Consider the following 144,179-nt stretch of genomic DNA (forward strand, 5'->3'; position numbering starts at 1 on the left):
TTAAATAGATGCCAGGAAAATCATTCTGGGAAAGAATTTTAAATTCTGCAAGTGATCTTCTAATGACATTAGATTATCTTTCCAGTTATGCTTAATAATCTGTAAGACAGATAATTTACTCCAGTGAAACCTCAACCTGCCATAATTTCATTTGTAGTCCTTAGCGAGCCAATTACACAAATTCTTTTTTACTTTTTTTTTAACTGACTGTCTTTAACAAATATTGATCTGATGGTATACAGTATATAAATCTATCATCTGTGGAGAGGGAATGAAACAAAGTTTACAATTGACAAGACAAACTTGAGTAGTTTAACCTAATCAATCTGTCTAATCAAATGTCACTCACACTTACTGTCACTGTTGAAGTATCTCCTGCATTCAATTCATGAAAGGTATTAACAGTCACCCTAAAACCTCTGGGGATAAAAGGTAAGTCTCAGGTTCAAACTAAAAATCCAAAGGACATGCAACAACATAAATGTAAGTGTATAATCGAAGAAGAATTTTCACCCTGTCTCTTATGCATTTGTGAGGAAAAATCTTTTAGATAATACAAATTAAATTAAAATTACCAAGTACTATACAAGTTTGTGCATAACATAGAACAATGGGATGAATACAATTAATGCTTCTTTCTGGATCCAAGTTGATTAACACTAAAGATAATTATTCTCTCATGAATAGTTGACAACTTGCAGGAAATCACTGTATTTTGCTTAAATTTCATCCTATTAATCTACCTACAATAGGTTGCAATTTACTGTAAGTGTCAGAGTTGTGATCAAGGAATGAATGGGCAGGGAAAACCAATTCCATTTCGTCAAAATATTAAGTTTGGGATCAAAAACTGTGAAGATACACATGCTACTTAATATGTTTGTCTGGTTATTTTAAAAACATTTCTTAGAAACCAACACTTTTCACCTGCACTTAGAAAAGCCTGATTGAAAGGAAATGTTCTCTACATTTTCTTTATGTCTCTGCTAGGATGGATCACAAGCAGAAAGAGTGTATTCAGTAAGTATTTGAGTCAGTTGTGCACTATATTACTCACAAATAATTCTTGACATTATTCAAGTAGTGTTAAGTCTGAGTAATGACAGAGACCGGAAAGCACCTTGTTTTTAGCTGTCATGATCCATTACTACAGTATGTATCTTTCCAAGATGTTTAAGATTAAGAACATCTCTACAACAGCTGCACTGGACTTGGTTTGAGCCAGTAGATATTTCCTGGATGTGTGTTAATTCAGCCAAAAGCCATTTCAAGCTCTGTCCAAAAAGTTCTAAGAAAGAATCTGAAAATATTTGAGCTGTTTGAATAAAAGAGGGGCTTAGATTGACTCTCAGGGAAAGACAAGAGCCTCAAAGCAAAATTTAACTAAAATGCCTTAAAAAGCAGCTCCACATACTGTGAAACAGTCAATAATTCATGGTTCTTTAATTTCAATTGAAGTGTACATTTTCTCCAGCATGTTCAGAGTTTCAGGAGAAATTCCTAACACACAAATATTTTTATTAGTAGCTTTTGTCCCAAGGCATCTCTGAGATTTTTGTCTCATCTTACTGATGTTTTGGTATTCTCATTCTCAAAGACAAAATTCATGCTGCTGTCTAGATATAGCTCATCCAATCCTCTTAGTGCCTTAATCTTCCCAGCCTCTTTCACTATAGATAAAATAGCAGTTCATTAAAAAGCATTGTACCTCCATAAACATGGGCCATGATCTCCAGCAGCCTCAATAGGTACTACTTTATTTACAGGGGTCACATCTCTCCATCAGAGAAGAAAGGTTAAATCAAAGGACCCAGTTCTTTCTTCAAATTTGTAATCTGTCACTGAAATCAGCTTCAAGCATTTTGCTAAGAGGAATTCAAAACATTGCACACCTTGTAATAATTACAGAATGACTCTACCAAATCATGAAACAGCAAAATCTCAAAATAAACAACTAAACCACCATAAGGAATAATATCAGCTCAGCTGCAGATACTTTTCTGCCCCATCCGGTGCTAGAGGAAGCAGGTTTCCTCTTCATGCTGAGTATATAGAGTTTTGACTCATATTACCAGGAAGGCTGAAAGGAGAGGCCTCCCCCAAGCTTCTGAACTCATCTGGTATCTACTCACACAAAGACATCAATGTTCTGAGAGAAATTAGCCCTGGAATGTTTTTGTTTTCAAAACTGTGTTCTGAAAAGGCGGTGTTTGCCACACATCTGGAAAAAGTGCTCATAGGTTAAGGATGAAAATGGGAAAGTCTTGGGAAAATAAAACATGAAAAGGGGCAGACTGGGTGGGAAAACTGCTACAGACTAAGTGAGAGGATGAAAGAGAACTATCCTATCAGGAAGATGTCTTGCAGAGAAGCTTTCAAAGATAGCATTTTCCTCTGGGGCTTGGAGATGCTTCACTTGACACACTTCACTCCCCAGCAGAGTGGGAGGACAGCTAACTTGAGATTTTATAAGAAAGTGAAATCTTTGAGATATAAATACACAGAAAGGATCACAGAAATTTTACACGGGGTTGGTTGGGTGTTTTGGGGTTTTTTTTAAGACATCCTTTTTTGCTAGAGAAATGCCTTACTATATCCTGACTGTAGGGCATAATGGGTGGGAGAAAAGAAAGAAGATACAGAGACCTTAAGTGCCATTTTCTTCTGGCCTGATTTTTTGTCTGTGGTCTTCCTAACTGTACTTAGTAGTAAACTGTAGGTATAAACAAACAATGTGTGAGGTGTACTGCTGTACTGCAGTACATGATATTCCCATTATCAAGAATGTACTGCCTGCTGCAACCCTTTCTCCAGCCTATCACCAGACCTCAAGCCTGTGCCTGAAGTTCAGCTGATAGTTATGAATGTCTTTACAGTTCTTGCAGTCCTTCCAAACAGTCAAATGCACTTCACTAAGACTGAATTTGAAGCTCATTTCTAGTAAACAAAATATTGCCATTGCTAGAAGAATCATTTGACTTAGATTTTCAATATGGTCTTCACAATTTATTTCATAAATAAACCATTCCCACCTGTAAAGACCTACACAGATCTTTCTATTATTTCTGTATGTATAGAAAAATAAGTCTAGGCAGCCATCCAGCATTTGTATAAATATGATCTGTAATGAAGTGGAGGGGAAGAAACACGCTAATGCTGTATAAATACAAAAACAATAAGTTGTCTGGTGAGGCATTAATTAATAACCAGTAAGCTCAAGGATATGTACTGGCTTGCAGATATTACTGTAATGCAAGAAAAAAAAAATTCATCCATGAAAAGGACTGAAAAGAAAGAAAAAGTCAGAAAAACAATCTCCTTCCATCACAATTATGCCAGACAAGTTACCAATACATGAAAAAGACTCCAAGTGCAATGGCAAATCTTGAGAACAGTTCTATCCATTCTGTGAAATGGTAAATTCCAAAACTGGGAAAATAATTTCAAGCATGTACCAATATAATGTGCACAGAGAGAGAAAGAAACAATGAAAGTGAAATCATAGTCTGCTGAAAAGTCTAATAAATATTAGCAGTTGACCTACGAGTCAAAGACTCTTGTCAACAGATTTTAAGGCCAGAGGTGAGTATTAGATTGTGTGCATGCTGTAACCTAAACATTTTAATTACTTATCAATGACAGAGAGTCTATGTCAATTATGTAATTGCAGTAAAACATACACTTGATTTGAAAGCAGTAAGATACAATCTACTGCTTTTCTGAACAGTTTGTTCTTAGTATGTTGTAAAATGCTGATCTGGATATCCATAGAATGACATGAACTTGAATTTCAGACTACCATTTCAGAGTGTCAGTCGGGCTATCTCTACATAATGATCAATAAATATAAAGAAGTTCATCTCTATCCCACACCCAAAGCACCATTTAAAAGGAAAAGATTGAATAAACATGGAAAAGTCTTGAGACTTCAGCCTAGAAGTGAAGAGAAAAAGGCAGAGGGGCAGAATCAAACAAAAGCCTTCTGTTTTTCTTATTGACTAGACACAGTACCTGTGCCTACCCAGATTAGAGTCTTGACTATTGAGAAGCCCGGTCCTGTTGTCTAGCTCTCCAGGACATTGCACAAGACATTTGTTTGTTTAATGTTTCAAAACTCAAGACATTTGCCATACAAAGACGAGGCACAGCAATAATGACATTTACCACTCTTAGAGTTTTCACTTTCAGCATTTTAGTTCAATTTTTAGCTTTGCAGGGCACAGAAAAATGTCTGTTGGTATGGATGCCATACTGCCTGGAGTCCCTTTTAATCCTGTCATTTATCAGTATATACTAACACCTGATAAGCCCCTGTTAGTGAAGATGACCTTGGTAATACTCCATGACAGATATTTTCAGATAATTTCATTATATGCATTTTTAGCTTATCAAAAAAAGTATATGTTCTTCTTTATACTTCTTCAAACTTAGAAAGAACATACCAGAAGGATAAATTTTCTGTAAACTGTCCAACACTTGCATGTTCTCTTTGCATTACATTTCACACAGCATTTTCTACCAATTATGTGCTTACCTAACAGTTTTTAATAAAAAAATTCTCATATAATGCAGTGCCAGTGTTCAAAATAAGTGGTAGTATCACTTAATTCAATCTTATTTTGGAAACAAAAGAATATTTTAAAAGAGGAGAAAAAAAAATCTAAGCACAGATGAATAAAGGAGAGGGTGACACGCAATATACATGGGGAGGTGAAGGATGAATGAGAAGCAAAGTTGATATTAACTAATCTTTTATTCAGCCGTATGTGCACAGTAATCATAACTCACTAAAAATCAAGGAGCTGTGAAAAATGCTTGAAATGCATTGCATATATGTCACATGTATGTGCTCATGTTAAGGCTCCTCCCAGCACAAATCTCTTACTTTACCTAAAAGGGAAATGTAACTGAGCCATTATACAGAGAGGAATTCTGTTTGGAGCTGTTTCCCCCTGATAATTTTATTTGTTTCACAGACTAAGTCAAAACCCAGATGGCAAATGAGGACAATGTACAAAAAATTGTTCCTTGCTAGCAGAGATTGAACATCAGCTGACAATCCAGAGAAAAAGACCATTTCCTTCAGTCTAATTCGAGTCTGAACAAGTGGTTCACTGTGAACTTTGAAAACCTGAGATATTCCTTCTTTCAAATGCAGAATAGCTTTTGTAAAATGAAAACTAGCATCTGATAGGAGTTTTAAACCTGTGCTAATAAGTAAACCTCAAATATTTTCCTCATCTGTGTTGGACTATATTTCACTTCAACCAAGAGCATCATGTGGATAAATTAATCTCTTTTTCAAGCTACCACAGAAAAATGCAAAGGACTTAAACCCATCCCTAGCTTTATCTGCACTAAGATGCAATGTATTCTGGTGATTGACTCAAATGCTCTTTCAGTATTAGTGGAGATTTAGACACAACAGGACTGACACAGGCGAGGTTAGCCTGTTCTTAGGCATACATATTCATTCCACCCCCTTTTCACTGCTGTAAAGGAAGAAATTGGATTAAAGTCAATCCATCCTGCACCTCCAGCAAAAATATTTGTCCCCTGGCTGGCATACATCGAGCATAACTCTTAATCATCTGTTTCTTGCCTCTGTTATAGGAACTGGTTAAGAGCACAGCCCAATTATTCCATGCTTTAGTTACCTCCAAAGGTACAAACCATCCTAGAGAGCAACAGAAAAACTGGAACTGATGAAACTTTTCCATATGTTAGGCCAAGGCCTTGACATATAGGAGGTTGAGTTGCAGAAGAGCTGAACCCCACCTGCCCCTGAAACCAGTAGAAACAGCTTTTACTGACTCTTGAGAATTAGATCACCACATTGTAAGTTATGTAATCCTTGGTTATTTAAGAAAAATCATTGTTCCTTTCCTGCTCAAGACAAAAGTGATGCACTAAACAATGGTCTGAAGAAAAACATTTCCCAGAACATAACAGCAAAGTCATCAAGATTGTCCCTGTCTTCCAGAGCACTGCTTGGGGACATGTACATACACAGCATGTATGCACTGCGCCTCAGGGAACAGGAGGGACCGCTGTCATTAGCTGCTGAGTGCCAAGGGGAACTGGAGCCTAGCACAGCAAGCAGACCCAGTGCTGGCAACAGGAACACCAGCATGACAAGGAGAAAGCCCAGTCAGGGACAAAAAACACTTGGGGCAGAGAGAGAGCTAGAGACAACACAACACACCTAACAAGGGGTCTAACAGGACTGAAACGTTCACAACAGGAAAAAAACTAAATTCAAAAACCTGATCTTAAAAGAGACCATTTCAGGGGTGAATGCCTCAGAGGAGACAGGTCAGGGCCAGTAAAGTCTATTAGCATGCTCTGGGCTCTGCCACTGTAAGATATGGTTGCTGCCTTTTACTGCAGTGGGAAGGGAAGGATTTTGGAAAAAAAAAAACACAACAATGAATAAACCCAAAAACCTCATTTCTGTGTCTGTTTCCTCTCAAGCTTAAGTTTTTACATTGTTCATCTTCTTTCTGCTGATGACACAAGGTCTACAGCTCTTAGAGAAATTAAAAGAAAAACACAGACTTAGCTCTTTAAAAAAGAAAAGCTCAAATGAAAATAGTCCTGCAGGTCATCTCCCTAATTCTTAAATTATTTGAACAGCTATATATCAAGGCTAACAGAATTGTCTCCTTTAGTTAGCCATGAACCATTTTAGGTAAAAGTCCAAAAACATCAAAACATTTTATATTTAGTCTATACAAGTGCAGGTTCAATGACATGTTTGGGGAAAATATTTCTTAATCTCTCTCTATAACAACTGCATGCACAGCAGTTTTTTCTCTACTTTAATTTTTTGACAATTAATTTCCAGTGAGAATAGTTTAACTGGAGATAATATCAATGGGAATGGCATTGTTGTCAAGGATTCAGGGACTTAAAGTCTCATTTCATGTCTGACTGGGTATGAGCAGTCTCAGGTTACAGTTTAACTGTAATTATGGACTGTATAGCATCAGTTTTTTAAGCATGAGCAGACACCACTACATTTCAGGCCACTGCTAATTTTTCCAGCACCATCATTGTTACAGGTGCGATAGCATGGGATTATTGGAAGAACGTGTACAATGTGAGTTCCCCACACTGTAAAGATCACAAATATTGTCATAGGTGCTAAGATTTAAAAGACATTTCAGGTTTTGATGTGTTTTCCTCTTCTAACGCTGTTTTATAACCCAGATCAAGTTAGAAATACTGGCCATAACCCATGTTTGAAATCAAAGGAACAAATATGACTATGCCTTTTAAAGGAGGGATCTTGGCATAGTACTGTGTACTCTTCATGAAAAACAGCCAAATGATGCCAGATCCCTGGCAATGGATCTGTAAGAGATACTGATTTCCAGGGAGAGATGGCAGGGGTGCCATGACCTTTGCCACCTCTTTGCAACTAGTTTCTTGGTTGGAACTGAAGCAGAAAAAAAGCAAAAATACATTTACCATCTTTTCTTTGAAGATTTTGACATACCCAAAGAAGGAACTTGCTTCTGTTGCAGCCATTCTTTAAATAAGAAATTTTCTGCCACTTTCTCACTTCCACAGTTAAAACCAGTGGACACAGTTAAAAACAGTTAAAACTCTGGCTTTAAAGAATCACAGAATCACAGAATATTCTGAGCTGGAAAGGGACTCCCAAGGATCAGTGAAGTCCAACTCCTGCACAGGACAGTCCCAAGAATCACACTGTGTGCCAGAGAACATTGTCCAAATGCTTCTTAAGCTTTGTCAGACTTGGTGCTGTGACCACTTCCTTGAGGAGCCTGTTCCAGTGCCCAAGCACCCTCTGGCTGAAGAACCTTTTCCTAATACCCAACCTAAACCTCCACTGACACAAGTTCAGCCTGTTCCCTCAGATCTGTCACTGGTCACCACAGAGCAGAGATCAGTGTCTGCCTCTCCTCTTCCCCTCACGAGAAAGTTGTAATTGAAAGGTTTCTCTTTGGTCCCCTGCTCTCCAGGCTGAACAGACCAAGTGTCCCCAGGCACTCCTCTTGCAGCTTCCCCTCCAGTGACTTCATCATCCTCTTGGGTCTCCTCTGGATGCCCTCTAATAATTGTTTATTATCCCTTTGAGTCCTGCATTCAATTTGTTAATGAAGATATTCATCGTGTTAATGAAGAAGGTTGGGACTAAGATAGAGGCCTGCAGAACCCCACTAGTGCCTGGATGGCAGCAGCACCCACTCAGTGCAACCCTTTGCACTCAACCCAAGAGCCACTTGCTCACCCATCACATGATGCTTTTATGCAGTTGAGGGCTGCACATTTTGTCCAGGAGGATATAGTGAGAAACAATGCCAGAAGCATTGCTGAAATTCAGGATTGCATCAACTGGCTTCCCTTGATCAGCTAGGTGGGTTACCTTATCATAAAAGGAAACAGGCTTGCTAAGCAGGACTTCCCCCTCATGAAGCCATGCTGGCTGATGAATGTGTTGTCCTTCTGGCATTTTTCAATATCCCCCAGAATAATCTTCTCTATAGCTTTACCAGGCACTGAAGTGAGACTAACAGGTCTGTAAAAATTAAACCCATCTGAGTTTTCCCTCTGCTGTGCACTCTGTCTCAGAAGTCAACCCCCAAATTATGTCACACAATCAGAGAGAAAGATTTAGGCTGCAGTTTGAAAGAAATGCAAATATAATTCTTCATTATCTTTATTCATGCAAAATTATCTGTTTATAATGAGAAAACAAAAATAGGGACAGAGCAATGAAAAAAAAGTAACAAGACAGAAATATCCTTTCTATTTCTAAGGAAATTCCCTTCCCTTCCCTTCCCTTCCCTTCCCTTCCCTTCCCTTCCCTTCCCTTCCCTTCCCTTCCCTTCCCTTCCCTTCCCTTCCCTTCCCCTCCCCTCCCCTCCCTTCCCTTCCCTTCCCCTCCCCTTCCCTTCCTTCCCTTCCCTTCCCTTCCCTTCCCTTCCCTTCCCTTCCCTTCCCTTCCCTTCCCTTCCCTTCCCTTCCCTTCCCTTCCCTTCCCTTCCCTTCCCTTCCCTTCCCTTCCCTTCCCTTCCCTTCCCTTCCCTTCCCTTCCCTTCCCTTCCCTTCCCTTCCCCTCCCCCCCCTTCCCCTCCCTTTCCTTCCTTCCCTTCCCTTCCCTTCCCTTCCCTTCCCTTCCCTTCCCTTCCCTTCCCTTCCCTTCCCTTCCCTTCCCTTCCCTTCCCTTCCCTTCCCTTCCCTTCCCTTCCCTTCCCTTCCCTTCCCTTCCCTTCCCTTCCCTTCCCTTCCCTTCCCTTCCCTTCCCTTCCCTTCCCTTCCCTTCCCTTCCCTTCCCTTCCCTTCCCTTCCCTTCCCTTCCCTTCCCTTCCCTTCCCTTCCCTTCCCTTCCCTTCCCTTCCCTTCCCTTCCCTTCCCTTCCCTTCCCTTCCCTTCCCTTCCCTTCCCTTCCCTTCCCTTCCCTTCCCTTCCCTTCCCTTCCCTTCCCTTCCCTTCCCTTCCCTTCCCTTCCCTTCCCTTCCCTTCCCTTCCCTTCCCTTCCCTTCCCTTCCCGCACCTTCCCGCACCTTCCCTTCCCGCACCTTCCCGCACCTTCCCGCACCTTCCCGCACCTTCCCGCACCTTCCCGCACCTTCCCTTCCCTTCCCGCACCTTCCCTTCCCGCACCTTCCCGCACCTTCCCTTCCCGCACCTTCCCTTCCCTTCCCGCACCTTCCCTTCCCTTCCCGCACCTTCCCTTCCCTTCCCTTCCCTTCCCGCACCTTCCCTTCCCGCACCTTCCCGCACCTTCCCGCACCTTCCCTTCCCGCACCTTCCCGCACCTTCCCGCACCTTCCCGCACCTTCCCGCACCTTCCCGCACCTTCCCGCACCTTCCCGCACCTTCCCTTCCCATTTTAGGACATGACAGAATTCTCAGACTTCTCCTGTAGAGCTTTCCCCCCACTAAGAAAGCTGCAGTTCATAAAATTCAGTGTGCATCCCAAAATTTTTTAGACAAATATCAGATGTCATAAAACCTTGAGAGTATGTGTCAGTGGATTCATGAGAATCCAAGTAGCTATAAGGAAATATTTTTCTGCCTAAGGAGGAGACGGTGCAGGGAGTTGTGTGATGAGGTCCATCATGTTGGTGGGCAGCTACACTTCAGTGGAAGGAGGTTTGAATCAAATAAGCAAAGACCCACTTGATTCTGAAACGGACAGAAATTCATCTAGCCTTGAAGATCATCTTAATAGTTTTCCTAAATTTTTATATGCACTGCATTCATCCCACTTTCTTGTTACTTTTATGAAACACAAGTGATAAACTTGCTTTATTGCTCTTCAGAGGTACTTTTGCGTCCAATTAGTTTGGTACTACAGTTTGCTCTAATTAGCCTGGAAATCCAAATCATAGTTAATTACACTGTACACCATTCGAGAGGCTGGAAATAATTAAATATGTTTTTATTACTCAACTGGCCTGGAAAAACTATATACATTTCAAGCACTAGTCCTGAAATGCTCTTTCAGATGTTGGCAGTCAGTTACAACAAAACTTTCAAAAAAGCCTGAATATGTTATTGGAAATACACAGCAAAGATTCAAAACAATGAGCAGTATGAAGTAATGTAAAATTTACTTTTTTCTTAAAGGAACTATATATCTCTGTGGAACATCAAACAAAACAAAAAATAACCCCAGGAGACTGTGTGAAAATAAAAATTTAATAGCTTTAAAAAATACTTAACATAAACAATGGTTTATAAGCAGTGAAGTTAATTGAAACTATAAATACTGAAAACTTTGAAAATCAATCCAGAAAATTTTTTTTCAGATTTGTCAAGTAATTAAAATTCAAAAGTTTCACTATGAAATAGTGCACTGTGGTATCTGAACAGGAGATTATCTTTGTTAAACAACTTCATTTTTGATACTCCTAAATGTCCTCTCATTCAGCTGGAGTTTTATTTTTACCAAAGTCCTGTGTCTACAAAGGATTTAGGTGATTTTAAAAAATGTGTGCTCAGGCTCCCTTGGAGGGAGCATTCAGACAGCCAGGGCCCTCAGAGCAGCGCAACTAAAAGGCAAGCGTGGGGGCTGGAAGCACCCAGTGCTCCCCAGCTTGGCAATCAATAGACAATAATTAGCCAAGAGGGAGCCTCTGTGGTGAGGAACGTGTCAGAAATGTCACTCACGCCTATGTCCCAGTGGCACACACCTGCCATGTCTCACCTCCAGCCCTGAGCATCCTCCTGAAGGGAAAATCAGCTTGTTGTTCTCTCTGAATCACAGAAAGGGTTAGGCTGGGGGGGACCATGGTGGGGTCATCTGGTCCAACCTCACTGTCCTTACACTGAGGTGGGCAGATTTCATGTTTTACTTTAAAAATAACCAGCAGAACCAGGAAAGCTCCTCAGTTTGGACAGCCAGCTCTGTCCTGAATTGCCTGAGATGGATACATACGACCTCCTCAGTTGGTCTGTGCACCTCTACTGCAGGTGCACCAAGCTTTGGACACTTTGAGAGAGCCCCTTGCAGAATTATCACTCTTTTACACGAAATCTGAATCAAACTATAAAGAGGCATTAGAAAATCAACTCTTAGAGCTGTGGAGAGGCTGGAAGTTCCATTTTGGGAAAAAAAAAGTCAATGCATAACAAATCTTCCAGACTCCAAACCCTCCAGGAAGGTAAGTTTTAACAAGGTGAAATAAGGAAGGGAAAATTCCTGTGCCTTGTTAAACTTTTAAAGTAGTGTAATTTACAGAGTGGGGGAAAAAAACTACAATAGAAATAGAAAATGTGAGTAGTAAAATCAACAGCGAAACTTAATTGTTATGAAAATGGTAAAATGAGATATTTTAGCATTGTGGTGATGGTTTTTCTACCTCAAATGAAATTTTGCAAATTGCATCCCATATATAAGAAATGTAATTTTGGAAGAATCATTAATTTCAGCCAAATATGATCCTCTCAAGATTTCTTTTACCTGGACTATTTCTTAGCTCTTTCAAGAGAATCATTCTGTGAAACCAGGAGATATGCTTATTGTGAACATCAGCAGGAAATAGTTTGCTTCAGCTTGCCTTTACAAAAGAAGCAAATCAGATACAAAATGTATTGTTCATGGATTTGTGAATTCTAAATAATCATTCCTTTTTAAAGCTGAGACAAATGAAGTTTATCCATGTTAGAAAATATTTTTCTGTTTAAAAACGTTATTTGCATGATCTGACTTTTTCTCATGACTTGACAGCTATATTAAACAAGGAGAAAATTAAACCTGAAAGAAATATTCCTTCATTGTTGTAATTTAAACTTCAACCAGTAACAAATTCAGAAGTCAACAATGAAATATATTCAACCTAAAACAATATAAAGATTAGAAGAGGCATTTTTTTCTGCTCATTATGTTAATTTAAATTTGTAAGCATGATTGCTTCAAATTATTGACTTACACAAATTAAATGCATTTTTACTTAATTGAAGACATTCATGAGCCACCAAATTCTTTTTTGAGATTATGCAAGGACACAAAAAAGTTTAAATTTTTGTTTCTATTCTACTGCAACTAAAGTGAAGCTGTGTAAAAGCCTTCTGAACCAAACCAAGCAAGTTTTGGTTCGTATGTGAAAGCAAAATGCCTTAAGGATGATATGGTTACCTGTAAATACTTTTGTTTCCTTCTGCAGTTGAAATAGACATCTGTGGTGAAGAGGTACGTAGGATCTAACTGAAAAGCCCATGGAACTCATTGTTTTCATTGACCTCAAAGGGTCAGTGCAGACTGATGGCCTAAGCTGTTGATATGCAACTGTGTTTGCTTTCACATGCCCATTTATAGCTATAAGAACGTGCAATAGAATGTGCAGAAGCTGCTTTACCTTTAAATGGAATATGGAGCAGCTACATACAAACACATTTATATGTACTGAATATATATCAGCTGTTATTTCTCCTCCCATTGATATATAACAGAATTAATAGAAAAAAATTGAGAAGATAGTATTATTATTGTAGATTTTCTATCTGAATAATGATGATGTGATTTATCATAGCAAAACCATTAAATATGTTATTTGGTGATTTCCTCTCAAAATGATAACTTAACTTGACAGCAATGCTAGATGAGCTAGGTAGAATAAAAATCACCCCATTGCATTTGTTTCTGTCATATTATATTTAAAAAAACCTGCAAGTGACAAGAGAAATAAAAGGCTATCAGGTTCTAATTGCTTCTGCACTGAAGGCACTTAACAAAACTTGCAACTTCCTGACCTAGTCCAGTCATGTCAAGCACAGCTGATTGGCACCTTTACTGAATGTCCACATTTCCCTTAATGTAAGGAAAATGAGGGTAAATTGAACATCACATTAACACATTCTAGTCCAGCAGCTCTATGCAAAGTTGAGAACTTCAGGAAGAGGTTTATAATTTGACCTCAGGCTGCAGGTCAGAAATTTTTACCTTCCTTGGAGCCAACAGAGTCCATGAACCAAAGGAAATTTATGACACAAAGTTGGAGATAAACAACACAACTTTAACACTTCAGTCCTAAAAGAGCATTTTTCAACTCTTTTTTTACTCTTAAATGTAAATAACAATCACATAAATTTCCATCTCTTTTTTTTTGCTCTGTGTGAGGTTTAGGCTAACAGACTTTTCACTGTTTGCTGGGAGACTGAATATAGTGTTATTGATTTCAAGCAGTTTGGAGGATGAGAGACTGCTGAACTGAGGCCTCTGCAACAGCAGAAGGTGGTGTTGGTGTTGTGACAAGTAATACAGTAGCAGCAATTTAATGGAGCATTTCCTTCTGTACATTAGTTAAAAATTAATTTAGAACCTGGGAGCCTGATTGTAATTTCAGGAAAATCAATGTTTAAACACCCACTGAATTGTATAAGTGAGAGATAAACTTCCAAATTATTGACTGCTGCTGCTTATGTCATCTGTTTGCAGTTCAGGTGTCTGGTTTCTTAAGGGATTTTAGCAAGATTCAAAGTCTTTCCTTATCTCAAACACTGAGAAAACTCAGACAGACTCAGACATAATCTGCACCACAGAAGGACCAGTCTGACAAGCCAAGGCGATGCATCACTCCCATGACACTCTGGATTTTATAACACACGGAATTACACTAAATAGCTGATGCTTCACCTTTGCTCTGCCAGCTGTTCAGAGCAAGCAGATCTAGTTCCAACTGTGCTAGATCATCACTGCTTCTCCATACTAATAACAGAAGGATATCTTACCTAGACAAATAGCCATGGCTCCAACTTCTCAGTCATCTCTCAGTCTGCTGGTCTTACAGGACTTCCTCATTTCAGTAGCATGATTACAGACATGATTGCTTAAGGCTAGGAAAAATCAAGATTTTGTAGGAAGAGGAAATATTTGTCATTGAAATGAATGATAGTCTAGCTTTCTGAGACAGAAAGGAAAAGGCTTATTTTTAAGTAAAAAAAAGCCCCAGTTTCTGTGTAACAGCTTGTCTGCTTCTTCCAACTGCAGTTGGTTTAGTTGGTTTCTGATAGTTTAACAAAACTGCTTCTCCTTAAGGGTGGATGGTCACACCTATGTAACACCCAGATTTTTCCAAACAAAATGGTGGAAATATCAGTATAAATATGATCTATAGTAACTAGGACTTTCCAGATGTAATTTGAAATCAAATTTGCACAATTAGAACACCATCTTTAGAGGCAATTAAATCAGTTTTGTTCCTCACATTCTAAATCTAAAAGATTTGTGCTTTAATTTTTTTTTTTATTCAATTCATTTTGGTGTGATATTAAGATTAGGTATGCCCCAGTTTAATAGATCAGAATAGTTCTCTATCAATCACCAGAAAAGGCAGGCTTATTCTTACTAAGAATTTGAAGGAGATTAAATAATTAGCTGCAAAGAGTGAGCAGAAAAGATAATTTCTTTTCAGAGCCGAGCATAATAAAAATTCAGTCACTTTGTTCTACTAAAATATACATCTTGTAAATTTTTCTTTTAGATGACTGGAAGCAAAAAGTTAGGTAAACTGACTGAGGCAAGGAGAATAACAAAATAATCCTAAAGTAAAACATCACAAAAACAATAGGAAGGGATTCTATAATTTTTCAGTGGATTTGGTCCAAAACTCATAATAAAATTTTAAACACAGTCCAATATAAAATAAGCCTAACTTTTGTATTGTCTTATTCTGCATGTTTTACTACTTTACCTGCTACATTTTTTGTGTAATTATATGTTTAAGCATCCTCACCACCAGTATGTTCTTACCTGTAATGACTGCAAATAGATATGAATAGATGTGGGAGGCAAATGAGATTTTCTGTTTTGTAAATAGGCAGTTTGCCTTTTTACTGTTTCTTTTTAACCTTAATTCACTGCAACCTGGCCAACATTTTTCTGACAATCAAAATATTTAGTTTTGCTAAATTTTAGATGTTTGTTCAGGTTTTTTGAACTCCAGAAAAAAGGTAATTTTGTTGGGTAGGACAAAACTTACATGTAGTTTCCAGCTTTCAGGGTTGATCAAGGGAAATGCAAGAGTAGTTCCTCAACAGAACAGCACAGAAACACAGACAAATTTATTAAAGACCTACTTTCTTAGTACAATCTAACAGCTTCCTCTGATCTGAAGTTCAAGGTCTTCCTGAGCAGCAGGTTTTAAGTTATATTTATTAGCCTTTCATAGATTACTCTTCTTTGAGTCTGCTTAATGAGTTTTTTAATTTATGTAAATTTTTGGCATTGGCAAATATTTTAACACCAAGTTGCACAGATTAATTTATTATTTTTTTTTATGTAGGAAAAAACCAAAACATGTTGTTAGGTTTAAGCCTACTATATGAAAATATAATTTGTTTTCCACTGCTTCCTGTATTTAGAGAAGCAGTGAATAATCATTACATATAAACCATGCCTTCCCCAGTCAAATAATGCTGCTTTCGATCTCTGTAATTCCCCCCTTTTTTGTGTCTTTTCTGTTTTGTATAATCTTAATGTATTTGTATGTACTTAATATAGAAACAATTTGTTTCCTCCATAACCCTTGTCTCCTTTCAATGCACTTTTTCTTGTTTACTATATCCCATTTTAGGTTAAAATGACCAGAAATTAATTAAATGTTGAATCTATGGGTACTTAAACAACATATATGGTAATACAATGACTTTTTCCTTTTCAGTCCCAGTCTCTTTCTTAATACTACCTAGCCCTCAAATGATTTACATTTTTTGGGATTTTTTTATATCAGAACTTAACAAGATTAAATATGTCAAGACTTATAAATGATCTCCTTTTCTTTCTAGGGAGAAGATGAGAAAAAAAAAACATAAAAGATTTAAAATTTAAATCTAGAAGATCTTGGATCTTGAAGTAAACAAAAGCTCCAATTTTTTTTTTTTTTTAAGTTTAGAATCTTGCTAGAAACTGAGTAATCTAAATAAATGCAAACAATAAATAAGTACTGTATTAAGTTAATTTATAGAAGAGTAGAGAAAAAACTGTATAAATCTCCCTGTGCAGAATCCTTTCCCTACACTGGCATTTTCTGGCAGACTTTTCCTATTGGTATTGCATTTGGATATATTTTTCAGCAACTGTGATATGTTTAAAATTTAGCTCTAACATAAGAAAGCCTTCAGTTCTCATAGGAAGTTACTGTAAACAATAAACAGGAAATAAAGTGCCTTTCTTGGACTCCAATCTCCAGTTTTGTAGAATGGATCTAGATGATTTACTCATGCCAGCATTCCCATGTCTTTGCTGGGAACAAGCTCTCTACCTCACTACCTTGCTCTCTGGAGCGCTTACACGGCTCCTGTTCTGCCCTTCCCCACCATGGAATTTGCAGCACCAGCCTGTGCACAGGGGAACATCACTCAGGGTAGCAGAGTTGCTCACGTCACCCCCACACACAGCCCAGCCCTGCCTTCCTGGCCATTTGCCTCTCCACACCCAAAAGCAAGGAGGAATCATTGGCCCTCTTGATTAATCATAAATGTGGCTCCTATTTTTGAAATAACTGCTGCTTTTAAAAGGATTTTTTTCCTTCAAAGTCTCACTCTGAACACTCTATGTGAATCCTATTTTCATTAATGATATTTTAAAAGGACTGTAAATGGCCTTTCCATTCTTATTTGAACCATATATTTAGATTAAAAGAATAAAAAGATTCTTCAATTAAAAATAGAAGGAAATTAGTTAGGTGACACTCAAGAGTTTTATCAGGTCTTCAGTGATGTGTAGAAAGTTAAATATTTGTTTTGCAAAGCAAATTCCACAGCACATTCATCACCACTGCTCAGCTGTATGAGATAAAACTTAGCTGTGGGAGTACAAGGCAGAAGTCAGGGTTCTGGCATGCCATTGAAAAATACAGGAGCTGAATCTCTTTCTGACCTAGAAAATGTCATTTAACTTTAAGCCCTTCACTTACTGGATTTAGACAGACAACAATTCCTGTTACCTCTATCAAAAGGAGCTTGTGGAAATCATGTTTTACCTGGCTAATATGAGGGTGTGCAAAGGAAATGAAGATGTACTATCGTTATCTCTCCACCTCAGGATGTTTAGTCATGTATGGTGATGTGATATGACAGGAGAGCAAATATGGTAAATGTTCATCTGCAATAGTTATTATGATTATTACTTCTGCAGCTAGTAAAGAGCACATTTTAATGCAAACTGAAATGGGACTGACTGCATTTTTGTTTTAATATAGTAGCATAAACTGAAATTGCTGGTAGATTCCAGCTGCTGAGGTGCTGACTTTGTGCTTGACAGCTGTTTCCCTGTTCCTTCCACCATATCACAGCCAGCACTCACACGCCTTTTTCCAGTGAATCTGCCAGATAACACCTACTTTGCTATCATCCCCTTGGAGAGGGTCTCTGCTGTTGCTGGCCACCTAAAGGAAGGACACACACACACACGGAGCTGCTGCAGACAGGGTGTGTTTGAGTTCTGGGCAGACTGAAGTAGATATTTCCCTTGCTCAGTCAGAGTTACCCAGTAAAGATGTTTTATCTCCATATTTCTGAGTGGGAAATCTCTGAAACAGGGGATTGAAGGTCTTAATAGAACAAGCTGGCTTTAGTTTATGTTTATCCTAAAGCCTCAGCCTAAAGTTCCAGCAGCATAAAAGACTATAAAATTCAAATAGGTTATATTTACAGCCACTGTAAGGCCTCTTTACAGTGTGCAAGTGATAGAAACAAGAAGCAGGTATGCCTGCAGAGTACTTTGAAGGGAGCCTTCTTTTATAAATTGGAAAGCATCATAATCTTTCAACCCACTATCTCAAGCAGGTTTTTTTCAGCTGTTCCTCCTTTTGTTGTGAGGAAAGGTTTGGCTGCAATCACTTTACACTTATGGCTGACAAGAATATATGGCACTGCCATCCATGACAATATCCTTACTAACCTAATGAGCATGCTGGGGAGGCTTGCTCTCGCCAGATCCTTCACCGCCCCAAAGGCTGTCAAACCTGTTGTCACTCACATGATTTGGAGTGTAGCAGATCCATCATGGGGGTTGTGTACGTGGGAAGCTGAAAAGTTACAAGAAAAGGGAATAAATTAGGAAAAGAAAAAAAAAAGAAAAAGAAAGAATGTAAAGAGGTATTTCTTAATGGTCGTATACAATAAATTATAAACAGTGATTCACAGCTTTCTAAAACTCTCTGGTAAAGAAACTGTAAATTCTGTTGTAATGAACAGTTATGCTTCTAGCTTTAACTTCCTTAGGCCAGACTTGAAATTCTTTATTTAGTCATTAATGCAGGTTTTGAAACTGATATGTTTTTTTTACTTTACTCCAGATAAAGAATTGTAAATTTGGCCTTTAGTGTCTGTATGATTCATTCCAGCAATGTCAAACTGAAATCTTTAATGTTTGGGTTTGATAACCTATTGTATACAAGCAATTTATCAAAAGTGTTATTAAGTTAAAGGCTAGCTGATTACAAAAGATTTTTCTCTTTGATTTACCAAAAGTGACATAACAACCAAACACACATTCTCTGTTGTGTGCTATTCATCTATATAACAATTTTATCTCAAAAAAGGGAACAGAAAAGGGATAAATAGGTCAGACACTCTGAGCTCTACTTTCCCATCAAAAGTTAAACCAAAGTGTTGCATATGGAATGAAGAAGTGCTCATGTAAATCTCTGGCATGACAGACTTTAATCTCTTCTCACCAAAATCATTTCAAATTAGAGGGCAGCCCAGGAAAGCCAGCACTCCAGTATCAAAGAGTACGGAAGAAAGCCACTCCCAGAGTCCTAGTTATGTAAAATGCAATGTGCTGTTTAGAAGCCTCACCCTTAGAGGAAATCTGATATGTATAAATTAACTTTCCTAAGAGAAAAGAACCTTGATAACTCTGTCAAGGAGGGCTGTAGATCTGGATGTTGGAAAAAGGAAGCAAGGGTGGCTGTAGCACCACAGTGCAGTGGTTCACACTTTATGTTTAACCAAACCTATTTTAAGTTTCTTAAACAAGGATATGAAACATCCAGAAGATTGCATGCCCACAAATTGTTAGAAAGGTTACAGAAAAAAAATATAAAGAAGAAGCTGAGGTCTCTTAATTTACCAAGTCACTAAGGTATTAAGGCTCTACTTATAGCCACAATATTCAAACTAAAAATCAGTCATGAATTCTCATTAACTATCTCCAGAACTTGCCCATGGGCTCAGAGCACCAAAGCATTAAGTGTTCTTTCTCTACTAGTGGTATACCTTCTTAACCTTTTGCAGGAGTTCTGCTCCCCCAGTCTTCATTTAAAAGATTCTGATATATATTTTATTCAAGCCTTGCAAGAAAAATCAAGGAAAAGATAACAAAATAAAAATAAACTAGATATGCATCCACAGATTTCCTAAAATTATGTAAAAATTGTATATACTAAGATAATTTTCCTTCAGAAGATATGAAAGCATGATCTTGCCCTTGCTGCCATTAAAGTCAGTGGTCTACTGGACTACAAATACGTCATAAAGTGCCTGTAACCTTATCTTTCTGTACCACTGGTTTTGTGCTGCAGCTGATTTCAGGCAAGTCAATCCTATTTCTGGCCATATTGAGTTAAGAACTGGGGCCACTGGTGGTAAAACCTAACCAGTTTTGTCCAGTACTTCACTAATGAACTATTCCAAGGGAGAGAACTGGAAGGGAAATTAGAGAGCACTGACTTGAGATAACTACATACAACCAGCTGTCCAGTGAAGCAAAAGCCCTGAGGTATAAAATGGTTAAAATTTCTTGGCTTGGAGAAGAAAGGATATTTGCAGAATGAGATCACACAACCCTCTCTCTGAGCAACAGGTATCCTCCTAGGAAATCTGTGACTATGAAAAGATAGAGCAACACTGAAAAAGCAGGCAACTTTCAGAAGCCCTACCTTAACTATAAATATATAAATAACTATAAAATCTTTCTCTACTGTACTTTTTGTAAACCATAACTCACCAGGTTTTTTCAGTCCTACTTGCAAAATTATGGTGTTATTATTATTAAATGTTGAGCTAATGCTGAGCTAATGTTGAATGCATGCTAGCACAGTTTATGTGGATAATCTCTAGAAGACTCTCTCTGGGAGATAACAGTAACCAAAGTTATATACAGGCAAGCAGGTGAAATAATTTATATAAATATGTTGTATATAATTGTCTCACTCTGCTGAGGTGTTTGATAAATTGATATTTTCTGTCTGTCTCTATCTATGCCACTGTGCCAAAAGGAGCAACATTAGTGTCTAATAGCTATATCCTCAAGGGTACTAAAGCAATTTTCTTCTCTTTTGTACTTCAGAATATAGTCAGAGATATGTAGAGAGGCAGAGTGGCTGATTCCTAAGCTTTGCTTAAAAGTAGTATTCAGATCCTTTTTTTTTACTCATGGGCACAAATAGAAAATTTTCTCTGGAGAAAAGACAGAGCAGAGATGGTTCTTTGGCTATTACTTATAGCTTAGGAGTTCAGCAGCACTAGGAAGAACATTATCTCTATGGGATCAGAAGTTCAGAGCAAAGTTCAAGAGAGCTTTTGCTACACAGAAATTTGGAGCTTATTTCATTCTTTCAGTACTTACTCACTGTCACAAAAACGTGACATGAGAGCAAAGCCATTGTCTGGGTATGGAATAGTGGCTAGAATCCCTGTTTCCATCTATCTGTGTTGTCTCTTACAACTGGTACCCTTTTTAATTGTCCCTGGACCCATAAACTGATATTGCTGTGCTCATAATTAACACGTGGAGAGATGTTAAGCATTGCTCAAAGACACAACGGCAAAATAAAACTTTGCATCCATAGCCACAGCTTATGAAGATTACAAAGATACTGTACTAAGAAGGCTGAAATAAAGATATGAGAAATACACTGGGCACGGAGATTAACCTTTCAGGAGTTTTATAAATGTGTCAAGTCCTCAAATTGAGTTACGAGTTCTCTGTGGAAAAATCCTAATGAACAAATTTATAAATGTATTTCTAACTTCTTCCTGGAATTCATGAATTATTTCTCCATTTTTCACAGATGCAAACACTGGTGAAATGGCTAATGTAGTTTGGTCTATAAAACATAACTGGAAAAATCATTGCTGCAACAGTGCCATATCTCTTTAGTTTTTCTTCCCTCCTTCTCCAAGTTAATTCTCATTAGCTTTACCCCAAAAAGAGAGTTTCAGTGCTCCTGAAACAGCTGTGGCTGTTCCTGTCACAGCATATGCATTGTGCTAGCTGTTGTCTTGCGTGTGTTCTTGGTAAGAGGGTTTTACACTTATCCTGTCATCTTTCTGAGGCAGCTGAAAACATACCAACAGGCAAAAATCAGAGTTCAAATCCAAGTCAAGCCAAACTCCAAACTAATGATTATCTAAAGCAGACAAACAAGGAAAGATGCCACCACTGATATTCATATTATCCCATGTAATCTTATCCAAATAGTCAAGAAGGGAAGGAGAGAAATAAAGAAAGACCTCCTTATATTCTATTTTTTCCCCTTATTAACCTGGATGACTGGGGTACACCCTGGAAACAGAGACAGCATCCCAAATGGATGGCTTCCATGCAGTGCTGTCAGGGTGGGATACCAGGCTACATCAACAGTCAGGCTGTACTCTGGCTTCTGAGATTCTTAACCACAGCTTAAAGTCTGATTTACTTGACTAGCCCACTAATTGTCTTTACATGGAATTCTGAGGCTAAGAAGGAGAGTTTTAATGGTGAAATGTAATGCATTTTATTTTTTGTTTTGCAGATCAGTGTCAAATCCTCTTTTCATTTACTTACTCAGTGATTCCTGAGCATGCAAGTTACTAGATTCATTTAAGGAAATTATTCTTAAGGTTATAATCTTTTCCTGTAGTAACAGAGAGGTCCAAACTTCAGTTTTAAGCATCATAACCTGGACCAAAGAAAACCAAAATGTGATCATAGAATCATACAGTAATTTGGGATAGAAAGGACATTGAGAGTTCACCACTCTATTCTTGCTGTGAAATCAGTGTTCTTGTAGGGAGTCAGTGACTGACATAAGGGGGGATTAGTCTGTGGTGCTGTACATGTGAGATCTTTTGTTGAAAGTGCTTTGATCGAGCTTGATTGTTCCTTTTCATTCTGTTTAATAAAACAATACAGATAGAGCTCTCCAAACAATGAAAAATTGCTCTTCTGTGTGCCTAAATGAAAAATACTCCATGGAGTTTTTAATGGGATTAGCTAATGCATATAGAAAATAGATCTTTCCTGAGAACAATGTCATATCTTTCAAGCATATATTACAGGCACAAGGAAAAGGGAGCTGGAGAGAATCATGTTCTTCTCGGTAGTGTATGGTTGTCCTTTGTTGCTTGAGATCTGATGAAAGAAGAAAGGTTCAGCAAGATCATAAGTGGAATGGGCCCAAACCCAAAATACAGGCATCACAGTCTTAGGCACGGAAAAAGATGGAGAGTAGGAAAGTTTGGATATGACAGACCCATTGACTTTCATTTCCTTTGAAACACAGACTTTGTTCTGCTTTTCATTAAAGATCTCAATGAGTATTTCTACTCTGTGAAATGTTCATGAGCTCTCCCTTTGTGTGGGACAGTTGATAACTTCCAATCAATTAGACTAGACCTTGGAAAAGCTCCTCTCTTCCTGGCTTGGTGTGACTCTGCTCTAGGCATTTCCTAAGTAAATGCACCTCATTACACTTCTCTTCATATTGTACCAATAATGACCTTCAGAGTTGAAGCCAAAAACAGCTGGTGAGGTAAAACATTTATACTGCTACAGTGGATTACCTTAGTTCATTCCATAGTATCAAATGTGAATTTATTTGATGAACACAATAGCAAAAAACTTGACCCAAAGGAGACCTGTCAATGAACAGGGAATATGTTGTTTTCAATGCAGGTACTGTCTTAAAATCAGGAATAATTCTGCTTAATATAAAGATTGAGAGAACATAAACTATTCATGAACCAATCAACAAGGTCATAGTGTGAATTGCTCACTGATTCATATGCCATTTTTATTTCGTTTTGCTCTGCATTAGATACCTCTATCTGCTATTTTTAATTCTTGCTTGAGAAAACTGCTCACTCAAATTTCATGTGCTTCCAAAGCCAAATATAGATATGAATTTCTTTGGATTTTAGACATATGTATGGTGTTAAAATTCACAGTGATGCATGTTAGGGAAGGATCCCTGTTCTCTTTTCACACTTCTGACAATCTGGAGCACCTCTTTTTACTTCAGTGAAGATACAGTAGTTTAGTCATAAGAGAATGTGGGTCCTAGATTTTAGTATAGCTTTGTACCTTTGAAGGTGTATTTTTCTTCACCCTAAAAATATGTATCCCCTGAACAAAAACATTATACAACAGTCTGACCTTTAAAACCAAAGAACAAGAACAAAAGGTTGGGATTATGTCAATGTATAAACCTCAGGCATCAGATTTTATAAAATATTTCAAATTCTAAAGGTGCAGAACTACCTTAGAGAAGAGAGGTACCATTTTCATACTGTAGCAATGAATCTGCTCTTTAAAAACACAGGTAAATCAGAATCACAGTCAGTAAGCAACTATGCAATAAACATCTACAATTAGCTATGTACTCTCTTTGTAAAAAAAGGATCTTAGCTCAAACAAGTAGATGGATTTGGCTAATGTTGCACGTTCTTTTATATATAGGAACTTCTTAAATTATAAGGGTAATGCTTGAAGAAAATGCCTAATTTACTCATGCAAGGGCTATTATGGCTTCAACAAAGCAGAAAATCAGTTAATACACTCAAAACCTTGTTGTTCTTAAATTACATAGCATTGCTAAAAGCTATTCAGGTTTAAAATTCTTTCAGTGCCTGATATCAGTGCTGATGAATTTAGTGAAAAACTGTTGAAAATGTTTACTAAAACTGTGGGGAGATGAAGGTGTTCACAAATGGCTTTTAATTTTTTTGTTTGGTGAATTCTTCAAATTTAACTGGTTGAAGTCTGCTAAACAGAAATGAACAAAACCCTCACCCTACAATTCAGATAGAACTTTAGTTAAAACTTCCCTAGAAAATTGATTAAATGAAGCTGGAGAAAGAAAAAGAAAAATTACTGAAATCTAAAAATTACTAAATCTAGGCAATGAATTCTTTACAAAATATTTTTAGGACTTCATTTTACAGGAGTCTGAATCTACTTCCTGAACTCCTATGTTACTATGTGCCAAAGTGGATCTATATCTCCAATGACTGTATGAAATAAATCCCATAATTCTTATTTATTTTCTCTCTTTTTTCATATTAGCTGTGAATCTTAGGGACACAATGCGGTATCCCCAGGTATCCTGTAAATAGAAAAAGTGCAGGAAGACAGAAATATGAAAATGTCTCCTTGTGTACTAAGAAGAACCACGGCAAGAGAAGCATCTCCTTGGGCCACTGCCATTATCCCAGCTCTACAGCTGGCACCAAAACAGCACAGTAACTGGAGACACATAAATATCATAGATAATTATATTCCCTTTAGTTAATTCCAGAACCACTGTCACACTTTTGAAATGTCACAGTGGTGCTGGCAAATCGACACTTGCACTCATTTGACCGTGCTATGAGGAGTTCTCAGGTCAGCCAGGGCTGGCCTGAGCCTGGCCCCCGTCTCACCCTGCCCCAAGCCATCCTGCTGATCTCAGCCACTGGAAGAGCCCCTGTGGGGGCAGACTGCTGCTTCCTTCAACTGCATTTACACACACAAACTCTTTCCAATGCCTTGCTGGTGCACAGAAAATTGTTTCACTGACATTTGCTGCAGCTATCTGCTTTGCTGAGTCAGTTTCCCTTAAAATAAAGATTTGTTCACATGAACATCAGCAGTAAGTCCAAGCGGCCTCACATTCCTTATCCTCTTTAGGGATATACTATGTAAGTGATCTTGCATATTTTCTCTTTCTTCTAAATTTATTCCTTGTACTTCATATTTCTTTTTTAACAAAGAGAAACACAATAAACCCTCATTTCCTCTTTAGTTACAGGATCTCCCAGACTCTTTATTTTTAAACTCAGTACCATATTTAGCCTCAATTATATTTTTTTTTATTTTAAAACACTTGTTTTAAAATATAATGTTGACTATTTTGAAACAGGAACGGGTAGGATATTCCCTTAATTATTAATTAGGTAAATATTTGGGGGTCTTATGGGGTACATGGTTTAACAATGAGCTGGAAATGGACTGTAACTGTAGCCACCAATTAGGCAAATTTTTTGATGACTTCATGTCTTTATTATTCAAAGAAGGACTTAATAGATAAGTTAGGTGACATTAATGTTCATTGTTTTAAAATAAATTCTGCTATCTGGGAAGTGTGCATGTGTAAATTCAAGGTTGGTTGCAAGATTTTATTTAGAAACAACTGAAAATAAGGATGAAAATTATAATTCTAATAAAGATGAAGCTAGTTGTATAGAAAGTGAGTTGAATTTCTATTGGAACACATGATCATTCTAATATGTAACAAAAAAAATATTTTTTTTGTCTTGACTACAGTTTCAGAAAGCATTAGTTGGATTCAGTCCTGCACCAAAAGCTTTTGGCTCCACTGCAAAATCTTCTTAGTATAAATCGAGACTTGAATGCAAACTGAAATAGCAATTTAATCCTAGAGTAGGTTTACTTATTGTGGTTAGCAACCTATTTACAGTTTAGCTGTGGGAAAAAAAACCAGAATTTAAGAGAACTTATGGTACCTAAAAATTATACCTCATATAATGGCTAAATTCTTTCTGCCTATAAAATTTAACTTTATCAATATCTAATACTAATATACTTAGCAAAAACTTACATATAGATCATACCCGAATGAATACCCTTATCATCTTGTGTAATTAAATATGTAACTAAAATAATGAGTTGATAAGGGCTTTCTATCAAAATGTGCAATAAATAAAAACAAAAAACAGAACAAAACCAAAAAAAAAGAGAAATGAAAAAAGAAAGGAGAAAAGAAAATCTAGTGTTAGATCTTTGAACAAAATGAACAATACTTTCTGAAATATTTTTTTGTCCAGAACAATTGCATTTGTTTTTGCCAGTGAAGCAAAAACTAGATGCACTTTTTTGTTTTGTTGTTTTCACACTTCATCTATATATGCTCCAAAACTTTCCAGAGGAGCCTAGGCTAAAGTCTTCCCAGAGTCTTTACTAGGATAGCTTATATCTCCATTACTTCTCTTTCTTTGTTCTTTATGCTTTATTCTATTATTTTCATAGTACTTCAGATTAATTTGAAACTTGAATCTTGCTTATGTTATAGTCATGATCTAAGGCTAAGTATTTTGGTCAGGTCTTTTTTTTTTTTTTTAATTATTAAATTGATATACTACCAGGAGAGGTTTTAAGGCAGTAGAAACTGAGATTAATAGATTTATGGTTCTTTATCCTGCAGGGATTGCCTCTGTACTGGTAGTGTTTCAACAGGCATGTTTCAAGTGGTACAATTCTGGGAGCTGACAAGGTTTTACATAGCTCACTTGGCAAAAGAGCAACTTACCGCAGGGTATGAGTGTGAAATTACAGCAGCATGGTAACTGCCAGGTGCATGTTCTTATCCCACAGAAAATATGGTGGAGCTTTCCTCTTACCTGCCAGCTTGTCAAACAAGGCATCAGGGCAAAACACGCAGCCTGCACTGGATGTAAAAATCTCCCCAATAGAAAGCAGGGCCATGGATGAGAACAGTCATTACAAGCAACTGCAAAACTGCTGGGTTTACAGCTAACCACAAAGAGGAATGGGAAGAGTAGCCTTTAGTTACTTATTTATAAACACTATACTCACTCCTCAACACACAGCTTTTATCACGCTTCTTATATTTCACCAGTGCCTTTGGCCCAGCAAGTCTCACAGAAATCACAGGAGTTTAAGCAGTCAAATGCAGACATCTTTACTCAGGGGTGCACAGGAGTAGCAAGAAAACCAGCTGAACACTAGAAATTGCTCATACAAAGTCTATTCTCTCCTAAAGGTAATACCTTCTCACTCTGCCAGCTCCTCCACATGTAAATCACATCAATTTACACTCCATTTCACTGACTTATACTCTAGTAAGTGAGTGTAAGTAGGTCTTAAGGTGTCTAACTGAGCATAAAGAACTCTAAATTACGCATTTTATGCATCACCTCTGAACTTAGCTCATAGGTTTTAAACAAAAGCAGAGTAATAAATCGATAGTTCCGAGGAGGGAGGACATGAAATGTGTATCCATTTTGGTTTCTTGAGGTTATCACTGTATTTCATCAAAACTAATAAAAAGGTCCTGCCTTTTTACTTGAACCACTATCAAACTCAAATTGAGATATGCACCAAATTCTTTAAGCAATTATTTAAGCAGATTAAAAAAAAATAGAAAAACGTGAAGACACTAAATAAATCAGGATTTAGCTTGGTTTTCTGCTGGTGGTTTTTTGGTTTTGTTTAGGTTTTTTTGTTTGGGTTTTTTTTTTTTTCATATCTCCATTGTGGGATGTCCCTAAAAAATTTCAGAGAAATGCATGTTATTTTCTGTTTTGGACCATGCTCTGAAATCTCTATTGTTAAACTTCGTTCTGATTCACTGTCAATTCTACAATGGAATATGCATTTAAGTAAATTGCTAATGAGATTTGTGGCAAAGCTATGAGGCTATGAATAGCATCTCACAGTCAGTAAAATAGTATTTAGAAACAGTGGAATCTATTTATTACCAAATTACTTACTCCTGAGGTCAATTATTGCTACAAACATTTAATTAAATGGTGATGTAAATTTGATGAGCCTACTCAATACAAGCAAAGCCTGTTCTGCTCTTTGAAAAGGTGAATAGTAGAACTGTCCTTCTATCACTCCAGTTAAAATTAATTGGTCTCCTGGAAGTCTAGTTATAGAAAATATGCAAACTCCCTAGTTCATCTTCACCAGAATCTCATCTCCATTAACTTAAAAATGCACTAAGAATGAGGTTTCTCAAAGCAGAATAAAAGAATAATGTACGTTAATAATAGGAAAAATCCTGAGGGTTATGTCTTTCTATGGAGGGGTTTTTTAGGATTTGTTTTTTGTTGCCTTTTTTTTTCCCCTGAGTTAGAGGGAGGATTTCTTTAAGGTATGGTGTAGAGCTGGAAGGGAAAGAGTAAAGCTAAGAAAGCTGTTATTATTAGTGCTCTGCCTCCACAGTTTTGAAAGAGATTCTGGCACTTATGAGAATGGGGAATGGCATTGCTCTGTGACTTCCTCCCTGATAACAAGTTAATTAGATGCCAAATGCTAAATGCTGGATTCTGTGCATTCAAAGGGACACTTAAGAAAACAAAGGAATTTGGCATCTAAATAGCCTGTGTTTGCTTCTGGAAACATTTATTTATTTTAAGACTTCAAAATAATGACAATCCATAGAATATAGCACTCACATTTTAGAATATGTATTTCATCACAAAGATCTTTTATTTCAGTTTGTTCTCAGAAATTATAATTACACACCAAGCTTACCCTGCTAGTGCTGCACTGTACAGCTATGAAAATCAAAAGATTCTCTTTTATGCATTTGCTGAACCAGAGATTTTCTTGAAATCCCTTTGTTGAAAGAATGCCCAGTATGATGAATGACACAATCTTTTGGTTTTCATTCAGACAACATTTTCAGTGAAATAAAAGACATTTTCTGGTGTAGAGCCCATCAATTTATGCTTGGTTCAGCTGGTCAGAGTTAAGAACAGTTCAGAGGGAGGCTTGTGAGTGTCAGAAGCAGAAAGACAGAATGAACTACTTGAATTCTTGAAACACTAATGTTGCATTACATATCTGTCTTGTTTAGTGTCTCTAACGAAAAGCTGAAGGAGGTGATGAAGTGCTCTTTCTTCAAGTTTGCAGGTGACAACCAGGAGGGGAGGAACAGTCAATACAGTTGAGAGTGGAGGGACCCAGACTTGCTGAAGGAATGGGGTGAACGAACAGGAGCCTTATCAAATTCAGCAAAGACAAATGTAAAGTCCTCTACATGGGAAGCAGAGCCTTTTGCAGAGTTACAGGCTGGGATGGATTGGTTCCAGGCAGTTCTGCTGGAAAATTCCTGGAGTTTGCAGTGGTTAGCAAGCTGAGCATGAGCCATCAGTGTGTATCTACAACAGAAATGGCTAACTGCGTTCTGAGCTGTAGGAACAAGAGGAGAGCACATTCGAGAAATCAAGAAAATTGCTTATTCCCATTTACAGGCCACTCTTTAGAACACTATAAAGCTACTTTTTCCATTTTTAGCCAACTGCATCCTATAAAGATTGATAAAGACCATCATAGAATCATCGAACCATAGAATGCCTTGGTTTGCAAGAGACCCTGAATTTCATCTCGTTACAAGTCCACCCTCTACATCAGGTTGTACAGGGCCCCATCCAATCTGGCCTTAAACACTGGCAGGTATCTGCAGCTTCTCAACACAACCTGCTCCGGTACCTCACTACCCTCAGAGTAAAGAATTTCTTCTAAACATCTAACCTAAATTTCTCCTTTTTTTGTTTAAAACCATTTCCCCTTGTCCTATCACTATCCTCTCTATTTTATAAGTACCCTTGAAGTACCTAAAGGCCACATCACGTCTCCCCACAGACTTCTCTTCTCCAGGGAAATCTACTCCAGCTGTCTCAGTCTGTCTTCATAGGAGGGATCTCAGCCCCTCTGAGAAGCTTAGTGGCACTCTGGACCCACTCCCACAGGTCCATGTCTGGGGTCTGTGCTGTAGACCCCAGAGAAGGATGCAGCACTGCAGGTAGGGTCTCATGAGAGCAGAATAGAGGAGAAGAAGTAGGGGAGTAAGAGGAGAATCACCTCTTTCAACCTGCTAGCCCCTCCTGATGCAGCCCAGGATGTGTTTTCCTTTTGGCACTGTAAGCACACACTGAGGGCTCATGTCCACCAAAAACCCCAAGTTCTTCTTAGGCTGCTCTCCAAAACTTCTTCTCCCAGTCTGTGGTCATGTCTGGGATTGTCCCAGCCTAGGTGCAGCAATCTGCACTTGAACTAATTGAACCTCAGTATGTTCTTGTGAGCCCATTCTCAAGTTTTTTCCAGGTTCCTGTGGATGACTTTCCATCCTTTTTTTCTGTCACCCCCACCATTCAGCTTCTTGTCATCTGTAAACTTGCTGAGGGTGCTCTAAATCTCACTGTTTGTGTCTTTCAAAAACATATTACAGAGCACTGGTCCCAAGGTGAGCCCTGAAGGACACAATTCATCACCAGGCTCCCAGGCACAGAGGTGAGGTTCACCAGTTTGTAGTTCCCTGGGTCTTCCTTTTTACATTTTTGAAAAATTGTAGCAGTGGTTCTCATTTTTCCAGTCACTGTGGGCTTTACCTGACCACCTTGACTTCTCATAATATAGGGAAATTTTTTTTCCCTGTGAAAGAAGATTGAATAAATTGCCAAGAGTACAGTCTGCATCCTTGGAAATTTTAAAGTTCTGTGAGGATAAAGTCCATCTGACAATGAGTTGAACTTAACTTCAACAATGTATTGAACTAGTGTTAAACACTGCTGCAGTAACTGTGAGAAGAAAACCCCTGGAAAAGGAAATATATTCTGCATGTCAAGTTGTCTTGTTGAGGATTTTGTTCTGAATGTATCTCTCCCTAGCACTTGTTCAGGATACAACTAGAGTTGGTACACATCATTCTGAATAAAATTTTCTTTTTTATGCTTATTTACCACTAAGGAAAATAAACTACTCCAGTCACAGCACATTTTGGAATAACCATGTCAATTATGTGAGTCACCATGGCATTTGTGCCAACCAAGCTGCACATTTTGGCCATGCACTTAATATGTCTGTCCATCAGAAACATATTTCACAAATACTTGTGATCTCTGGTCTCAAGAGATCTGGTTCAGTGAATTTACATTAAATATACCTCTTTCTCCCTGGTTTTGTTGCATTTAAAGTGTGAGTTATCTCAAAATTTTGTTTATCTTTAGATCACTAAGAAAATTAAATTAAAGCCTTACTTATGACTCTTCAGCCTGTTTCCTTCCCATTAGAATTAAAGGGGACACTCTTAAAGAGGTTAGGTAGTAATTGCTGAAAAATCCTATCTAGCAGCATGAGGCTCACACATAAATATACACAAGAAACTCATTTAAATATCCTTAATTGTAATTATCCCATTTACCCTTTAATACTATGAAAGTATTATTGGAATGCTTTAAGAAATACATTTAATTCACCCAGTAGGCTCTGGAACCATTATTCTTCATTGTGTAAATATATATCCAGTCACATAATGATATTCTTCTATCATTATATATTCAACAGTTTTTTGAATTCTGTTTACTTTTCAAGTCTTTTACAAGTCCAGCATACCTATGAAAAGCAATGATAAAAAATCTAGATATTGCTACAAACGCCCAGAGATGCACACAAAATTCCAGTAGGCACACAATTAACCACTGGATCTGCCAAGGTCACTGCAGCAACTTGCTCATAATTCAACTTTTCCCCAGCCAGTAACAAAATTCATCTGCATGTTTTTATGAGACCTAAAAACTAATACAGCTGCTATCAATGTAAACCTTTTACTGAGATGTGGAGGATGCAGAAAATCTGCCATCTACTTTGCAACAGATATTACCAACAAAAAGGATTACATCAGTGAGAACAACTGCTTCCTTAACAGGAATCCAGAATGAAAGTGTGAAGGACCATTCCTGAGAAAACATCAAAACTTTTTCAACATCATTTGTAAGGCTTTTTCAACTTTTAAGAGATGCTATCATTAATTGCTCTGAATATAACTACTGCTCTTAAGCAAGAAGAAAACATGGCAAAACAAGCAGGCAGTCAGATTGACATTACTTTTATTACTTGAGAGTTCAGACCTTGTGAGAAAACAAAGTTGTTGCGGTTTCAACACAGTAAGACACATACTGCCAGCCATGATGACTTGAGATTTGTATGGATTTTTTTGAAAAACTGAAGTCCATGAGGATTTGCCTTCAGCTATTTATATTCTTCTGAGAAGAGAGAAGAGGAAGAATATCTATCCTTGTAATACCAAAAGATTCTTTCCCCACCCAGCATTCAGTGATTAGCCAAACAAAACACTCAGAGTAGATGGTCTGTGATTCACACTGGCTTAAAAAGGGCATTGCTCTCTCATTACTGCCCAGCTAAATTTGGGATTAGTAAAAGGCTGACACACAATTTGATAATTTCCACTAACCTGAGTGGGAAAGTCTTGTGGTGATGGGATCCCTTCACAGAGCACTAAAAGCAGGTAAGCAATCAAAAAGAGCATGCTGATATGTTCATCTGGAGTAAAACACATGCCAGGATATTATGTTTTCTCTTCTTCACACCTCCAAAATCATCTCCCAGATGTACGGTCTGTGCAGGGTTTGAAGGAAGAGTCAGATCTTTTATTATGTGCCAGTTTCGCTTAGTTGGCATCTGGGGTTAAACCATGACAATTAGAAAGCTGCAGACTTGTTTAATCCAAACACACTAGAATTATATGGAGAGACAAGTTGTATAAATGTTGAATTTGGCTTAAAGATTGTATGTGTACAGACAGATCCCTGGCTAAGTAAATATATTTATTTGTGTATACATTGTATTTGTACACTATACACTGTATATATTAAGATCTCCGCCTGTGTTAGAAAGAACTAAGGAAAAATTATTTTCACAAGATACCATGTTTGAAAAGGTAATGAAGCAAAAAACCTTAATTTGCATTTAACACTGAAAAGTGATTGGCTTGCCCTGGATTTTCATGGGTTGAGAAATACATCCAAGTGAAAATAAAAAATTTTTAAGGAAAAAAAAAAAGGAAAAAAGTAGCAGGTTAAAAAAACAGTCTGCTGGTTAACATATTGAATCTAAGTTAAAAGGAAACAGCATTCAGATACTCACTGCTCCCAAACTTGCCTCCATCCCTTCCTGTTTTCATGACTTCTATTTTCTCTTTAGCCACCTTCTCACACTTCCACTGAAGGCTGCACAAATAGTGCGAATTATAGTGTTCCCTGCATCTTTTTCTTTAGGGAGCTCTTTTTTGCAAATATCTTTCAAATCATGTATGGTGCTATGAGTCATCTTGTCACTCTTTCACTCTGGAAAGATGAAAAGTGAGAGGTCACAGACATATAGAAAATACAACATAAAACAGGTGAACTGGTTGGATGAAAGAAGGGGGAGTTGATTAATTTTAGAGGTCTGTCATAATCCTTCCTCAAAATGTGACCAAAATACTGCCACTGCATTCCCAAAATGTAAAATAAGTCACAACCTTCTTTTGTCCCCAAATGCTTTTGTGCTCTGGCAGATGACCTTCAGAAGATATCTGAAGTTTCAGAGACAGTGGAAACCCATTGTTTATCAAAAGATAGGAAAATACTTGGGATATGTGGCCTAAAACACTGTTGGACCCAGGTAAAAATACTTTCTCCTCAATTTGACTCATGAGGAAGATTTTCAGTGGCAACTACGTAGAGCAGTAGACCCTCCTCTTGATCAGGAATTGTGCCACAAGGTCCCAGACATAGCCAGTCACCCTCTGGCTCCAGACCTGTTTAACTCTCAGGCCTGTTACTCTCATGAACTCCCTGGCAGTTGTGTAGCAGGAGTAGGAAAGTCAGAAACCCCTGAATGTGAGCAGCCACTCTTAGTTGGAGAGGCTGAGCAATAACCAGTTGAGCAGACAGTAGCCCTAAATGCCACTGTCAGATATTCAAAAGAAGAGAGTTTTTGCTTTCCCCTGCCATTACTAAGCAGACCTGAGAATGAGAGCTGCACTTTTCCCAGGTATATCACGTGCTGTGTTTAGATACAAAAACACCATTGGTGGCAGCACATAAAGAGAAAATTTAAAAATATACAGCTTGTAGGGAGGGAAAAAAAACCCTAAAAATAAACATGCATATGTCATTTCTAGAAGATGTCTATGGGGTATGGTCAGTTCATCTTCCACTTCATATTGTCTTTGCCCATAGGCAGGTTGGGATGAAGTTGAAAGTTGGCATCGTTTGCTATCTGTCCTGTACAGGAACAGAAAACAGCTGTGTAAAATGCAAGAGCAGAGATTAATGGGGGCATTTTCACTGACCCTTTTTCATTTTCTTTTGTAAGTTATAACAGCTCAGCCGCTTGTGCTTATTACATTGCACTTTGTGATTTAGGGCTTGAGATTCTGTGCTAAGATAAAAGGAGGTTAAGAAATAAAAGGGTAGGAGAACGAAGGAGGGAAGAGTACAAGATGAGAAAATCAGGAAACATGAGAAGAGCTATGTCCATTGAAGCAATAAATAAGTCCAAGTTAAGAAGTAATAGGAATAGTTAATCCACAGCATACTTCAGAACAGATGAATAAAACAACAACCTCAGTGACACAAATGGAGCAGTGGTGCAGCCAGTCTACTGGTAGAAAGGAGGCAAAGGGCATTAAATAGCAATGAAGAAGAGACAATCAGTAGGCCAGACTGTGCTAGAGCATTTAGCAGAATTATATGACAGGAAAAAGCAAGCTGAACAAAAAATATTAAAGAATTTTCCACAGAACACCAGAGAAGCAGAGAACATGGGAAGCCAGAGATAAAGTCTCGTCTGTGGCCCTGAAGGACAGAAAAATGGGGTTCTTTCTAGATAGGGCAGTTGGAATTTGGTTTTTCACCAGCTGCTCAGGCAAAACTATGAACTTGTTCTATTGTGTTACTAGCTGTTCCTAGTTGGAGCTCAGAAGTTTTTCCAGAGCCATATTATACTCTATGCTGATGAAGATCAGGAAATAGAGTAGAAATAGAATTCCTCAATCTTTCAAACATTGGTGGCTGCCAGGAGCCTTGGATATGTACCTATTTCTTGATTGTTTCTTGAGAATGAATGGCAGCATTGATAACAGGTGATGTATTCTGCTGTTTTGGAAGGAAAATGAGAGAGTGGCAGCTGGGATGTGTGGGTGGGTGATGCTGTAGTTGACAAGGAACCGGTAACCAACAAAAGAATGGAAAAGAGGAAAAAAAGATTTTGTTACTTAAGGAAGTTAAAGAGAAGATTCCATTTTGTTTGTGATGAGAAGGTTCATATGTCATAATCTGTAGTAAGGTACAATAGCTGAAAATTCAAGGTAGACAAACTCAAATGTACAATTAACATTGAAAATAATTAATCATGATGGATTATCTTGTTATGTTTCCAAGCTATATGCTCTTTCTCAGTCAAAATTTCCTGTCTCAATAAAAGCATTTAAAAATCAAGTTAGGCATACTGTAGGAATGCTTCATAGACCCCTTAGATGTTTTCATTGCTAATTTAAAAATATAACACCTATTAAAGATTAGCTTGCTTAATTTCATAGTACTGTGTATATAAAGATATAAAGTATTTCTAGTATTTTTAAAATGAAATGAAATTAAAACAACATATGAAAAGTTAAGAAGGCTGGTGAAGTATTTGTCCCCTTTGACCTGGCTTCTGGTTTTTTTATTAAAGCTATTTAATAGTTTGCACACTATCAGAAATTTCAGTTTTGGTGAAAGCAGAAAAATTAATTACAGAGTAATATTAATGTAAACTGAGTTTCAGCAGATTTCTTGTGACCTGATATTATTTCTAGTCTAAAGAATTACCAAACACTAAATAGTGTTTTGTTCACCTGAGCTCAAGACAATAAAGGCCTCTGAAGCCTGCTTAAATGAGGTAATGATACCACTGTTTATCTGCCTGACTCTCTTCTAAATGCAAAAACAAATGAACAAACCCATCCATATTTGTTTTCATTTTATATAAAACACCATAGTTTCATTGATTCCATTATACCAATGTACCTCAGTTCAGAAGCTGAAATATAAAGTATATACTATTTTATCCTCCTACAGTAACCTTCTGTCTGATAACCTTCACCTACTCATAAGAAGGATTTCCTTGTGAAGGAAAGGATGTTCATTTGTCTCAATTTATGAATAAAGAACACAGTATCTGAACAGCTCAAAATTAATATTTCCACATTTACTTCCTCAAAGCAGCCTTCTGAAATTTGAGTTCTTTATCTAATTTGTAAAGCACCTTCTGTAATCCAGTTTTGCCATGTCTTTTAAAATAAGATATAGTAAAGATGATGAGACAGGTACCTAGGAGGAAAAGGACAAGCACAAGCAGTTGTATGATAAGAAAAAATAAAAGGAATATTTAATTAACTAAAAGTAAAACATGATGCATGATAAAACCAAGAAGAAATTAAAATCATCAGTAACAGCCTTTATCCCCTTCTGGCCACCAATCTAGTAATTATCAGCTGATGATTTTACAGAAATTACTTACAATAAGCTCTTTTGAGCTTTAGGCTACGTCAAAGATAATGTCCAGAGCATAAAGATAGATTAGGAAAAGGTGTGTAGGCTGTTATGGTGTATTACAGGTTCTCAATACTGAGATTTATCCTTCCCTGCTGGGGCACATTAGTCTTGCAGACAAATAGTAGTGCTGACTATAAATTAAATGCAGAAACAAAAACATTACCAATATTTCTGGGTTGAAACTGCTAGAAGGTTACAAACACACCTAGTAATTAAAAAAAATTAAAAGTAGAAATCAGCTAGCAAGATGTAATGGATGGTCTAGGAGAAGTAAATGAGGAAAAATGCAGACAAGTGCAGAAAGTCGTATAGAGCATTCAAAATGCTAACAGATGACAGTTCAATGCAGATAAATGAAGAGCAATTATGACTTTGATGAGCCTTCATGACACAAGACTACTCTTTGTTCGAGATAAAATATGAGGACTATGGATGGAAACAGATAAAAAAATGAGATACATGTCATTGTGCATCATTAATGAGAGATAAGAAACAGAAAGAAAAAGACAAATCAATGCATTTAATGAATCTTAATAGTCCAGTTGTCTATGTCTCTGGATTAGTATGTGCATGCTTCATAAAATATGATCATTTAGAAAAAAACTGAGAAACAAAAGGGAGCTTCTTCACATTCTGTTAAATACAAGGTGTCTAACTGAGCACTCGACTAGAAAAATATCATCAGTTTCCCTGACTTCTGCTTTTTCATCCATAACTTTTTTAATCAAGATATGTAACTTGAACAATTGGCCAGGTGGTTTATGGATTTTTTGCACATCTCTCTAAAGTGTCAAACAGTGGCATGGCCAGAAGTAGAAGGGTGTTGGCACAGCTAGACCAATTATCTGATTCATTGCATCAAAAGTTGTGCAGCCAGTGTGATCTGACTCAGCTGACTCAATAGAGTTTGCCCTGCAACAGTAGGACACATTTTTTGTCCATTTATCTCTAAGTATAGAATTCCAGATTTGTCATAGCAACCAAATAGGTAGAAAGCAATTTAATGGTCTGTCTTTTAGTACAACTACAGAAGAGAGGTTCCCAAAGGATCTACTCACATGTCTCCAAGAACAAATTCCTAGGAAATGATAAATTTAATATCATCCCCTGGAAACCTGAAATAAGCCTAGGTAAGTCAAATAATTCTATCAGAGGATAAGGCAGGTGACAGTAGACACTGGCCTGAGGCTACAGGCATTGAAGAGTTCACAAGTACCGGCTGCAACATGCTCCTTAGCTCAGGTATCACATGGCACTAACATTATTCAGCATTTCTGGGCACTTTAAAATATGAAAAAAAAGGGAGGGGGAATAAAAAAAATCCAATAAATGCAACTTTAGCAGTAACAAAAAGTGAAATAAAACCAGAAGTGTTAATTCCAATCTTTTCTTAGTCACAAAATTGAAAATCATGAGATTCAAAATCTGCATTTCTAAGGGAAATCATGATGGGACTCTATGACATAATGTAGAATTCTAACCCAATATTCACTAGGAATTCCTTTTTCCAATAACTATCTTGTTCTCTTACTTTGTATTGGTTTGTTAATGGGTTTGTTGGGGTTTTTTGACTTTTTTCTAGTTTTAGGATTTGCATTCTTAAAAGTTAGAGACTACTTTTTTTTTACCTTTAAATTAGAGCTGTGACTATTGACTCATTTGCAGTGGGGAATCAAGCAGCACTGGTTACCTCCCCCAGTTGTCCACCCATCCCTTTCCTCATTTTCCCTCAATAGGAAGAGCTTTTTTAGACTGGCAGCGTCTCCTGATATTTATCAGTTTACAGCCTAGCAAAAAAAAAAAAAAAAAAGAGGTAGCTGAAAATTGACCCTAGTCAGTGTTAGCACATATTTTACTGTCATCTGAAGAGGTTCAAGAATACATCTCAGTAATAACTGCTGCAAAAAAGTACCTGCAGGAGCACAGCAGAAAGTGCTGATCAATAATTGCCTAAACCTCCTCAGTTTAGAGGACTGCAAATGTCTGCATGTCTCAAGCAATAGCCTTACTCTAGAAATTATCTCCAACATACTATCATTAATTATAAGAGAAATAATGAGACAATTGTTCAAAATGGTAACAGTGTATCTCCTCTGAGGCTGTCCAATCTCATGCACAACAATTAAAAGACTAAGAGAAGAGAAGCACTCATAGGATCTGAAAAGAGCTTAAAACTTTCTTACATGTAGATGAAATATTCTATCTTTCAAACATGTAACACAATGGACTATCCAGTAGAGATTGGTAAAACTAAATATTGTCAAAGGAAAGAGCTTGAGCTTGTTTGTGAGTTTATGAAATGGCCCTTCAGAGAACTGATATAATGTATTCATTATGTATTACATGTTTTTAAGTCAAGTATGGTGGCTACTGTCATAAATCCAGAGTCCTGGGGATAGCCATGGGAGAGATCAGATCCAACCTTCCCTGGGAATTCCCCTCCTCACTCCTTCTCTTCAACTCTGCCCTGGTGCAGGGACTTTGTGTCACCTTGGGGGTGACCAGATGAAGTCACTTCTGGAGGTGTGCAGGTCTCCAGTCCTCTCTTCTGGATGGACATTGGACAGGCATGATAGCCTTCCTTCTAGTCTTGTCTCCAGTCCTCTGTGAACCCGGAGCCTGAATCTCTATCCTGGCCTGACTATGAATATTAATGAACCCTCTACCAAGCCCCCTTTTTTGTCCACCCTATCTCCCTTCTGCAAGACTGGCTGAGGGCACTTCCTTTTTCTGGGATCTTGGTTTCCAGGTCATCCTCCCTTTTCTTTGCTGTTCCCTACACCAAGCCCAGCAATAAGCTAAAAATGATGAGAGTGCTAAGAGTGGCCATAACAGTGTTCAATAGCCCACAATAACCTTTGAGACCAGAGAAATCCAAAGACAATAGCAATAGAAGTATATAGTTAGCCTATCTTATTCAATAGTGGTTAAGACAAGTTGTGTTTGACAAATGCAAGAAACAAATGCCAAAGATGATGCTATAGTGAAAGCCCAGCTTCTCTGAGCTTGCAGAAATCTGTTTCTCTGATGAACAAATGCTGACGAATATGCATATGCTTCAAAATTAGAGTGAGCCAAAACCTGAAAATTCCTCTCTCTAACTCATCATTTGGACTTACTAAAGTTCATCAGTAAACGATTACACACTCAAGCTGCTTCATTTTCTCCAGGGAGGATTTCACTGTCTTCTCTAACCCTACCAAAAAGAATAGCTTAACTTCTTAGCATTCTTTTTGCCTGAGGCACAGAAAGCAGGATCATTTTATGATGCAAGAAAAAAAAGTTCAGTTTATCCTGGGGGTATATTCCTGGCTCTTCTTCATAACTACTCCACCTAGGAGTAGTGTGGTATGTTTAACTAAATAATCTTATGGTAGATTTCAAGTGCAATTTGTTACCACCAAGTAAGCAGAATTAACTGAATAAAAAACTCGTCGTGAACTGAGGAAGAGTCTGTTTGAATTATAAGCAAAGAAGAAGCAGACCTGAATGACTTAGTTACACATTCTGCAAGACAATTAAATATATATGTATACATATGATCCAGGAAAAGAATTTCACAGTGCTGTTATCTTTGTATCTAGCTGGGGTTTTATATAAAATGGTCGGTACTCTCTCAGAGGTTGAATGCATATAGTATATATAAAAGGCAAAATTGGCCTTTCCTCAGGGGTTGTTCAAGGTCTTGAGAATTGCAAAGACTGCTGAATGGAAAACACAATTCCACAAGAGGAATGGAATTGCCTAACAATGACTCCTAGCTGAATTACGTCCACCCTAAAATTGCAATCCTGGTGCAATTCTGCCAGTGGGTTTTCTCACCAGAAGCATCCCATCAGCGAAGCAAATTTAGACGTTCCCAGTTCTGCTATACTATGGGAATGAAATAAAAAACTCTACTGGCACTAGGCACCATATTCTTCATAGCATCACTTAGTAAGAAGCCTCATAACTTTTAGCACTGCATTTCTTCTTCAATGTAACATGTGTCCCTCATAAATGCACATCCCTTCTCTTTCTGTCAGCAGGCCATGGTTACCTGGATGGGTACCTTCACTGCTTCAGCAGATCTAATCACAGATCCTTGTTCCTCCTGACAACATTTCCCTTAAGTCTAAAAGAGATTATTGAAGTGACATAAAATCTCTTTTACTAAATCCTAAGGAAAATTTTAGGTCTGAACAAAATCTGGTGCCCCATGTTTTTAAAGAGTTTAAGTTGTTGACTGCTGTGACAACCTTCCTATCCCCCTCAGTCCACAAATCTGTGACGTGGGTGCTTTGCACGGCTAAAGAGCAAGACAAATGGTTTCTCAGGATATTTTCACTGCCTCAAAATCCTCTTGAAGACCTGAAAGCTTACTGCCAATATATCAGGATGTAAAACAGATACCATCTGCCTAATCTTTTTATTTTTTTCCTTTCCTTTCAGGTAATCTGTCTGTACCATGGTGACATGTTTTTCTGCCCTCTAGTAATAGCCCCTGGAAAGGGGACCTCTTGGTGCACCAACATCCCAAGATTACTGCTCATTTATTTCTCAGTTTGGAGGTGTAATCATGTAGCCTCTGCTTCTTGACCCTTCTGGTCAGGGTAACACCTTTATAGGCTTTTCTTTAGGTAATTGAAAGAAATTTTCCTTTTCACCTATCCTTTCTACAATATGTTCTAAAATAAATAAACAGAAAAGACTAGAAGGCTTTACCAAATGTTACCATTTTATCAGAACGTAGGACAAAAATCAGTAGAATATAGAAAATTCAATGGAAAATTTGCATTTTCCATTGAATCCTATTACACATAAGTATCTGATACTGGAATTGAAAGAGAGTTAACAGTTGTCAGATAGAGCTCGAAATATTTTGAAATACTGTAGATCAAAGTTTGCTAACCTTCTACAAAATGAGGCATGGAAATCAAGCAAATATAAAGCTAAAGCTATGCCATGAGCCTTATGGTCTATATTATAAATTGTAGCACTTTTTTTATGTTGTCTCTTTAAATAATATTGAGAGATTTTGATCAGGCTAATCTTTTAAAAATAATGTTCTCCTGTCCAGCTTTTATATATTCTCATAATTCTAATGTTCGTTCATGTTTATTGGGCTGAAAGAAAATTGTCTCCTCTTTGATCATTTAGAGGCACTCTGTCATAATTGTAACTATCTCCTAGAAAATACAAAAAGTTACAGAAATGGACTTGACAAAGACAAAAGTGAAGGAATGATTTGAGCTTGCCAAACCTGTGGATAAGAAAGTACAAATAAATCTGATTTTTTAATCAGTAGAAAATTAGAATGAGTGAGCTCTTGAGCTCCCTTGGGAGACTGGGTAGATAGCCTTGTGATCAGAAAGGGATGTTTTCTCTACAGTAGATTGATAATCTGCCTTCTAGGCTTCTCCACTTAGAATAAAAGAAGAGCACTGAATGCAGAAGGGGGAAACTTAATGAATGCTCTGTGACTTTCACTGAGGTGTTTTTTATATAGTGAAGCAAGAGTTTGTCTGATAGAAGTGCGTGGATTATTTTTTCCAGAACCATAAAGATGAAATGACAGAACCAGAGATGGAAGATATTCCTTTATTTTAAAAGCTGGCTATGACAATGAAAAGGATCTTAATGATTATGCTTAGAAAATGTGAAAGGAAAAACTCATGTTGGCTATTTGTATGTTATTCAGAAGGTTTTACTTATGCCTTCCATTCATCATGGTAGGTAGGTAGGTCAATCATAAATTATTTTTTCATATATGTGTTGATTTCAGTTTTTCTCATTATTCTATTCTCCTTTGCATTTTTGCATCTCCTATCTATTCATTAAAAAAACAAATAAAACCACAAAGAAACAACGCATAACAATGTTTAATGACTGCTGGATTCTTACGTCATGATTTTAGCCACTTTAATTACCTTAATTTTATCAAATTCAACCAAGTGTTGGTTGGATTGATCTACATTTGTGCAACTGTCATCAGCATGAAAACTATGTAAGAAACATCAATATTCTACAACTGTGTCCACCTGGTTCCTTCCTTTTTTCCTTCCCATCCTCCTCCCCTCCCCCTCCCCCCCTCTTTCTGCCCCTTTCCTTCTCTTTCTATCCCTTTCCTTTCTCTCTTTCCTTCCCCATCCCCTTTTCTTTCCCTTTCCTTCCTCAAAACTTTTTTTAATAAGATGATTTTCCAAAATTTGATGAAGAATATACTTAGTGATTTTTTCCCTTTCTGTCAGTTGCATGAATTTAAGGCCTGAAGTAAAATTTTACATTACTGACAAAAATTGAAATTATTCACTATGATTTAGACCCAACTTCCCAGTTACAAAATTATTTTCATTTCCTTTTACCCTCTTTCTTGCAAGCTGCAGAAATCAATCTAACAATATAGCCGTAAGAAAAAAAATATTAAAAAGGCACTTTCATTTCTATAACATTTCTTAGTGTTATCCCATCTTACATTTTCTATAAGATAAGTGAGGTTATATTATGGATCAGTGGACCATCACTCCAGGCTAGCCATCTTGTATGATCAGAGATAATTTAAAGAGAATATATTTCTATATTCTCCTTTCAGTTTACAGCTCTTCAACAATGCAAAGCGGTTTGCTAGCAAATAAATAAATAAATCCATCCTTGACACATTTATAGGCTGGTAACGGTGAGGGGGAAAATTGTTTAAAGTCCAAGTAATCAGACTATTACCAAGATTACGTGGGGAGCGGGGAAGAGGGGGAAGGGGTGTGCAGCGCTTTAAGCAGAGCGTGTTGGAAGGAGCGAAGGGGGGACGTGTCCATCCTAGCGCTGTGCTCTGCTGCCACCTTGGCCGCACCGCGGGACGTGCAGGCGGCCCCGCTCCGCGCCCGCGGAGCTCCGCTGCGCACCTGCGGCAGCGCTTCTCCTCCTGCCCGCGGAACCGGCCGCGCCTGCTCTCGGGCCCCGCTCACCTCACCTGCTGGCACCGGCTGGACAAGGATATATGCCACGTCCAAAGGGTCAGGTTTGGGGGAGTTTCGTGGAGGGGAAGGGTTGAGTGTGGCCGGGGGTTCTTCATTTGAAGAATTTTATTTGCCTGCTGTGCTTAAAATCGGAACTTAGAAATGTGGGTGGGAGGAGAATATTTTTTTTCCTGTCCTTTTGCTTACTGTAGGATTCTTCTCCTCCCTTGTCCAGCCTTATCTTACACACTTAATGGAGAAAGCACTGAAATTTCCATTCATACACATCTACCTGCTTCTCCAGCCTTCCTACAGCATGACCACAGGGGCTCTGGAAGGACCTCCCGGAGCTGCAGCCAGAGGTCGTGTCCCCCCTTTACTTTTATTATTATTATTATTATTATTATTATTATTATTATTATTATTATTATTATTATTATTATTATTATTAATTTTTTTAGGGGGGTTGGGGCAGAGAAGGGTGACAAACACATCATAATGCACTGAAAATATATAAAAATGAATACTAGGCAATCAATAGAGTTTGTTAATCTTATTTCCCTGTTGTCTTGACATCGGGCTCTGGACTGGTGGTACACACTTTGGAAAGCTTTCAAGCACTTTATTTCATCTTTGAATTGCACATGGGGTTTTTTTTTCAGTTTTAAGGTTTCTTGTGCTTAGGAAGAAACATGTTCTGACAAGCTGGAGTTTGGCGGTGGTAAATATTTCCTTTGAGTACAAAGTGCATATGTGAAAAAGGCTATTTTTTCCTTTCTTTCTTTCCTGAAAATATGTTTCTTTCTCACTTGCTCCTTTCTCTGTTGTAGTTAATAACCTGTAAAAGAGCTGAATCTCGAGATCTGAGTGAAATGGCACTTTTGGAATTGTGCTTTTAACCACACCTGGCTGGGGAAAGTGCAGAAGCTCTGTATATGTGCGTATGAGAGGAATTCGTGCCATGCAGATGAGTTTGCTGACTCGGTGACAGAGAGGGACCACAGGTGAGTCCCCAGCGATCTGCTTTGCCAAGAGGATTTTTCCAGCCCCTAATCACAGAAAAGCCCTCCATCTGCTCCCTGGAGTTGGCGGTTCTCATCTGTTTCAAGTGAAAATAACCAAGAATAGAAAACGGCACGTAATAAACCATCTCCAGCCAAGTAGCCGTCTTGTCCCGCGTTCCCCTCAAAACAGCATTCCCCGCTGCTGGGGTCTCGGTCCCCGGGCGAGAGAAAGAGCTGCAAAGGGTTAAGCCACTGACTTGCTTGCTAGGCAAAGTTTGAGGAAGAATATGTCTGAGGCTGGATACGCTGCAGCCCCGCGTTTGAAATCTGTCACCCTCACTTAGGAGCGCTGCATCTCTGGTTGTCACCGGTGAATAATGATGGCACGGCGATAAGATCGCTCGGCGGCGGTGCGCCGGGGCCGCCCGGGGGAACAGAAGACAGGAAATTGCGAGGCGTTTAGCCGCTTCAACGGGGTGTGCTTCAGTGTCATCAGTGGGTGTCAGGGTCAAATGACCGGCTGGAGAGCAGTTTGGGAAGATAATTTCTTTCCTCCTTTCCTTGAGAGCAACCTTGGGTGTTGGTGACCACTGGCAGCTATGGAAAACAGAGACCTCGGTGGTGATCCCTAAAACAGTACCATGCTGGAGCCCAGCTGTTCTGCCACTTTCTCCCCTTTCAACCTGCCGGACCCGGTGGGCTTTGGGTGACCTACAGAGAAGGAACCCCTTTCCGCAGGAGCAGGTAACGCCTGATTAAGTCACTTTCTGAATTGACACGATCTTTATTTGACCAAAACGTGTCCTGAGTACCATTCACTGATTTGAAGTATAGTCTGGTTGAGGGTCCAGGGACAGGGAGAGAAACAGGGATAATTCCGCCTAATCCCTCTGAGACTGCGGAGCAGGGCAACTGCCTGCAGCCTTGCAGAAGTTTTTAACATTCCCACTTTCCTCCCTGATTAGGGGCACAGAGGGCAAAAGTACCTGCCATCGACAATGGCCAGCTCTGCCTTCTGTGCTGACGCCAGGCTGCTAATATCGGGGACGTGGAAAACAGAGGGACAGGTGGAGTAAACATGAGAAAGAGAGGGTCTTTTTCGCCAGCTAGAAAATGCACTAGTCCATCAGCTTCATGAGGCATATATAAATCATGCTCAAATAAGAGCTCTGAAAAGTATGCAGAGGCAAAGAAATAAATAAAGAAAGAAAGATCTTAAAAAGTCAAAAAATACCTAGAACATTAGCCTTTGTACTCTAAGGGGCTCCTGATCCTTTCATCCCTCGGGACCAGCTGGCAGCTGCGAGCAGACTCGACTACAGAGCAGCTCCTGCTCCGAGGCGGGGATGCAGGCTCTGGCCGCGGGACTGACTGGTGTCACACCCTCTTCTTCCCGGCCGGCTGGGACCAGCGGGGGGCCCCGGGCTGCCTCCCCTCCATCCTGGGGCGAGAAGCAGGGAGAGAAGCGGGTTCTCGTCCTTAATTCCCTTCCTCTTGCTGAGTCTCCCGAGAAACGCTGGCTACCTGCGCTCCCCTGTCCGTGCTCGCTCCCCACCCCCATCACTCCTCGTAGGTGAGGGCACAAGTCCTCTTCCTCCCCCGAGCGAGCAGGCGGCGAGGCTCCGGGCTGTCCACCCGGACTCTCCGGAGCCCCCTCGGAGGCCAGCGGGTGGAGGGCAGGGCGAGTGCGGGGGCAGGAGCTGCGCCGAGCACACGGCGACTGGGCTGACCCTCGCCGGGGCTCCTCGCTACGGCTTTATTGAGCCTTTGAAGTCGGGAGTGGTTTAGCCCCCCCAAGCGAAGGGCGAAGGAGGCGCGGAGCTAATAGCGAGTAATTCAGCTTTTGAGGTACGGCCGAGCAAATAGAAGGCACTGAGCAGCCAGGGGTGAGGGGCAAGCCAACTCCGAGGCATTTCGGTTCCTTTTTCTGTTTCCTCGACACATGGCATTGATCAGCTCCCTCTCCTCCGTCCCTCCTCAGCCCGTTTCTTAAAGTAACTCGCAGCAAAAGCTGCGCTGTGCGTTTTCATTACTAGTGTAGGAGTTTGAGGCAAATTCTCTTGGCACACCCCACATCCGACCGTGACGGCTGTATCGTATAGCTCAAGTGCTTCTCGGTATTAAATAGCTTTGTCTTTAAGTGGACTTGCCAGGACGAGGCAGAAGGCTGCTAGGGAGCTGGACGGCGGGGGAAGGGTTACTCCGAAACAAGCGCAGACAGCCCGGCACACACACACACACACACACACACACACACACACACACACACACACACACACACACACACACACACACACACACACACACACACACACAGACATACACACACTCTCATATGCACTGAGTGTACAGGAGAAATAGGAGGGTGGGGGGTGGAGTGGGTGTTGTTACCGCTTTAGGGCAAAAGGCGGTTTCTCCAGAGGTTTTTAAGTCTTTATGACTGATGATGAAAACCAGACAGAATACTGGAGGAGGTCCGTCTCTTCCCTGAGGGTTGGAGATTCTTTTATTCTGTGTTATATTTGTTGAATACTGGTACTGCGTATCTGAAAGTTCGCAAGGGAGGAAGGAGAGCAAAAGAAGGGGGTGGGGGAGGCGGGCTTGGCGGCGGCTGCACATGAAATATCGCCATGTTGGTGGAGAGCACGGCTGTAATTATTGCTAGCGAGGGCATCTCCCAGAACCGCCGCTCGGGGAGTTTTTCTGCTCACTTCCCGGCCTCTCTTCCGATCCGCTCCGATCCGCTCGGAGCGCCCCCGGAGCAGCGGTGCCGGGGCAGTCCCGCCGCGAAGGACGGCGATACCCGCACCTTCCCCTCCCGCAGCGCCGGCCCGGCGGGCTCAGAGTGAGGCAGGGCGGGGACCGGGCTCTGCGCAGCCCGTGCATCCCTCCGGCAGCGCCGCCCGCTTGCTTCCCATCGCTGAAAAAGGGGGAGAGGGCGAGTCCAAGCCGATAGAGCTCGCTAAATTGTCCTCAGCAACCTAGGGGTTAAAAGCAGCCGGGGGAGACGGGGGGGACGGGGAGGGAAATAAGGAAAGAAGAAAAAGAGAAAATCTAGCCTGACTTTGCCTCTTGGAAAGCTTTAGGTTGCAGCCCTGCCTTCCAAGCATTCTTTAAACTAGAAATGTGGGAGGGACTCCAGGAGAGAGAGATGGCTATCAACTGAATTCATTACTGTAAACATCTCCCTGGGGTGTCAGGCAGGGAGGAAAAAAAGGCACGACTTACATTAGCAGGGAATAGTGAGATGTGAGGCATCATTACTGCTAAGATCAGCCTGCAATCCCGGCTGGAGGCAGGCGCAGGACTTCGAGAGAGCCAGACACACACACACTCACACGTATACTCACATACATGTGTCCGATGCCTTCTCCGACTTACGAGGGTCCTGGGTCGCTGTGACTGCTCCTCATGTGATCCTTTCATCATTTCCAGAGGACAGAAAAAGACAAAAAAAAAAAAAAAAAAAAAGGCAAACAACCAAAAAAAAAAAACAACCCAGAAAGAAAGAAACCCCAAGACCAAGCGTAGCCGCGGTCCCCTCTCGTTTATATTTTTTACCGGAGAAGGAGGAACGGCGGGGGAAAGAGAGAGCGAACCGAGGAGAGAAAGTGCGTTGGGAATGCCAGAGCCGTGGGCTGCGCGCCGGAGGAGGAGGTGGCGGAGCAGGGGGTAGGACGATGCCGCCGCCTCGTAAGGGCGGAGGAAGGCGCGGGAGGCGCGGGGGTCGCTCGGAGCGGCGGCGGCCGGCGGGGAACGGGCCCGCGGGGCCGGCCGGGAGCGGCGCCGGGCGGAGGGCGGCGGCGGCCACCACCGAGGAGCGGCGGCGGCAAAGTTTTGGTGTGGGGGGCCAGAGGCGCGGAGGGGGATTACGATCGGTGCCGGCGAGGGATTCCCAGACACCGCCAGGTACAGTTGGGATTTCATTTCTCACTCTTTTCCTTTCTGGTAATTCTAGCCCCGGGCGATTTAAAGCCGCGGTGCCCTTTGCCTTCTCCCAGATGGCAAAGTTGAGGAGCCGGGCTCAGGCTGTGTCAGAAACACCGCCTTCGCCACGTTAGAGCCCCGTGTCGGCGGCGCCGGGCTCACACCAGTGGGGATTTATGAATGGCCGGCGGCAAGTGCTAGAGGGTGCCCGGGCTGCCCGTGAGTGCCGTGCGGAGCGGGACTCGGCGCTGGCAGCCGCAGGGAGCTCCCGGGTCCCCGGTGGCGTTTCACTGCGAGCCGGGAGGGTGCCGAGCCTGGCCCCCACCCCGTGGGGAGGGGAGAGCCGAGGACTACCCCTCCGGCAGGGGCACGGGCAGAGAGCCCGTGTGAGCAGCACCGGCGGCTCTGCTTGGGAGGTGGCTCGGGGAAACGGGACCTTTAGAGGTGAGCCTTACTCGGAAGAGGGAGTCGGCTTAGTTCGGCTCTGGCGAGTGCTAAGGAATCTACGGGGAGAGTCGGGAGCTGCGCCCGGCGGGAGGATCCGTCAGATCCCCATCAGCAGCTCCGGAGCGGGACTGGCGGTGAGTGGGTGGGGGCGAGGTTAAGAGAATCCGATCAAGACTTAGGAACACAAAGGAGCCGCTCAGAGACCTGACTGGGATCTGACAAAATAAGAATAAATACTTGGGGGGGGGGGGGGGGGGCTGGGTGCTTGGGGATGGTGTGTGAACAAAAAATAGGAGATCGCGAAAGGAAGTCAAGCAGCTGAAAAGACTGCTGTTGAATATGATATTAAACCCCATAAAAAAGATAAATAAACAATCAGTAAAGTTAAGAGAGTAAGATTCTCCACCTTCTTTTCAGAGTGGGAAGCAGTCAACAGGAGCTTTTAATTAATTTTAATGGAGGAAATCTGTTTTAAGGCTTACAATAAGCTAATAAATCCAAAGCACAAATCCGTGTAAATTCCTGCACTGTGTGTGGAAGGTACTGATTATACTTCTTCAGATACTGCTTTTTGCAATGCAGCGTTCAGCCAAATAGAAGGGGAGAGGTTCCTTAGATGAGGAGCAGGAAACCATACTAAAAGCAAGTCAGACCTCTCCCTCTCTACCTCCCTCTCCCTCTCTGATTCATTCCCTCCCCCCCTCCCCCGAAAGTCAGGGTGTGTGTTAAAGAGAGGTTTATTTACTGTAACTAACTTTACAGTGCTTGCAGTGAAATTAAGCCAGTTTAGAGCTTGAGATTGATCAGTGCTTGGGTTTAATGAACCAAACTAACCATGCAAAACCCCCCACAAATTTCCATGGACTTAATTCCTTGCTTCATTCACTGACATGGTCTTTATCCAAAGAAAGACCTTTATATATTTGTAGTTTAAGACAAAGCTAATGACTTGATTTTCAATATATGTATTTTTGGAAGGAGAAAAGTTCATCCTGGCATTTTTTTTCAAAACTCTTAAAAGGTACTGTACCTATATCTCTACCCACCCTTCTTTCCTTTCTTTGAAAGTGATGATATATGCAATGTTATCACTGAGACATAAACTTTGCATAATGAAAAAGATCTAAACATTGCATAATAAAAAAAGACATAACAGATGTGATTTCAAAGTCATTATTTCTATGTGACAAAAGTGATGTTAGAATTCTAGTGTTGGTCTTGTTTCTGAAAATTATGTGAGGAGAGATTTCAAGAAGCTATTTCAATGGTTGTTCTGTGTCCTGATATGGTAGCAAGGCAGATAAGAGAGTTCAGGCCTGGAGTACTGTAGGTAAAACAAGTCAGAGCACTGTGCAAATAGAGTGTCTATAAAACTAACTGTGACTAGAACAGTCATTTCCAAAGTCCAAGGCTTTAGCAAGGCTTTAGCAAGAAGTGGTGCTGGAATGCACCCAGGTTTCTTAAGAGTCGCTCCTCACACACAAGTATACCCTATATTTTGTATAAGGTGATGTTATCTGTGTTTGGCTTGGGGAAGTCTGGATCTAATTTGAGCCACTGTTACAAGTCACATTTATATCCTGGCCTGCTGGAGAGTTTGATTTAGGATGTAGACATATCTCCTTTGCGCAACCCTACACCCTTCCAGTTGGAATCTGCATTACATAGGCTATGCTTTCCTTCAAGAATCGAGAATGTGCTTGCATTCAACTGCTTAAAATAGCAGTATCTAAAGTGTGGGATGTCATTAGGGCTGACTTCCCTACCCTTCCTGCAGCAGAGAAGGAGAGACATAGTTTTAACAAGTGAAGAAAACAAAAAGGAGTCGAAACAAGTACAACTGTGAGGCTTTTCCGGCACTGAACTGTCTATTTAAAGGACTAGAAAGAAGGCACACTTAAGATAATACTTTCTTCAGAAAGGTGAGAGCTTTGTTTCTTAATCATTTCTGTTACCTCTTTAATCTCAAAAAGAGTTCATTTTTGTCTAGGATACTTTCATGTAACTTTCAGGCTTTCACTAGGCAGATTCAAATCCAGTCCATTAGTGACCTCTATCTGTGAAAAGGGTGTAGTCAATGGTGTTTTTTCCCTTCACCACAGTGGATTGGAAACACAGGCTATAGATTGTTTTAGTCTTTTACACCTGCAAATCACCTAGTTTATTAGGTTATCTATCTTATATTCATTGCAAACAATATGATTTTCTAGTGTTTTAAGCAGGAAAACAAAACTGAACTCCAGTTCCAAACATGAAAGTGTTTTCAGTGTTTCAGCTATTCCAGTGATAATATGATAAATATTTGCAAAAATTAGAAAAATAAGTAACCAGTGCTATTGAACATCAGTAATAAAGGAATTGCATTTATATTTGTCTGATGGTGTAATACTTACTCTAAAGCAGGCTAAACCTGTGTGCAATTTTATTGCCCCTTAGTGCTTACATAATTGAAACTTGAGAGAAACACTCAGATCAGATATTCTATGAGTAGAGTTTATAGTAGCAGGGTGTTTAAAAAATGTAAAAAACCAAAATAAATAAAAAAATCCAGTGCTGTCCATATTAAGAATACATGTCAGAGATCAAGGAAAAAAGGGTCTTTATAAAACAGATGGACTCTTTTAGTGGATTATTAAACCCAGCTTTCCAATACTAATTTGCCTCTTGTTTATATCCACAACTATATTCCATATTTTAGTTAGTGATTGTAAATGGCAGTTAAGGACTTGATCAGCAAAATCTTTGAGTAGATGAATACCACTGTTTGACATTTCTCAGATTGTAGTTGATTACCTCAGCGCTTGGTAATGTGATGTTTTTAGGTGTTTCCTTCCCTCCCCCTTGGGCAGTCTTTTTAGGAGTCTTTCTGCAAACCTTTTTAGTTATTTCCTCAAGAAACCAAAGGAGTTGGAACTTGCCCTAAAGGTATAAAAATTGGTTTTTATTTTATTTTTTTTAAACAAATATTTGTATTTTTTTCTCTTACTAAAAAAAAAAAGTAGAAAATAATAATATAGTAGAATAAGTTGTTATTTTTTTGAAAGACTAATTTAATATACACTGAAGATATGAGCTTCAGTTTCCCTACAGCTATGTGTAACCCACACCTTTCAAGTTACTGACTTCTTTTAAAGAAAAACAACCACAAAAAGATCATCATTAAAATGATGACATGTTTTATTCATTTATTTTAAACAAACCTAAACCTTAATCTGTCAATGATACTCAGGAAAGAAGTGTTTGAAATAAAAGCTCTACTCTGTTTAACAAATTATATTCTAATCACATCAAACAATATGCCCCAGGAATACTACAATTTAATCTGATATTTTCAGCCACGGGTGAAAGGTGTTGGGACCTTCTTATACCTTTCCTTTTTTATTAATTGATGATTTTCCCAGTTAACAGGTTGTTTGTTTGATTTTTTTCTGTCTTTGATTCCTTCTTTTGATGTGGCCCCTTGAACTGCATCAAAATTAAATACTAGCATGACTTAAAACAAATCCATCATGGTCTATTCAGCATTCCTGAAAACTTCATGATGCAGAGCAAGGTCTGTAAAGTTTCCCTTCTTAAAAGAAACAACTCTACCTAGAAACAGTCTTCTTTATATTTTACTTCAAGATATGACTATTTTATTTGGTTTGGGTTTTTTTTTGTAAACCTTTATAGCCAAGTTTAATGCAAGGATGTATTTAAAAAGGCATATGACACTGAAAATTGTTTATCATTCAAAGGTACTGTCTTCGAAATTGCTAAGTCCTTTCAGGAAAAAACCTAAATCTTTTGATATACAGGATCAGATCATCGCCAGATTTGGTCGTGAAAAGTGATGGCTTTACTTTGGCCTCAGGTGAGAGGTGACCGGCTTCCAACAGGCCCTGGTCAGTGCTTTGTAGGATCTGTCCCTTACTAAGCAGAATATTAGATGTCACAGATGATATTCTGGCCTGGATTTCAAGTCAACAGGCAATTTTCATAACTCTTAAACACCAGCTAACTATTCACAATATAAGTTATCATTGTAATTCGATGCAACGGTTTTGGATTAAAGATTGCAGTCAAAACATTTTGAAGTAAAATAATCTGTAGATTACTGTGATGGTCTGCACTGTGTTTTCAGAAATCCTGGCCCAGGCAGAGACATACCTTGAGCCACAGAATTCAGTACTTATTTCCCTTTATCATCATTTATTTTTGAATATATCACAGTGAAAAGGTTTGGAGGAAGTGACAGAAGTTCTGCTCTTTGGACAAAGTTCTTTATAGTGTCCAAGTTGTCATTGGTAATCTAATTATCTTAAAAATTTCATATAGATATCAAGCTGGTTCCTTCTTGATGTCTAAATTAAACTAAAACAATTCCAAAAAATATCTTCAGTCAAAATTTTCATGATTTTTTAAATGTCTGAGATCTTGTTGGAGCATTACAAACAAAAGATTTTGAAATTCCATATCTGATTTATAAGACATTCATTGTCATATACATCTGTGTTCAGGAAGGCCTGGGCAGGCTGATGCTACACACTTCTCTTGTGGTAAATACTGTAAAATATATGGAAGTACTACATGACCTCTTGAGAGCAGGGATGGTGAGATCTCTGGATGAAAAGCCTCAACAGCACCTCCCAAGAACAGAAATCAGTGCGCTGCAGTGTTACTCCCAGTTCTCACTAGCAGCCTTTGTCATTTCTTCACAAAACCAACAGGTCAAATTAAACTAAAGAGCAGAGCTTTTTCTTACAGTACTTGCAGTGCTGCACTAGCAGCTCCTACCTGGCCAAGCTGTTCCCCAGGAGTTAGCCAAGGGACACCATCTCTGGAAGGGTTGTCTGCGTGGGAAAGTGCTCCAGCAGCACATCCTGGGAGTGCTGGGGGGCTGTCGTGATGCTCAGGCACAGTCTTCCCTCTTCACAGGCTGCAGAGGACCGAAACATGGTCAAACTGCAGTCACAGGGTCATCAGCTGCAGACCTGTAGGTTCAGGGTACAAATATTTCTTTCTCTTAAGATTTCCTGTATGTTTTCCCTATAGAGGAAAAAGATGACCTTTACAATGTCATTGGAAGCTGACACCAAAAAATCATTTCAATCAATATCATACTCAAAGAACATGAGAAGTAATATGCAGTTTTGAAAAGGAAATATAGGTTATATATATGTACATGCACATATATACAGTTTTTGTATGTGTTACATATATAGGTGGCTGTGACTTTCTCATCATCTCCCTCAGACCTTCCAAAGTGTATATAATTAAAATTACTTCAAAATCAATTTTGTTGGTGAGCTTCAAATCAAATTAATCAATAAGAAAAAAGGTGTATTTTTATCCAGTGTGTTGGAAATTTCTATACAGGGTAAAAAAGCTGAGGTGCTCCCAAGAGGTGTTGCTCCTGAGGTCAATGGAAAGAGTCTGTAGCAAACTCATCTGTGCTTATGAAATACAGCTTCACAGCTGAAGAACTGTATTTAAAATTATTGTACTTGATTCCAGACTCAATCCTTCTCTCTTTCACTGGCAAGTTAATTTCACAGACACTCTTCTCATTATTAGGTATTACTCATGTGAGTAATGATTTAAATACCCAAAGTGATGTCATTTAGCTGTAATTGAAGATGATACAACCCCAACAGCATGTCTCTGGTTATCCTAATGTATATATGCTTTTAATAGCAGCTTCTTCACACATGTACAGGAAAACAAGCTATGTAGGTAAAAGTAATTTAATTTACTAGAATTGTGTCTTTACTAGGATTGTGTATGTGTTTGTCACAGGCACAAAGCCTATACTTCTGTAAAAACTATCTGTAGACAAGACATCGTGTGTGCATATCATTTCATGAATTATGATTTCAGTAAGTGAAGAAGTTTCAGTGAGCCTGTTTCATGCCTTAAATACTAACTGAAACCATGTCAGGTGTCTCTAAATGAAGGAGTATTTGTTAGCAGTGCCTTATAATTTCATTTGTGATCTAGGAAGTTTTTCCTAGGTGGTGCTTCTTGTGTCATTGAGAGATTTGCATCCAACTAAATGTACCCTATTTAACAGTCTTGTCCGTCTGGTTTCGCAGGCCATCTCACTGGATCATCTAGGTTTAGCCTTATTCTTATCTTTAACCACTTAGCTTTGGAGTTAGTCACAAATGCTCCAAGACTACACATTATTTCTTAAGCTATATCAGTTTATAACTTGCTCTTAAGTTTCATCATTTGTTATGTAAAATAAAAAAAAAAAAAACAAAAAAAAACCCCAACCAAACAAAAAAACCCCAAACCAATAAAAGCCGAAACATTCTGATACCTGAATTGATGTTATCTTAGATCTGGTGATTGTAGGACTCCAATGAAATATATTACTGTTCTATATTCATATTGCATCATCTTGTACAGATCCATTACTGCAAGCCCCCACCTTATTCATTGGAGAAGAGAAAGTGGAGACAGAAAAGACAGGAAAGACTAACCAACAGCTCACACTTTTCTCTCTAATATGCTCATAGCATTTTCTTTCTTAATTTAAACTTTTTCAATATTTTATCATTTAACTGCCCCCTGAAAATTTATTTCCAAAACCAAATAAGTAAACTAAGCAAATAAAACATGCTATTATCCAGCCTGATAAATTTCTCCTTCTTTAAAACAGATTTAGTTTTCTGAGAACAAATTTGCTCTCACTGAAGATGAGTATACAGTGAGGGACTGTTAAAATTTAACAGAACCTGATCACATACAGACAGTGATTCTCTCTATATTGCTAAATCCTGTGTATCAAATTGGTATATGCCTAACAGTGATTTTTGAAATAGCTCGTTCTGGCCCTGTGCCATGCTGCTCAGTGAAGAGCTGCCTCTTGAACAGTTCAACAGCAAATTGCAAAATGCAGTTTGCCAGTAGAAGCCTTTTTTTATTATTTGAGAAATTACTTTCACTGTAACAAGACTAACTTCAAAACCTTATTGTTTATCAGTAGTGCAGCAGAATTACAGTCTTCACTCATGGAGAGAAGTGTCTACTATTATAGCTGTGGAAATACTTAGGAAAGAAAGAAGCATAATGGACACCTCTCATTCTTTTAAGAATGTGCACTTTGAATGCCACAGACACAGCCAAGTCCCTTATAATTGCCTAGAGATGCCTAAACATCTGTGGCAGAGCATGACAGTAATGTTACTCTAGTTCCTTTATCCACGTTGAACCCTATAAAAATCTCCTTTTTAAAATCTTTTTTATTCATGTGGTATCGTGTATTTAAAATGATAAACATGGAAATACATGCATTTGGGGACACACACACACACAAAATACAGAAAAAAACCAACAAAAAGATATATTCAAGAGAATTAGAGTAACAAAAGATCATTTAACAAAATCTGCTTCCTCCTGAAGCTTAGTTAACATCTTCCTTTTTTATTATTTAACTAGGTAGTGGGGCAAAGACTGATACTGCAGAACTTTGAAATGTAAACTGTTATATGAGTTTTTCTAGCTTGTTTGGTTTTCTACTCTAGTACTTTCCCTCCACAGTTAATACAAGACAGTTTTCACAAGTATTACTCCATTCAATACAGTCTTAAGAAAAATGTTGAAATTTGATTTAATTTTAAATTCTGGATGCAGGGTTCTGTATCCTTTCTTGTGTGATAACTTAGAACCTTAGTTTTTAGTTATGTATAATTCCAGTAAAATTCTGTCATAGAAAACCAAATAACAATTAAAAAATACAACCAAAACCCACTAAAACAAACCCAAAAGCAAAATCAAAGGGCTCTCAAGCCCACAGTTCAGGAGCTGTGGAAATCTCAGAGCTAACAAGATGGTTGTTTTCTGTTCCACACTGGATAATTTTATCATTATCTATTTATCTTTATATTTAGTACCACATACAGGTTTGTCTGTTATCACAGAAGTCAAACGCTGAGCTCTGTTCTCAGATCAGCACAGTGGATCTTTATAAATCTGGAATAAATGAGATGTTAGAGTTGCTGCCAGCAGCTCTGGCAACAGAACTGTTGATCTGCCCAGATTCTCTTTCCTGCAAAAATGTCTTATCAGCAGATCCACACATCCTACATGGTGTGACTGTGGATTTGCAGATAAGAGGACAGAACGACTGAAAGTGGATAGATGGCATGATCATAAATAGGTCATGAGTTACCAAGTGTGGAGCTTGATCCTGAGTACCAGGAGAGGCAATTATAAATTTCAGAGCCCTTCAAAGGATAAGGAGGTCTCTAGGTACAAGAGTTTTAACTCTTCACCCTTCATTTGTCCAGAACTGAAAGTACATAAATCAGCCCGTATGAGCCGAGATGACTCTGAAATTCATAACCACTCATGTCGGTGACATTGATGGAAACTCTATTGAATCAAATGCATAGATATTCTAATTATGAACCTCTGATATTCAGAACTTCCCTTAGGCCATCAATATCTCACATGCAATCATATTTTACAAGCTGCTGAGTGACTGTCTGGTTATGCGTGCGCTGACCCAGAGAAGGCATCCTCTAGTATAGGCAACCAGCTGCAGAAAGATGATCCTTTCTGAGCACTAGGAGAGTAAACACTTCTAAATTTCAGATAACATCAGTGTCGGTTCGCAGGCTGCTTAAGTCTTGTGAAAAAACACTTGGCAATCTTGGGAAGGGGTGTTTAAATATAGCACTGTATATTGTCTTGTGTTGATTGATAGCCAATGCTTGTCGAAAGGCAAACTTTTTAACTCTTTCAGTGCCATGCTGAAAGATTATCTCCTATTTAATACAATAGGAAATAAAAAAAGACCTGGAACCTTGCTATGAAATTTACCTTCCCACTGTCTGGGGTACTTTAATTGACATGTGTTTGTATTCTGGTAGCAGCATTCTACTCTCCTATTTCTCTCTTTCACTGTCTCTACTTTTTAAATACATATGACAGCATAGGCTGAATCAGAATTTTTAGTTAGCTCTTCAGCTAAGAAGGATCTTTAAGCTGGAGTTCATCCTCTTATGTCTGTCATGTCAGGTGCATTGAGGACAAGTATCCTAAAGATACTATCAAAACTGAAATAATAATGCTCACAGAAGCTTTTATTTTCATTTAAATATTTCTCATGTAATTTTTGAAAGTTGAGTATTGAAGTCTTGTGCCAAGGAAAGATAAAAGCTTGAAAGGGAAAGTAACTAGAAAGTAGCTGAAAAATAGGATGGAAGTGAGTAATCAAAATTGTCCAGACCAAATGAAGTCCAGAGATAAGTTTATGTGCAACAGAAAATCAGAATTTTCTAGTGATCACAGTTTTAGCCACCTAAGGTGTTATTCATCTGAGAAGAAAATGACTGCCATGAGAGGGAGAAGCAGGACAGTGTACCTTCTAGGACAAGCTAAGATGGGACAAAAGGATCTGTTGCATTCCCCTAATTGTTTCTGTGGTGGGCATGGCATATTTGAATTATCACACAGTTAATGTTTTCTCAGAGTGTTATATCTAAATCAGAACCCTTGCTGTTTTTGTAGGTCTGTTGTTCTTTAGCCTATTCCCTATTAATATTATTCTGTGTTCTCATTTCTGTATCTTTAGAAACTATGCTATAGTTTGACTATAAGAAAATACAGAGTAAAGATGGGATGTATAAAGCAGTCAGTGAGAAACTAGTCTTAAATTTTCCTCTCAAGAATGGATTTATTCACAGAAAGTGTGTTTATGTGGATAAATCAAGGGGAAATAATTAATATTATTTGTTATTTAAAGTATATAATATAGATCCTGGCAGCTATTTTAGACATCCCATCTGAAAGAGATTAGAGATCCCTTATGTGACAAAAAAAAGATTGAATTAGGGGAGCAATGTGGACAGTGCCATGGGAGCAAATGGCACCAAAGCGGGTCTTTATTGCTGTTGTTTGTAAGAAACCTGATGGAGAAAATGTTCATTGTGTGCTGTAACATTTAGAATTGTGATGTTTTTTCTGCATCATCAGTGCATTCACGCTGTCCTGTTGATTAAATCACTGGCTAGGTCAAACATTGATCAAACTCTAGGCTGTGGTCTGCAGTATGCTTTTGCCTCTTGCAGCTGAAGGCAGGGCAGAGTTCAGCGCTGGCTTCTGCAGTCAGGGGATAAAAGTGGTGCAGACTGAGGACTAAACCAGCAGTGGCTGCAGAAACTCCCTGTGAGTGTACATATGGGAGGGCTGGCATTTCTCTTCCCCCAGGCACACCAAATGCCCACAATCAGCATTAGCACCAAGTCTGAGCCCTTTATATGAAGGAAGGAGATAATTCATGGTGAAGGCTATACTAAAGATATATGTCCTTGCTTTTTTAGTGAGGGTGTGTAATTTTTTTTACAGTGTCAGCCTTCTCCATGAGTATTGTGGTAGCAATAATATTTGGAGCACCATGTAATTCTAGTTATTTGCTTACTTATTATCTCACAGAAAGTCCAGTAAAGAATCTGACTAGAATTCAGATACTGTAACTGAAAAAGAGAAAAAAAAAAGCTCAGTGGAAAAATGGCACGGTATGAGTTAACATGTTAGCCCTTCATTCTTTCAGATCAAGCTTCCTGTGAGTAATAAAACACAAGGCAGATGAATTTGGCTGGTCTCAGTCAAGCCTCTCATGGATAGTTGCCCACACGGGAATAACTACTGCATAGATTAGCTCTGTGAATAGTTCCAGGACAGGTGTGGGACTGAACTGCTTCAGTGGAACTGTGCCAGGGAACTCGTGTGTGATGATTTGCTTGGTGGTATCTGCCTTCCCTTTTCCTGAGCACTAAAATTTAGCCAAACATGTTCTTAAATAATTGATTTTAGGAAATTGGAGAAAACTCAAATTTTGTCAAATTAGCAAATTCCCTATTAGACAATTCAGACAAATGAAGAACAAGTGGAAATAAAAATACCCTTACTAGGGTAAGAAATTAGTCAACATGTCATTCCTGACAACAGAAACAGTGTTACAGTTTCTGATTAATTTTTTCTAACAGTCTAAAAGAAATAACAAAAAAGTGCAATATTAAAAAAACTTACAAGGGGAGTAAATGACACAGGGTTTCTCTTGCTGAATACAAAATTTTTTCTTACTATTTGAAATTCAAGCATAGTCTTTGGTGATCTATATAAAGTGAAAGGTAGACTCTGGTAAACCTACCACTATTAACAGAGCCTTATTTTCCAGCCCTTGCCAGAAGTGAAAAGATTTGTTAGGTAAGGAAGACAAACTGCTCTTTGACCTCCACATGCTCTTCTTCCTCTGTTCTTACACAGCAGCCGTGAGCCTCAGACACACTGTACAAGTCCTCGTAAAAAGCACATTATCAGAAACAAACGCTACAGTATTTTTCTTGACATAAAGAGAGGGAATGTAAACATGAGATAGGAGGAAGAGTTAAGAACAGCATTTGATCACACGCAGATTCAGAAAGCTGCTTGATATTAGATGTGTAGTAGCACTTGTGTATATCAGGGCTCAAACAGCTGAATTATCCACAACATAAAACCGAAAACTTCTCTGTTGAGCTCCTTGTTAGAGCCATGACTGTAGGCCAGCCTTCCTTCTTAAACAATAAGGGGAAAGGATTGCAGTCTGGGAGCTGACACTGCTGTTTGTGCCCTGGCTTCCTCAGAATCAATAGAGGACCCTGCTCTTCAAATCTCTCACACAAAGTAAATATTTTTTTTCTTGATTTAACTGGAAATGCTTGGGCATGCAATTGCCTAAGGTCAGGTCTACAGCGCTGCTGTAGTTATTTGCCACACAGTTTGGAGTTTCAGAGTCATTTGTGCAGTAATTTATTGAGGCATCTATTTTATACTGCAGTTATGATCCTTATATCCATCTCATAGCAATTGCTGTGCCCATTGTGACTGACATGTTTTCCGTGACATTTTTAATGCACTCCACCATTGCTATAACTAATGTAGCTTGATTTTCACAGGCAAGTGACCATTTTGGGCATGCAATATGGCTCTAAAATATTTACCAGCCTAACTGTCATCCCCTTCTGCTACAGGACTACAGACATAATGGCTTTATCAATGCAACAGTGGACTTTTGCCACTTGCAGTAAATTTTGAACTATTCCATTTTAATGAATTAAATAATTTCTCCTGCTGCAGGAGCTCTCTATTGCGGGAGCAGGGAGGATAATGACAGAAATCCTCTATCAATTTTCCATTTTTAAATTTCAGTTAGGCTTATAGCTGTGCATATTCTGATGGTGGTGTTGTCTAAGAAAGATAAGAAAAGCATGAGGCAACTTCTGTAATGTTACTGGAGAAAATCCAGTATTGCTGCGTTGCAGTGAATATTTATCTCCAGAATTTACAGTAAGACTTTGCTAGCTGGTAACCAGTGATGTTTTCTCATTCAGGATTTAGTGGCCTCTTTCTGGTACAAATTTCAGTAGTTCCCCAGAGGCTGCTAATGTCTGATAATAAATGTGTCATTTCTTTAGTCATTGTTTCCTTTATAGAAACTAGTACAATATTTTGGAACTAGATATAAAACAAAGTGAATAATAATGAGCCACATTGCATTCTGTTCTATGTGATCTTATTCTGCTCATCACCGTATTAACCTAACGTCAATATGTAAAACTTTAGTGAAAGCTGCCATTCCAAAAGTGTTCTGTGATGTTCAATAAGATTACATGTCTTTATAGCATGCAGAGAATTATTAATACTCAACAACATGAGACCTGGTCAGTCAGAATTGAAAATCTTTAAATTCCCTTCTGATCATGAAATTCAGGGCAGTGGTTTGTACACACAGTAACTTATGGGTGCATCGATCATGCTTATAACCCCACTGACTTGATACACATGCACAGTCTAGATAAGGAATTAGCAAAATGACATCAAATGTGTTTCATATTCCAACTGCAAATAACAATGTTTTAAAAATTACTCCCAATGGATGGTTCTTCTAGAAATGATACATACAGCATCTCTCTCCCACCCTTGCTCTCTCCCTCTCCCTCACTTTGCCCTTCTGTTGTAACCTCTAGTGCTTAAAGCCCTAGACGTGCTGATACCTAGGTCTTCCCACCGAGATTAAAGGGTTGCATTTTCATCGTACTATGATTCCATCTATTTTAACATCTCTTATCAGAGAGGAAGGAGTCCACAGGTTCACTAATAGATATCAGTACAAAGCTGTCATTTTAAGCAGTGGGAAAATGAGATTAGAACTGATCTGACAAGAAAAAAATCTCCTCTTCCTTTCTCTCAGGTAATTACGCAAGTCGAATTCATGATCCCAGTGTATTTCTTGCTTTTCAAGCAATTTCCAGGAGGAAGAGTCTCCTTATTATAAATAAGTACTCGTGTTCTATAATTGCTGACAGTCATTTGGGGAACTTCTCCCTTAAATTAATTGCTATGCTGCAAATAAAATAATGGGAAATAAATAACATTATATCTCATATTCCTGCTCTTAAATAGAGTGGGATCTTTCTCATAACTTTTCACTGTTTAAGTCTTCTGATGATGTATCATTACCAACAGGGGAAAAGGAATTGTAAAACCTGAAATAGCAAAAACTAAAGTATGACTGGTCACACTTTCACCACAGATTTTTCTCCAGTATAAATATAAGTTTATTCTAAAATATGGAATTATTTTACATCTACATAAATGAAAATGAAGGGACTTAATCCTTGTTTAAAATCTTCCCCTATAGGATAAAACAGAAAGAAGATGAACATCTTTGTATCAGACCAATTGACAGGCAAAACATATTTGGAGCTGTAAAAAATCAGAAACACAGCATGTACAGACCTGAAATGTCTGAAGTAGAGAGTGCTTGTGGTTTATGAATCAATATACAGATAACAGTACACTGACAAATCAAATGGGCAGCTACAGTGATCTGCCTATTTGTGCATGCTACCTATATCCATAGTAGTTTAAAAAGCAATTGCAAAAATCCACAACACTTTTTAAAATACAATCAAAAGCACTATATTTAGTCCAAACAACATGTTCAAAAATTCATTTGTGTGTTAAATTCATGTGTGTTAAATTTTCATTAAATATACTAAGTAATAGAGACAAGTAAAAGAACCCACTGCTTTTTAATATAAACTAAAAAAATGTTATTCCACAAACAGCTAAATTTTCACACTGAGTAGAGCTTCTTGATTTATTTTGATGATTAGTATGCCATCCTGTAGAGAAGCTCCTACATGTGCTTAGTATGTATCACCATTTTGCTACATGAAGGGCCTGGGAGAATAATAAAAATAAACTGAACTAAACAATTGTCTGCTTCCAGCCCAAACATTAAAAATGCTACTACAATCAGATGATTCCTAATGAAACTGCAGCTTCAAAATATCTGACTTTTCTATATAAATAAATGAATTTGGAGTATAGGTGAAGGACATTGTAAGGCTTTCCATAAAGTACAACAAAAATCTGAAGAATACTGTAACAAAGAGACCATGACTGCAACATATGTATATATCACTTTTACAGATATCTCCAGGCAGGAATAGCTGACTTCTTGGGGCTTTGCTACAATTAACTCCACATTACTTTATTAAAAATTACTTGCTTAAAAACATTACTTACTCAACAGTATCTATGATTGCTTTATTTTTACCCAAAGCTTAAGAATCATGCACTTGTACCACAGTCATTTCATGCTAAAACAATAGAAGTTTTTTAAATTTCTCCCCTACCTTCCTGCTCTCTCCCAAAAGTGACTAAGATATTAGTGCTGTGAAATGCAGGCCTCTGTTTCATGCTGCATATGACATTGGCTCCTTCTGTTTCCAGTTAGATCAAAAAAAATTTGAGAAGCAGTCTCCACAGCTGAGGTGAAGTCCTTCAGAATTCTGCATACTTTCAATCCCAGTAAAAGTCGATAAGTTTTGAACATGATAACCATTTTGTAAGGTCTCCTCACATACCTAAATAAATTTCTTTCAGTGGAAATTTCTTCCAACTATTTCCATTGAAAGGACTAAGAAGAACTACCTTTATATTTTTAGCTTTTTTGGGAAAGATTAATTTCAAAACCTAGCGTGGCCTAAAATATAAATCTGAGACAGTTAGAAGTAAAAGCTGTTTTTGAAGATCAAGTTCTCTCATGGTGACTTTTTTTTTTTTTTTAATTTAAATTGCAGCAGTATTGCTTGCAAAGTCCAAAAAACAACAGCAATAAGTAATAAAAGCAATAAGAATGTTATTCATTCAGGCAGCAGGTAGTCTGGCATGCAATGAGAATTTAAGCAAAGACCAATCCCCCTTGGTAAATGTTGATGCGAATAATTAAATGAAATAGAGGCAAAATACAGTTTGTCGAAACCAGTTTCCTTCTAGAGACATGGGAGGAATTAATATTTATTTCAAGGGAAAGCTTTTTTGCATGTCTCCAACATCTTGGTTTGCACAACTTGTCTTTGCTAGAACTTCCCAAACTAATTTCCCTAATAAAGAATGTTAGAATAATTTTTTGTAATATGCAGTTTATCCAAGCAATTTCTCATATATATGTGAAATTTTCATTCCCAAGTGTTTCCTGAAGAGAAAATGCTGCAATATCATACTGGGCGAGCTCCAGTGGGCTGAAATATGGCATCCAATTACTGTTTCAATATTCAGTGTATCTGATGATGCTAGAATATATACTCTTGTGTTCTGAACATGCAGCTCTGCTCCTCAGTTGGTCAGTACTGACATAATTTTCTTAGATTGTTTATGCTGGTTCAGGACTTGAACAGAAGAAAGAACAGTCTGATGATCTGATCTGATTACCTTTCCAGAATAACAAAAAATTAAAGAGAATGTAAGACATTAATGGGGAATCCATTCCTCCTAAATTTAACAGTCATAAGTTTTCTTTCCCATATTATGTCCAGAATTGGTTGAAAATTTTAGAAATATTTAAATAAATTTAAAATAAAACAATTTGATTTGGTGGAATGACATATCTAAAGTGATGCAGAATTATTTATTTGGTGTCTTAAACACAAGTTTAAGTTGCAGAAACCCCTGAAATTTAATACCAGTCCATTGTGACAGGCAATTGATTAATTTGGATGTTTTAGGTATTTAGGTATTTTTAGGTATTTGTGTGGCATAATAGCACTGAAACAGCTAAGATTCACTGTTTTAATAAAAGTGACTGAAGTTCCTAGAGTCAAAGGTGATGGTTTGTCCTTCAGAAAAATCAATACAGATAATTCCCACTGACATCAAAGAAACAGGGTAACTTCTTCTGATTACCTTTTCCATGTCCCTTATGGTTAATTAAGGCTACATTGAGTAGCTGCTAAAACTCTTAATATGTTTATGAGGTCTTTATGCTTTCCCTGTCATGCAAAGGAGCATCTGTCCAATAAATGGCCACATAAAAAAGCTTAACTTGTGGTTTTATTACAAGATTTAGCTCTACTGTCAAGTCCTACAAGCCACCTGGAAAAGGATGTATTTCTTTTCCTGTTTCAGTAGAACATGGGCGCTGAGACAAGAATGCATCACAAAGGGAGACAAGAATTTATTATATGGGCACCTGGAATCTAAGCTACTACACAGAAATTCAGAGTATGATTCAGGCTCAGTACTGCATCTTAACATTTTTAATCAAAACCATGTAAAAACTAGTTTGAACCTAAATGATCTAAAGAAAGTTTATAAAACCAGGATTCAATATATCTATATGTATTTCCCATATACACTTGGAACATGCAGGCTCAAATTCTTTACAGACCTAATAAACTGCATTTCTGAAACATGCTTGTTTCCAGATATCATCCAAAAAAAGAATGAGAAATGCTGAGCATTTTTTGAGAAACTGAAAATCATGATACTTGTCCCACTAGCTGGAATGGCATCTTTACTCTTTTAGCTTTTGTCTCAAATAAGCAGAACATCAGGATATTTTTCTAAAAGCAAAAATTAATATATAGTCTCCAAGAAATTATGTAAAGCTCATTTCTAGGCACAGATGGAATTAGCTTTGACAACCACTGATGTATTAGTGTTGAAAATACGTCTGCAGTGGCAGAGCAGGCGGAGCTGGCATAAGGAAACCTTCTCACTGCTTATGATAAATTAATTAACTGTGTTTGGTCATTTGGAATAGCAAAATTGATTGATCAGAGTTGAGCCATACCATAGGATTCCTATCTTCTCCTCTGACAGAGAATGCACTGACTACAGGATTGTCTTCAATTGGAGCCTTAGGTAATTTAGAACCCAAGGCACTGAAATAGCAGTGAGAGTCAAGTGAACACTGGTAGAGTTTTTGTCCAGGCACCTATTCATACGGTCTGTTATGTATATCTTTCAGATATTATATCCTTAGGCCTTAATTACTAAACCCCTGAAAATGTTTAAATTTCCATTCAGGTCAGGAAACCACGTTCACACAGGAGAAGTGACCTGAAGTGCAGCCAGTAGCTGAAATCACACTCTGTGGAAATCTGTAGAAAGATACTATGTAATTTATGTTATTAACGCTGAGTGCATTTGGGTTTTCTTTCTTTTCCTGGTCCTTTCTTACTCCCATTGTGCATCTCCTCAATCTCCTTTCCCTTTCTGAAGGACATCAGAGCTATGAATCTGTTTAAAATAGAACATTGCAATAGAAGCAATGCCTTGTTGACATAAACTGCTACACTGCACACAAGACAGGCAGGTGTATTTCTAATTGGATACTTTCAGTGGATATTTTAGGTGGCATTAATTATATCAGTATTTATATTACCATAAAGTTAGCTTGCAGTGGAGTGTCATTTATGTAGTGTTATGTTTCCTGCAAGTGTTCTTCCTGTCAAAATAATTTCTGGCTTTTTGAAGGTAAACATACGGGACAATGAAGCCAAGTGTATGGAATTTCCAGTATTTTTAATGTTATAGCTATTAAAATAATGACCTTTACGCAGCCATCTGAGGCTCTACGCAGTGCCTTCAAACTCAGAGGTTCTTTGAGATTATTAATAGCAATAACGTTATCTCAGCAATGTGAGAACTTTAGCTGTCCAGATTGAATGTCATTGGTAAAATTGCATTGGAAAATATGTCCATCTGAATTGGTTAAAAATATAATCACTTAATCAAAGAATCATTTCTTCAATTTCAAATATTTCTCAAGCATATCGAGCAAAATTGTGAACAGCCACTATCATCAGCAAATTAGGATTTTCAAGAAAGTATTGAAGGTGCCACAGCTAAGCTTCTACTGATTTTTGAGTGTTGATGAAAAATGACTATAAACAATTTGGCATTTACAAATTTTTGTGATAAGTTTATCAAGTATAGTAATGACTTAAAAAAAAAAGTTATAGTAAGGAAATATCTGAACATTTTTTTGCTGTTAAAAGAAGAAAAATTTAATCTTCTGGGCTATTAAATGTTCTCCAGACTGCTCAAAATTTCAGAATTTTTTATTTATTTTATTTTCTTTGTTTCACAGTTTCCAAATATTTATGAACAGAAAATGTTACCATTGTTAGACCTGTATGTATAAACAAAAGTTGCTAAAGTGTTTGTAGATCAAGTTCACAAATATGGTACATTGCCCTCATGTTCTTTGGTGCAAATAGACTGACATGAGATCTGTCTTTCTTCAGAAATTTTATTTATAGTTTACTTTATTCAATTTTTGCATTATACTGTCATTCTCTATAATAAGTTAATGCTGTGCTGGAACTATTTAAAGGGATTATAGTGTCAGTAAATTTTAAATCAAGCTACTTGCCTAAGCTTGTATTACTGAAGTAAGATTGATGAGCACTTTTGTAAAATCATGTGAGATCAAGTACATGAGAGGGCAAAAAATATCACCAGCAACACCATCAAAACAGCCTTTAAAAGTTTAGTAACTGAAGAGCCACTTAGAGCCATTGTGCTTTAGTGATTAGAGGAGGCAGAAGCATATTATAGAAACTGAAGTGAAATCCTGGATAAGCAGGAAATGTTGGGAAAATTATGTTGGCTCTAAAAAGATGAAATTTCACTCCTGGGGCTTTTTTCTTCTGACTCTGCTGCTGACTCACTGAGCTTACTTGGTCAAGTAATTTAACCTCTGGTCCTAGTGGGTTAAAAATTCTGACCAATCCCAGAAATTTTGCTCAGAACTGTCATTTTTTGTCTCTAAAACACTTAATGATGTAGTGAAAGATTGTATTTGCATGAAATGTCCCATAAAAATCTAAGTATCTCAAATTCTTCAAAATTGAAGTCAACAGTAAGAGATATTTTTCCAGTTTTATTGCTTTTATTTTTTTTCCCCCCAAAAAAAGGAAACACACATTTTCACAATATAATTTGTTGCAGTTGTAAGGAGAAATTCACAAAATAGAAGTATTTAGCTCAGAAGGGAGATGATGCTATAATACAAAAGCCATTAGGTAGATAAGGAGAATATTCTTAAGTGTCTTTTTCCTTAGATCAGATCAAGGGTCTGGAAGTCAACTGCTTCTTAAAGTGATTGTATTCTCTATAGTTAGGAGCTATCCTGCTGAACTAAGTGCTGCAGAATTTATGATCAGAATAAGTGCAAGCTATTTATATGGATAACAAGACATTCTTAGGTAGAAAAAAAAAATTATTCTGTGTGCCCTTGTATGGGTGTGAATAAGACAGCAGTTAATCATTCAGGAGCTGGGCAGAAGCTCAGAAACCTGGTAACAAATGTGAACAATTAAGAGTTTAGGATCTGTGGTGCATTAATCTTCAGGACTTTCTGAAGCCTTTGGTGATGGCCACTGCTTTTGACTAGTCTGTCTTGCACTTTTTTCTCCCTTCTGTGATGTATAGCATATATTTTCAAATCATATTTGTTCATATCAATTGTTCATATCAAACAATTCTTTTCCTACTCAGAATAGTGCCATTTACCATATGGTTAAAGAAGTTATACTATCTTCTTTTTCATGTGTGTTTTTAACACTGATCTTCTCATTCTGTCTAATACCGTGTGCCTTCTCAGCGTTTACCTGCCAGGTTAATTCTGATTAATCTGCATATATCTAAGAGACCAGCCCATGTTACTGAGCTATGTTTTATTAAGATGTTTTGCACAAAATACTTTCTTATGCAGCATGTATTTCTGATTATAATCTTCAGCCTATGCAGTATTGTCTTCTTCTCTTTCGCTTTAATGAATTATGAAGTTATGGTAATAAAACAGTAGCAATTTTTGACAATGTAGGATTAGTCTGTAGCAATAATAATATTATAATAACTTATTATCATAGCACAACTCATTTTATAACTCATTCCAAATAAGTTAAATTAAGTCTTAAGCTCAGGGTTAGAGCTCTGTTATTGAGTTTTCAGTGGGGATGACAGTGAAAAATGCAAAGGCAGAGAGAAAAGCTGGTGGAAGCATGCATTTAATAACTGATATTTCTTCATCTGAGAATGCAGCAAGTATTAAGGATGTGTAAATTTCACCTGGGAGATTTGAAACAGTAAGTCCATGGCATTCTTGACTAATTGGAGAAGATATTTAGAGGAAGAAAAAGAAGGAAGTGACTATCTTTGTTAGTGTGGCTCGCGGGTCTTCACCCTTCTCACAAGTAAGGATTTAAAACACATTTTGAGACAAATATTTAAGAATATAAATATCTGTGTAAAATGGGATGGAATACAATTTGCATTAGTCAGAGATAGAGGGGGAGTCATGCTAGACTAGCCTGATAGCTGTGTTTAACAAGATAACTGCTTTTCTTGAAGAAAATGATAATGTACTTTTTCTATCTAGACTTCAAAAGAACATCTGATCTGTTGAAATTCTTTAGCATGAGAAAGAAAGTTAGAGACTTAGAGACTGGAAAGAGTTTTTTAAGTGTAAAACAACTAAAAGGAAGACTTTAAAAATGCAGTAACTCATCTTCATAGATATTATTAGAATTTGTCTAACTTTATATTTGATGCTGACAATTATTAGCATTTTCATCTAGACATTTAGTTTATAAGAGTAAAATTAACCAATGGTACACATATAAGATAAATTCTCATGAGAGTACTGCCACAATATCTGAAAACTCTTTGACTGTTCTAAGATGGAATTATGATGGAATTATTAAAATACTGAAACATTTTAAGTAACAAAAGGTTTAACTTGTAGGCTAGGGAAACAACAGCTGGGAAGGGAGACTTGAATGTGTGAGTCAATCACAAAACACTTGAGTGCCTTGCCCAAGAGGGAGGGAGGGAGGGAAGGAAGGAAGGACAGGTTAGTATGCTTGAAGTGAACTATCTCCAGTAAGTAATGAAATTTTGATCATTAGTAATAGAAAGGGTTAAAACTATTTGGAGCATTGAAGAGAGTATTAAAAAAACAAGCCTGTTTGAACTGGAGCAGGTACATAGACCAGCCGCTCTGATAACTAGAGGAATGAAGAAGCTGTTTTACATGAGGAGACTGAAAGAGCTGGATTTAGCCTAGCAAAATAATAGCTGAGAAAAAGTATGATTGCCTTCTATAAATAAATGGGGGGCAGGAGGAAGATGAGTTATTTTTTGCTAAAGGACAAGGTTACACAAGAACAAATGAATATAAACCAGCTATGAATGCATTTATTCTGCAAATTCATAAAAAGGGTTTTAAGATGGAGCTCAAATGAGATGAATGGGATTATATGACATGATTATTTATGATAGCAGGGAATTGGATTCACTGACCCAGGATGCCTCCTCTAGTTCTACAGCATGTGCTTGTACAAATGGCAGCTCTGTTCTCGGACTAGTAGATCACCTATTTCTGTGATTAGCTACTTCCTTTGCTGAGATATTGTAAAACTTTGATTTTTGTTTCCAGCGGCCATGCAGTCAGAGAGTTGGGTTTAGATCTACCCTCCCCCACTTCTCCCCCCCACTTTTTCCTTCTTTTTTAATGTACAAGAGAAATAATGTTTATGCTTCTGCATTTTCCAGTATTTTAGGCAGAAAAACAGATCAGGGTGAGTGGAGGCAAAAAGTACATGAAAGGTAGGTGGTAAACTTTCTGAGCAGGAATTATGTATGAGTAGGTATGAACAGGTAAAACAACCAGTTTTACACCGCTGTATTTCAAATATGAGCATTAATGCATGTTACACATTATTGTTGGTATAAAAAGTATTAACAGTTACTTTGATTTAACATTCAAGAAGCATTTAATTTTTACAGACATACAGGAAATTCAAATAGAGATTTATTTCTCTGTAGATTTTTTTCCCAGTGATTCCACAGAAATTTTTTGCTCCCAGATCACCAAGCTGATGTTGTGAGTGACCTGATACCTTGAAGTGCCACATTTGCTTAGGGTGACCTAATTGGCTCAGGTGACTAAGGCTCATCTGCTCAGTCTGGTTACTCGCATTCCTTTCTTGAGGAGTTGGATAGACAGAATTATTACTTTTAGAATAGAATGATGTTCTTCTCGAGAACATGCATTGTTGATGATTTGCCTAGAAGGGCATGTGTGTAAGTCTTGAAGAATTACCTCTATAGTCATTGGCTATGATGTTGCAAGAACTTGTTAGCCAAAACAAAATGGTAAAGCGTCATACATAAAATTCCTTAGCAGACAGAAAGTTTCTCTTTGCCTTTTATTTTGTTTCAAAAAATGAGTACATATATCTTTGTAGTACAGCTGAGTGATTTGGGAAAGTGATAACAGAAAGAAAGGAAATTTTGGTAAGACTTAAATGCTAAATTTTTTATTCATCCACTGTGAGTTGTGAGGGCTGTTAGACAAAATGGTTCATCAGTCACAATGTTCAGAATTTCAGCTCTTCTCTGCTACTGAGCATGTGCTGGATCTGACTGTGGTATTGTCAGGCATACTAAGCAAATATTAAGGAGTGTGAGAGCAGCAATGCAGAAAAATAGAAACTTGTGTTGCATTATGCCCTGTCAGTCACAGCAAATGTGGCCTGACACAGCATGGTATTTGTGCCCAGATGGTCTCAAGGGCTTAAAATTCTTAAAAGGAAACTTTCTTGTGAGCTAGGTTATTAAGAGTTTCATCTGAATAAGGAATTAAGGTTGTGGCCCTTTAGAAAGAGTGTCCCAAGAGATTCCTATGCCATTGTCAATTTAAAATGATGGCAAACAGTGGCATCATATTTATTGTATAGCAGTATTTATATTAATAGCCACCACATAACAGCTGAAAAACATTCCTTTTCTATCTGGGCATGTCGCCTCAGTACATTAGCAAAGGCTCAGGAACAGAAGATGACAGGCTTTCATAGAGAATCATGCTGTTAAAATAACATTCTCTCCTGTGCCATAGCTTCTGGCACTGGAACCCACCATCCTGCTGTAAATTGCTGACATCAGTGTAGTACAGCATTAATATTATGCCTTTAACCCTTCTGAAACCATTTCTCTGGGTAAGTCTGTATCATATGCAGAGGAAGAGAAAAAAAGCTTCACAGGAAAATGTACATATATACATACATACACCCATACAGTGTATTTCGTATTGACAAATTTCAGAAAACAGATTTCAGATTTTCTTTAGAACTCTCACTTCTTTTTCAAAATGATGGCATTAATGATGACAGCTCTTCAATTTATAAGTAAAAAAAAAAATTAAATTCTGTATATTTAAAATGTTGTTGTTCAGAAATTCCTGATAAACTCTGTCAACATCAATGTATTCATTTCAATAATAGAAGAGTGAGAAGGGGGGAAGAGGGGAGAGGGAAAAGCACTCAGCTGTTCCAATGGTGTTCTTATTTTGTTTTGGTGACTGTAACTCCTTTCAATATATCAATCATAAATCACGGTTCTTCTCTGTTTAACGCTGTGCAACTTTTGGATTACAACTTTTACTCTGAAACATGGTCTTTGTAATTTTTTGTCGACATTTTACTCTAGTGATTCTTTATCCATAAAGAAATAATCTAACTGTAGATATGACAGAATGCAAAATAAGAAGACAAAATGGACACTGAGTTAACCAAGGCATCTTGATCTGCAAGAGGGAAAAAGCGTTTGAAGTGTCAATTTACAAGTTGTAGATAAATTTCCGAACTTCACTACAGAGAAACCGAAGCAGAAACAAACTGTGATTCGTGATTTGAATGAGTGCAGAAGGGTTTTGAACATTTTTTGAAACAGGCATCACACAAATGCTGACCAAATCATACAAATGTTAACCAAATATAAGTTTCTTAACAAAATCACAGAGCAAATTACAATTTGGAGAAGTCCTTTACATGTTAAATTAATACTTGAATTTAATTCTTCCTGTTCAACTCCTTAGGAAGTTGGCCTTTTCCTAGAACACATGGTAGATGAAATCTTTATTCATTTTGCCTGCCCTGCATAAGGACCCTGTTCTGCAGCAAAGCTCTTCCAGGTGTAAAAAATACTTTCTCACACTACATACAAGATATTACCAGCTACCCTGGGTCAGACTGCTTTAAATTCAACTTCTTTTCTGCCTTTCAAATAGCTATTCAATTTAAAATATATATCTTTGCAGCCCCTCATGGCATGGAAATGATACCTTCTGACATTTGTTTGTCTATAGTTAAATCCTAAGGTGATAACATAGTAAAAACTAGTTTATTAGATTTTCTGATCCTATGTGACGACCTTCACTGGCAGAAATTCTGTTATATAGAGTTTGGCCCAAAATTATTCTTGGTATGATTCCATTAAATCTAGTTTTCTGTTTACATCAAATTGTACTTGTTTGTAAGGGGTCTGATTTGATATGGGATTTAACTTACAAGACGTGGGATAAGAGAACAGAAGTTGTTAAAAGGTACAACAGCTTAGATTGCCAGAACTGACATATTCATCTGTGAATGTGTCTCATTTTCTTTCAGTGCACTTACAGTGTGACAAGAAAGAGGAAAACTGAAAGAATGAACTTTTATGCTGCAAAATTGTGTTTAATATACAGCCAGCTACAACAAGAGCTCATCTGGCTTAAGGTATTACTTTGAGGGTTTTTTTTTAGCTTGGGAAAGCACAGAGTTGTTCATATATATCTTCTTCCTTGTTGCCTTTGCTGAAGCAAGGACAGATAAATTTCTTCTCGTGAAGCTAATTACCCACTAACAAAACAATACACAAAGTGTCACTTTGATTCATCCCTGGAAAATAATACCATATCTTCCAACCTGCACCATCATGGAGGCCACTGTTTCTGGAGTTGATGATAGGCTAGTGAGCTTTCTAAGCTTCTTGGACTTCTGTCACTCCTTTTCACACCAGCTCTATTTTTACCTCTTCAGGATCCTGAATCCAGCATCCTCATTCCTCTGCAAACTACGAATTTCTGCAGTGTTTTTGCTGTCCCACGTTGGAATTCCTGTTACTGTTTGACTTCTGCTGATTTTTTTTTTTTTTTTGTTAGTTCTTATTCCACCTTCTTTTTAGTTCTTGACTAAATTAAGTGTAGGTGTCTGCTGCATAGCTTGGGGATTTAGCTAAAGGCTCTCTTTAATGTTAATGGAGGTCATACATAAATCTATGTTCAGCATAGAGAAATCTTTTCCCTTCATTTTTTTGGTGAAGGGTGATATAAGTGTGAAAATTTTTCTTTGATACCACATTAAAAAGGTTAATAAAGACATTTAAATGACTTCTCATTTTGATACAGAGTAGAAAATATACTAACATGCCTATATGTTGTAGTGTATTTTCTGTACTGTATTTTCTCATCTTGTCATTTCAGTGAGTAGAAAAAATTTAGTTTCAACTTTTTCAAATATTAATTGTAGTAATGCTGGTTTATCAGACTGAGGGTCTCAAACCATGAATGTCTCTATTCAAGGAAGAAATGCAGCACAGGTGCTATGGAAGTACGAGCCATGCTTTCATCCTTCTTTCACACATACATATCATCTCACTCTGTCTCTCACCTTATCTCAGAGGGGCCTTCTAGGGAATAACTGGATAGTTTCATCTCCCTTACTATTCGGGGATTTTTGGCCTCACAAGGGCACAGTTACTCCAAACGGGAATTGTGGTTTTGGCTGTACCCAGTGGTAGCTGCACTGGAATCTAATTCCTTAGCTCACACAGAGCTGCCATCAGCTGGTAGCAGTTGTCAGGTCCAGCTGAGATTAATTTGAAATAACATGCCAAAGTTTGAAGGATTTTGTAGTGTATTTTCAAAGTTTTCAAACAAATAATTCCTCATATATTAATCTAACACCACATCTACCATCTGTGTTCTTTTCTGGACATTCTTTCCAATCTAAACTTCTATAGGCTGAAGCTAGGAACAGGTCATGCAGAAACTCTTATAGATCTGTCTGACTTTGATGTGGAAGTTAGGGCTAATTGCATTTGACCCTTACCGCTTTGGGGTGATATGAACTATCCTAGCTCTAAATCCTGATTATTTTATAATTTTTACCTGAAAAAACAATCCATGTGAAAATGATAACTATGTTGAATTTTATAATTCTAAATTTATTTTTTTTCTCTAATAGTAATGACAAATAGAATGCTTGATACTTTCCAAAGCATCTTACCTCAGCCCTAATAATTTTTTTTCCCAGATTTACTAGATACTTACAGCTTTTGACAAATATGAGATCTGAACCAGGAAATGTGAATATGATCATGGCACCTTCTTTTTCAGAATATATGTCCAGAAGAATATATATTAATCCACATCTGTGTAAATCCAGATCCACCTTTACTACCTTCCTGGCTCCAGGGAGCCAGGGCAGCTGGTGGCAACTAACTTCAACGAGTTGTCCTACAGTATTTATCTACCCTAAATGTTTGGCGAATTGTTCATGTTTATGACATGCTTTTAAATGTAAAAGGACATGTAAATCAAGTGTCACTGTGGTGGATGCACTGCTAGCAGCTCTTAGTCTGAAAATCTTCCTGATATCTCTCAGAGCTTGCCTGCCATAACTCTAAGCTTCATTAATTTTTGACAGTTCTTTCTGGCTTAAGATCTTATTTTCTTTGTGTAATTATGGTCTCTAAATGGTAGGTATAATAGTTTGCCATTTAGGAAACACCCACATATGAACATTATTAGGATTATATGCTTGAAAATGGGGAACGTTATTAAAATATTCAAACAAGTATTTAAATGTAGTCCTAGCATTAGTTATCTCTATATTTTTAATCAATACAACTACAGAATTTGATTTTTCGCGTCTAGTATTCCCATCTGGGTTTTGACTCAATAGTTATAGTAGTAGCTAATTGCAAATTCTATATTTAAGTTGGCTAGGAATTTCTTTACAAAGGATTACAGTGAGCCTTTCCTTCAGAAACTTCCACATCTGTTATTTTTACAGCAGAAATCTGATATTAGTTAAGAGATAATCCTATTATTTTTTTTTTCCCCAAACAATTCAGTTTCTGATTTGGTTGTAATACAAAGTGTTAAACGTTGTCATTTCTGTTCTCTTTTTTATATAATCGGTATTATCAGACAAAGCACACACCTTTTCTAATCTGTCTGAAGCTGCTGGTAATGTTCTGAGAACATTGTTCACTTTTTACGGTGGTTATGGTAGCTGAGGTGGGGATGAAGGCCAGAGGCTCCACAAGGATCCATGCCTTCCTCCCCTTTAGTCCAAGAAGAGGGAGGTGTGCTGAACACCCATCACTGACACTGGGGCACACTGGAACCCTCCTGATCAACTCCACCATCTGACACTGGCCACATTCTGCTCACACTGTCAGTGAAGTGAGGCACGAGCTCCTGCATGGCTCAAGCAATGCTTCCATGATTTTTCATGTACATGTTGTTTCCCCTGTAGAGGTACGTTCTGAACTTGTCTTGCAGTCCAGCTTTTCTCTGGCAGAGGAAAATCAAGTGCCTCTAAACTTTGAAAGTACCAGATACCTTAAAGCACCAGGTCAGGAGTTAAAGTAGAGCAAAGATTTCAGAGCCTGGGTCATGTGAGATCCAGGGATTTACAAAGCCTTTGTGGCAGCATTATGTTCAGTAGAGGTGTGGGGCGACTATTGATTCTGCATTGGTATTTTTAATATTGGTAGAAAAATACCAGAAGGAGCCTTGCCACCATTCACATTGGTTGTTTTGCCTACTATTATAAGCCTTAGGCCATAAAATTTGTTTTAAAGCCCAGTTTAAGATGAAAAGTCAAAACAGTTCTTGCAATACAAGTAACATGAGGTTCACAAGTAAGAGCAACATCTTACTTGTGAATGTATTAATTCCTATGTGAGCATAGGAACTACAATAGTACCCACACTAGGAAGGATAAAAATGCCTTCTCTCCAAATATAAGTGGAGTGAGAAAACGGGTTAAAACCCAAACCTGACAATAGATTTAACTGAAAGCATTTTGTTTTCATCCTTGTCGAGTGTGCACTTAAGAGACTGCTGCTCCAAGGAACACAGAAGAGTGCTAAGGAAAAGAGGACAAGGTGCATCCATTCCTTCTCCCCTTCACAACTATTGTCCAGCAGTCAATAGCAGAAAATGTCCCAAACCCAGAATTTTTTATCTCAACAGAAGGGCAAATATATACAATGGGAGACCATCAAAGCCTTTGAAACAAATATAATGCAATCAAGAAATTTAATGTTTTCAAACCCGTGTAGGTAGTAGCATACTAGATAATCAGGATTCTCATCACAAGTTTATCCTGTTTTTTCTGTAGAATTTGACTATTCTTTTTTGAGACCTTATTGAATTGCAACTTATTTTCTCTGTTTTATGCATTTTTGCCTTGGCAGAAGGGAAGTTTACTTGAAGATATTTTACTTGTAACCGTAAAAGATGTCTCATGATATGCTGCTCTTTCCATACTTTTTGAGTCCTTCACCACTTTTTCATTCCTGATTCCTGAACTCACCATCTGCAATACTTTACCAGTAAATTATCACTTAACAATGTTTAATAGTAAATTAGTGATGCTTTTGTTCAACTCATTGCAAGTAAACATAGTATGTGGTGCTTACTTCCAGGTATCCAGTACTCCTTTGATACCTAGCCTCCCCAAACCTTTAATTTTAAAGAAACATTGAGACACATGTTTTATTAAAACCAGTAGGTCAAGAGAACCTTTGCACATTTGGCCTTCAGCATGGAAGTGTCAACTAGATACTATTGTACTTAGAGATGAAATCAAGTCAGACCAAATGTAATGAGCTGGCCTAGTTGCATGTCAGGGGTTTTATAGGTTTTCTAATGTTTATTTCTTCTTGATTATGCATTTTCTGGTCTTCATTTGGACTGGAGCATCATTACCTAATGTTTCCACTACACTTGAGAGGTGAAAAGTAATTTAGCACAGAAGTACATTTACTGTAAGTGTTAAATGTTCTTGCTGTCTCCTATGGGTAGAGCCTGGACATCCTTAAATCCATTTATTTAGCAGAAAAGAACTCTTTCAAGAGAGATGGATTTATTTCCTATGCTTTTTTCATTGATGCTGTTTCGGAAAGATATCAGCACACTAAAGGAAACAAAATGTTCAGCTCACAAATCTAAGGGGAGCTTGGAGCTGCTGAGACAAAATTACTTTGATATTTAAGAGGGATAAAAAAAATCCGTTAGAAATTCTGTTTTGAAAAATTAAGAAAAAATAAAAAAGAAATATTCACTTTCCAAGCAAATACAGTTCTTTCAGAAATCCAAATGCCATTATGTAAGTCACAGGAGGGAGAGAGTCCATGCTTGCTGAAATCCACAGAAACCTCCTGAAGTGGATTGTGCTCCATGTTGGGGAGTGCAGAGATGAGGGAGGAAGAAAAATGTGTAGTAGAAAAAAAGGGAATGAAAAGGTGGAAATACAGATGTGTGTGTGAACTTAGGTCACAGTTAGAGAATAAGGGAAAGAACATCCAGTACAGGGTTCCACTTGGGTTCTTCCTTGCCATTATGCTGGTACCAATGAGAGCTTCATCAGGACGGAGGAGGTGGAGGGGGAATTGATTTTTTTAGAAAGATGTGAGTAAAAGTAAAATACAGCAATGTCTGGAATGAGTTAAAGTTCTGGCTGATATTACTTAGTGATGGTGTTTTTATCTCTGCTTCCAATTAAATCAAACCATGGCAGTGAGATTTTACACAGTGCAGGATGGTGCACTGCATCATCAGATGAAACTTTGGGAAAATTTTTGTTTTGAAAAGTGAATTGCACCCTTAAATATCTCATGAAAGTGATAGAGCCCATTATCTTGTTTATTATTCAGCTCTTTAAAAAATCCCTTGATGCAGCAATAATTGCTTTCCTGAATCAACTGAATCTATGTAAAACAAAGTTTCAGCTGCTTTATTGAAAATATTTCCCTTAAGCCTATTACACTAAATGTCATCCAGAATAGTCTCAAGAAACTTGGAGAAAACTGCCTTTTTTGCTATTTTTCCCTAACATACTGAAACTAGTCTCTTGCAGTTTTATGTCCTTGTCATTCCACAAAGTATTAACTGTGTTTTTCTACTGAGCTGCCATTGTTAGCAGTATAACTATTGCATAAGCTGCAATATCAGCCATATCAAATATATTTGATATTGCAATATCAAATATAATTTGATAACAAATATCAAATTATAAAGTGGGATGGAGAAATCAAGTCAAGTGATTGGCATTCTATGCAGTTAACAGAATATAGCACTATAAGTGATGATATTTTGTCCAGTCTTCCAGGCTCATTGACTTCAGTAATTCTCTCTGTTCCTGGGCATAAAAATTCTTTCAAGGTCACACCCAAGGTTAAATCATGGGAACTTCAAAATGGGAAAGTTTAAAAAATACTTCTGAAAATAAAACAGAGGGCCTACTGAAACTAATGGGAAATTTTCCATTGACTTCAAAGGCAGTAGAATAGAATCAGAGCCATGAAACTTCATACATGGGAAAGGAATCCATGACAATGATTTTGTAGTAGTTTCTCAAAATTATACATTTCTTTTATCAGTTATAATAAACTATGGCTCCTCTTGAATTAAAGAACATTGTCTTGCAGCCTAGTACAAGGAAACCTACTTCAAAAATAGAAAATATGAGAAATAGAGCATTATAGAACTTGAATATTCAAAATTAAGCAATAATATTAAAGTATTTTTAACATTTTACTAAAACATCAATATTAATTTTGTAGAAAAATCTGAATTTTGAGAAAGCATACAGATGACAGATGTTATGATGACATATTAACACATAACATTGGTAAGAAAGTTACAGTGGAAGGTGTTTACTTGTTGTTGTGGTTTGGTTTGTTTGGTTTGGTTTGGTTTGGTTTGGTTTAGTTTTTTTAAGAGAGGAAGAACATTCACATTCTCAAACTTCATTATCACATTTTGGCATCTATTTTAAAAAATCAATATTTCTCCACAAATTTTAGATATGTTTAGAAACAAACCTGAAAAAAAAAACAAAAAAAAAACTTTGTAAGGTGCTAAGAATTATACATCTCCTTTTTACTGCTTTCTTCAAATGTGCATGCCATACTTCAGTCAGACTTCAGTCTGAAGTGTCAAAACATTATGCAGTGTGTTCTCAGCCAGACAAGCACTATAAAATGACCATTTTCATCACAGGAGAATTTGGCCCTGGAAGCAGATATTCCTGAAAATGGAAGAGATATATTTGCATTTCTTTTTCCCTGCTTTTTGGGTACATTTACATGATTCTTGAGAGGGACTTTAACAGTGAATCGTAAGCTGTTGTGTTGAGTTTGTTTTACATAGCTTTCTGCGAGGATTTCCACCAGAAAATCAATCCTAGAAATTTTGAGCATTAACCCAAAAGCTCTTCACATGACTAATGTGACCAACTGCAATTAATGACACTTTTAATAATAATCCTTCTCATAGCTGTAATTTGCAAAAAAAATGTATAGTACAATTCAAAATCATACATATATTTTAGAAAATCATAATATTTTAATAAAGAGCACTCCAGGAACAGAATAAAAGGTGATTTTTTTTTACTATTGCAATTTTTTATCTCCATTTGAGGTCTAAGATGGCTCATCCTATGAACAGTAAAAAGTGTTGCAAGTGGTGAGAGACAGCAAGATTATATAACTTTGCCACAAAGTTGTCCACATGGTACAGTTGATTCAAGGATTTGGGATAATTGCAACATTAACAACATGAGGTTAATTTTTTCGCTCATGTAGTAAAACAATTGCCATGAATTCTACCATGTCTCATCAGGCCACATTAAAACCTCTATTCTGTATAGTCCAGGCACTTTAATCCATATGAATCTCAATATTCCAGGTTTATATTTATTTTTCTTTGTTTCATGCATATTTGACATAGTACATGCAACTGCTCCTTCTGACTTTCACTCTGCATTGTTATTCAAAAGCCAAGAAGACAAATTCCCTCTGCAATTCAGAAAAGGCAGACTTGCAACTTTTCAGCATTTAAAAAGCCTTTTGTTACCCACTGTCAGAGAAAACAAGGTAAAACCAGCATTGTCTCTTTAATAATTGGTGCTTAAAACAAAGATGGATTTGAATAGTTGCCTTGGCTTTCTGCAGTGTATGTTTGTGCTGTTCTCTGCACAGCTCTATAGTTTCCAAGCTGTCTTAACCACAACATCAGGGGAAGTTGTGTGCTTGTTTCCCTGTATCCTTGTAAATCATACTGTCTATTTACATGCTTTCAAGAAACAAAAAAAAAAAATAAATCTGCAAGTGCTTTTATTAAATTGAGTTCCCCACTGTGCCACCAGTCTTCTTCCCTCTACTTGCTTTGAATGACTGTCTGAGGTTGGTAGTAAATGCTAAAAGGAAAAAAACAAACCAAAATAACAAAGCTGGAACAGTCGAACCTCAGGCCATTAAGGGCCATGTCTTCAAAGCCGTATTTCTAAGCAGAGAGGACATGTGGTTTCATTGATTGAATGCAGACTGAGAGACAGGAACTTGTAACTTTTAATTTCACTTGTGCTCCCGTCTCACTTTGCAACCCTTAAGCAACTTTATTTAACTCTGCAGAAGATCTAGCGTTGTGTTTTGTAGAGTCACAGCACCAATCCCAAAGGCTGAGGCAGATTTAGGCCACACTTTTGAGTTGTACCCATCCTGGTCTGCTCCAAGGGGGCAAGAAGGCATCCTGAAGGTAGCTCAGAGTAACCACCCAAGCTAGTACAATTATTTGTACTAAATCACACACACATGTGTTATCCTCAAGCCCTTGGCCTTACACTCCTATATCCCATATGCTGGATCTTATCCTGTATTTCTTGGAAAAGTCTGAGCTGCTTTTGATACTGGCTGTGCAGTTGAGCAGTTTCTGCAGTACGTGTATTTACCACAGGGCTGCATGCAGCTCACAGCTGAACACAGAACACGCAGCCCCATGTCTCAATTTCTCAACCTAAAGTGAAAAATAAAAATGCTCTTTGAATTCCAGGAGGAGGCTAACGATGCTTGTCGTGCCGTGACTTTGTGAGGGATCTTTAGCTAACCCTGGGAACAAAAGCAGCTGAAGCACATACTCTTATCTCCCCAGAGAAACTGGGAGGGATTCACTGCAGGAAGAACAAAGCACACATCAGCCCCTAGCTGAGATATTGCCTTTCCATGGCAGGGTTACCTGCGAGAGCAGGAGTCTGGACTCTGTGACCCAGGAGGTCGGTTCCAGGCCCTGGATGTACGGACACAGCAGGGAATTAGCTCCCTCCTGCTGACTGCCATCTGCTCAGAGGTATGGCCAGTGATGCTATCCAGGACAGAGCTTGCAAACCCCAAACTGGCATGAACAAGTGAGGGCTAGGGTGAATATAATTGACTGTAGCTGGTATTAGCAAAAAAAACTTCACAAAGCCAGCACATAAACATGTGAGGTCTGACCTTTGGATTCTTTATTTTGAGGAGGGAAATCCAAAACCTTGAAAGTTTCTAAAAAAGTACCAGAAGAGGAAAATGTCCTCATGTTTCTACCATGATACTGGCTAAATGTAGTCTGTGGTACTGCTCCAAACCCTGTTTCTTTGCCTGTTGAACACAAGCAGCAGAGAGCACTTCATCCTGTTAATTTTTGTTGCCTTTGTAGTGAGATATCTGGGACATCCTACCCACACAACTTGATGGAGAATGCTGTTTTTAGGTGCTTAGCTTCATTTTACCTTTTATTATGCTTGGGAGAGATAGAGTTGTTATAAATATTTAAGTGGGAAGCCAGGTAGGATAATTGAATTAATCAGTCATATTTACTTAATGCTCATATTGAGTTTAAGAAACACATCCACTGCTGTTATGTCTGATTATAGGTTCTGACTTGCAACCTGATTTTACTGTGAATCTTAATAAGCTTGTCATGTCTTTTATGGCATATTCTCCTTGAACCAGTGGGTCCAGAAGTACTTAAGCTTGTCTTCCCTGAGATGCAAGACTTTGTGATTATAGGTATGAGAATAAGGATTGCAAATGTAAATGCTAAGGGGTGTCCAGGCTACTGTAGCATTTCTTAGAAAAAATAATTACTTCATCAATTAAACAGCACCATTTAGAGGTGCAGGGGTATTCTACTTGCCATACATTAGAAGGATGATCTCATTTTCCATCCTGTCTTTATCTACTGCTTCTAACTGTAAGGTAGTATTCATCCAAAGAGCTTGTCACTGCAAAAATCAGCATGTAACAAGAAGAGAGGCTGAAAAGCGGAGTTTTTTCCTATCAGTGCAGTGACACTCTCCAAGCTCCCTTTTTAGAGGCCTGCCTGACTGCTTCTGGCTCAGTATTTAATTGAAGATTTGGCTTCAGGAAAAAAAACCCATCACACAAACATTGCCTCTTCACACCACTTTGGACTCTCCTTCTCCTAAGGAATAGCCTTAAGTTGCCACCTCATTTTTCACCATACTCATAGCCCATTCTAATGACTGATGGCTGGACACTACTGTCCTAGTCTGGATTAGAAAGGATGATGAAAAGGTGAATAATGTGTCATGCAGTGACAAGTATGACTGTGCCCAACAGACCCCAGGAGATAATTATGCTTTAGGAATAAAGCAGTACTTGAACTCTCATGGATGTGTTAACATTCTCAGATGATGTTTACTATGTCCTGCAGTAACTGATGCAAAAGATGACCTGACTGAGAGAGAGGCTGCAAATATAACATGGAAAGAAAATTGTCTTCTGGGATCACTAATTTGTAACTTTGTTTTTTTAGAGAAGAAAATAAACAATTCTTGTTTGCTGTTACCAAGCATTTGCTAAGTGCCAGTACCACAGCTGTCAAGAGACCAACTCAGGATTTTATTTATTTATTTTTAGGACATTCAAACAACAGGAAAATAGTGATTGCCTAGAAAATAAACTATAAAATTTTGATTTTTATTGCTTAGCTTAACAATGACAGAGAGTAGTGGAAGTTTTTGAAGTGTTCATCCACAAAAAGGGGAAAGACATTGATCAGGAGGATGTTGATGTGTTATGGGTGGTGCTAGAATGGAATCAAGCACAGTCAGAAGAAAAGGTGTGGTTATCCTCTCCTTTTGTTTCTTTTTATCACTATATTTATTCTGAAATTTTCCTTGCTACTGTCTAATTTAGAAAGGGAGACAATTTTTCTAAACTCTCCTTACACTGAAACACAAGTAAAGTTATGAATTCTATATGTTAGCGGAAGATGAGGATATTTCTAAATATCTTAGCTCAAAGGAGGTGAAGTGAGATGGTGAGCAAGTCTTTCTTCAAAGGATTGTGTTTGACAACCTTCCCAGCAGTCAAAAAAGAAACGACATAACCTAGAAAGTTCACAGACTTCATATAGGCTTTATATAGCAGCTGATTGGATGACCTCTTTCACCAAAGTTTCACTGAGAAGAAAGATCCCATTTATATAATACAAAGAGTACAGATGGAATAGAAAAAAAAAAGACATTTATATAAAAACTAGATAAATAAAAATTACAGGTGTGTTCTAACTGAAACACTACATTCAAAACAGTCTTAGTTTCAAGCTAAGACAATTCTATATACAGACATGTTATCTTGTGTTTTTTCTCTATAGGAAAGGTGCAGAGGTCATTGAAGAAAAGAATATAAAATATGATGATATATTTCAGTTCCTTCTGTGGTCACTATTTCACTCTATAAAGTTTCCAGTCCTCTAAAGCTAAAGCTGAGCATTGCTATTTAGGGAACCAGAACTTTACCTTGGAAGCACATTTTTTGCATCATCATTTTACCATTATATTTTCTTATTTGCCTGAAAAGCTCATGGCCTTAAAAGCAATATAGACCAGTAAAGTCACCCTCCTCGTTGTGTTTGGAATGCTCCTGAGAATACATTATTTGGTCAGTTTAGGTTTAACATTATAGTCATTAGCAATCCTCCACAATTTCAAAATGCAGAATTTGAGCTGTTTCAATGACTTTTAAGCTCTTAGATACATCACGGGGTTGCACCATATCTAATTTCTGTCTCAGATACTCTGGAAATGTAACAGACAGGTCCATGCTTGCTGTGTTTCTGTTGTTGTGCTCACCCTCTAGTTCAGACCATAAGATATGACTGAGTAAAACAAGAAATTCTCAGCTGAGACCAGCAGTCCATCTCAGTGTTTTGTCTCCAGCGAAGACAAGAAATTGTTGGAGTTGCTTTTGCCATCCAGTTTCCCTCTGTACCCATCCAGAAGTGCCTGAAATAGTGGAAGTAATGGAATAGTATAATGGAACTATTAGAGGGGGCACCCCTTTGTCTTCTCTTTAAGGGAACTTATTTAAAGACCAATAAATTATGGAACTCTTTCCACAGAAATTTTCACTTCACTATCTGCTATGTAAAAGAATATTTTTTGTTACCTGTTTTATATCTCACTAATTTTAATGAATCTCAGTGTCTCTTGGTATTCAAAATATGATTTTTATGCAAAAATTTCTTAATTCAATGCTTCTTGTGAGGCAGTGTGAGTCATAATCTTCCCAGGTCAAGGCTGGTATTTGCAGTTAATTTGCTGCAGGTACCTGTTCAAATCACCTCACATTTTCTTTTGTTCTAGTGCAGCTCAGTGATTTGTGGGAAATGAACTCAGAAAGTGACCGAAACAGCCACAGTGAATGTGTTTAAACATTGACATGTGCTTAGTCAGTCCTTATCTGTGCTTTGAAAGTAGCTGGTTATTGGTTATAGTAATGAACACTATGCTTTGACAAGATTTCCTCCTTCATATAAGCCTTAAGCAGAAGATTTGAATATTTTTATTTTTTTTTAAAAGAGGGCTAATGCTTGAAATTCTATATTTTCAGTGAATATAGAAACAGGTTTTTTTTTTCTCTTGAATACAGGATGGTTTTCTCTTTCACTGGAACAGAGGGCAGTATCTCCCAAGAGACTCAAAAGGCTTGAAGGTAGCTGCTGCCAGGGTGGGTTAGTTTGAGCATGTGTTTGGATAGAGCATGTGGCAGCATCTCTCACAATGTATGGTATTAGGAAGTACAGTTTATTTTGATTCCAATAGGAAGGAAATAATTTCTAAAATAACACCTTACAGTAAACAGACTCAACTGTGGTGGGCTGAACTCATATGAGACAATAAGTCTTATCCATTGGAATAATGGTAGCTGTTTTATTTTTGTCCTTTACTACTTCCCACTACTTTTTGAGTGAAGGTCAGTTGTTTGCTGTAACGGGTCAGAGACATCTGGATGAATTTGGAGTGAGATGTCTGACAAATTCTTACCAAATCCGAACTGAAGGTGTATGAGAGTGGTGATGGTGATGGGTGAAGCCTCAGATGGCCTCCCCTCTTCGTATTTATTCTAATTGTCAGTGTCACTTTGTTGTTGAAGCTGTGTATTCTACATAACACAACAGAGATGCAGTAGCCCAAAGACAGGTGGAATAAAATGGGATTTGCACTATAAGGAAATTTCCTTTGTGTAATCAAAGCAACGTCTGCAGTTACTCAGATTCTCAAAATCCTTTTTCTAGGCTGCTTATAGATTCTTCTGCCATTCATGTCTCCATAAAGCAGAGGAGTTTGATATTTTTCTTCATCTCTCTGCTTCCACGTACACATGTACCTGTCCTCTGCAGGCAGTGGAACTGGAAGGTGCAAGCCCATGCCTGCTGCTATGCATGTAGCAATAGCAATATTTCCATGGCCATCAAAGTTGATTTGCTTTTAAGTTCCCTTAATTTATAACCCCCTATAAAAAAAAGAACATGTAGAGGTCAGAGCAGATGAGCAGAGGTAATATTGCTGAAAATATCATGGATTGCATGTAATGCTAACACTGTCTTTATCAATGGGTTATGGCAACTATACACCTTATTAACAGAAGTGTATGTGAGGAACCTGTGCACTTAGTATGTAAAATTTTGGTGCAGACATAAATCAAAATCCAAGATTTCCCATACTTACAAAGGTACATCTATTAGTGACCTACCTCAGTTTTTAGTACAAGGAAAAACCCATCAGCAAATCCCCAAATCCAGCAGCAGATCTTTATATGTAGTTCATTTAAAGTACCCAGAGGTCTGTATAGAAAACATGAGTGTCTTCTTATTTGATTCATGCAGTGACCTGAAAAAAATAGAGTGCTCACAAACAGAAGAAAAATAATTGCATTTTTGAGCAGGCATATTTTGCTGCCTGTAGAATAGCTTAAAACTCTATCTCACTTTTTCTTTATATACTTCTCCCTCTGGCCCTCTCTCAGGTTTTCTTGTGCTCTGCCTCTCTGCCTTTCTGAACTCATTTGAGATGTCCAGTTTTGCATAAGCACAAAATGCTGATAATACTGTTGTGACTCCTTGCAATAACAACTGTGCTGAAAAGTAGCACATGGACACATATTGATAAGGACTCTGCTGCCTGGAATGATTTGGCACATGTCAGATGGAATTTGCATTTGAGCTGAAGGCCAACTCCAGGCTTCTGTACCTCTTAGGACCCACTTAAAAACTACTAAGAGAGTTTAAGTGGTTGCAAGTCTCTTGCTGGCTGTCTGCATGTGGCTAAAAGTCACCCACCATGAAGCATTAATGGCAGAGGACTATGGTTTTTTACTTTACTATGGGTATGTGTAATTTGTGGGCCTCCTGGCAATTTTGATCAACTGATCCAACCACACACAGACCTCAAAGGTAAAGGGGAGAAGTGGAAAAAGAAAGCAGAATTTCTTTCTGTGTTCTTTTCCATCTTTGTCAGGATTCGTTCAACATAAAAGCTTTGAACTTTACAGTTGAAATAAGCTTAGACAAGCTCTTTTAAAAATGTTTTAAAGCAGTTATTGAGAAAATATAATGATAGAAGCTTCAGGACAGAATAGCAGGGCATTGTTCTGTTCTGAGCTGCTTCTTCATAAATGCACAAAGATGGCAGACTCTTCCCTGTATCTACTCTGTACATTGTGGACAAAATTAGACCTATTGCCATTACTATATCCTCCTTTCTCTGTTCATGTTCAGAAGACTTGTGATTTTGGTATATCAGGTGAAACTATTCACACAGAATATTCAGTCCTACAGTCATCAGCATGGGGCAAAAGAAAAATTGGCTGGAGAAACACATCCAGCTTCTGGAAATTATGTCAGTTTGGCTCTGCTTTGTCTTTGAGCACCTTCTGTGTTGGCAGCATCTCTGTTCCTTCAAGGAAATAGTATAGCAGAAGGAAGACTGAAAAGTGACTTAAAGTGACTTAAATCATAACTGCAGATGTAAACACCATTTCTTCTTCTTCTCTGTCTCTTCTTCCCCAGGGAACTGAGCTGCTGCCAGAAATTAAAGGCAGATAGTAGTTTCTTGGTTGATGTAAACTGTTCCAGTCAGTGTTTAAATGTATAATCGTACTCCTTCATCCTGCAGGAACAGTGCTCTTGCTGGCTAACACTGCCTGTATGTATCATTTTGTGATCCCTTAAGAGTTCTCATGAGATTCTTGTGGTTTTAATTCCACAGCTGAGAATCACTGGGTTAGAAATGTCTATTTACTATTTCTAGCTTGCTCTTATTTCTACTTGTTCCTAAAACTTAAGCTGCCCCGTGTTAAACTCTATCCCATGCAGCCTTCTTTTCTCAAAGAGCTTTCAAGGTTAAAGGGGAGATCTGAATGGCTCTTGGATAAAGGTAGTAGTGTACCCTTTCACTAAACGAGAGCCAAATCAGATCAGAGTGCCAAAAAGTTTGCTCTCTGTCAGAGGAAGATCTGGGATTCTGCTCTCTGTCTGAAACAAGACTTGGGGACGATTCACATCCTCATTGCTGCAAAGAAATTCTTTAAACCTACAATAATTTCTTCAATCCTTTTAGTCCTGAGATGCACACATTCTAAGGATATGCACTTGACCAGAAATACTAAAAAGAGACAAGAGGACTCTCTCACTGCAAATAGTTATTATCATAGAGTTACTGGAATCTTGAATAACAATTAGCAAGAAATAAATGGCAGAACCAAATAAAAGCAAGTGAGGTAAAAAAAATCTGTTAATGGTCTGTAATACTCTTGGTAAACTCTTTTCTCCTACTGCCTCTGGTGTTTCTTTCCTCTGTGTACTCAGAAAAATCACTGGGTTTACTGGTGTCCAGATAACCAGTGTATGGATTTTTCTGTATTGCTATAAGACAGTTACAGTTGCAGCTGTACCTTTAGTGTTTCATATTACTGATTTTCTTTTCTGATGTTATGTAGGAGCACAAGCTGTTGCTTGTATGAAGTGCTGTGTCATATAGGGTGCAGTGAGATTATTGCACTTTCTCCACCTGTGCATACAGAAAAGTGTAATTGGATCACTGGGAAAAGATAACAAATCCAGATCCCCAGGCTCTTGTCAGGCACTGTTGATGCTGAGATATTGTACAGTTGATAAATAATTCAGCTATTTAGCTGACAGGGATTTCAGAGGCTTAGCTGTACATTCTTTATCCATCATTTTAATATCTTCCCCTTTGCTGTTAACTGGCTATCTGATGGCAATGATTTAAGAAATTTGCTTGATAACCTTCTATTTGCCTGTTACAGGGACTGTATCATATAAGCGAGATTTGTTCTATATCTGGGGAACATCTTTTGTTCACTGGCCCCATAAGTAACTGCACCATACGTGATAGGTTCTCTGAAGCAGAAGTTAAGAGTGTAAACAACTTTATTAATCTTTCTTGATAGCTCCTTAGAAGTGTTTATGGAGTAGTTCTTAGAGCTGTGAAGGAGCAGCATGCTAAGTAATATTAAAATAGGAAGGAGAGATCTCCATCTGCCTTTGTTGGAAAGATGAACGTATGATGACACTTTCAACTTTATTTATACTGAGGTGCCTAAGAAATTGAGGGGCAGCTCCTGCTATATTTTCTCTCCAGGCCATATGCTACAAATATGGAAGACAAGAATATGACAGCCCATGCTCATTTTCCTAAATGAACGATACCCCACAAGGTAATGTGACGCCGTTCAGGATCTCATCAATGATGTAGCACCATGCAACACATTTAAAATGTGTCAAAATGTTGTCTCCAAAGCAGCAATGTTTAGCCACTTAGGTCACTAAAAGCAGCTTTTTCAAATTCTCCACAGACGTTTTGCCAGGCTGCCCACATATCTCTAGATAAAAGCAAACTGTTTGCTTCACAGTGTAGAATAATTTATAGGTAGGGACCAATTTGCTTGCAAAGAAGCAGCAGGTTGCCATCATTTTTTCTTAGTAGAAAATGCATTATGCTAACCACAGTACAGAATGTATGTGTTCCAAAAGGGGAATTATTTGAAATTAGTTTAGTATTATTAGTTTTTCACAAGCAGTCATGTCTGGTTTTGTCAAGGAAAGCTGCAAGCCCTCTGGAAAATGGTCAAGAAGGCAAAGAAAGATTATCTTTCTATTTCTTTCACTGTGTTAAGTGCAGCTGTCCAGAGGCAGATAATTCCACAACAATTTTTGTGGTTTTAAATTGTGGAATGTAAACACTATTTTACAAACGCTTTTATGAAGTGGAATTGTATCCAAAATTACGTTTTTGTGTAAAAAAGTCGATTTTTTATTCTTCCCCTACTTTTTTTCCCTCTGTCTTTGGTCACAAAGGATCAGAAAACATTGGACCTCAGGCACATTGCCTATTGAAAACATTATCAGAACTGACAAATCTACACACAAGTTTTTTGCTTCAGTGAAACTATATATTTTAATGAAAATATGTTTTGATGAAATGTTCTGGATGGCTCCTCACGTGAGATTTTTTTCATCTGCCACTTCCAGCTTTCTCAAACCAACGTCACATCATCACATGGTGCATTGATGAGTTTATGGAATCCTAGATGAGATCCATCAAAACTATTTCACCTAAGATATGAAAACAGCTTTTGGGGATGAAAGACTGGGGAATTTATTTACTGCCATACTAAATAGATTGTTCTCACTGTTTGACGAATTTGTTAAGTTTTGAACACTGAGGCATTAGACTGGTGAAAAATTAGAGTAGGCCTTGGGGCAAGGTTAATAAAGACACCAATAACCCTTTGCTAGTAGGTGCAATACTCCATTTAATATGAGTCTTGGAGGTGATCATCTGTTCCTCTTTGCCCACTGGAGTGAAAATATGATGGTCACCATCTGGAGTAATTTTTTAGCAATCAGCAATTTTATAATGAAAGCAGAGATATTTCTTTATAAAAAGATGCTTGAGCTATCAATGACTTTGGGCTGCCTTGAAGTCCTACACAGCTCAGAAGCTCACGTTGGATAAAAACCTGGAGTTCTGCACCTTTTCTTCTTCCTTGTGTTCTGTGAGGGTGTCCTGTCTGCTCATGTAGAGGCAATTAAAGATTTTGCTTTTTAATTTGACATGTGTGTCCTCAGTAACTTGTACTCTAACAGTTACAATTAGTTGACATACTAAGCTTGGATGTTTTCTATGTTAGGACTCCACAGGCAGGACATTCTTAGTGGGCACTTTTCCATTTCTAGAATGCCTAAGATGAAATTATCAATAGAAATTGGTCCATGCATGATAAATTCATGCAGACAGTCATTCAGATAAGACTGGATGATATGACAAACCATAACACGAATTTGGGTAGATATGTGTTCTACTAGACATTCTACAGTATTTCATTTATGGGTTTTATCACTAAAAAGAGTAATTTTTTATTTACCTATGTGTGCACGAGCAAGGATTTTTTTTTTTTTTTTGCCACATACTGCAAACACAGTTGTTTCTGGGCTCAGAGGTCTCTTAATTTTCACAGGTGAGGTAGTCTTGATGAAGTTGTGCAATGTCAAATTTTCAGAATAACTTCCCTCTGTTACAGTTCAGTAACTGTTAAACACAGGAATGATGATAACATTAGTGTAGGTAGTCTCCACACCTGAACTTTGGCACTTCAACAGCCATTTATGGAGGAGTCTGAGGAGCTGAGCAGGGTGTGTCGTACAGCACAGAGCCTGACACGATGACTGGCAGCCTTGAATTCATGGCCCCACCTGAGGCACTAATGCTATTGATCTTGTAGCTATTTCAGCTCTGCTTCCTGGACTGCAGCAGCCACTCCAAAGATTATGTCTTGTAGTAGGTTCTCTCTCTTGACCTGTTACTGGTTCCTGTTAATGTGTGCAAGGAAAAATCTATTCTACCTGAGCTTTCCCTCCTCAAAAAACCTATATTTTTTCCATTATTTATTCTCTTTTCTCTCCCACCCTTTTACCTGCCTTCTAATGCCTATGAAGTAATTCCACTCTGTAGCAACCTACAAGTAAAAAAGTCTTGAACTATGAATCTGGGAATAGTGTTTTTGCAAGACTACATGAATATTAATTTTCCCAGTAACAAAGTCCTATACAACTCAGTTTGTCAGGTATGTAACAGTCAAGTCAGCAGTCACAGACAACTTTGAGGACCAAGTATGTGCATGTGTGTGAGGACAGAGAAAGTGGGAAGAAAACAAGTCCCACATTTATTTATTTATTTATTTGTTTATTCAGGGAGAGGAGGTTTCCTGCTGGCTTAGCTCCCTCTCCTGGCAGTCAGGAATCGGGCTGTATCAGTCCTGTTGAACCTGTACACTACCCAGATTTCCAGAGATAGATCTCTTGTTCACTGTAATAGCCTGCCTTTTAAAAAGGGATTTCCTCAAGCCTGCATCCTTCTGGGCAGTGTGTCTGCATATTTTGTAGGAATGTAGCTAAAAAGAGAAAAAAGGCTTGGAGGACCATAAGGTTACAGAAGAACCATAAAGAGAAGCATGGCAAATTATGTCTTTACACCCATTGTTGCAAAATGTACTGCTCTCTAAATTTTTTCCTGTCTCCACCAAGGCAGATCCAAATCAATTTCACTTGCATCCTCAGGCTGCCTGATCTGAGGTTTTGAGAATAATTATAAATGCAAATTGAGAAGTAAAACCAGAAACATCCTGATCAGAGTAGAAAAATGCACAGGAGTTCAGATGTGTACATTTGCTGAATCATTTTGCTAACAATATTGCAAAGACAGTAATGCCCTTCTCTGCCAAAATCAGTTCATATAGATTTTGTTGTGTGTGTAACAGTGTACAGAAACACTCCAAGGTTTCTTTCCTTCCTATACCAGCTACTGATCCTTATTCTGCCATCAACACTTGCTTTAGAAGAGGGCACCAAGGGTGGTTTCTTCCTCTCTGTCTCATTTTCTTCACCTCTTTTTCTTTCTCCTTACCTCCTCTTCTTACATAATACACACCCATAACTGTGAAGCAGCCAGAACAGCAGGCATACAAAAGGGCTTCCTGTAAAAGTGTTTTGATTCCTTTGGGTCATTTTCCCCATGGCTTTCATGCAGAGATAATAGACTCATATTAAAATTTGAACACAAAGTTCAAATCCAAGTAACTCATAGAGAAATTAGTTCAGCAAACCATCACCCAAGGTTTCTAATCACTTAAAAAAACCAACCAAAAACCAACCAAAAAAATGTTACAAAAAATAAACCACAAGGATATTCATTAATGTGTACACTCACAGATATGAACTCATATGGAAAAAAGGCATTTGTCAGGTATTATTCTGTAATTTTTCTTGTTACCAGTTGATAGATACACAGGGATATTTTTCTTGAGAACAAGGAACTCTGTACTAGATTTCATACAAATGGAATTAGATTTGTTTTCTGTTTGTCATTCAGTTCCAAACATAATAGCCTTGTACTTACTGTATATTATAATTACCTAGAGTAAGATTATGACTTGATTATAACCCTGGTCTTCAGTAAAGCCAAGAAAATTTATGCCAAATGGTTCAGTGCTAAATAAGAGTCACTGACTGGTAATAGTGAAAAGAATAAGTATGACCATTTGGTTTTGGTTTTGTTTGCCTTTCAATTTATGTTGCATGGCACTCAGATCCAGATAAACGGATGAACTGCTGGGAAAAGTGGTGCTAAATGATTAGACTGTTAGGAAAAAAAAGGCCTTGGATTCCTTTGACCTATTTTTTATTATTTTCAGGATTCCTTGAAAGAAAGAATAGCCAAGTATTCTTAATTTTATTATCTCAGAAAAATTTATAGCCTTAATGTAAACCATGTCTAGGCTAATGAAGACAGACAACCTGGCTTTAGGAGCACCTCAAAACTCTGTGCTTATAGGGCTGTAAGTATTTAAATGCAGGCTTGGTTCTGTATGCTATCCTCTCTTTATTCTCTTTTATCTTCCCTGAGTATCACTAGGTTCTCAGGTAGCCACAGGGACCTTGACTACACGTTTGGAAGACTGCAGAATGAAAAATGGTAAAGTTGGTTCCAAGGGCAGCTTTGGAGATTCTTTAGACAGCATAGGCAGAGCCACTGAGGAAATATACCAGTTAGTGAGGTAGGAAAAAATTCCACAAACAGACTACTAGTGAGTTGATTTTTTTTTCCCCTAGATGCCACAAACTTGTAATTGAACATAATTTTCAGTAATATAGTAATTATTTCATGGCTATGCACAGCAGGGTAACAAATGCTGGAAGTTATATGGAGAACTCTGACCAGTAAAGGTACAAATATTAAAAAACTTTCACCTTACCAACTTGCAGCCAGATGTTTCAACCTTTAAAATATCTTTAATCAAAACACCTTATCTTTTATCTAGTACATAAAGTCAATTTACATTATTTATTATTTATCTAGTACATAAAGAATTTTTCTTTTTCAGCTATCATCAGTTATGCCAAAAGGGAATTTAAACAGAGCAGGTTTAAAAAAAGTCAGTGAGATAAAAATGTTGATCAGAAATGCATTGTAAGTTATGAAATTAAATATTTTCACTGATTGCAGGAACTGCTAAGCCAAATTTTCAGACTTGGCCACCTAAAACAAGTGCTATTTTCTCATCTCTTTCAATGTGGTTTTCTTAACTTCATTGTATCATTCCTTAAATCCAAATGGGATTTAATATCCTGGCAGCAGTAAGGCAGGAAATGTCTTACACACTTGGAAGACATAACTTGTGTCTGAGGAGGATATAGTGAGAAATAATAGAAATCAAGTGTACATGGGAGGATATAGAAACAAAAATTACCAAATTGATGATGGACAGATGTGTTATTATTGAGGCATTTTCTTGTTGATTTCTTTAATTTTAATTGTGACACTTGACTTTTTTCCTACCTAGATTGGGTTATAGAACTTTTTGACTTCAAATAAGCAAAGTTACTCCCATTTATAGCTTGTCAGTCAAGTCCCAAGATTTACAACCACAACAGCTAAGGAATGCCTTTAAATCCTGCACTTCCAAATTTCTACTTCTGAAAAAAGCAGTAAGGTTGAAGAGAGACTCAATTTAGTATTTGCAGTTATGTTGAAAACAGCTTGCTTTAGAAATCCAGCATGCCAGGAATGGTCAGGAAAGCTGAGTGACTCTACTGGTCTTCAGTTTTGGCAGTTTACTGAAGGAAAAATTGTTCACACTTTTCTAGCCTTTTGGAATTTACAGACAATGATTTTCCTTCAAAAAGTTTTCTTTTTTTTTTAATTGAGCAGATTTCCAACTCTTTGATCTTTTTAATGTCTTTGGGGTAGAGATTTCTGACACAGAGACAGAACTCACTTTTGCATTAGGATCCCTGAGATATGCTGAAAAATACAGCAACTGTGAGCCCTATTTTAAGTTAATATTAAGCAGTTGTAAAAGTCTACTGAAGTAAAACCCTTTCCAAAAAAGGTACTTAAATACATTCAGTTTTATCCTTGCATCCTCATTCTTTACCTCTGTCACACCACAGTCAGCCCTGAAGTCATAGATATCTAGTTAGATATGAACTTGTGCTTTTGCTTAATATGATCAAGAGTAGTCCCAAATACATACAATCTGTACTGACTTTTATTGTACCAGTTTATTAAGGACTGATATCTAGAGTTTAGGATACTGCCATTAATAAGAAGACTACTTTTCTTTCCACCATAAGGGAAGAAAACATTAGGAGAGTTTTAGCAGATTTCTAACAACAAAATCCATGTAACAAGAAAAGGAGAGAAACTCCAGAAGTGACTGTCCAATCAAATCTCTTTTTCTTGTACTAGCTAATGAGAAATGCAGTGTGCTTGACTTAATTTGTTCAAATCATTACTGAAATCTTTAATTCAGGTGCCACATCTACTTATGTGAGAGGTACACTGGACCAAGTACTAGAATGAGGTGAATGCATAAATCAGTTTAAATATGACAGTCCCTTCCTAGGACATTCCCAGCACACCAGGAACTGCAGCTGCCTGTGCCTGCATGTTCTCAGCTGGGCTTTCTGTTGTACCCGGGAGTGAAATAAAACCTAATCAGTAGCTGGACTTGCAATCAGAAGTGAGCTTAGTGCGGAGCATTGGATCTGTTAGGAGGTACGGGCTGTACGGGCTGTCTCTCTCTCTGATGATGATGATGGAAAAGTGAGAGAACAACTATCATTACTCTGTGTGGTCCCAGTCATCTCAGAGGATGCTCTGCATATCCATTTTCATTTAAAAAGAGAGTGTCATGACAGATCAGAGCACTGTGATCTAGATGGGAGCCAGGCCATATTAAAGGCAGATAAACCGTCACACTTAGGCTCATGTTAGGATGTAATCCTGTTAAGAGTTTCTCTACAGTATCACGTCATCTGGCATAATTGAAAAGAAATCACTCCTCACTGAAATATGCCTGTGAGAGAGAAAACCATGAACAGTGGTGTACCTAATCATACTGTTTCTATAAAAGGACAATACACAGTATGGGCTATATTACAGTATTATGCTTACATACCTTTAAAATTTGCATTCATAATGATAAACAGGATTTTTCAGGGTGTCACTTTTTTATCTCCTGCTGTTTGAACCTTGAGGCTGATACCTGATGGTTCTCTAAATAAATGCAGTAATCTACAAGTACAAGGTTGAATGGTTATAACAATTTGACTCCTAAGGGTGCTCTCTGTAATACCAGTCCATAGGATTCCCAGAAGTAGCATCAGGGACATGTTATAAACTGTACAGCATTATCAGAAGAGCAAGGTTTTATGGATGACCAAAGTAAGTTTCTTTCTGAATGATCTGGATGTTCTTAAATTGTTTAAATAAGTATTAAAAAAAATTTAAAAAAAATTTAAAAAATTAAAAAAAAATCACCATTTTGAAACAGGATTTTTGTCACTAAAATTCCATTTTCTTGGAATCCCAGCCTGAGTTTTGATCTGGATAAAGAAGACTTGGTAAATTACTGTGTCCTGAGATCTGCACATTTTGTACTTGCCAAGGTTGATATCCTTCATTAGGTCCAACTATGTATAATGCGGGAGTGGGGGGGAAGGGCACGACAATCGTTGGAAACAGCATTTAACAAGACAACATCAAATGACACAGTACCTTCCATAGCATGCTTTAAAGAGTGGGAATGTTTGGTTATAGATCTGAATAATAAATAGTAGCTGCGAACATAAAAAGCATGCTTACAAGCTGAAAATGCACATTAAGGAACTTAACTGTACTAAAGCTAACACACTTGTTTATGCAGCCATTCACAGGTAACTGTGTAGCAAAATTAAAAGCCATATCTAACCTTTATGGTTTCAAAGGAAGTGTTTTGCAAAACTGCCATAGTTTGAGCTGATATCCTAAAACAAAAACTTAGCAGATGTGAGCCTGTTTCATTTAGCGGAAAGCAAGTTGTGAAATCCATTGACAGCACTGTTCGCATCACAACCAATATCAAGATGACAGTTTTAGCAAATGCATGTCTTACAGCAGGGTATCTTACATTCGTGGACTACCATACTTGTTTAAAGGACTCTCCCCATAAGTCTCTATTATCATTTTTTCTGCATTAATTTGGAGAATATATGTAATGCTATTACAGAAATAGAAGCAGAATATTCCAGAGTCTGGTAGAAAATGAAAAAAACCATAGAGCGTGATTTAATAATACAGCCTAGAGTCTACTCTGTCAGGCATCAGTGAATAGCAGTCATTGAAGTCAGTGGTTCCGCAAAAGAGAAATAATTACCTGACCAAAAAACTTCCGGCTAAATGGTTTTGGTTTTGGGTTGTTTTAAGTTCTAGAATTTTAAACAGACTGTGAGAGGACAAAGTATGTAGGTATAGTGTGCAAATGGAAGTAATAGATCTAGCCTTCACTGAAGTCACTGAAAGTCCTTCAGTCATTACAACGACTTTGCATCAAATCTATTTCAAGACTATTTAACAGTAATATTAAGCTAATGTTTAATATTAATGCCTTTTCTCCCCTTTTTTTCCCCAGAAATCCATAAGGAGCTCAGCCTTAGAATAGTCTTCTAATGGGTTTGATCTTCCCTATTAAGCATTTCATGATATTCAGCTTTTTCTTTTCTCTTTCCTTTTACAGGCAGGCCAGATCTGGCAGATAGCGGATATGAGGACTTCGCTGACTTCAGAAAGCTGACAGAAACCAACAGACTTCAGTGAAATACCCCTCCAAGCACAGAGACTTACGGTAGCTTTAAAGTAACCTGTTGTTCATCTGCAAAGACATGGCTACTGGTACCTTCAGCACACATGGAGGAAGGCAACAAACATTGTAACCTGGCTAATAAGACTCTGTTTTCCTTATCAAAAGTAGGAGGTAGACCAATTATAAAAGGATTATTTCATGCTTAGCCTCCAGGACTTTAACTCTGGCCTGAACACTGGACATAAATAGAAGCCAACTTTAATGACCTGAGATTTTGTTACCTGTCCGTTAGTATCGTTATCAGTTCTTAAACACTTTGGTACTTTATTTCTTTAAAGTAGAAATGGGTTCGTGGACTAAAATGTTGCCCACAGATTGGGTTCTTCTCATGAAATCATGGCTTATCTTTTCCCTGGGGCTCTACATACAGGTCTCCAAAACTTTGGCCTGCCCAAAAGTTTGCCGCTGTGACCGAAACTTTGTCTACTGTAATGAACGAAGCTTGACCTCAGTGCCTCTTGGGATACCGGAGGGTGTAACCGTCCTCTACCTCCATAATAACCAAATTAATAATGCTGGATTTCCTGCAGAGTTGCACAATGTCCAGTCTGTGCACACAGTCTACCTGTATGGCAATCAATTGGATGAATTCCCCATGAACCTGCCCAAAAATGTCAGGGTTCTCCACCTGCAGGAAAACAACATTCAGACCATTTCACGTGCTGCTCTTGCTCAGCTTTTGAAGCTGGAAGAACTGCACCTGGATGACAACTCCATCTCCACTGTTGGCGTTGAGGATGGGGCGTTCCAGGAAGCCATCAGCCTCAAGCTTCTGTTCTTGTCCAAGAATCACTTAAGCAGTGTGCCAGTGGGCCTTCCGCTGGACTTACAAGAGCTTCGTGTAGACGAAAACCGAATTGCTGTCATTTCAGACCTGGCCTTCCAGAATCTTACAAGTCTGGAGCGTCTGATTGTGGACGGCAATCTCCTTACTAATAAAGGCATAGCTGAAGGCACCTTTAGCCACCTCTCCAAGCTCAAGGAGTTCTCAATAGTTCGGAATTCACTGACTTACCCTCCTCCCGATCTTCCAGGTACACATCTGCTAAGACTCTACTTGCAGGACAACCAGATAACCCATATACCACTTACAGCCTTTTCAAACCTCCACAAACTGGAACGTCTTGATATTTCCAACAATCAGCTTCGGATGTTGGCAAAGGGAGTATTTGATAATCTCCATAACCTGAGACAGCTCACTGTAAGGAATAATCCCTGGTTATGTGACTGCAGTATTAAGTGGGTCACCGAATGGCTCAAATTTATCCCTGCTTCCATCAATGTACGGGGTTTTATGTGCCAGGGACCAGAGCAGGTCCGAGGTATGGCAGTCAGGGAGCTCAATATGAATATGTTGTCATGCCCCACCACCACCCCTGGTCTGCCACTCATCATCACCCCAGTCCCAGCTACAACCCTGCCAACTACATTAGTTCCCAGCTCATCATTTCCTTCCTCAAGTGGTAAATATAACCCTCTCACTCCCATCATAGCCACACTCCCCACTGTGCCTGACAGGGAGGACAGAGAAAGGGTGACGCCTCCTTTGTCTGAATGGATTCAGCTCTCCATCCATTTTGTGAATGACACTTGCATCCAAGTCAACTGGATGTCCCTTTTTACTGTGATGGCATATAAACTCACGTGGGTTAAAATGGGCCATAGTCTGGTAGGAGGAATTGTTCATGAACGAATAATCAGCGGTGAGAAGCAGCAATCAAGCTTGGTAAATCTGGAGCCCAAATCCACTTACCGGATTTGTTTGGTTCCACTGGATACTTACAACAGCTACCGAACTGGAGAAGACACTGTCTGTTCAGAAGCCACAACCAAGGCTTCCTTTTTGAATGGCAGCAACATCCCTTCCAGCCATGAGCAGACGACTTCTCAGAACCTAGGCTCCCCATTTCTGCTGGCAGGGTTGATTGGGGGTGCAGTGATATTTGTCCTCGTGGTCTTGCTCAGCATTTTTTGCTGGCACATGCACAAAAAAGGTCGTTACACCTCCCAGAAGTGGAAATATAACCGGGGCCGTCGGAAAGATGACTACTGTGAGGCAGGGACCAAGAAGGACAACTCCATCCTGGAGATGACGGAAACCAGCTTCCAGATTGTCTCCTTAAATAACGATCAGCTCCTTAAAGGAGATTTCAGACTGCAGCCCATTTATACCCCAAACGGGGGCATTAACTACACAGACTGCCACATCCCCAACAACATGCGATACTGCAACAGCAACGTCTCAGACCTGGAGCACTGTCATACGTGATAGTGAGGGAGCATGGGGGTCTCTAGGACAAGGAGAAAAAACTCTAGAAAAAATAAGCCCCCCAAGGATAATGAAAAAAAAATTACATTTGATAAATGTTACACAGATGCATTTATGCATTTGAATACTCTGTAATTTATACGGTGTACTATATAATGGGATTTAAAAAAAAAGTGCTATCTTTTCTATTTCAAGTTAATTGCAAATGGTTTTGTAACTCTTTGCTTTTTAAATCTTTAAAAAAATATTGCTGAGTACTGTACAGGGTTGTACAATAAGAACCCAATGTCATGGCAAAGGAAAGAATGACTCATTCTTCAAACATTAACCACTTTGCTGTCGAAGCAGTCTGAGGGATGTTAAGTTTCTAGGTGTCCTGGAATACAGGCAAATAAGTGCATATTAAAACAGGGTCACTAGGAAGAGACAAAAGTAATTCAGATAAAATGGGCACAAATCTTCTGACTTGAGCCCAGCAGTTGCTGTTGAGATTCAAACAATTGGAAACACATCCGTTCCTCTTTGTCAGTTCTGCACCTCTCACCTCCAACTGAACGCTGGAGTTCGGAGCGCTGCCAAAAAAGCTACTTTCTTGTTTGATTAGTTTCCTTTCAATCTACTTGGAATAGGAAACGTGGAAAGAGCTCAGTGTCAAACTCAAAGTGACCTTGATTCCTATTTGCAGAAGTTGCTCCGAAAATTTCCCCAGTGCTAGATACTTTATCTTAGAAACTGTTCGTGCTTTTTATTAGGATTTCGAAGCTTTAGGCATTCTCTGACCCGTTTCAGTGGGAGGTGAAGGCATGTAATAGTGTGTAACGGAGGGCTGTCATTAAGTTGCACCTCTTAATGGATCAGCATTTGTTGACATAGCATGTTCAGGTAAAGCCAGAGCAGGGAAATTCTGAGTGCTCCAAGCTCTGCAGTATTCATGTACACTTTCATGTAATTTGAAATCTAAAAGTGCGTATTGCTGAAAACATGCTGCAAAATATAATGGCAATGGAAAGGTTTTGCTAATAATTTGTATAGTTCAAGCTTCGTTTCACTTAACGGTCTGAGTTATCTTCATTACGGAGAAATAGGTGGGAAAAAAAAATAACAAAAAGAGAAAGCAAACAAGAAATATATTGTTAAAAAATTATTTAGTACTGGAAAGACCCCCAGGGCTATAATGAACTGAAATATGTTCAGTGGGGAAAATCATGTACAAATCTTGGTGAGTTTTGTTTGTTTGTTTGTTTTGCTTTTTTTCCTTCCCAATTAAAGTATACAGAGACTGACATTAGCTAAGCATTTGATTGACTGGGGAATTTTGAGAACACAGGTACACAGTGTCCCTCTGAATTACCCTTCTTTTACCTTAAGCATTTTCGAGTTTCCCATAATGATTCTGCTTCACAAGCAGTAGGTGGGTTTAGAATTTGCTTTTTTATACCCTCAGATTCTTTAGCTGCAATACCTTCTCAGTCCTTGAGCTTTACATGCACTATTGCAAAACACAATGTTTGTATTAAAACCATAATGCAGCTCTCAAAATTATGTAATGTTTCAGCCCCTCTGCTAAGTCATTGACTGCCAAGAACTGTCGTGGAATCTAGTTTTTTGGGGGGGTTCAGCTTGCTTTTTTAATGTAGCTAATTTTCTCCTGAGTTTGGGGACAAGCTAAAGCTACATCACATTGGAAAAAGAAAAAGAAAAAAAGATAGATACAAAACTTCCTGAGGTAGTAGTGAACCAAAGAGAAAGTTTTACAGTGATCACTTAGGGATAGACAGAAAGTTGCTGCATGTGGATTGGAAATAAAGGCTGAAGCACTTTCACAGTTGAATGCTTAGATTTTTTCACTTTATGAAGCTCCTTATGATGGAAGAGATGGTTTTAATCCTTTCCGTCTCTCATTTCACTCAACCCATTCTTGAAACTCAGCAGTATATAAGCATGTATTTTTTGCAATTCAGATCACATGATAACACTAATTTTCTGCAATGACAAAATGAACCCAATTACGATGGCAAAGTACGACCATTTTTGTAAGGAATCACATCCTCCCACCAATAACTTTAAAAATCACATTTTGAAATTCCACTCTATATTCTATATATTTGCAATTTTTACCAGCTATAGCAGGTATTCTAAGCAACCTGTGTGGCTACTGTAATATTTAAGTCACTAAAATTTTGCTGATTAAAAGTTTACCATATGTTTTCAAATGACATAATTCTAGGTAGGAATGTCTGTGCAAAGTGGAGGGTTTTTTCTGTGATCTGTTTACTGAAGATGATAGTAAGGCTGATACTTTAGAGCTTTGGTTCTTGGTTTTGGTGGTTTTTGTTTGTCTTTTTTTTTTTGTTTTGTTTTGTTTAACATATTTTAGGTGCCACAGCTCAAAAGACAAGCAGCAAATAGTTGTGCTCCTGATGCTTCTGTTGCATGCTGGAGTTTGCCTGACGTTAAGCAGAGCCAGTGATTCCCATTGGGTGTGGACATAGTATTTAATTTCAATGAAATAACTGGTTGTACATTTGGTTCCAAAAGGCCTCCTTGGAAAGTACATGCTTCTAGTGTTTTGTACTTCAGTGACTGATGCAGGAGGAATCTTCAGTTCTGGACATCAGTGTACCATAGGCACCTTATTTGTAGCAATTGACTTAATTCAGGGAGTTTGGCCTGTACTGCAAGTGAATGATCCACAAGCCCAGCCTGATGACAACAAATCTGGTTACTTATCAAAGAGGGTGAAAGCAGAAGGCATTTACAAACTGTTCATTTTGATCTTGAACGATGAAACACATATATGTATCTTTATATATGTAGACTATGACTTACCTTGATCAAAAATTGCAATGATATTTAAGACAACATACTTTATGCTTCCTTTCAGTATGAAGAAAAATATATCAATTTGTATGGGATAAAAGATTCTTTACTATAAAGACTCTTCTGAAAAAGCATAGCAAGCGCCTTATACTGAAAATTGTGGATAGAGCAGGGAATATTACCTAAAAAAATCTGGAGTTGTAGGCAACTGAAGTGTTATATGTGTCATTTGAAGAATGTTTCTCCCAAATTAATTGCTCCTTAGCTCCAAAATGTATTTGGCAATGTATTTCAGCCTACCATAGAATTAGGGATTTCTGAAAGTGCCAGTCACACAAACACCTGAGATTTCATTTCAGTTCCCACCTAGATAAGCATTTAGTGAGCTAATTTCACTAGGTAAAGTATGTGGGAAAAGTCAGAGTTAAAAATGGACAATGATATTTTTGAAATTTAAAGTTTAAGATTAGTATCTTTTTCCTTGGGCTTTGTAAAAATTGGGTGATCTTCACTTAGGACAAATATCTGACCATATATAATAACTAAAGGCTATAGAGCAGAAGTGCCAAATATATGCATGTACAACTCACTCAAAATGTTCACTTTTAAGTCCAGATTTGATCAAGTTCATTGGATCTGGGGGCAAGTTATTTTTTTCAGACAAAATCTCACCCGTCTTCCATTGTGTAGTGCTAATAGTTGACACAGATGTGCAGAAAGACTGGTGAGTAGAATAAAATAAACACTGAAATTGTGTTAAAGAAGTATCATGACACTGCTGTTACCAGTGCTTGGGTTCCTTCTAAAGACATATTTATTTACAAAGAGGTCCTTATTTTCATGGATTCTGACATTTTAGCAAGTGTTCCTTGCATGTGGCTTGCTGGCAGAAACAAACACCTGATTAATGCATGGACTTCATGTTAACAGGTTCTTATTGGAATATTATTACTGAATTTCTTTATAAGAATATTTAGGGAATAAGCTACTTTGGACTGAAAATATATTAGCAGTTTTCCCTGTAAGCCAATAAAGGACTACAGTGAATATCATGTAAAACAGAAAAAATGAAATAGCATATGAAAATTGCTACTAGAGTAGTTCAGCTATATTTGTCTCTGAATCATTTTCCTTTTTTCATGAGAGCAAGTTTCTCCCTCTGAAAAATTCATTCATTTCAATTTTGCAAACAAAAGAACTTCATGCATATTGATATTATTGTTTTAAGGGTTTACATAAGGCACTTTATTAATGGCATTGAAGTGAAAGTTCAGTCTCAGCTTTTGACAGTAAAGTGGTTAATTCCCATTGAATTCTACATTTATAGTATTTCTTCACCTCAAATTTAACATGGAGATATTAAAGTTTTTTTTTTTCTTTAGACCATGAGAATAATGGTTTTACACATGACTTGTCTTTACAGCTCAGTGGAAAAACAAAACAGAAGTGAGTGCCAAAACCAAAAGTTGCTGGCTCTGAACCTCATCAAATCCTGCCTGATGCTCTCTTCTAAACACAGAGATAATCCTAGGAAGCTGATGATTACTCCTTCCCTGAACTCTATTGAACAGGGCACTTTGTATCCCACATGATACTACAGGCAATATTGAAGCATTTGGCATTAAACTTTTGTACAGCAGAGAATGTTTTGCTCTTTAAAAGGACGCTGGCTAGTAGTCCATATGGAAAACTAGCACAGAAGAGATTTGGCAACCTTTTATTACACTGGGGCTCTGTGGAAATGTGCCTCGTGAGAGCTGAATTCTGATCCTCTCAGAAACAGATAAGCTACTAAACAAATTTTTATCATGAGTTGATCCCAAATATCTGAAGATGATCTTTCATGAAATTGATTTTAGCTAAGATATGCACACTTGATTCTGTTCTGTGTTTGGTATACTTTCTATCTTTAACATGGAAAAATAGATGGTTTGAAGTCTGCGTTATCTGTTTTCTGCAATCTGCCATGTTGCACGCATTGTTAACTTCAAAACCTCACTATACACTATATATTATCTTGTTGACATATTCAGTAAAGAGTTATTTAAAAAAATACAACATTCTTGCTGTATTTATATGAGCAAGTTAATTAAAATAAGGATGTGGGTATCTGAAAGGGACAAAAAATATCAATCTTTTGTACTTTCATTCATGGAGATATTTTCAGATGTTCTACTGAAACTTCTGTCTGTTCCATCCTCTCTTCATTTTCTAAAAGACAAATATCTTCTGTCTCTCAAAGAGTTAAATGATTTTTTACCTCAGTTTCTCAGATTTAATCTGATCTTTAAAAAGTTATGTCTTTCTAATATGCATACAGAAAAGCAATGTAAAACGAGAACAAACTGTACTCCAGTGTTTGCAATTAATAGGTACACTTCAGGAGCTACATGCCTATAAAAAATATATATGTGGAAGCTGTGACTCATTATATGCATAGCCATTTGATAAATGTGTTTGACATTCATCCATGACAATCATGAAACTGTTTTTTAATCATTATTATATATTTAATCTGTTTCCTTGACATGAAATATGATCTTTTTTCCAATTCTCCCTTCAAAATTGTTCTTGAATTTTCAGAATGCACAACATTCATACATAAGCCTTAATAAATTTTTGTATAAAGCAAATCTCATACATAGCATATATGGTAATATATACTATATATAAAGAGATGGCTTAGCTACTTAGAAATGGAAATTACCCCTCTCCTACTTCCATATACAAGAACTAATTTTTTGCTTTAACAGAAAGTGAAATGCTCAATGTTGCAAGCTATGTTATTTCAAAGCTTAGAAATTTAATATTGCTGAGTGTCACAGTTCCTCAACAAATTATCTTAGTCGCTTTCTTAACCCCAAGTATCATGTAAAACCAAGGGTTGGTGTGCAATACACCCACACTTAGTCCTGCCTCTTTTTCCCTGTAAAGTCCTGCCTCCCCTCATTTGATGTTTCTGCTGGAGCACATTAGACCCTGGCAGCTAAACCTACTTACCACAGGAGGGTGGACAAGAGATAATGAAAATGACAAATGCCTGCCATCAGTTATGCATTTCTGACAATGAGGACATCATCATTTTCAGTTGACAATATTTGCTGTTAAAAAAAAGAGTCAACAACCCCTGACTTCATCAGGTAATCTTTTAATATCCCGAAATTATTTATTGTAGCAAAGATAAGACTTTATTTTTAATACTTCTAAGCTCAGTTATCTGGACTTGTTTGTGCATGTACAATTGTGCATAAATTTCTTGTGTATAGAGGATTTAGCTACAAAGATCTCTCAAAGAAAGCACATGGAGGAATATTTTTCATTATTGTTCAGTCAAAATTTTTAATATTCCACTTTAAAAAGAGTTTTTCCATTGAAGAAGAGTTACAGTACCACATAGAGAAACTGCATTCCACAATTAAAGTATGTAACAAATATTTTGATTCTACTTGAAATGCCACTGTCAACATGGATATTCAACAGCTGAAATTAAAAAAATTACTAAAATACTTCCATTACACAGAGAAAGATTTGGTGAATTTTTTAGCAATAACTTTCATTCCTAAAAAAATATTAGCACATATTTATGGTGAAATCCTGACTCCACTGATTTAAACTATAAATCAAAATAATATATAACAGAAGGATTATTAAAAACATGCATTACGACACATATGTCACACTATGTATCCCCAAATGAAATACATCAACTGAATGAGGCAGAAGGCCTAGGTTTCTCTTATGAAAAGCTGGAAAGTTGTGAAAAAGACTTTATCTCCCCAGAAAATGAGTGGGGAGATAAGTATGTGCTGAGCAGCATTGGCCAATATAAAGCCATGGCATAAGCATAAGGGCATTTAAAGCCACAAATGGTCCAGTGAGCATAACAAGAATGTTCTTTATTCACATAAACACATATTTTTTCTTATAATCTCATATTTTGGCTAAATTGTGACTGAAAAATGCATGCATGAATATTAAGAATATTAAGAAAAAAAGAGAAGAAAAAAGGGAGAGTGTTGGTTTGACTAGAAAGTCAAACAGTTTAAATGACTGTCTTATAATCCTGACCTCATATATTTCCACAAGCTGCTTTGAGCATTCACAGGTCAGGAGCCAATGCATAACTCATTGCTCTCTGACTTACAATGAAAATGCTAGGAATTTCTCCCCATTTAGGAAACCTGTTAAGAAAATTCTAGAGTTGATGTGAAGACAAGTTCTGCAGTATATGCTGATGTGAGCAATGACATTTATTCAAGCAGGACATTAGCATGTGTTTGTGAGGACCGCAGAAGCAAGGCATACACAGTATTTGATTTTCAAGAAAACACTGCACCTGACAAGAAGCATGTATGAGTTATCAAGAATAGATGATTTAGAAAAACAGACAAGTAGAGAGCTGAGTAAGGGGACATATTCCATAGTACTGTAGTTATTTTAATAGTATACAGTTAAGTACTTTAGACAATTAAAAAAGGGGTTCATAAAAGTATTGAAGCTTTTCATATTTCCCATCCCTAGGAGCATATATTCCATTTCCAGTTCACAAGAAATTTGTTCAGACAGCTTTTTACTTACACCTTCGTTGGAGGTTAGTTTCAAAGTAAGTGTTTTTTGTTGGTTTTTTTTAAACATTGGTCGTGATGTTTATTTGAAGTCTTGGCATGCACTGATTTATTTCATTGGCTATGAAGAGTTTGATAAGTAGACTACTTTGTGTGCAATACTTGCTTTCATGGGAAATAAGTATATGCATAGAGCTTTCTGATTTTGTAATTTAACTTTTCCCTTTTGTAATTTAACTTTACAAAAATTGAGCAAATTTGAAGTAGAGCAAATTTAAACTATTTTCTGCTGTAATTACAGCAGTGGTTAGACTGTTGTATTCTTTCTAACAGAAGACAAAATTTAAAAATACCGTTAAGAAAAATTATCTTACGGAATTTTGATATCAATTTTCAGTTGAATTAATTACTTTTCAACATTTAATTGCAATACTCATGCTGAGAACTTGAGCTAGAAACACTGAGTAAACTCAGGTTTGTGGTTATAGGAACTTTAGGTTCATAGGTTCAGTTTTACAGATGATTATTAGCAGCTGCACAAAGAGAAGGGAACAAAGGTTTCTTCTTCCTTACTCAAGTATCAGATTCCTTTCTGTAGTGATCAAGGAGGAAATACAGCTACTTCACAGAGATCTCCCTCAAGAAACGAGGTGGCCAGAACAGAAAGAAAATACATGCAGTCACGCCATTTCTCTTTGATGACTACAGAAGCTGGCAGAAGTAGAGCTGAATCATATTATAAGGGATGCAGCAAATTACAGGTGTTCTGCATCATTAAACAGGACATTTGCTTTGTCCAGGACCCTACCGAGGTGTCTTCACTGAGGTTCGTGTTTTTGGAGGGCTTGTGTCAAAGGCAAAACTCATGCCCATAAGAGCAAGGAAGGATCTGGGTTTTACTTTGTTTTGTGGGTATTTAATTACTCTTTCCTGTAAGTTCTGGAGTGCCAGCTACACCACACTGTTCAAAGAGTGTGAAACAAGGCAGGTTTGAATGGTCACATTTTTGATGACTCTCCTTTTATCAATGCAAATATTAGTGAGGTCCGTGCAGGCAAGATTCCAATCCACAGCAGATGTGATCATTGTGTTAGCCATCAGACCAGACACTATTTTCAGTTTAGATGTCTATTACTTTTCTCCCTTATTTCTTGTCAAATTAATTTTTTTCTTAATGCCTGAAACTAAGCATTTTGTACTATTGTTTATTTGTCACAGAGAAATCCTACCAATACAGTGAACCATTTGTTATGATCTTCTACTGTGATATCAATTCAGTTTATATCCAGGCTATAAAAAATCCAGAGGCACCAATCTCACAATTTCTGTTGCTTTTTGCCTCATTTCTTCTATGCCACATCAACCTTCTCTAGCATGATTACCTTAGAGGGCAGATTGCTGCTTGATGCCTCACATGATTATCTGATTTATTAGGGTTTACATTTAAGATTAAAACAAGAAAAACAAAACTCTTTTCTGATTGCCTGCATCTTTGGGCTGCTCTAGTAGTAATTTACTCTGTACCTGTCCACTGCACTATTAGTTTCTCACCATTTTACACACACATAAGACACACACAAACATAAACATTTGCACAATCATGCTGTATTTATAAATTTTTTTATGTTTACATATATTCAAATATACAAATATATAGACATATGGTATGTATATCTGTATTATAAATATGGATGTTGAGTCCATAACGGATCTTTTGCTCTGGATTTATGCATCAATTCAGTTCCACATTAGATTGTTCAAAGGAGTAAAGAGGTAGAATAGCATGAATTTTTTTTTTTTTTTAAGAACTGTAATGTCAGTATTAGTAAGAGCATGTTTTCAATAATTTATCTGCTTTGATAGCCTATGCACTAAAACTTGAAAATTACAGAGAAGATTGTCCCAGTTCCTGGAAGCAGATAGTGTGCACCTTTTGGAATACACTTGGGAATGCTCAAAGCACATCCGAGGAATCAGTTTATAGCAGGACTGTTCTGTGTGGTCATGAAATAAAGTGTAGACAGAGGAGAAAGTGAGAGAAGGCCATATGAAACTGAAACCTAGTATGGACAATAAGGGATAAATTCAGATATTTCTACATCATTAGCCTTACTGACAACTTTCTTTGTAATTATTTTTCTCTGTGGTCTGTATTTCCTTCCCTCAATTTTAAATCACTCTTCACCTTCTACTTCATAAGAACCTGATTTTTCATACAGGATTTTTTGGAATGCCCCAAAAGAGCACTTGTCTTATACATGAGCAAATGCATTTGTGTGTAGTAGCCCAAGTGGGCAGCATTCATTGCCACTCATCCTCCTCAAGTCATTAATCGAACTCTTTGTAAAAGATCTTTCTGAGATGAGTCAAACAGCCAGTGTTTGATCTTACAGGCAAAGTTAGAAATTTGGTGGGTAATGTTCTTTTAGTGTTTTAGTTTGGAGTAATAGGAAATGAATTGATGTAAGTAGTGAAGTTCCTTCTAGTTTAGGAAGTTCCACTAACAAACTACTCTGAACATCAAAGATTCTTTTAGTATTTGGAGCAGGGTGGAGAGAAAGAGATAGATTTGAAAGACAGAAATCCTGCTAATAAAAATATTTTTTTAAAAAATATGGGCCAAAATGTAAGAGTTCTGTTCAGACCTAGAGTACCGAACAACTGTGGTAAATATAACATTGTAAAACTTGCTTCTATTTTTTCCTCTAATTGTGGGATTCATTTAGGGTTGCTTCTTATTTTAAATGACTAAATTAGTACACCATTAAAAAATCTTTGCCTGGGTTGAGAAAAATTCTTTGTTTCATACATTTTCTATTCAAAATTTGAATTTTCTTTTTCCATTTTCTTCCCCAAAGAAACTAGTGTCTGCTGTTGCAACTGCTGTTGCAGTGAATTTGGGAAGCTGCATGCTTATAGGTTAAAACAAAGTATCACAGTACACATTCCTCCACCTTGCTATATAAGATAAATTGTTTGGAGAAACACTTCTTCAAGCCCTAAAAATCCAGCAAATAGTTGGATTGAGAGAAAAAAATTAACAGTGTTTGAAAGACTGGTGTTTATTTGAAGCAGTAAAGAAATTCACTGTCAGATGAATGCTTTCTTCACATTAATTCTAAAAGATAACATGTACTCATTTGAATTTAGATTTAGACAGCTGATGAAGGATAAGTGAAATAATCATAGGAAATAATGAAGTTATGAGTAAAACACTAACAGCATTAGTTTAGTGCAGTGTATGATATGCCTGAAATAACATGAATTTCCTCAAGTTAGAATTTACTTCTTGCTGCAAAATGCAGATCTGTTGATGAACACTATGACCTTCAAAACGTTTTGATCAGCATATTTCTCGTAATTATTCAAAAATCGTGTTTCAGAAGCCATCCTTCAGAAAGGTTTTTAGCCATGCTAAATACTCTGGTGTTTCAACTGCTTCCTTTGGTAATGCTCTGTTGGATTTGCTTGCAGGTTTTTTCCTTTTGTTTTTCCTGCTTGACTACCCTGGCTGGAGCCAATCATGTGAAGCATATGCCATTTTTCCATGTGCAGGTTTTTCTCAGGGCTGCAGGACAAGAGGGATGAGGCAAATTATGACAGATCCTTTCAGCCCTCTGATGGTGACCCACAAGGAGTTTGCCACGCAGCGTCCCCCGCACAGCTGCCTGAGAGCCCTCAGCAGGTGCTGCGAAGGGGAGGATGCCAATGGAGTGATGGGTGATCATCACGGCTGTCACCTCTCCTCAGCATCACTCTGCCTGCCCTGTGCTTCTGCAGCATCCAGTCTAACACACGTGCATCAGCAAATGGCTCCCTGCTGAATCACCTCTAGTGCCTGTTGAACAGCAGGAAGGGCCAAGAGGGGACTGGGATCTGCTCCCTGAGCATCAGATCCACATTTTCCAGTTTCCTCTTCCCTTCCACCAGCCACACATGCTACACTCCTGAAAAATTGTTCGAACCATAAATTAAACTGACAAAAGCAAAGGCTTTTGTAACTGATGGCAAATTCAAAGTTTATGCTAAAGGCTCTAGTTTTGCATATTATATAAGAATTTATATTTTTAATAGGGTATCCACATCTTTAAAGAATACTTGGATGCATCTCTGTAGAAAAGATTAACAAAATGTAAATTGCATGGGAATTTGAAAGGACTGGAATAATCTGTAGATCCTGTTACAGTCTTCTTCAAAGGGAATTATTCTAAGAGTTTCACGTTTTGGAATGAATCCTGAAGCATATTTTTTTTAGCCAAAAAGCATTGTCAGATTAGAATAATTTAAATAGAAGACCATCTAGGTCAGTTATGATTTCTTCTGTAGATCCACATATAAATTTCTAATCTTCAGTGTCATCTAGTACATTGAAAAGACAAATTCTGACACCAAAATGTTAGTGATCCTGAACCTGCATACTTGTTGATTCTTCCTTAAAACTGGGAAAATTATATCCTTTACTAACCTGGAGATAAGCACTGGGTAAAAGCTAGGCATTTTTCTTATTTCACAATATGCAGCTCTGCTGAAAAACTTGCATAGAGCCATTTTAATAGAACATAAGAACCTGCTTTAACATTTTGAGAGTTTTTCTTAATATATGGACTCCATAGGAACTCAGTAACTATATACAAAATATAATGGAATTATATCATCACGATGTCCACACTTCTACCTAAAAACATGATAGGTAAAGGAGTAAATAATGATTGTACATAAAGCCAGGACTTCATTATTAGTATAACTGAAAAGTTAAATCAGAAAGCCAACCAACATCTAATAATGACAGAATATTAAGAAAATAAAGAGCATAAAGAAAGAATACCACCATTACTAAAAAAGCCCCAAACCAAACCAAAATAAAAAAAATCAAAAGAACCCTCAATAACAATACATTTAGAAGTGTATCACACATTTCTTAGCTGCTAATGGTTTTGTTGAAGCTTTCACTCCTCTTTGACATCCACCTACATGTTATGGTACCATGTAGAAATCACCAGCCCCCAAACTATTTTGCAGGGAAGACTATGATGAAATTGTAGTTTCTTTCTTCACCTTAGGATCTGCTGAGGTAATATTTGTTTCTTTTTTTAATGGTCTTTCACACATAGCTTCTTCCTTATTGCTGTGCAAGTCCAGAGTATATTTCACTACACAAGATGTAGTAATTTGCACTTGTCATACCCACAAACTCCAATTTTGTTCAGGTCTGCATTTCTTTGACTGACTTTTGATGAGTTGTTCGTAGCCATGGGGTGTCTGGTGCCAGGCTGTGACTCAGCTCTTGTCCCACACCACTATTCCTCTATACTTCTGCTTCCTCTTCTCAAGGACTCCGCCAGCATGCCAGCCCTGTGATTCTCTACATTGCTTCATTACATCAGGCTCACAAATATCTCATTTTATATAGAAAAACTGCTTTTTACAACTATATATGAAACTGGTTATACCAGAGGAAGACAAGCCATATTAAAACAAATTAAACATGGTTACCCACTTATGAGAGAAAAAGACTGTTACAGCTTAACTAGGTCAAAACAAAGTTCCAGGCAGATGAAGAAAAAGTCACACGAAGCAAGTTTGACAAGCCATAGTCCTGAGGCCTCGTAAACTCAGTGCAAATCCTGTGGCCCACTTCTAGCAATAAAAATACTGCAATACTGAGCTACAGGCTAGGACATATAGTGTATGTGTTAAAAATGTTTTAATAAATCCTCTGTACTCTAGAGACCAGTACCTGCATGACTGTAAGAAAATCTATGAAAGATTACAAAGAATTTATTTTTGTAAATAAATGTAGCTGTAGGAATACCTATGAAGTTGCTTAAAGAGTTTAAAAACACAAAAGTGTGGTTAAAAAAAGTTGATTTTTTATTTGTTTTCTACTACTACTGCTCTAAAATTTAAGGTTTATTACTTAGTCTAAACAAAGCCTTCTGAAAGAGAATGTATTGTGGGAACCCATGACAAAGTAAGTAATAGTTTCTGCAGTGATTCTGCAACCTTAATTTAAATAACAGAAATCTGTTTCTGAGAAGTCTTTTCAAGCTGTCAATTCCACTTTAGAGGACACTATCCTTCTCACTGTGATGGTTGGCTTCTCTAATGAGATTACATTTCTTATAAGATTTCCTCAAGTCTTATTCTCGTGCTCCAACTTTTTTTTTTCTTTTCTGAACAGATTCTGAATCTTTAACTTTACCAACATTTAAAGTAATTGATTAATTAAGTCTCATACTGAGATATTGCTCTCTAAGTTAAAAATGTAGGGAATTGTTGCTTAATCTGAAGTGGATCTATATTCCAGATCACTCAATTATTCTCTCAGAAGCATACATTTATGTGGTTGTATGTTACCTGTTGATTGCTTGCCCATCTAAAGAGATCAGGATCAGAAATCTGGCTTAAAGTTAAATGCATTACTAGACAGATATTAAGAGAATATCAGGAGATATCTTTAGTCTCTTCTGTGGAGCATCTTCCATACTTCTGTTACTTAAATAGAATCCTTAGCAGCTTTCCCAAAATGTCCTGATTTCTTATTTTCTTGTTTTCTGAAAGGCAGTCTTTCTGTTACATCTTTCTTGTTTGGTGAACATCTAATTATATCTTGTCTTTCTTACAGAGTCATGTGTCTACTTGATGCATTTGTAAATCTGTAATAGGATGATAGTCTTTATTTTAATTTAATTAAAGGTTATCAGATGGTTAAATCAACTTGCCTTTACAAAAATAAAATCTTCCTCTCTTAAAGGAGGAAAACCTAGTCTCAAAAGAAAACATCATGATTTCATTATTGCTACACATTTTCAGAGTTTCTGCTGTTAAATAAAACATCACTGAATAGATAGTGCTGAAATGAATAAACCTCTATAATAACTGTTTTGTTAGAGCTAATATAACTGAAGGCATATCTGTACTTCAGCTGTAAATATCCATATATTGAATTTTGAAAAAAAAATGCTAGCGAGAAATAAGTCCATATAATTTGACTGAAAAACCTACTGGTGTTGCTTACATTCCTCAAATGATCAAATGAAACAATTTGAACTTGTTTTCAGAACAGGCTTTTAATGTAGCAAAAACAAACTCCTGAATATGATTCTTTGCCTCTGATCATTGCTCGGCTGGATGTCCTACGTATGTCTTTTCTCTTTTATTCTTGAATGTCACTTATTTTTCCATCCCAGATATGATACAAAAATAGTTCATTCAAGCTGGCAGAAATCTGTTTTTAGCTAGTGGAAGAATGAATTCCAGTCACACTTCTGTGCCTTTCCCATTCATCCAAATATGGCTGTAAATAGCATTAGATAACTCTGTCAATTTATCTGGCAAAGATTTTTTTGCTGTTCATTTGCCAAAGCTTTGCTTAGTCTTAAGTATTCCTCAACCGTTTTTCTGAGTCCAAATGTTAGCTATTTCAGCTGTTGTGTTTTTAATGAAAAATTCTGTTTATTAGGAAATTTCCCTCTTGATACTTCCGTGATTTCCCTTATGCTTAGTGTTTACACTGTTTATAAGTAGAAGATGTAGTGTTCCAAGTACTGAGAAGTACTAGAAGTCTGTATCTGTAGCTCTTAATCCCATTTCTATGCCCCATATCCTTCTCCACTCTTCTCTCCCCTCTTTCTCATGTCCACTTCCACTCTGTCCCTACATTTAGTTCAATGCCACCACTAGTGTAATATCTCTGTTGTGCCTAAATAGCTCTCCTAGCTCTTTCCATGTTATTTTCCACCATTTAAATATGAGTCTGGCTGGTTAATAGGGAAAAGCTGCCATCAGTGACTGAGAGAAAGTAGTGATGAGGTGATGTAGTGATAAGCCAGTGCATGGCCACGGGCAGACCAACTGGTTGAGTTCTCTCCCTGAGAATAGACATTTACAGAGCCTTTTTGACCTACCTCTCCATCAATTTTCACACATTTTAAAGCAATCTGGCTGTTTGCGATACCTCTTATTTCATTGCTTCCTTAAATTCAACTAAAAACATTAAAACCAGGCAAATAAATCAAAATGAAACAAAACAAAAACAGGTGTGGCAATCTGACAGACAGACACAGAACATAAAATGTTTGTGTTCTGTGTAAAGCAATCAAAAATGGTTAAGTGATGCTGCAAGAAAATCGTCCAAGGAATTACACTAGACCAGCTGAATAGGGAATAACAGGGGTTTGCTGTGATAAAAGAGCAAGAAAATCAAACAAATTACATATAGAATTTACAGCAATGCCACATATTAGAAAAATCAGGGTGATTACATAAGCCTCACTTAGGGACAGAGTCTGAAAATTTGAAAACCAGAAAGGATAAGAAGAATAAGAGGAGAATAAGAGGATGTAGTTCACCCAGTGCATCACTTTGTTCTTCTGTTAAAACATTAACAAATGGATGGCATTTGTGAAAGGTTCTTTGCATTTAAAAAGATGTCTTTGCAAAGAAATTTCATGGCCTATAATTTGGCATATGTTAAGCTAAACAGATATGTCCTAAATGGTAATATTTAAATGTAGATTTTAATTAACCTGTGTGTTGAGGGGCCTTTCAACAGAGGTTTGGTTTGAGACATTACTCTAAGCCTGTTTATTATAGTATATTGTTTAATAACAATATTGCTTGCATTGAATGCAAGCCCATTTTCTGCACTTCAGAATATGAGTACTTTTGTGTTTTCTAATTCAGTTAAACTTCAAACTAAACAGCACTTCTAAAGAAACTATGTTAACAACTATGTTAAATTCTTGGGCTTTCTTAGGAGCTAAATTGCAGTTTATATTTGCTGCAGCACATTAGTAGCCTTGGAGCATGTTGATCTGGGATTAAATGGGCTGATTTAGTGAGGCATTACCAAGTCTATAAATCAAAAATCTATGAATCAAGACACCAAATAGCAGACTTTAGTATTAAAATAACAAAAATATTAAAGGTATACATTTTGTGTGGTTTGTTTTATTTTTGTTTTTTTTTTTGCTGTGGAGTTTTTGGTAGTCAGACAGGTTTTCAAACCTCTTTGCACTATTTTAAATTTGGAAAAAAAAAGGTTATGTTAATTGTATACTTTTGCTTGTTTCTAATTTTAAAAGATGTCAAAATGCCAATATAGTCAGTTATGCCACTGGTGATAAAATCAAATGAATTAAAAAACCCAAACAATTTTCAGAAGAGAATACAATACTGATTTCCTTTTGAATCAGAACTCATTCCACTGAAGGGAAGCCTAGAAATGTGGAGAAAAAGTAAATTCTGGTCTCAAAGGACATATATGAATTTCAGCACTTTGATGTATCTTAAATGAAATGGAATGCTGAAACTTTTAATTTACATCAGTCCACAGAAATATCTAAGAAATACTTTTTAAAAAAGAAAAAATCAATCCCACAACAACATCTTTTGATTCTGACCTTACTTCAGTGTCCTACTTTTACAGCTTTATTTGTTCCTACAGTTAAGTAAGGTGAATTTCATCTTTATTTTGACTAAAAATATCTTTGCAATAAAGTTCTAAAAAGACAATTAGCAACAAGAGTAGGTTCCTATGTCATGCTTCCAATATTCACACTCCTCAGCATGGTTTCACAGTCCAAAGAATGTTATTAGCCATTGATTTTCACCTTTCATATTTTTTCCCAGTCCACTGTGCCTTTTGCCTGGGGACTAGAAAGGTGTTTGTTCTGGTGGCCCAAGTCATTAACTCTGAATGCATCAGATGTTCTTCTAACAACCAGGTCTTAGTTTTTCAAAGACTCCATCCAGCTCTGTGTATTCTTTGTAGCTGCTTCTGTAAATGGCTGCTGCCAAGCCAGTCATGGCATCTCTCTAGCTGGATACAGAAACGTTAATTCAGCACTGGACAGACAAGGAGATGATATCTTGATCTCACAAATTGTCTATAGTGAATGCAGATTTGAACATTTTGAACAGAGTCTGACCATATAAAATTATCAAACCAAATGAAAGTACAGTTGATATAGGTGAATCAGTTCAAAGTTACCATCAGATTATTTGTCTTGAAAAAAGAAATTAGATGAAAAGTTGCCATTCTGCTCAGCCTTTGCCAAGTCATATAGAAAAATAACTTTCAAAATATTCTTACTATGTCTCAAGAACTCCTTATTTTTGCCTTAGTCCATATTTATACTGTCTAAAATCCCTGATTTCATATTACTGGCTGCAATTTTTTCTGATGGTATCTTCATCATAGCCTGCAATTTTATTAGAAACATTTTTCTATTGATTATGTAAAATGTGCCCTTGTTGGAAGAGACACATCCCAAAGCAAAATTATGTTCTTAAAAGAGTGTCTTGTCATTGTTGGTGAGTACCTGACAGAGGAGGGCTCTGGATGTCTCTTCTTTCCTACAAATCTGTAAATAGGTTTATAACCTCTTTACATCTGTAATAGACTTTTAAATTATTATTGTGCATTGCTTGTGGTACAGCCTGAATGTGTCACTTCCTGTTATTGTATGTAGATTCATTAACCTCTTCGTTTCCTCAAAGGATTCTCTCCCAAGAAGTTTGCATCTTAAAGGAGTTTTCAAGGATTAAGGGTAGCACCAAGACCTCCACTTCAAAAGAATTCTTGAAACAGTTCTGGCTCTACCACATTTTCCAGGCCCTTTAGCCTTTGGTCATATATTATTATGTCAAATGTAATGTGCATTTGAAATCATACCACATATCACTCTGAATATTTGAACTTCCCCATTTAATCTGGTTCTGCTTCACAAAAAGTATCCATTGAGATCTGAAGATTTATGTTTTATCTCTCTTTATGGGTGTACAAACACATGAAACACAGAGATTCCTCAAGGACCTTGCAGTAGCCAGGAGCAAATGTGGTAATACTATGCTGCCATTAGAATCTTTTTCCTTGCATATATTTCAATTTAGCCTTAAGCACTTTTAGCAAAAATGTCTATTAAATAATTTATTTCTGGATAAAATAGGAGACAAATGTCATCATTTTATAATTATTTAATAGGTTTTAAAAATTGTTTTTTTCATTGTTATCTGAAAAGGCAAGGAACTTGATTTAAGATGTTAGATGGCAAAATTGCTTGCCAGGTTTAGAGGCAGAGTATTTTTCTCCATCTAGCTTGATCCATAAGGGCAACTTATAAGATGAAAACCATCAAAATGCCTGCTGGACCATCTGAGAGAGTATAAATATTTGCTTTCCTGGAAGCAAATAGTCTTTTCAGATTTTGAGTCTGGTTATAGAAGCTGCAGCAGTGCTTACTTTACCATGTCTGTTAGCATGAAAAAGAAGAACTTTTAAAATGAGTATCATAATGTGATATCTGTAAAAGTATAGTGTGTCTAAGAATCTACAGGTCTGTCTCTGACTAATCCCCTCATCTTTGTAGTACCTCTGTGTATATCTCTCTGCTCCTTTTCCATGAGCCATTTCTATTTTATGCCTGCAATGACACATTAAGACAAGGTCTACCTAGACTTTCTTTTGTGACACATAAAATCTTGTGGTGTGTGCTGGTGCATCACCTCCCTCCTCAGGTCTGCACTATAGTCTTTGATCTCCACACCATAACTACTCTGACCTTCCAGTATTTGTGTCAGTGGCTGTAGGATTGTAGTCCCTAGATATTCTTGGCTTGCTGGCAGTAGCAGCTCTATCTGTGCTGTTATCCCCAGCTTTTCTGGTTTTAACCATTCAGCATTTATTATGGAAGAGAGGTCATCTTTTCAGTCAGTGTGCTTGCAAATAAGTAGTAATTCCCACTAATGAGAGTCCCCCCACTCTTACTCTAAGATAATTTTTTTCTTTTCCCCAGCCAATTCCTCCAATTATATTGTCTTAATAACACTCCCCCTTCCTCATGATGTATTCCTGGACTATAAAAGCTTTTGTCTATTTTAGTGATTTATTCTCCCTTGCAGTCCTATATTCAATGCCTATGTTCTCAACAGACATATTATGTCTTGTTTAGCTGTCATCAAAAGCAAACAGTTTATTCTCTCTGTGTGGCTACAGCTCTAGCTGTGACTATTCTCTTGGGTAAAGCATTCCTTAGCCATGCAGAGGATTTTTTATTTTGCAAATTCCCTGTTCTATCTTATCCTGTGGAAACAAACCTTCCTCTTTTTCTCTTGCATGCTCAGTAAAGTGAGTATCTCTCCTTGACAGTACCTTCAGAACACTTATTCATGCTTGTTTAATAGACTAAGATTCAAATAATCTGGCAGTAGGAACAGGAAAATACCTTGGCTGCAGCACTTTTAAGCAATTCCTTTGGGACTGTCAGGCTTTAGTTGTCCTGTTCGCTATAGTGACACACAGTTTCTACTGAGAAATACTTCTTTCTTTCTCAATCTCCTGATGTAGCCTCTTATCCATGCAGCTTAAAGGGTAGAATTCTTACCTTTCGAATTTCTTGCATCAATATTTAGGGAAGCTATGAACTTGAGAAAAATTCAATTTCAAGGATCACCACATCTGTTGATTTAAAATTGCGTTCTGTTAACTCTGTTTTAATGTCCACAATCTGAACTAGATTATGGTAAAATGCAAATAAAAACTATTTATGCATTTAAATATACAGCAATGCTATAAACCCTTGTAAAGGAGGGGTAATGTGAACACTACTGAATTATGCTAACATAAGATTTTTCTGCTGCTAGTATTTAGCTGAAGACTCATTCAAGACAGGTGTCTATTTAAGAGCATAATTACTTTTTGAGGGCTTCTTTCTGGACAATATTATGTTCTTTCTAAGACACACTGAACTTTGCTTGTTTGTTTTGGATTTGTTAGTGTAAATCTTCTCTTAGGAACTCCTCAAGCCCATAATATTTTTGGATTCCACAAGACTTCCTTTCCAAAATTATTTTCTTTCCCCAAAGCTTGTTTACCTGTAAGTACACAGAGATATTTTTTACATTTTTCTTATTAAATTACAGTGGTGCTCGGGGCTTTTTTGGGTTCTTTGGAAATGAAAAGCCACCTGTACTACAATTGCCTGTTTACTTATCTTGAATTCTTTTAGTAATAAAGTTCTCTTCCCCATTTGCTTACTAAATGTGTACATTCCAATGTAAAACATCTCCACATAAAAAGCCTTAAATTTGAAACCAACCTACAATTTGAAAAGCATGCCTAATTCAAGGTTGGAAAAAAATGCCTGTCATTCATTACCAGCTCCTGACTGAGACCAGACATGATATTAATCAACACTTTGATGATGGTTTGGGATAAAGTTAATCCAAACTAATCTTTGAAGAATACTCTAGAAGCTGTCAACAAACACTGGACCTGTGCTTTTCTGGTGGGAAAACAGAGACATTTTGTTGGAAATATAAGATTTGAAGTCACAAACAAACTACTGCAATTATTGAGGTTAAGTGCTTAGATTAAAATTCCTGAAACAGAACTTGAAATGTGTGGATATAATTATTGAATCATAGAAAATTAATCTAGGAAGTGTATTCTAAGCCCTGTAATCCTTCCCTCTCTTCTATGTGATGACATTCCAGGTAGGTATCCATCCAGTGCTTTCTATTTAGTGAAAAAATATCATGTTCTGGGGAATTGAATTTGGAGTTTAGTTACCTTGTCTAGCCCTTGCTCAAACTTAAACACATTATTACTTATGCTACTAGCCCTGGACATGGACAATGAAATAACACTTATTAGCTGTTTCTACATGATCTCTTTGGTTGTAGGAATTGCTAGTTTTTCTAACCTCTGTCATGTCTTGACTATGCAAGGTCAGATTTTTTCAATCATTATTGTTCATACCTCTAAGATATTTTCTTTCCTGATGATCTGTCCAAGCAGCTTGTTTGATTATTTTTTTCCCTTCAGAGTGCATTACAACAAAACTACATATAATACTGAGATGCAGCTAATGCTAAGGAAATCAGAGTTATGTTGCTCTCACAGCTGTTACTCAGGTTTGGCATTATATTTGTCACAATGCACCAATGAAAAATTGATTCCTGTTCAGCTTGTGATAGCATTCTCTCCTCATGTTTTATCCATATGCTAAGCGGTCCTTGAAAGAGTTCTGGTGACTCTGTGAGACACAAAATTTTATTTATTTATACTGACCTGCTCATGTACAATATATTCTCTATTAATTCTATTTCTTTTTATACTTTGTTTTCCAGCATGAAAGTCAGACGTGTTGTAACTTAGCTGTGAATGTCCCTAGAAGCACTTTTTAAATTATTTGCATTTATGTCTGTGAAGTGTCTTTCAAAACTATTAAATTTTCTACTACCTTTCAGAAATTTAATTTCTGAGTCTCTGTAAGACTCAAAAGTTAATATTGCATGGCTTGGCTATTTATTAATGGTAATTTTATCTGTTTATTTTAAAAACTCAGTTTGATGCTCAGGTCAAAAAAGTTCTGTTATATGTAAGAGGTTTCTGAGCTCACATATTCTTAATCTTCTAAACTATATTCTTGTCAATGTACCCTGAATATGAACATGGACATATCCCATTCTGCCACCTCTCTTTGTCCTTTGTTAGTTCACAGAATCATAGAATCATAAAATGGTTAGGGTTGGAGGGGGCCATAAAGACGATCCACTTCCAACTCCCCTGCTGTGGGCAGGGACACCTTCCACCAGACCAGGTTGCTCAGAGCCCCATCCAGCCTGGCCTTGAACACCTCCAGGGAGGGAGCATCCGTCACTTTTCTTGACAACTCGTTCCAGTGCCTCACCACCCTCACAGTAACAAATATTTTCCTAAAATCTAATCTAGACCTACTCTCCTTGAATTTGAACCAATTTCCGCTTGTGCTATCAACATACGCTCTTGCAAATAGTCTTGCCCCATCTTTCCTGTAAGTTTCCTTCAGGTGCTGGAAGGCCACAATTAGGCCACCCTAAAACCTTCTCTTTTCCAGGCTGAACAATCCCAATTCTCTCGGCCTTTCCTCACGGGAGCAGTTCTCCATCTCTCTGATCAAGCTGGTGACCTTTCTCCAGACTTGTTCCAACAGGTCAATATCCTTCCTGTGTTGAGGATGGAGGTGAATTTGAGGTGGAGTCTCATGAGGGCAGAGTAGAAGGGCAGAAACACCTCCCGTGCCCTGCTGGCCACATTGCTTTGGATGCAGCCCAGGGCACAATTGGCTTTTCTGGGCAGCAAGCACAGTTTGCTGGATCTAATCCAGCTTCTCATTCACCAGCACACCCAAATCCTTCTTGGCAGGGCTGCTCATAATCTCTTCATCCCCCATCTTGTGTTGATACCAAGGATTTACCCAATTCAGGTGTAGCACCTTGCACTTGGTCTGGTTAAACCACGTGAGATTCCAAGGCATCCACTTCTTCTGTCTAGGTCCCTCTGAATGGCATCCTGTCCTTCAATTGTTGATGACTCTGAGCATGGAACTAGTTTTGTGTCTCATGTAGACTGGTTCTATTGTACATCCCTAATTTCATCATGAAAATTCCATGTGTGACAGGAGCTTCTCAGAAAACAGTGTACTGCTTCATATCATAGAAACAAGACTGTCTTGTTACTGTTTGTCCTTGATTGTCAAGGCTGGCCAATATTAATCATCAGGTTCTCCTCAATTGCTTATAAATCTGATTAGCTTGATGAACTACTCAAATTAATTGAAATTAAACTGATTGTTCTACTATCTTCAAATTCTTCTTTGCCAGTTTGTAGTTTCAAGATATGTGGGTGGAATCCATGTATGAATGACTGTGAGATTAGCTGAGCTGGTTTGAGCATGGTGCTAAGAACACCAAAGCTGTGAGTTTAATCCCTGAATGGGTTATATACTTATGAGTTGGACTCGATAATCTTGTGAGTCCCTTCCACCTTCCAGTTTCATTTTAATATGACTTACAGCTTCTTCAGTGTGCATGTGATGACAAGAGGAATTTTCATTAATTTTTTTTTCCTACATTAATGTCCTTTCATAGATACCTGAGGGACATGGCTTTTAAAATTACTGCAAATATCTCAGATTAGTTTGAGGTCTTATCTGAATATTGAGAACTTAACCTGAACACTACCTCTTAACATCTGAGGGGACTGGAACATCATAGAATTGGATAATATTTACAACTACACCTTTAGTAAAACTTCATAGCCCTTTTCTCTGAGCTACCTATAAGAAATATGTGCCAGAGTGGCAATACTGTCTCTGGAGATAAAGACCAGATGGGATGTGAGCACCCTGTACACCTTCAGCTGTCTCTTTTTAAATCTTCTAATGAGTTAATGGAATATAGTTTCTTTAGAGCACTCACTAGAAATGGGCATGGCAAATGACATTCTGTTTTCTACTCACTGCTTTGGGGAAGTAGATACAATGAAAATTTTCAAGAATCTGAGAAAATATTTTTTTCTTCTGAACCTGGCTCTGGATTTCATTTCATTTAGTCACCTTGGAAGCTAGAAACAAAGGGCAAATTTTCCCCCAGGCAGAGTATAAAAGCAGACTGTCCATTTAAAAGAGGTAAGGCCTTTCTAATATTTCTATAGTCATGGTAGATGGGGTTGCCATTCAAGCTGTCCCAATCAGAAGGGAGAAAAAGCATAGTTTTTTGTCTTATTTGTGGCAAGATCTATAAATCACAGTCTGTATTTTGGCTTTGGTTTCTTTAGCTGTTCCAAAGAGGAAGAGTGCCAGCAGTGGAAAAAAGAAAAAAAAAAAAGAAAAAAAAGAAAATTACATATTTTTGATTTGTGTGGTAAATTTTGACATTGAAAAATGTTGGGGGTGAAACCCTTTGGAAGTTAATGAGGATTTCTTACAAAGGAATTTTATGTTAAGCACTAATGGACTTCAGTAAAACTAAGACATCATAAAGAAAACAAAATTCTGGAACTGAGCTCTCTTCTAGATTCTATGACTTTGTTTTGTCCATTTCAAAGGCAAAGATACTTTAATAAAGAATAATAATACTTTAATAAAGAATAATCTTGTAAGTAGTTTAATCTAACTCATTCTTTTTTAGTCTGAGAGAGGATTTGAGTGGACGCACTCATGGTTATATTGGGGGATAGTTTAGCAGTTGTCTGAATTACAGTTTGTTAATAAAAAAGGCAATGCACATTTTGAAGAGATGTTTTTAGGATTCATTTTTGGATAAAATCCTATACAAACAGAACACGGGCCTTAGGCAAATCCAAGAAATAAAATAGGAAATAAATTGGATACAACAGCCCATATGCTGTGTACAAATCAGGTCTATTATCTTCGCTTACCTTATGGCAGAGATAGCATTTATAAACCATCTTTATAGCTGAGCAGAAATAAAAATTCAGTGTTAGCACTACATTGTATCCTATGTCTCAAAAAGAGGGAAAGACTCAGATTTTTCTTTAGGAAGAAAAATCACTAAAACCTAAAAAACTAGGTGTGTATATTTGCTATGTTTATTTAATTGCAACACAGTGTAAACATAACTAGGAAAAAACATCAGCTTCTTCTTCCTAGAGCAACAGAATCTGCTCGGCCTGAGCAGCTCAGCATCTGTCATCTCTGTGGACATACCTGAGAATTGGAATTAAATTGTATTGCAAATTATTAAATCAAAAGGCCAAAAAAAATCAAAATAAATATTCCTTGAGTTTGAAAATTTCCAAGGTGGATCAAAGTCTGGTGACTTGAAATATATTTTGATGATTAGGATGAATGTTGGGTTGAGTTTTTTGTTTTGTTAATTTTGGTTTTTTTCTTTGTTTTTGGGGGATTTTTGTTTTGTTTTGTGGTTTTTGTTTGGGTTTTGTTTGTTTGTTTTGTTGTTTTTTGGGTTGTTTACCTTGCATTTTTCTTTGCTTTAATTCAACATTTTAATTTTAACTTTTCTCTGATTGCAAAAGGCTTCCTACTTTAAGATATGCTGTTGGAATCAGAAAATTCTCCTTCTCATATATTAAATTCAAATTAAATTCACCTATTCTTTTTTGGTGGTGTTTTAATGTGATACTATTCTCACTGCCACCCTCATTATTTAAAGTTAACCAAGGTTGGTGACATGGTGATACATTGAGAGATTATATATCCAATTTTTTTCGTTTGAAGAGGAAGACATTGTGGTTAAAAAAACATAAAAGATAAGAACAAAAAGTTTAAAATGCTGGAACATCATCCTTTTCTCTTAAAAATTTCCTGTGTTGGTTTAACCAAGTGATTCAAAACATTGTTCTAGTATGTAATCTAGCATTAGTGTGTATAATGTATAGATGTGATTACATTTAATGATCTTTATTATTGTCCTTGACTCAATTCCTTTTCTGTGAAATAGGGACAAGACAGTGATATGCAGTGCAAAAAGATCTACAAAGATAAATCTATTAATATCTAAATTATACCATAAAATGACTCAAGCAATGAATACCTTCACTACATCATCTGTCTGTGTATACTATACAAGTACTCTCACCATCTGCAACTCACAGCTTAATGCAATACTAAACCTGCAAAAAAAACTGTTCTCATTTGGATTAATGCATCTTTTTCACTGGGAGTTTTGGGAAAATTTACATCTTAATCTAAGCACACCAGTATCCTGGAAAACTAGCAGTAACGTTTGTCATTTATATGTAACAGTCAGCAAAGCCAGCAATGATGGAAGGTATCTACAGTACATTATTTATATTGTGATCCATGACTGAAAAGCATAGAAGAAGATGATCACCTGTTTGAATTCTCTTTGCAGCAAAATTCTCTCCCTTTTGGAGATTGAGGGAGAATTTATGCCTTTTCATGAGCTGGAACGTACAGAAGTGGGGGAAGTGCCACAGACAACGTGACAGGTCAGCAGGGATGGAATAAAAAGGGCAATCTGGGAACATCCAGAAGGAGCAGAGAAGAGGAGGCTCCTGAGAGCAGTAGGGAGCAAATATGTAGCCAAGTCAAACAAACACAGAGTGAGAACTGTGTGTAGTGTGCAACAGCTCAGAGGCCCTAGAAATTTCTGGGGTAAGAGAAAGAAAGGAAGAAAAATCCACTCTGCAAAAATATGTGTGTTTGTGTGTGTGTGTGTGTGTGTGTGTGTGTGTGTGTGTAGTTTTAAATCTCTTATTTTAATCTGTCTCTCCTGTAAGTATCATATGTTCTTCACATTTGTTAACCAAAATATGCATTAGATCTTGTCAAAGGAGCACAGTGAGAGAAAAAGAAAAAAAATGTCATAAACAAAAATACAAAAAATTCCCTTTAAACATAAAAAAGAGATCTTTTTTTTCCTATTAGTGTGGCTGAACAGTGGAAGAGATTATCAGAGAGGCCATGGAGTCTCCATTCTTTGAGATAGTTCAAAATCCAGATGGGCACAGAGCTGAACAACCTGTCCTAGGTGACTGTTTTGAACAGGGGCTTGAAGTAAACCAACTTCAACCATTCTGTGATTCTATCTTGGGAGAGGTTCTTCGGGGAGAAAAGGGAAGCTGACATGTTTATTTTAATTAAAAATATTTTCCCCTTTGTTTATTTAAGGAAATAATTTGGATATAGCTATGCCTAACCCCAGTCTGACTCGTGTTTCCACAACAGAAATCTAGAAGTATCTAACATCCATGTGAATATGCTGCTGAATCAGGAGGTCCAGGTGGCTTCCAAAAATTGAAGTCACAGGGACACAGCAGGCAGCAAAGGCCGCTAGAGGTCACACAAACTATTTAAAAGAACATGAACAAGGAAATTTATACTCCCATTGGGAACCTTTCTTTCTTCCACCTGTTCCCCTTGCATGGCAGTCTCAGGTCACCTTCCTTCCTGATACAAGGCTGGAGTCAGGTATGTTTGGCTTGTTTTCTTCCTAAACTTGTTTTTCAACTCTAGTTTAGTCATGTGGAGATGATATCACTTTATGGAGAAAATTCCACTGTGATCACAGGCCATGGAAGTGTCAAAGAGTGGTAAAAAATATAATGTCATGCTAACTGAGAAATGTTTTTCTTGTGCTCCAAAAATGGAGCACTCCATGAATGAGCAAGACAGAATATGGGAGAGTAAGAGTCAGTAGCAATACCCACAGTATTCATCTTCCCAAGAAAAATTCAGCTTTACCAATCAACTTTACAATTTCCAAATTCCATTTCACTGGGTTTTATAGCAAGAGCTGAGATGAAAGAGAAGTGAGAGTCTTCAATGGTAAGACTGCCGCACCCAAAGCTTGATCATTAGTTTTGTTCTACTCCACTATCCAGACTCCTGACTCACAAATTTGCAGTCTGTTTTCTCACTACTGTCCCTTCTTTATATTAGCTTTTTGCTTGTCACATGTACATACAGTTAGAGAAATAAAGTTTCAAATACTCTCAGATTTAGGCTGTTTTTCTATTTATTATTGTCTTCCCTCTCCCTTCTTTTGTCTGTTTTACCTAGAAAGGCTATGTATGGATTTTTATTTGATGCAGTATGTCAAAGTGATTCCTTCAAACAGGGCAGAGAAGCATATGAGAGAAAAAAAGAAGACAGAGCACTGCAGACTTGTCAAGAGCTGCAGTGTTCATTCCCTGAACTCAGTGTACAAAATAGCTAAAAATTCTGTTTAGAAATAAATGAAAAAAACCCCAAATGGGATTATTTTAATCCCCTAATTTATTTTAGCTAGAGTTATCATTTGTCAAGATTCGTTCTCTGGACATTGATTCAAGATGGTTTTGACTCCTGTTCCTTCCTAAATATTTTTAATCAGGTTGCACCAGCTAGCCTCATGTATGGTATGCTAAATGTGATGTTTTTCTGCCTTTCTCTGCCTCAGTTCAGTGGTGGGAGTGATCCAGTGTGTTGGTACTAATGATGAGGTTCATGTAAATTGTAGTGGATAAAGGTTTTACTGTTGTATGAAAAGAACTGTTTTGGAATATTGCAGGTTATTCATTAGGATAACTTTTATTTGCTCTGTTTTTAAAGAACAGGGAGAAAGAGGACAAGCACCCACAAAAGAACAGAGAACAGTTACTGTAGGACACACCTGGCAATCAGAAAGGATCCAAAGTCACTTTTATGGCCTGAATTAAGACTGGAACTTGAGTTTCCTGTTGTCCTTGACAGAAGCAAAAGCTCTATATATCAGGCCCATAATATTAGTCCCTTTCAAGCTCCTTTAACTTTCTCTGCATTGGACTTTGTAGAAGCACAGAAAAAATTGTATATAAATGTGTCTCACATCCATTAATATCTTTGGTGCTTACCAGTGACCACAGCAAAATATTTCATTGGCTGAAGCATCCAGTAAGAGAGCTAATGATCCATTAAAACATCTCTTCTTTAATGCATGCTTTGTACTGCACCACAGGAATTCCCAAAGGAAGGAGTAAGAAGAACAGGATTTAGTTTTATGCAGCAAGAAACAATGGGACATGGATTAATTTACTTTCCCCTTATAGCAAGGGTCTTTTGGATTTGAAATGAAAAACTGAAGAATGAGATGAATGCTTATGGAAGGTTACCAGATGGTTTTTAGTTAAATAGTTGATTATAGAAAAGGGAGATATATCAGTTATCAGTTGCAGATTTGCAGTTTCCTTTGTAACCAAAATAAACAGTTTATGAAAGTATAGAGTGGGATGAAACCTTTTCTTTAATATAAATCACTTAATACAGGAGTTCACCAAGTATGTAGTATTCAGTTTCCTGCACTTTAGAGAATGTATTTTGTGTGCAGATGCAAGTTGGACAGCTCCTTTTCCTTTTCTTTCTTCTTTTTTTATCAATCTTCCTTCCTTCCTTCCTTCCTTCCTTCCTTCCTTCCTTCCTTCCTTCCTTCCTTCCTTCCTTCCTTCCTTCCTTCCTTCCTTCCTTCCTTCCTTCCTTCCTTCCTTCCTTCCTTCCTTCCTTCCTTCCTTCCTTCCTTCCTTCCTTCCTTCCTTCCTTCCTTCCTTCCTTCCTTCCTTCCTTCCTTCCTTCCTTCCTTCCTTCCTTCCTTCCTTCCTTCCTTCCTTCCTTCCTTCCTTCCTTCCTTCCTTCCTTCCTTCCTTCCTTCCTTCCTTCCTTCCTTACTTCCTTCCTTCCTTCCTTCCTTCCTTCCTTCCTTCCTCCTCCCTCCCTCCCTCCCTCCCTCCCTCCCTCCCTCCCTCCCTCCCTCCCTCCCTTCCTCCTGCCAGCCCACCCTCCTTCTCTCTCTCTATTTATTCTGCAAAACCTCCTTTATTCCCAATATGGAAATTAATTTCTGTGCAATTTTTCAGGAAAAAAAAGCAAGGAAAAAATTTTGGAAACCGAGCTTGTTTATAGTAATTATTTTATTGATCTGTTGTGGCTGTACTGAAAGATTTGTCTTAATAATTTACCAGATATCTTAGTTTGTTCAGGCACATGAGTTTAAAATCGAGGTTTGGGGAAGTGACCCTGCAGAACCTGTGATATCATAGCATTCTGTGAAGCAGGTCTGTCATTTCGGTACAGGCAGAGTGATGAGGGGATGAATGCTGTTTGTGTGAGGGATGGCTGCAGATGATCTCATTAATCTTTCATTTTATGGACGCTGATTTCAAAGGCAGAAAAAAGTGACTTAGAACGTGCAAATGGCATAAAGGCTAGTCTCTGGCCATTGAGACTACAGGTAAGCATGGCACAGAGTTTGCTTAAATGTCACACTGAGCCATTATCCCTGGCTCTGAAGAGCTTTGCAACTCTACTGGAGCCTGGAAATAAGGCTCACACAAACACAAAGCAAGATGCTCTCTTCTAAATCCAGGTGAGAAATATTATTAGTATTCTCCATTAGTACATAATACTAGGATTTCTACGTTACAGGAAGATGTGGACAGATGCATTGTGACCTGATACACACCATGGGCAGAGGTTCAGGAACATCAGGGCATGGACCTTTATGTGTTAGTGACAGCATTCTACTGCTGAGACCCAAATATTTCTGCACATTGGATGCAGAATAAGTCCAGGAATTTTCATATTATTGTTTTGTAGTCCTTCTCATATGCAAATGATAAGATTTTTAATTTTACTTTTATTCTAACCCTGTGCTTTTTTAGACCTTTGCTACCTATACTGTCTCTCACAGTATCATTCTGGACAAAATGTCCAGCACACAGCAGGATAACTGTATTGTACAGTGGGTGAGCAATTGGCTCACAGGCTGGGCACAAAGAGTTACCATGCATGGGGTGATATCAGGCTGGCAGCCAGTCACAAGTGGTATTGGCAAGGCTCCTCAGTCCAGCTCTCTTCAACATCTTCATAAAGCACATTCAGCACAGACCCAGGACACTCAACTGGGAGTATTTGTTGACTTCCTTGAGGGCAGAGAGGTCCTGCAGAGAGAGACCCTCACAAATTAGAGAGACTTTTTATGGGCAAAAATACACCAAAAATACAGAGTTCAACATGGGCAAGTGTTGGATTCTGCTGGTGAGACTGGGCAACTCTTGTTGTGTGCCTAGACCGGGGAACGAGAGCCTGGAGAGCAGCACTGTGAAAAGGGACCTGGGAGTTGTGGTTGATGGCAAGTGGAGCATGAGCCATCAGTGTATCTTGGCAGGCAGGAGGGTCAGGTGTGTCCTGTGGGGCATCAGGCACAGCATCACCAGCCAGGCAAGGGAGGGGCTTGTCCTGCTCTGCTCTGCTTTGGTGTGGCCTCACCTTGAATATGGCATGAAGTTTTGGGCACCACATGGTAAAAAAGACATGAGGCTATTAGATAGCATCCAAAGGAGGCATGTAGTGTCTCGGGGTTTCGTGCTCAGGACTAAGATCCTGGTGGACCCCTTCTAACTCAGCATATTCTCGGGTTCTACGAAACCTGAAAATTAGCTTGTGCTTAAGCCTAATATTGCTCTACCCTCCCCTCCACCCTGTATGATTAATATGCTCAAGACACCTATAGAGTTGGAATAACTGCTTTGAGGAGTCTGCTTTGCTGCAGATGAAAGCTTCTTTCATGGGAACACTGACTTTTATGAAAAGCAGTGAAAGTTTCACAAAAAATCCCATGCTCAGTAAACAACTTAGTCTTTTAATGAACTACTTTAAAGTGTCATCAAGGTTTCTAAGTAGGATTTTTCCTGATCTTTACCTAAACAACATCTCTGCAAAGACACACATTTTCTGCTTCTCCAGAGTAGGATTTCAGACAAATTTCACTGTCTATCTAGCTTCGTAAAAAACCCAACTCAGCATGACTACATAAACAGTCAGAGTGATCTTTGTAAATCCACTGGGAGTTCATGATTAAAAAAACTAAATCAGATATGGATGATGCAGAGAATTTAATGGAACAGTAGCTTGTTTTCATACCTACTCATATTAGTCTTCACAGAGGAGAGAGTGAGATTTGTCACAAGTCAAACATATATGATATCCTGTTCTGGACACTTTTGGAGGTTACTCTGAGCTTGTCATGACACAGTCACTCTGTCCACACTTGCCTAAAGATGAAAATGTCCAGAAAGAAAGATTTTCTCTGTGGTTTTCAGCATGTCTCAAAATATCTTCTGAATTTTTACCTGGCACCTGAAAAATAAAAATAATCTCTAAGATTTTCTCCCCCAGATGTCTTAATCCCATTTTAACCTTTAAGAGTCTTTTATTGAATAATGATCTTTGTTAGACATTTCCCAGTTGTTACATAGGATAAAATTTGTGAAGGCTTGAAGTTGCCAGAGGAGATTCGGCATATTAAAGACTCTGGTGAGAATTACATTTTCTTCATGTCACTACCACCTGAGCATTAAAAATTGTGCTAAATAATTATTTCCTTTGTAACCCTAACTTTACTTCCATGGAAGGTTTTTTGTGTCTTTTGCTTTCCGTACAGTACCACTCCAAATCCCATAAATTATTTGGGAATTTTTCCCCCACACAAGGAACTCATCTTTCCCATTCAGACAGGTATAATGTGTCTATTTATGCACAACACCACTAATGAAGAATCTCCTATTTGTATTGTCAAGAGACCAGCCCTGCAATGTTTTTTTCTGATGGTTGAACAGAACAGAAAACACTTTTAAACAATTTTTATGTTTTCCTTGTTCTTCCAAGCACAGTATTTACCTGCAGCCAGATAGTAGCAGTTCTTTATGTGTGTTTGCATCTTGGGAGGAGCACACAAAGAATCTTTTTAATCTGTTACATCTTGTGCAAGTCTGTATGGAATGGTTATTCTCTGTAGGGAAGGAAAGCTTCCATTTCTAAGATCTTTGAAACTCAAAGCAATAAGAGTAGAAAAAATTTGGGATTATGATCTGCCAGTATCAGTCAGAAATACGTGATTTACCTAGAAATAATCCCCCTGCAAATTCTAGGAAGCAAGCAGTGCTTTTTAAAATGTCTGTAGAATCACTTTTAGCTCATATTTAGTAATTGATTAGATATCAGGCTGACCGTGTCCCTTTAATTTCATTCAATACAACCCAATTCTATGTACTTTTAAGAAGCTGCATCATTTCTATGGCCAGATAATAGATTGCAGATTTATGAGCTGCTTTATTAACCATTGGTTGCATCCCTAATACAATAGCCACCATACCCAGTAGGACTGTTGAAAGATTTCTTCAAAGCTATCTTGGCATGTCTTATTTAGAGCAGGGCTTGAGAGAGTGAACTCTTCTCTAAAACATAATTCTGTTCATCTTTATGATTGATAGGCAATACTTTATTATAAATCCAATGAGGTTGTGAACTTTAATCATAATTTGCAAAATACTGAGAAAGCACTGCCTTAAAGGAAGTGTGGGATATCACCCTGGCTGCTATCATGAATTGTATCTCCCTTCTGATGCATAAACAAAACCCTTGTAGCATAAAATCTGGCACACAGTGAAGCAAACAGGGCTTCTTGCAGAGAATTATTGTTTATTTCATGAATTACTCAAAAAATATACAGTGTGTTTAATATTAATGTGTTTAATATTTCTTGATTTGAAATTATTTTAAATTATCAACAAAACTTTGTCAATGTGAATACTCTGGTTCACATCCTTTCTGTAAATGTGCCATCAAAACAGGGATGGGATAAAAGTTTATGAGAAGACATGGTTGAAAATGTGGTAAATACAGTATCATCAACATACTTTGTCCCTCTGAATATTATCAAACAGCAGCATATTGCAGTGAGTAGTTAAATTATGCTAGTGTAAAACTATTGAGCAAAACTAGTTTTTGTAATTATATTTTAGCAGGGTTTTAAACATAAATAGTATTAAACAATAGTATTTTAAACATAAATAATGTTGTCTTGTGTTTACATCCATTGTCTTGAGAAACATTGTAGGTGCAGTTACTGGATATGGATATTATCTGTACCTTTTTCATCAGTTTGGCTGTCAGGTGGGACAATGAATTTGTGAATAAACAAACTACTCAGTTGCTTACACTTATGCATACAGAAATCAGTCCCATCACTCCTATCCCAAAGAACCATATGCAGTTGTTTCTAACCTTAATAAGATAGACATGCTTCTTGTACAACTAAAATGGGGAAATATTTTCATCCCTTAAAGTCACCCCAACTCTTAAGCATCATTACATATACATATATATATTTTTTTTTTCTGAGAGGCACTGAAGATGAAAATTTATTTTAGTTTATAACTTCAGCCAGAATCTGAGTTTTTCCACTCTCCCTGAAGAGTTGTTCACTCATGGGGATATCACAGAAGGGCCATTAATGTCAGCTGCTTTTGCAGCACGAAATTTCTGCACTGGGATAACAATTGTTGGCATCTGTCTCTGCCATCAGTTACAACACTTGAGCATCATCAATACATGGAGCCTTTAGAGGCTGAATGGAGTAGCAGCAGCAACAGCTACATGAAGATATATAAATGCAATAGGATTGTGCCTAGTGCTTGCTCAGGGCCTTGTGATTTTCAGACACTGATCATTGTTTTCCTGCAAAGCTATAAAGTGAAAATGACGTGAATGAAATGTGAGGGGGAAAGGAATCTGCAGATAAACAAATTCATGAGAACTCTGCCTCTCTCTTTCTTCCCTCATTTTTCTCATATGCACACTTAGAGGCATGCAGGTTACTTTTTTTTCCTTAATTGCATTTACTGGATTATAAAATACATATATGCTCTGAAAGAAAACATTTTTTCTCCTTTTTTTTTTTAATTGTGGAAATAGAACCTCTAACAAAATGAATTTGGAACTTATATAAATATTTATATAAATTTATTCATGGCACTATTAATGGTTTAGCATAGTGCAGTGTCAGAATTATGTCAGCATGCTTTGTATGTTATATAGAGACGTCATATTTTTACTGAGGTGATGTTTTTATGCAGTGTCACAAGGTTTTACAGCCAAGCAGACAACCTGCAGAGAAGATTGCATGTCCAATTAACCCCTTTTAACTCTATGCAATTACTGCTCCCATCCATTATGCTTTTGATGAAGAACAAGCATTAACAATCACACCACGATCCAGTACAAAATTAAAACTTTAGCAGCAGTAGTGTCACAGCTGCCAGGATATAAGGAAACCATGAGAATAAGATATTGAGTTGTCATACCACCCAGCATAGAATTTTTACAAAATGAAAGAAGTTATGCACCACTGAGCTGATTGTTTGGGCAAGCAAAGAGGGAATGTAAGGAAAATGAGCTTCAGTCTGTAGCTCAGGCACAGGCTAAATTGCTTGCTCTCGTAAATTCAGCTATATTAAATCTAACTGCTAACTTAGATTCATGCACCGTTAGGTAAGTATTGCACTGACCCCATCAGAACCCAGAACAGTAAATGCCCCAGGACATGACTTCTTGGACATTCTTTTTTGAGATGAGCTGAGCTGCTGAGAACAGAGTATATTAGAAAAGCATCCTAGCATGTCTATGCCTTATTTATTTTTCCAGCACTGTTCTCAGTTTCTGAGGGTAATCTAACCAAATGCCAACATTCATCTAAATGCAAAAAGGACTTATTAGACCTCTTATGTAAGACAATGTTAGAAATAAACTGCTTCCACTGCAACCAGGGTGCTCCAAAAGAGTAGCAAGGAAATAGAAGTTTAGCTGTTTTTTTCTGACTTTGACAGTAAATAAAGAGATATATGACCTAAGAATGGGGGTCCAAAAACTCTGTGAACCCAGGATATTTGCTAATATATTTAGTAAATTGAGGGTTTGGGGCTTAAATCTTGGGTGCTGCACAAAGTGATAATAAAGAACAAGACAGAAAATGTGACCAGCTGTAGGACATCTCCACTGTGTATTTTCGGTACACACCATGCTGACAAGTCAAGACCAGCAGAACCACAACTGACACCTTCATTGTGCTGTCAGGAAATGATGCTGCAGGAAAATCTGCAGGAAATCTACAGGAAATCTCTTTGACACAAAAGCTATGCAGGTTTTTATGAAAGTTTAGAAAGATTTACAGGGACCATTGAGGGCATTGTTGCTCCATAGAACATTTTTTTGTACTTCTTTTTCTGTCAAATCACCTTACCAAAGCATCAAGCCTTGCAGCTGTTCAATAACAGATGTGGCAAAAAGGAAAACTGCAGTAGTATATGCTTAGGAACATGAGGAGGGGGGTATAAACTTTATTTTTTATTTTCTGAAAGTACTTTTTAGATATTTTATCAAACCACATAAAGTTAAAATCTTAGAAATGAACAGAAAAACCTCACTCCAGCAGTCTACAATAAACACTTTGTGAAACAGAAGTGGTTCAGGCATTGCACAACAAATAAAGGAAGCAAGGAAAGGCCTAAAAGCAATGCAATCTACTTGGAGCAGAAAAGTTCCACTTGGATTCAGAAAACTGGTATTGGCTAAGTAGAATCATGCATAAAAATATATAATTATTTGCATGACATTTTCTAGTTATCAGAAAAAGAACTCCTAGGTTTATGGAGACTGTAGTTACCAGCAGTTGCACATTCCAGCGAACATTCTTGGTAAACCACAGCTTCTGCTCAGCTAGAGCAACATCGGAGAAACAGGAAGACTTTAAGAAAGCCACACATGGAAGTGTAATATGATCCTGGAAAACAAATCCTACTTCACTCATATCATACAGTTTTACAGAAAACAGAGAGAGAAAAAAAATAAAGAGAAGGAAGCTTGGATGAAAAGTTAGCAGAAATAAAATATGTTGAATGATATTTTTTTTTTAAATGAGTAAATATGTGGGTTTCTGGCTTGTTCAAAACCAGTTTCTGTTGACTTTGGAAGGTAGAATGCAAACTGCTGATTGAGGCTGGCTTACACCAAAACAAAATAGAGTCCTGGTGAGGGAACTGGTCACAGCACCAGCCTGACAGTTTTCAAGAAGCATTTGGACAATGTCGTAACTTTTTGGGGATGGTGCTGTGCAGGGCTGGGAGATAGACTGGATGGTTCTTGTGGGGCCCTTCCAATTCAGCTTATGCTGTGAAAGTGTATCTACAGAATTAGGAGAAGTATGAACAGAAGTAGCTTATTTCACAGCTGTATAGAAGATGGGCAATACTTACACTGAAATAGAAGTTACTCTTCAAGCTTTCATATATTAAGCTTTTTAGGCATATTTGAAATCTCACCTGAGTTATATTTTGTTGTAACTGTAGGATAGGTGCACCTTAGGATAGTCTGTGTGCAGACTTGAGTATTTGAAAGCAGTGTATTTTTGAAATGCTACTGATAAAACCTAGTTATTTTATCTTATCCCAAGAGGCTCACCCTTCTGTGAGAGGGCAAACCAAAGAGTTAAGATTAAAAAAAAATAAAAATGGATAGCTAGCAGAATATTAAGTTAATTAATAATTGCAATTGTTTAATATTTTTAATTTATCATTTCCTTTATTTGATTTTTAATGTACTGAGGGTTCTGTCATTCCAATTAAATATATTTCCTACCATGCAGTTTCAATACAAATAAATAAACTGGCCAAAATCTTAGTAGGCAATCCATGTAAGTAACCAGTTAGCTCAAAAGTGAAATAAAATTTTAAAACTTGCATATGCCTTGTCAGGTAAACTTTAATTGATCATCTCCTTCATAACTGTATCTTAATTAAATTGTATGAGCCTCAGGGACCATATTAATTTTTTTATAAATTTAAAGAACATGTCCTGCTTACCTAATAGACTTACAGCACAGTACTGTCACTTGTATTGGCAAGTGACACCAGTATTAATTACCATAAAAAATGGAAGCTTCTCTTGAATTATATTTTAGAACCTCAAAAGCCTGAAAAACCCCAGGCAAATCAAGGTAGAAGCAAAGATGGGAATTTGGACATTTTTACTCCCACTGAAATCAGCCTCTGCCGGCAGGAGGCTGTGTTCCTTAGCAATTACCAGGACGTAACTACCAATGCCCAATAATTCTCCCTTTTGCTTAGACATCCACTTTCAGTGCTGTCCCTTGACAAAAAAAATTATTCTGATAGAATGGTTATCACTCAACTGAGTCAACTGATCCATCTCAGCTAAGTCGGTATTCAGGGAGCTTGTGATTCACAAGGCCAGCACAAAGTTACCTTGATAGTCACAGGAATGAGACTTACAAAGGTGTAAGAGAGATGACAGGAAAATGAAGAGACTTCCTATTCCTCAATGAACTGGACAGCAAACATGCTGTGCAAAGTACAAGTCCTTTGACTTCATTGTCTTGCAACTTCATTGTCTTGCAACTGCCCCAAGAACTCCAAGGATAACGTGCTCCAGGTTACACTCTCGGTTTCTTTGCAGCTGCAGCTCTGTTTTGTTACATAATTTGTACTTTGACACTAGGAAAAGATTATAAATGAAGTGTTGCTTTCAAAGTTTCAGACATCAACATTTTATTTTTTATATTATTATTATTCTGTTTGGCAAAGGTGGCTTTAATTTGACTTTCACAAGTGCAAAAAACTGTCTCCTCAGAAGTTGGTCAAACTATTAATTTTATAGCAAAGACAACAGAGTACAGTAAAACCTTTTCACAAAGCCAGACAGCTTAACCTAATTAAATGGCTGTTTTGACAGGTGGTTTAAAGTGGAATGAATGCTATTGAGAATGGCTACAGAGTCATATACGATGAGTGTCTGTGTGTTTATGTGTGCAGGTGAAAATGTGACTGTGCGGGGGGTGACAATAGATCTGTGTTCATAAAGCATTTTTTTCCTCCAAAAGCTGCAGCTGTTCAAGATTTATAGATTTATTTCAATTAATTGTGTTGGATATATTGACTCAGGTGAATGACTACACCTGGACTATAGTAAAATAAAGATGTTTATGGAGGTCTGTGATGTCATACATCAAGGCATATGAGATGTACATTTTACAAGGGGAAATAAGCCTTGTAGGAAATATATAAACATTGTCATAAGGGATCTGATTTCTGTTTCTGCTCAACATCACAAAAGAACTTTGCCTCAGTAAAATGGTGCATTTGTAGTAGGAGTAAATGGGCATTCAGGTGTCCAAAAGCGTGCTGAAAGGGCTCCGAATCCATCAGAGTTTCAGCAGTTTAGACAGCAAGCCACATTAGCAACCTTGATCCTACATGCAGAAGACCTCTCCTCATCCATCTCCTGCCTATCTGAATTCCCAGGCCCTCCCTTCTGGAACAGCTACCTGCATATGCAAGACTGGCTATGAAAAGAGCTAGCCAGATGTAGCTACAAAAATAGAGAAGGACTTAGGGCTGAATCTGCTATGTGGTCTGTCTATCCACTTCTGTTTAATTCAGATTAAATCCTTATTTTTTTACCTTCATGAGTCAAGCCTTGTGTAATTTCACAGAGGAATTCCCTATAGTCTTTATTGTCTTCTAATGGCAAGGAAGAGATTTTGCTATATTTTCCCCTGTGCATATTTTCAAGGAAGACAAACTGTTTCTTTAAAGTGATGATGATTCAGGTGTAGCATCAGAACAAACACACTGCAGCAGGGTAACCTGAAGAAACATGGGATGGTTCGGGCTGAGTTCACCTACTGTGCTAAGAAAGGTGAAGCTGTTATACCACTCACCCCTGTGTCTTTGAAGATTTTGTGTGGATTTGGTGTTTCGTATTTGTTTTCTTGCTTTATATAGTGCTTGCATCCCTGAGGTTGTGCAGTGGATACAGTACAATATATCTTTCTTTTATCTCTATTTTTAATATCTATATATATTAACATATATCTAATATAATAAAATATTTGAATATTTTAATATAGACAATTACTAATGGTAAGTAATTATGAAGAGAAGCAGGCTGCTTTAAGTTCACAGTCAGTCTTCAGTACTCTGATTCTCACCCTGCTGATATATATGCTGATATTTATTCTGTATCAGCTGCGGCATCTATTATATCAATGAAACAGAAGAAATACTTAATCATCTAAACATCCCTCTGGTAGGTCTGTTGGTTATTTCTGTTTTCTTGTGTCAATGCTAAGGAGCAGTTCTGTCAGATTATGGGAGAATTGCAATGGTGGATATGGCTTGTGAACTTTTAACCAGCATCTGAGAACTATTCACTCATTTGTGAATTATATGTTATGCATCTTTTAAGTTATTATCAATTTGGTAATTAAAGTGGCAATTAAAGTCCAACAAACTGGAGAAATATATAGAAATCAAGCTGAGTAAAGACATATGTTGTACAAATAATCAAAGGGAGACAGGAGAAGAAGTAGACATATTAAGCAAAGCATAGTAAAATCTCACAGATGAAGAAGTTTCTATATTTTAGATACTTGATTTACATGTACACATAAAGCTACCTCATTTTTATAACTGTACCTGAATATTTTACTCTTCATCTAACTAATAATTTTGTTCCACCTCACACTGCCTCTTGGCTTTCCTCCAAGATATTTCAGCCTTTATTCTCTGCATGTCTGTGAAGATAAAATAATTTATATGAAGAGACAAAGTTTCCATGTTCTTTTCATGATAATAGGCAGCACCTATTTTTCACTCAGTGTTGTGAGACCTCTAATAATGACATCTGAAGAAAATCCAAGGAGAACAATATGTTCAAGAATCTAAGTTTTACTGTATCTTGATTGATGAAATAGATGAACATAAACCACCAACAGATTAAAACGCCCAGACACTGTCTTTTATTATAAAAAAAGAGTCCAGGAAACTGTGTTGTCCACTTCAGGGACTGGAGAAAACATTGATTTTTGTGGAAACTTGTCTGAAGTTTGTGAGGAACTAGTTGTCCCCAAACAATTTTTGCTGGAGCAGACTGCCTGTTAGCTATGTACAGGTTCTTAGGAGTAGTGAGTGATCACTACTTAGGAGTAGTGAGGGTAAAGCAAAAGCTAAGAAAGGAAGAGCAGATAAAAGGGAGAAAGGGCAGAGTAAGGGCTTTGAATCCTTAGTTACCAGCAAGATCCCCTGTTTTACTGCCAATTCTTGTGGAGATCACTAAAATGATCCCAAAGCATGAGAGTGCTGCTGAGGAGTACTGAAAATTTTAAATTTCTATAGACTTGAAACAATAAGAGGGAAATTTCCAGTCAATATGGACTTGGAACATAATGCATCTAGTTACAAATTATGCAGAAAATAAATTAGCTTTTTAAATGTGTAAGTTGTCTTCTGTTTTCTATGCTTTCATGTTCCACGGGGAGTAAAAATAAGAGGACTTTACTGCACAGGGAAAGGTTGAAATCCACTGGAATTTTGGCATAAATGTAAGGAAAAACAAATTTAAAATGGAGCAAGTCCAAGGCCAGAACTGCAGGTAAGAGGTCTAAAGAAGGGACATTCAAGGAGACAATGCAAATGCTTGACCTTGGGCTGCATTCCACTTGCCCAGGAAATGGGCTGTAATCAAACAGAAATGTCATTTTTTGTCTGCAATTAACTCTTCAGGCCAGAGGTACTACAGTTTTAAAACAATTCACTGGATGTGCCCCCTCAATAGAGTTTCAAGCATGTCTTTTCATGGTCAATCTAAAAGAACACTTAAAAATTTGCCTCCATAGCACATTTTCTTCAAGGTAAGAGAAGAACCATCCCATGCATTTCACTAAACATGATTCTTTCTGGTTTTAATTTCATCATTGTGAAATAGCTATGGCTGCTCTATGGTTAAGAGGGGTCACAGGCTTGATTTTCTGCAAGCCATCTTTCAGTCAATCTGTTTTGAAACCTGGTCAAAACCTAACATTTCTGGTATGTAGCATGCCCCATCACAGCTTCTCAGAGTAATAAAAGAAAAACCAGGAAAGGAATTTTCAATTGATTGCTTTTCATATTTTTAATGATGTTTTTTATTATTTTTTAAAACAGAATATTCCTAACTTTTCTTCTCTATTTAACTTCAAGTTTGTTTCCTTTTTACCTTTAAATTTGTGCTGTTGGCCTTGTAAAAGTTACAAAGAAATGCCTTTTCATATATACAATGCAACAGTTGAAAGAAAAAAATCACCTCAGATATAATGGACCTGATTTTCTTTTACATAGTTCTGGCAGCATAAAAAAATCTTAGAGTGGGCAGAAATTTTATTTAAATACACTTTAGGGCTCCTTTGTGCTGCCAGAATCTGTAAAGGGGCCTTTATGTAAACAAGAATCAGGGCCAATGTGTTTGAGGATTATGTTTCTTTGGAAATCTTTTCTATACCTAAAGGCCTTATAGTCTGACATCTAAGGCTGCTCACAGATTAAGTGTATGAGCCTCTTACTGTGAATCAACAATAAGTGAAATCATCCATATATGGCTAACAGCTTATTTCCATTGAAACAAATGTCAAGAATTTGGCAAGCAGAACTGAAATTTTCAAAGCAGTTGGAAAAGGATAATAATATGAAATATTTATGAAGATAAATTAATTTATCTTAATAAAGATAATAATCAGCAATTCTGAGTTTCTTAACACACTGACAATACTTCCGTCACTTCCCGTACTACTGCTGTATTAATGTCTTTTATCAACACTTTAGTGATGACAAGTGGGAAAAAAGATCAATGGAAAGAAATGAAAATTTTACCAAAACTCATAACTCTTTCTGGGAATAAGAGAAACTTCATAATAACACTGGAAAAAAGTATCATTTTCCTGAAGGAAACATGGTGAGCAACTATAATGACTGAAATTTATGAAGTAACTTTTCTTTATCACCTCATAATTCAAATTGCACACGTTCTGAAGGTCTTTCTTCTCTCGTGAGGGACAAGAATGCCCTTTGTGATAAAATATATTTATTCGTTTCATGTGATTTGATTTTAACAACACCTGAAAGTATTACTAATTATTTTTTCCAATGGACTATATAATGCATATGTTGATTTTTATTAATGTTGACCTTTAAGGTATGCAATTAATTAAATTTTTATATTTTTTTTTTGCAAGCACATCGCAACAATAGAATGAGTGGGTATGTTTCTCATGCAGTAGCAACACTGACCTACCCAGTAGAGCTTTTATTTAAAAATTTTTTAATTAATCATATTTAAAATACTGGCGTAAAAACACATTAACTTTTTCAAGGATTAATTTCATCATAAATTTGGAATAATTATGATTAAAAAGAAATGTTTTTTTATATAAAACAAAAACAAAGCAAACAAACAAAAGAATTGTTGCTCAAAAGGATACCTAACAGAGTTAGAAACTTAACATATTAAAGAACTTGATTATAACTGGGTACCTGAGAGTATACAATGGAACTTGGAACGTTTCATTTCTAAAGCTACACTTATAAATCTTAGTTTTCAGTGTGAGTAACATCAGCAGTGGTTGCAAGAAGGTAATACAGGTGATTTATCCTAAATTAATCATGAGG

At 37.5% G+C, this 144,179-nt stretch overlaps 1 protein-coding gene and 1 long non-coding RNA gene across 7 annotated transcripts; one reads left to right on the forward strand and one right to left on the reverse strand.

The window, feature by feature from the left end:
- Nucleotides 1–9,914: 9,914 nt before the first annotated feature.
- Nucleotides 9,915–48,382, reverse strand: LOC148184018 (uncharacterized). Its single transcript, XR_015772916.1, has 4 exons — nt 48,103–48,382; nt 18,380–18,506; nt 14,209–14,313; nt 9,915–10,161 (listed from the first exon to the last, which is right to left on the reverse strand). It is a non-coding gene; the product is annotated as an uncharacterized LOC148184018 (long non-coding RNA).
- On the forward strand, nt 43,776–106,599 carry FLRT2 (fibronectin leucine rich transmembrane protein 2). Of its 6 annotated transcripts, XM_088057675.1 has the most exons (3): nt 43,776–44,110; nt 44,579–45,496; nt 98,783–106,599. In XM_088057675.1, exon 3 carries the CDS (start codon nt 99,192–99,194, stop codon nt 101,175–101,177), a length of 1,986 nt encoding a protein of 661 aa, XP_087913801.1. In that variant the 5' UTR covers nt 43,776–44,110; nt 44,579–45,496; nt 98,783–99,191; the 3' UTR covers nt 101,178–106,599. The 6 variants fall into 6 exon arrangements, with proteins under 6 accessions (XP_087913801.1, XP_087913802.1, XP_014105488.1 ...); XM_088057676.1 differs by lacking the exon at nt 43,776–44,110 and having other exon boundaries at nt 44,255–45,496; XM_014250013.2 differs by lacking the exons at nt 43,776–44,110; nt 44,579–45,496 and adding an exon at nt 48,562–48,661.
- The last annotated feature ends 37,580 nt before the right edge of the window (nt 106,600–144,179 follow it).

Source organism: Pseudopodoces humilis, chromosome 7, assembly GCF_049639895.1.
Source record: "Pseudopodoces humilis isolate 2021_Gansu_Grassland_sample_001 chromosome 7, ASM4963989v1, whole genome shotgun sequence".
NCBI classification, from domain to species: domain Eukaryota; kingdom Metazoa; phylum Chordata; class Aves; order Passeriformes; family Paridae; genus Pseudopodoces; species Pseudopodoces humilis.

Excerpts from the sequence above, each read along its gene's own strand:
- FLRT2 (XM_088057675.1), top strand. The coding sequence starts at position 99,192 with ATGGGTTCGTGGACTAAAATGTTGCCCACAGATTGGGTTCTTCTCATG.